The 124468-nt window shown below is 40.6% G+C and overlaps 2 protein-coding genes across 4 annotated transcripts; both read right to left on the bottom strand.

The window, feature by feature from the left end:
* Nucleotides 1-6518: 6518 nt before the first annotated feature.
* On the bottom strand, nucleotides 6519-36295 carry LOC121929096 (mevalonyl-coenzyme A hydratase sidH-like). Its single transcript, XM_042464411.1, has 7 exons — nucleotides 36097-36295; nucleotides 33640-33846; nucleotides 29797-29964; nucleotides 23082-23179; nucleotides 18955-19099; nucleotides 18502-18651; nucleotides 6519-9858 (listed from the first exon to the last, which is right to left on the bottom strand). Exons 1-7 carry the CDS (start codon nucleotides 36293-36295, stop codon nucleotides 9635-9637), a joined length of 1191 nt encoding a protein of 396 aa, XP_042320345.1. The 3' UTR covers nucleotides 6519-9634.
* Nucleotides 36296-42654: 6359 nt separating this feature from the next.
* On the bottom strand, nucleotides 42655-99239 carry LOC121929270 (desmoplakin). 3 transcript variants are annotated; one of them, XM_042464646.1, is made up of 24 exons: nucleotides 98592-99239; nucleotides 80988-81090; nucleotides 79419-79567; nucleotides 78423-78591; nucleotides 75087-75215; nucleotides 74294-74344; nucleotides 72971-73132; nucleotides 72219-72323; nucleotides 71204-71299; nucleotides 69766-69891; nucleotides 68949-69101; nucleotides 67460-67614; nucleotides 65927-66053; nucleotides 63354-63585; nucleotides 61713-61927; nucleotides 59442-59608; nucleotides 58282-58420; nucleotides 57012-57205; nucleotides 56006-56168; nucleotides 54948-55031; nucleotides 54035-54142; nucleotides 53237-53335; nucleotides 50095-52389; nucleotides 42655-46730 (listed from the first exon to the last, which is right to left on the bottom strand). In XM_042464646.1, exons 1-24 carry the CDS (start codon nucleotides 98822-98824, stop codon nucleotides 43527-43529), a joined length of 8658 nt encoding a protein of 2885 aa, XP_042320580.1. In that variant the 5' UTR covers nucleotides 98825-99239; the 3' UTR covers nucleotides 42655-43526. The 3 variants fall into 3 exon arrangements, with proteins under 3 accessions (XP_042320580.1, XP_042320581.1, XP_042320582.1); XM_042464647.1 differs by having other exon boundaries at nucleotides 51424-52389; nucleotides 98592-99237; XM_042464648.1 differs by having other exon boundaries at nucleotides 51892-52389; nucleotides 98592-99237.
* Between the last annotated feature and the right edge of the window lie 25229 nt (nucleotides 99240-124468).

Below are 124468 nucleotides of genomic sequence, written 5' to 3'. Positions count from 1 at the left end.
GCCCCATTTGGATGAATGGAGCGTGCACCTGTGCGCCACCGCTCTGCCACATGCACGAGCCCCATTCACTTGAATGGGGCTTGAGCATGTGCAGTACTTGGCTTGCGTGGGGGGGGGGTCCGGAATGGATCCCCCACATAAGCCAAGGGTGCACTGTATAGTGGTTTGAAAGTTGGACTAGGACTCTGAAGACCAAAGTTTGAGTCCCTACTTGGCCACGTAAAGCCACTGGGTGACATTGGATGAGTCACACTCTCTCAACCACAGAAAACCCCTAGATAGGATCACTTTAGTGTTGCCATAAATCAGAAGTGACTTGAAAGCACACAACAACAGTTATTTGCTTGCTTATTTATTTACCATTATCATGGTTGTCCCAGTTTCACAGCCTCCCAAGTGTTATGTACTGAAGTTTTTGACAATCAGTGATTAAGATCCTCTTATTGTCATTATCATTGTTATTGCAAGAGAATGACTTTTGACTTTCAGGCAATAAAGTAATAGTTTCAGCTGTGCCTATTTTCTCCCTGCTAAGTTTTTCTTTTCTTGCTGCTTTCTGAAGTTTAAAAATGTTGGGTTTTGGTGAGACAGAAGTACAGAGACAAAATCAGGAAGGCAAAATGAAAGATACATACTGAGAATGGGTAATTTGCTCAGAGAGCATACTGGAAACAGTGGGAATCTGATGTGTATTTGCCTGTGTACAGGTACTACTGAATGGACCAAAACAGACTTCTGGAAAACATTCACAATTACTGGTCTAATAGTTACTAATAGTTGTGCTTCACAGAACTACAATAGGTAGACTTCCAGGCTACAAAGAGTTCTTTGGGGTGGCAAAAGTCTGCTCAAGGTTTACCTTGTGTGAACTTATATGTCCCATCCCTTGACCTCATAGATTCAGAGACAGTAGCAAAAACCCCAGCATGCTGAAGTGGTTTAACTATTGGCTAGGACTCCAGGAGGCCAGGGTTCAAATCCCTACTCAGCCATGGAATCTCACTGGGAGATCTTGCACAAGTCACATTCTCTCAGCCTGAGAGCAAGGCAAGGGTAAACTTACTATGAACAAATCTTGACAAGAAAGCCCCATGATAGATTCACCTCAGGGTTGGTACACAACAACAAAAGAAGAAAAAGGCATACCTCAGCAGTGTCAACCACAAGATTGCTCATACTGCTCTAAGGGTATCACAGAAGCAAGTAAAGAAATCTGTGTGACAGTTAGAAGCCTGGAAATATCCTTAGAGAACCATGAATGTTGACTTGTAGGCTACTAGAGTCCTCATCTGCTCCTTGAACATAAGAAGGGCACTTCTTCCCCCAGCACATAAGTTATGTTGGTGCTTTGAGTTCATCTGTTATGAAAAGTTTATACAAACTAACCAAGGGATTCTTACATCAATCTTGGAGGAGCCAATTTGTGGCTCCTCCAAGATTGTTCAGTTGCAACTCCCATTTGTTCTAGCTAGATGAAATAGCAATGAGGGATGATAGAAGCTACACTCCAGCTGGAGTAGCACAGGTTGCCCACTTCTGAGTTAGAACAATATTGATTCTTATCTTACCTGGTTGGTTTTTCTAGCAGTTCAGAAAGGGAGGAGCACGTTGCAGACAAAGTGTGTAAGTTCCTGCCTCTTTTATGGGCTGGATTTCGACTGCTGTTATACAGTGGACTAAGGTAGACCTACTGAATCAGTGGAACTTACTTATGTGTTGACTCACCATTCAACAATTGATTCACAGGGTCTACTCTAGCTGGAACTAATAGGATTTACTCTAGTATTGACAGAGACATAAGACAACAATATTTCCCAAAAAGTAGAACTCAGATAAAGGTCTCTTGTAAGTCAGATTTGATTGAAACAAAGTTTAATACAGTTCTTTAATAGAACTAACCCCCACCGCCATATGCACATGCAAAGTACTCTGATATACTCTGTAATGGGTTCTTAATGTGGGCTCCGTGGACCTCAAGAGAGTTTCTAAACCAGACACAAAAAACGGTGCTTTCCTCTTCAGTTTCCTTTCTGTTACTTTTAATTTTTTTCCTGTCAAGTTGAATTTATGGCAGAGTTTTCAAGTGATTACTGTCATTTTTCATTCAAGTTCAAGTTTCAATCAAGTTCCAATGCAATAACATGAAGTGTATGAAAAATTTAATGTACAAGTATTTAATTTTTTTTTTCTGAGGAGAGGGTCCATACCTTTCACCAGATTCTCAAATGAATTTATTAGGAACCTTATCACACTAGATGAATCCCACTCAGAAACGGGATTAAAAAGTAGGAAAAACCCACAAATGCGGGATGATTTTTAAACGACGTTTCTCCCAAACAGCAATAACATGAAAATAAAGTGAATGGAAAGTGGACAAAAATGAAACCTTTTTACTTTCGGGAAGTTCTTGAAAGTAAAAAGGCATCATTTTGGCCACTTTCTGTTCGCTTTATGTTCATTATTGCTGTTTAGGAGAAACCCGTCTGAAAATCATCCCACATTGGTAGGTTTTTTTCTATTTTTAAAATCCCATTTCTGAATGGGATTCATCTAGTGTGGCAAGGCTATATGACATATACACAGAGACACAGATACAGACACATTAAAAAAAGTATAAAACCACTGATCTATAAGGAGCCCAAGTACTCGGTGGAACTAAAAAAGAGTCTTTGCTTGAGAATTCTGTTAACTTCCAAAGAAAATCAGTTAGACTTTTTCACTGAAGTCTGAGTATTATGGAGAATGCCTTATGTTCATTCACCATTCTTAATATCTCCCAATGAAGTGCATCTTATCTTAGTTTTGTGAGACATTTAGCCTTCTCTGTCAGAGTGCTCTGGTGCCACAATCAACTACAATTCCCAGGATTCCCCAGCACGAAGCCTGGGCAGTTAAAGCAGTCTCAAATTGGATTATTTCTGCAGTGTGTTTTGGACCTAAGAGACTTCAACCTTTTAGATTAAATTCATAGACCAGAGGTCTTACTTGTAAATGTTCTCAATTAAAAACAGAATTAACCAGTACTAACCGACAAAGAAGCTGCCACTCTTCTAAATCTGTATTGAAGCAGGAAATCCAGTAGCTTCCTGTGTTCTACAGCACAGAGCTACAAAGGAATGAGAGAATCTGCGCCTATTCAAATTTCCTCTTCGCTATACTAATATTTGCTATGTTATTATACATGTATCTACTAAATTACCCTTGAAGGATTGGTATCTTCATTTCCTATTATGTCGATTTGTTTTAAGGAGGGAGGGGACAGTGGAGTTTATTTTATTGTATTATATGGCTTTTTTATTGACGTAAGCCACCTTGATCTTGTTGAAGAGGTGGGATAGAAATAAATTTTATTATCATTATTATCATTATTATTATTCATTTCTTTTTTCCCTGTTAACATAACTCTATTCTGTTCCATCCTATCTGAAAATCTTACCTTACCCACTTATTTCCTTCTAGTTTCTCTCTCATCCCTCTCTTATACCTTCCTTCTACCTCTACTCCTTCCCTCTTGCTACCTATGACATATGCATACCGTCAGCTACTTTCTCTTGCCTTCCACAACATACTAAACCTGATATGTTTTAGATATATGTTAACTAAAGACTGTTTATGTCAATTTACTTTCTTTTTTCCTCATATGTTCTATGTATATTATATATGGGTGTATATAGATGTTCGTGTATATGTATCTGTATGTCTTTTTATGTTTAATAAAATTTCTTCTTCTACACAGGTGTTAGATGGTACAGGACTGTGTTTACCCTAATCACATGTGCTTGACCAGTTTGGAAAATCAACTTACACCGGGACATATGAGTCTTAAGAATCTACCTCCATTTCAAGACATGACTTTAGGATCTACAAACATTTTGTCCTTGCTGAGTGACTGCCAGCCATGTAATGCAGATAAATTCTTGAGCGGACAGTCAGACACAATACGTTGATATACTCCTTTACATGTGTTTCCTCCTCTCTTCTATGACTTATTTATGGAGGCTCTCATACTAAAAACAATGTATCTTATTTCACAAGTAGGGTAATTAACAGGAAGTATAATAACCTGTGAATAACTTTAACAGGAAGTCCATGAACTCAAACCCAGTTTTTTTTTCATAAACTAAAGTAGTTAATCTTGGTTCGTTCCAAAAGATCCCTTCAGATAAAAGGCATATTTTCCTTTGCATGACAAATAAGCCAAATAAGGAAGACAAAGTTTTGCATAGTTTCACTTACATTTCTAAAAACACTAAGAGCAACTACAACTAGTTATTGCTCCAAAAACAAGACATATTGTTCAGTATTTTTGCATTAACCCTACAAGGCAGAACACGATTCTCGCTCCTGGCTTATAATACTGATGGGAAGGGGACAAAAATGGCCTTGAGAAATTCTGTCTTTTATAATAAATAATAAATAAAACTTTTATTTATATCCCGATCTTCTGTAGCAAGACAATCAGAGCGGCTCTGAGTATCTGCTATGTTTATGGATGAGGGGGGGAATTTTTTCCTTTCCCTTCACACTTTTTCTCCTGTAGCAAGATTGGGGAATCTTTGGTGCACTGATGTTCTGGCCTAAATCTTCAATCCTCCAGCCATGGCCCATGATAAAGGATTGTGGGTATTGTAGTCCAAAACATTTGGCAAGCCAAAGGTTCCCCTGCCCAATCATCTGTGAGGATAGTTGTTCAAATGCCAATTCAAGGCTAGGCTTCAGGCCAACATCCCATTGTTTAGGACTATATAACTAATTCTGCAACTTTGTCCAGCCTGTGTTTGGGGCAGTGCCTGCATCTGCCTTCAGGTGCACAAGATTGGGGCTGCTCCTTTTTGCACCCTGGAAAGGGCACAATAGCGACGGTGGCACAGCTTGAAGGAACTCCCTTGGCACTGCGTCATACGAACACAGCGGCAGAGGAGTGCCATGATGCCCTGAGGGCAGGGCCGGGACATGTGTCATGTAGACGCTACGCCCTGACTCCACCCCCAGGCCAGCCCAAACTGCCAGTCTGCACAAAACCTTTGTGATTATATTCCATGGAGAGATTAGCCACTGGACTATAGTTTAGATAAGCAAAAACATTTGTCAGCTGTAAAATATATATGTACTCAATAAATTATAACCATTATTCCAAATTAATTGTTTCAAGTGGGGTCCCACGATTTCATAGGATGGAGCCATGGCAGTTAAAGTGGTATCAAACTGCATCAATTCTGCATTATGGCAGCAACCTGAGCAAGGAATTTTACCTGTGGCAGCTTGGTAGGTTTTGAAACCACAGTTTTCCTCCAGACATCAAAGGCATCTTCTTTCTCCAGTTGTTATTCTGGACTCATTTAAGTAGGCATCTTTCCTATCTGCACTGAGCACAGTTTCATTATCAGGAAAGAGTAATGCATACTTAGTATTTATACAATCTGTGCTTATGATGTTATATAATGATGTAGAATTCAGAGACATAGCTGCATTAATCTGCAATATCAGTACACAAAGGGATCTTGTAGTACCTTTGAGACTAACTGTGCAAAAGTTGTAGCATGATGTAGTTGGGTGTCAGAGCACTATACTGTGCTCTGACTATTGTCTTAATTAAGATTCTCTATAACTTAACTTTAGATGTGTTTTGGAGTCCATTCGGATGCTTCGCCATCATCAAGGAATTGATGAAAGGAGACCTGAAGCACACATCAGGGCTATGCCTTCCAATTTAACATTTTACTATTTGAAATTCAATTATGAACTTTAAAGATATTTAAAAACTATTTTTATTTACAGGAAATGTTCTGTTTCTCAAAACAGAAACGTGTTTGGTGAAAGCCTACAAAATTAAACACTAATGTTATTTAATGTTTCCCTTCCTCATATTTGTTCTCTCTCTATCTGAGTTTTCCTTTCACTGTCGTCTCTTTACACATGTTCTGAATGTAGAGTACAGAATTGCTTAACATCAAATTTTCCTACTTGTGGGAGACATCTGGTGGTCAAACAGGGTTAGCCTTTAAAAAAAAACACCTTCCATATAGGAAAAATAAGACTTTTTGATTTAATTTATTTAAATCCTTGCTCCTAAGCCAAGGTACTGTCTGTTCTAGTACTCAGAAACTGTGTCATTTCATTGTCAGTGATATACTGTAAATACACCCATGACTATATCTGCCATCACCAGACGAATTTAAGATATAAGAGCATGTGTTTAAATAACCATATGGTTTACAAGAGCTTTTGCTATAATATGTGTTAAGTCTTTAAGATGTCAGAGGACACTTTGTCCTGCAATAGATGAACACAACTAAGCCCTTTGGAAATAATATTTTTCATGTATCTGTTACTTTTATATCTCCTGATTCATTCCAGAAGCTCAGGTTGACATAAAAGTTCTCATTTTATTCACAAAACAATACAGATGATTAAGCAAGAGACTGCACAATGTCTTGCTCAAAGAAATCCAGTGAGATTCATGGCTGCATATGTTATTAGATCTTTAAACTAAAGTACAGATATAAATCTCAGCCAAGTTGAGAGTTCAATTTTTTATTCAATTGTTAAAACAAGAATGTAAGCCTGATTGCTTGTGTCAATGGGGGCAGCAGTCCAATCACATGATAAATGGTCTGCAGTTCCTGAAACCTTTTCACAAATAAAACTTGTTAGTCTTCCAGGTGCTATATGATTCATTAATGTTAATCAATATATATATGGTTAGGAAAGATAGTACAAACTCCAAGAAGTCATCAAGCAGTGTCGAGAAAGCTGCTAGAAAAGAAGGTATTCTTCAGGAACTGGAAGACTCACATCTTGCACAAGAGAGAACACGATCTTGCGCAAAGGAAATTCAAGTAAGGAAGATTGATTTTAAGGAGCATATCATTAATAGCATCAAAACCAAGAATAAAGAATTCTTCAGATACTGTATATCAAAAACAGGAAACCAGACCATCACATGACAACAAAATTAATGAATCGTTAAAGGAGGAGAAGTAGAATACAACTAAACTGACTATTTTCATCTTCCTTCACTGCAAAAGATATAGGCCAGATACCCATGCTGACATTTTCAGGAAGAGAAGCTGAGAAGCTGTGACACAGCTGTGACAAGAGCTGGCGTTCTAGAGCCTTCTAACACATTTTTAAAAAACCTTTCATCCTGATGGTACTCATCTGAGAATTCTTTAAAACTGAAATATGAAATGGCTGATGATTTACCAAAAATTATATGACATATGCCTAAAATCATCCTCTCTACTAGACGACTGAAAAGTGGTCACTTTAACACCAGATTTTAAAGCGGGGCCTTTGGGAACCTAAGAAATTACAAGCCAGTTAGCTTAACATCTGTTCTGGTAAAAACTGGTGGAAAGCTTTATTTAAAATAATATTGTCAAGCATATATAACAGCAAGTTCTGCAATGGTAAATCTTATTGCATTAATCTTGAACAGCTCTTTATGTGTACAGGGAGTGATTCAGTACACATTGTTTACTTAAAATTCCAAAAGGCTTTTGACAAAGTCCCTCACCAAATACTCCTGGGCAAAGTTAGTATCATGACCTAAGAGAGGTTTGCTTATGTTCTTTTTATGGTGGTTCCCCAAGGATTTTTACTGGAACTGCAAATTTTTAATTATTCATAAATGACCTGGTGAATTTGGTGAGCTTTATAGCAGAGATTTCCAAATACAGTGGGTCCTCTACATTCACTGTCTTTAGGTGTGCAAGACCCCCATAAAAGTGGGGGGAAATGCAAATTTTAAAAAATTGTACCTATCTATGTCCTCCAGGGAAATTCTGTGGTCAGCATCCACTGGAATCTGACCACAGAATCATGATGGAAGATCTATAAATGGCTGGAGAACTTCTTTCTCTAGGAATCTCTACATCTTGTATGGCAACTTTATAGTCAACTTGGAGCAGAGTTGTGTTGGAGGACCTCGACAACTCAAATCCATGAATAAGCAAATTTGCAAAAGTCAAATCCGCAAATGTGGAGGGTTGTGTGTACTTCACAAAATTACAAATCCCAGGATTCTATAGGATGGAGACATGGCAGTTAAAGTGGTATCAATGTATTATATAGTAATTGTACAGTGTGGCAGATATCAAGGCCAGAGCTGAGGAACCGTCATCTCACCTGGATAACCTGGACCACAGCTTCTCTTATCTCCAACCACTGGCCATGTGGACTGAATCTGATGGGAGCTAGAGTCTAACAACATCTGAAGGCCACATGTTCTCCATCATTAATCTGAATAAACAATTAAAATTTTGATATTTTTCTGTGGGTTTTCCACGCTATGTGGCCGTGTTCTGGAAGAATTTATTCCTAACATTTTGCCTGTAACTGTCTCTGGCATCTTCAGAGGGTGGTGGCATGGGTTATATATATTTGTGTGACCCTTGGATGGGAGGAACTGATTTACATCTCTGTGTTGGTCTGTTGTTGAATGGCAAGACCTCAGGGTGGGAGGATATATGTGTCTATTTAATTAGCAATCCATTGTCTGTGAGGAAACATGCCACCACCCTCTGAAGATGCCAGCCACAGATGCAGAAAAAATGTCAGGAATAATTTCTTCCAGATTGCAGCCACAGAGCCTGGACAACCCACAGAAAACTATGGATGCCAGACGTGAAAAGCCTTTGACTTCACATTAAAATTTTGTTATTCCCTCCTACTCAAGAACACAGATTCCAATCTTAAAAACCACATCCAGTCCCCATCCAAAGGCTCATGTTGACTTAGAGTGCACATATGGAATCCCTACATGAACATGCTTTTTCATTATATGTTACACTAAGTAACAAAGATGTAATTGAGACTGGAGAAGAACTGTGTATGTGTGTGACCATATCAGAACGATGCATACACAGAAGTTTGGACTAACTACTTTGTGAACTGCCCTTTCTGGAATTCATCTCCTTGTTAGCATTCTTAAGGTTTCAGTTACATGTTAGTTGTCATGTCAGTGATACTGGCACCCTGCCCTGCCCACAAAGTAAATTTTTCAATGAGTAGAAGAAGAAATGTTTTGAGTGTAAATGAGTAAATGACAAAAGCAGAAAAATCCAGAGAAGACCTACAGCCCTTCCACACTGCAGAAATAAAGCAGTTTGACATGACTTTATCTGTCATGGCTCTATCCTGTGGAATCCTGGGATTTGTAGTTTGGGGACATATTTAGCCTGGTCTGCCAGACAGCTCATGATTTGGTAGTATAGAGTCAAAGGTAGCAATTAACACAAATTGTCATGTACTTTAAAATATTATGCAACAATTTTAAGGCCTTAAATATACAAATAACTGATGATTAAGTCACATTTTAAAACAACAAACCTTATTAGCAGTGGCACAAGTCTGAATCTGCCACCACTGAAAGACTATGAAAAGTGCATTTCAGTTAGAGACATATGTATACTGCATGCTTAACCTGGGGAAATAACTTTGTTTGACTACAGAGTCCAAAATATCCAACCAGCAAAGCTGATAATTATGCTGGCTGGGGGATTCTGGGAGCTTTAATAATTAAAAAAAAGAGGAATGTTTCCAAGCTCTGACTCCATTACTTTGTAATTGCAACAAAGGTTTTAAAAGAAAAACCCAACAATATTTTCAAGCAAATATGAAATTCAACTCCTTACAGCTTTGCTCCACTACGCCCCTGTCCTAAGCTAAATTTCTTAGCACCAGGGACTGATTCCTTTAATATCACCTTCGCTCCTGTGTCAAACTCATGTTGCATGGCTTCTGTGAATGAGGAAGCATCAAATTCATTGTAGTAAGCAGAATTTCTGTCCGCACGCATACACTGCTGCGGAAACGCTGAAATTTGTTCTGCCAGTTCAATGGCATGTTGAAGGGCTGCAAGACAAGGAGAACACAGTACAGCTATGTTTTTAAAAGTAATGGGGAAATGTAGTACAAGTAATTAATCAAATAAAGACAGAGAGGAGTGACAAACATGCACCCACTGGACCACAAACAAGCCCCATGTGCAATTTAATAGCAATCAGGTCCCTCTCAGACATTCCTCCCCTTCCCCAAAATGGGCTCTAAAAGCAACACTGCCTCTCCTAGAAGCTTCCAGCAAACATTTAAAATAAGATGCAGGATGGAGGCAGCCTATTTTGTCTTTGCTTGAGTTCTAGCTCTGGGTGTAATTCCTTTTAAATTGGTTCATCGTATAGAAACACAACAGCAAGTAGGTTTCTCTTTGGATGAATCATTCTTACAGTTAATCTGAAAGCAAATCTTATGATGTACAAGGCTGAAGAGATGCTCCAATTTTAATTCAGAAAATAACTCTTATCTTGGTTACCAGAAGCATTGACTGCTGAAAACATGAGTTGCACCAGAGATTCAGATTAGTTGGAGGGGAAAACCCATTTTTAAAAATTAAATATTATCCTGCCTTTTCTGCTTTCCTCAATTCTGCCCAAGTAAAAGTGCTGCTGTTGCTGCCAGAAAGAAAAAGAGTCAGTAGGGGTGGTGGAGATGGGATGAAGGATGCCTTGCCAGGCTTTTAGCCTGCTCCAAACAGAGGCAAAATGTATGCACTTGTCCTGGCTAGGTTGATGTGAGCAGTGTGAGAGAGGGCCTTTTCACATTACATAATTATATCACAGTAACTCCACTTTGCCTGTTGAGGCAGCAGTCTAGGGAATCCTAGAGTTTGTAGTTTGGTGAAACACTAGTGTTTTCTGGCCGAGAATTGCAAATACTCTTCCCTACATGCAAACCCCAGGGTTCCATAGAATGGAATCACAGTGTTATAAATTTGTAGTGTGAATAGGCTCAGAGAGTATAGGAGGGTGTATATAGGAGCCAGTATGGTGTAGTTGTTTGAGTGTTGGACTACAACTCTGGAGACCAGCTTTCACTTTCCATGTTCTCAGCCGCAGGGGAAGAAAATGGCAAAACCTCCTCTGAACACTACGTGCTAAGAAAACCCATGATAGGTTCGCCTTAGGGTCTCCATCCGTTGGAAGCAATTTCAAGGCACACAATACATACATATAAACATAGCAGAGGGTGTTCGTCTCCATGTTTGAGACTGGTTCAGGCATACATTGTAGGGCAATTGGTTTGGTAAGAGGAATTTAGAAAAGGGAAGAGGGACTGAGTGACTCTTTTGCAAGCCCACCCAAAGCATCTGTGTGCAGTGGACACAGCAGCCACATGATCTGCTATGCTGAGTGAAGGGAGTCCAGAGAATGAGTCAAGGTAATCAGCAACAGAAAAACCAGAGAGGATTTTTCTGCATTTTCAGTGGTATAACGGTAACATGATAATGAGTAATTCAGCAAGTCTGAATTGTTGTAATAGGTAACAAGTTTGGATCTGTTCAGTGATTGGAGTATTAAGTAATGTTACTAGTTCCTTTTTTAAAGTTGACATTCCAGGCTCTACAAAACAGTGAGTCAAACTAGCTGCAGACAAACTACAGGTAGATCCTCGCATTCCCTCATCTTCATATTATGGATAACAAAGCCAACCAAGTAATGAGGTCATTCTCAGATCAAGTATTGGGGGGAAATGGAGACTTTGGGGCTCTCCAGACTGCCCCTAAGGGGCAGCATGCAGCCGCCACTTTACTGGCTGGATCGGGGCTGCAGCAACCTCATGCTGTGGCCCCAATCTGGCCTCTGGAGAGCACAAAAAGAAGCTGCAAAAAGCAGCTCCTTTTTTTGCGCCCTCCAAGGGGTGCCATAGCTGCAGCGGCATGGCTTTATGATGCCTCTTCAGAGCTGCATCATGTGGATGCAGTGCCGGAGCTGCGTCATGATGGCACATGCCATGTGGACCGGCGCGCACCAAAATGGTGCCATGGGGGCAGAGTTATGGCATCCAGCATGAGGATGCTGAGCCCAGACTCTGCCCATAGGGTGGCACAAAGTCCCAATCTGTATAGGCCCTGTCATATTCAGAATGGGGAAAGGAGGATTTCAGTTTTTTCCCATCACTGAAGGAGTCTCATGCCTAAAATATGGCCATTTTTGTCATGTCAGGAAAGCTTCTCTGTGAGTCCTTTATTATTTCCCAGCATTTATACAGCTTCAAATGAGGGCCATAGTGGTGAAGTGGTTTGAGCACTGGGTTATGACTCTAGAGACCAGGAATCAAATCTCTACAGCCAGCATGACTAATAGTCAGGGATTCTGGGGGATGAAAGTCCCAAACAAACGGAGGACCAAGGTTTGCAAACTACTGCTGTATGGCATCCAGGTATGGATGACAAGCATCTTGGAAATACTATAAATATCCCAGGGTTCTTTGAACGTAAAGAAAACTGCTGAGGCCAGGGTTCTGACTAAGGCCTGGTACACACTGCCAGGATGTGACGTCCTGGCGGCAATAGTAGGGCTCGGGACAGCACACCAACCACACGGTCCCAAGCCCTACTATGTGCAGGTAGCGGAGTAATGGTGGCATCTTGTCCACATGGGTGCTGCCATCTTTACGTAATGGACACATAGTTTAATACTTTTTGTTTTGAATTAATAAGATTTAGAGGATATAACCAAACTGCAGAAATGAAGCAGTTTGACACCATTTTCACTGTCATGATTTTATGTTTTAAATGTGCTTTAAATGGATTTAACTAGGTGTTTTTAATAAAATAGTTTAATTGTTTTTACTTTAAATTAATAACATTTGAAGGATGTATTCCCACTGCAGAAATAAAGCAGTTTGACACCACTTTCACTGCCATGACTCTCTCCTGTTAAATCCTGGGATTTGTCATTTGTTGCAGTATTCAGCCTGGTCTAGCAGAGTGCTCTGGTGCTTCACTAAACTACAGATCCCAGGATTACATAGGATAGAGTCATGGGCATCAAAGTGTGTCAAACTGCTTCACCTCTGCAGTGTGACTACACCCTCAGTTGTTCTTTGTTTTCATTTTAAGCTACGTCTGAGCTCCTGTATCAAGAAAAAGGTGGGATATAAATAAAATAAATGTACCATATACCAGAAGAAAGCAGATATTTCCCTTTCTGCTGTCATTACCAAGCAAAGGAGAAAGGAGTAGTGAATCAGATATCTGGGGTTCACCAAATAGGTCATGAGGTATTGAGGTACCACCATGTTCCCAGTGATGTAATTGACATCACAAGAGAGTTTGAATTTCAAAGCCTGTTTGCAGTGGGAATCTCCACTATAATCCATCATAAGGGATAATATTAGGAGAGTGCACATTTCTCGTGGAAGAAACTTTACAAGTTGTTTTATAACAGAATTATCACCACTTTTTTATGGGAGAAGCCTGACCCCTGGAGGCTTTGGGATGTTTGACCCTCTTGATTTTATTTAAAGGGGGCATTTTATTTTATGATATGGGGACCACAAGCAGCATATAGTTCACATGATTTCTGTTTGGCTCTACATCCTTAGTTGTGGGAAAATATCATAGAATTTCATGGAACTTACTTCTGAGTATTACTATATGTATGGTTATTAAGAGAGCCAGCCTGGTGTAGTAGTTTCAGCATTGGCCTATGACTCTGGAGGGTTCAAATCCCTGTTCGGCCATGGAAACTGACTGGGTGATCTTGGGCAAGTCAATAGGCAAGTGCTCTCTCAGAGAAAAGCAAGGTGAGCCCCTCTGGACAAATCTTGCCTAAAAACCCTGTGATGATTTCACCTTAGGGTTGCCATAAGTCACAAACAACTTATGTGAAGGCACACAACAAGGATTACTAAAGCTCGGGATCTGGGATGAATCTTCAGTTTTTGTGGGTTATCTTGAGGTAGGAGATGCTCTAGCTAAGATTTCTGTCCTAATTTCCAAGCAGGAATACATGTTCTCCATGTGCCCTTGAATGGTAGGCTGTGAACAACTGTGGTTGACACTTTAATGCACAGTTTAATGATATCACTAGGAGCTGTCCCTAGGTGTCAGGTATTGGCCTGGAAACTTCAGGACCCTGGATGTTCCTGAACTGGCAAACCTAAAATGATAGGAATCACACAGTCTTCCAGATGTTGTTGGACTGCACATCTCAGCACTAGCCAGCCCAACCAATGGCAGTTCAACATCTGGAGGGGCACATGGTTTCCAGCACTGATATATAGGAGCACAGTCTTATTAACTTGATAGGTGCTTATGTAAGGGATAGGTAAAGGAAACAGTGTTCTGGCATTTCCTGTAGAGACACACTGCCGAAATAATCCAGTTTCAGACCATTTTAACTGCCTTGGCTCAAGGCTAGGGAATTCTGAGAACCGTAGTTTGATTGAACATTTAGCCTTCTCTATCAGAGAGCTCTGGTGCTACAATAAACTACAACTCCCAGGATTAAAACTAGGGCAATTAAAGTGATCTCAAACTGGATTATTTCTGCAGTCTGTTTTGGACCCAAGTTAAATCAACAACTCTTTGTGGTGGGAAATGCCAAATGCATCCCACACATACACCATGAAACAAGGATACAGATGTTCTAATTTACAAGTACTATGTAAATGCCTCTAATGAGAAATAAAACGTACTTCACGATAGTGGGAAAGACCACAACAAGATTACCTATGTATTGCTTAGCCAGCTGTCCAGGAGCTAATAGCAACACAGGCGAGTGCAAACATTTTGATAAAATGACATTTCAAAGATCTCCCAAGAGCCAAAACATTGGACAAAGTAGATGCAGTGATTTGCCAGGGACAACAAGCAAGAGAATACAAGAGCTTTCCCTGAAAATTGGCACATCTGAAACACATGCTTGTTTGAGAGTTCAACCAAACAAAAGTAGTGCATTCGATCATGTCAATGTCCAAAGTCCTACAACTTGGGCAAATAGCTGTCACTGTGTTCTTCAACATGATTTCAGAAGTGTAAGTCCCACACCAACACATACTGACCCCTAAAAAATAGTTGGCCTTAAACAGTAAGTGTTTCATGGTGTATATTTTACTTTATTATAGTTTACACTAAGCCAAGCATAATATTTAAAGTATGGGAAATTCTCCTGTGCAATCCTTTACTCATTTACCTGGAAGTAAACCCCACTGAATTCTCTGACACTTACTTCTGCGTGGGCATGTATTGGGTTGCACTGTCAATTTTTTATGCACAAAAACATGACTTCTTTTCCTTCCATCTCAAACTAGGTAAACATTCTTCTAAACATCTATGGCTTATCCTGGCACAGCTGTTTAGGAGACAGATAAAATTGTTTGGAGGGGGAAGTGAATCTGTCCCACAGTGTGTGTGTGTGTGTGTGTGTGTGTGTGTGTGTGTGTGTGTGTCGGGGGGGGTTGATGTTGAACATCCCTGCCTCGGAGTAAACAAAAGAGGGTTTCATTCACGTTTGTTTCAAAGGATACCTCCCCTGATGCCAAATAAAACAGCAATATTTTTAAAAGGAATCCGGATATCAGAATGCACAGAGGACATGGACAGCAACTCTGCGGAGACGTTAGTCACTTCTTGGACTTGGGAAATGGCGACAGCTTCAGCAGGAATTGAATAACCCACTGTGCTACAAATGATCTGTCTCATCCCACCCCCATCCTATTACACTTCCATAATCAAAATAACATAATTAATTTAAAAACACAAGCATGCATAGAGAGCCCTTTTAAAAAAGGAAAAAAGAAACACCTCAAATCTGTACCTTTTTGTTTGGCTCCTGGCTTATTTTTCATACACCCCCCCCCCAAAAAAATGCTTTTCCACCAAAACACAAACAACTCTCCCCAGCAATTTCCAAAGCCTGTTTTGCATGGAGAGATGAAGTGCATGCTGCCATTATTTCCTTAACAAGTCGTGAGAAAACTGCAGCCACACCAGCTTGAACTGAATCAAAGCAGCTGCTGCTACCCTTTCAAACCACTTTCCATGCCAATTCAGAAAGAGGTAAAGCCTGTTTCCCAGGGTCTTTCTGCAGGAAAATCCACAGAGTGGTCAGAGAGCTTGCTGTATACATTTACCTTATGAACGTAGTTCCCGCTCAGTGGTCAAAGGTTCACAGCAGGAATGTGTTTTTGTGAAGGGACACACCCTTGTTATTGGAAGAAATGATATTTCCATGTTGTCACACACTCACTCTAAATTTTAAAAAAATCCAGCCTCTGGCTTCTAAATGGAATGGAGTTTTTAAACCGTTGCCAATTATCAGGAGTGGGAGTCATGTCATAACTGGAGCGTGGAGAAGTTAGTTTTTTGGACTCTATCTGCCTGAATCCCTCGGCCAGCATAGCTATTGATCATGTTGCCTGTGGTTAATTAGTAAGTGTGATTAATTAGATGATCGATAAGACTGCCTAAAGAACCTAACAAGGATGGTTTAGTAACACTGAAAAGAACATGGAATTAGTGTTCCTTTTTCAAGTTGTGGAAATGCTTAATCTCGGCCTCAGAGGGAGCCATCAGGCAGACCCAGCAACATCGGGGACTGCCTGAGAGCTGGTGGAGGACTACTTCTGCCGCTGCCCCCCCCCCATGTCACCGGGGAAGAAGCTCCCCAAAATTGCGGAGGAATGTCTTAACGGGGGGGAGGGGTCATTGAGAGAGGCCCCTCCTGAAACGCCGGCTCCCCGGCCTCCTGAGGGACGCTGCCACACCCCCCCGCCACCGGGTGGAACTTCCCCCCCCCCTGCTATTTGTATGGGGGTGTTTTCATGTATTCTTAATTGCTTTATAGCATATGATGTTTGTACAGGGGGGTTGTAATTTGTGATCTATGATGTTTTAACTGTTGTATTATTGTTGTTCACCGCTATGATCCTTGGAATAGCGGTATATAAATAAACCATATTAAGTGGTCAAGGTGAGGGGCGGGGTAATGCATGTGTAGATGTGGAGTACTTTCTTCAGCATGGATTGGATGAGGGCAAACAAACCCAATCCAGACAGGACAGAGGTGCTCCTGGTCTGTTGAAGGGCAGATTAAGGAATAGGAATGAACTCTGTTTGTGCTGGATGGAGTTGCGCTTCCCATGAAATCTCAGGCTCTCTGAGCCTGAATGCCCAAATTTCAGCAGTGGTCAGGAGTATATTTGCACAGTTAAATCTAGTGTGCCAGTTGTGACCATTCCTTGAGATGTTATCAGATCTGGCTATAGTGAGATATGCCTTGATTGCATCCCATTTGGACTACTGTAACACACTCTACGTGGGGCTGCCTTTAGAAACTGTTTGGAAACTTCAGCAGGTTCAAAATGCAGTGGCCAGAATGCTGACCAGGGCCAGTTATAGGGAGTATATGACTCCTTTGTTAAAACAGCTTCATTAGCTACCAGTTCATTTCCAGGACTATGCTGATTATAAGACTTAAATCCAGGCTATTTGAAAGACTGTATCTCCCCATCAAACATGCCAGAACTCTAAGATCTTCAGGAGAAGACTTTCTCATGGTCCTGCCACCATCACAGGCTCACTTGGCGAGGACACAAGAAAGAGCCTTCCCAGTAGCTGCTCTCAACCTCTGGAACTCCCTCCTACAAGAAGCTATGCTGGTCCCCTCCCTGCTATTCTTCCACTGGCAGGAAAAACTTATTCTTTCAAATAGGCTTTTAATATGTAATTGCACCCATGGAGGTCTCTTATTAGGGTGTTTGCTTTTGTATGTTTTTAATGGTTTTATACTTTTAACTTGTTATATTAATGTGAAATGTTTACTTTTGTTTTTAAAATTATATTTCTGAAGTATATTTTGTAAGCTGCCTTGTATCCAATTTAAGAGAAAGGCAACATATAAATAAAATAAAATAAAATCCTCTGAGTTGATATTAAAGCTCACCTTTCTCTCAAATCCACAACAACGTATTGGTCCAGTCTCAACTAAATATCATCTCCCTGTGCTCTGTTATTTAATAACAGGGTGCTTGTGAGTTATCCACGATACCAAAGACTTCAGCCCTGCATTCAGTTCCACACATTTAATCCCATTGACAGCTCAGGTCCAGGGGCCATTCACAATACACAATTATAGCTGTTATTCCACTTTAATTGCCATGATTTCATTCTATGGAATTCTGGGATTTTCAGTTCAGGGAAGGACATTTAGATTTCACACCCAAAGCACTCCAGTATCTCACCAACTACAGACCCTAGCATTCCACAGGATGGAACCATGGCAGTTAAGGTGGAATAATAGTGCTATAATTGTGTGGTGTGAATAGGTTCTAGATTAACTAAAGGACTATATCTCTCTGTATTAGACTCTCCGTGTCTTGAGATCTTCAGAGACACATCTGGTGGGAACAAAGGAAAGGGCCTTCCCAGTAGCTGCACTCAGGCTCTCTAAAGACTTTAGACTGGCAGTCTCCTTGCTATCCTTTCATAAGCAAGTGAAGACCTTTTCATTTTCATAGAAGAGCTGCTGGGGTAGATTAAAAATGGGATATAAATAAATATAATACTAATACTAATAGTTGACTTCAGTGAAACAAAAATACTGAAGACTGCTGCATGCAATATAATACATTGGATGTGCTGACATTCATCCTGGTTGGTTTTGTAAATAGTTTTTGGGAAAATCTGTCATTTGAAAATTATCTGGCATTTACCTTGGCCACTGGGAACAATTCGATTGGCCAGTCCAAACTGGTATGCTTCTTGTGCACTAACAGGCCGCCCAGTGAGAATGAGATCCATTGCTCGTGACAGACCAATTAGCTTTGGTAATCTCACAGTACCACCATCTATCAGTGGAACACCTAAAAAGACAAAGTGGTACATTCGAAGCAAAATTGAATGTCTATGTCACCAAGACCAAAGAAAACAACATTTCATGCAATGACAATCAAGGTGGATCAACACAGCACTTGGAAAAGTTACTTCTTTGGATTACACCTCCTAGTATTGTCGGGCCAGCCTGGTCAGTAACCAATCTGGCAGGGGGGTTCTGGGAATTATAGTCCCAAACAATAACTTTTATGCGCTCTGCTTCTTACCTAGCTATGGTAATCAAAGCTGAAATCAAAATACTGATCTTTTAAGATACAGATCATAAAACATACCGAACCGCCTGCAGAAAACTCCAAAAATAGCACTTTCTTCCACAACACGTAGGTCAGCCAAGAGAGATAGCTCCAGTCCACCAGCTACAGCATATCCACTCACTGCAGCAATCACTGGCTTAGAGAATGTCATCCTGGAAGGACCCTGTAATATTTAGAATATATACTGATGAATGCTGACATACTGAATACTGAACACACAAAGAAGGGTTCCATGTCCTATGTCCCAATGGATTCCAATGTCCTAGTGAAATTATTGTGAAATTGATTACTTAGCTAAATTGACTCCATTTGCAGAGATACTTGTGCACACTCTCCACTTATTCCAGAAGCCAAAGTTCCAAGGGCATTTTGATTTCCTTTGGAGGAAACAGAATTTATCAGAATGTAATCATAGATATGCCTGCTCAGAAAAACGTCCCAAAGAGTTTGATAAGGCTTGTTTCGACATACTGGACAAAGTAGTCCATTAGGAAAAGTGCTTACTAGTTATGTGTATGCTAGGAAAAATTTTGTACAAAAAATTAAAAGAAATGTTCAAAAATGTGTACAAGCCTTAATGTGAACTTTTTGTATAAAAAGGTCAAAGTTCAAGACAAACTGAATTTAAGATTGGAAAAATGAGAAAGTGAGAGAAATGAAAATTGTCAGATTGCCCCAAATCTAATTGGTAGATTAGAATGGACCCATCAAATTAACTGATGATTGTTAACACTTACATAAATACCATTGACTAGGAGTGATTTGCATGTGTATTGTTCTGTGTTCACTCCTGCATTCCCAGGCTCACACAGTATATATACACTCAATTTTTCCAGGCAAAACATTCTCTGAAGATGCCAGCCACAGATTCTGGCGAAACATCAGAAACTCTGCTAGAACATGGCCACATAGCCCAAAAAACCCACAAACCGCTATGGATGCCGGCTATGAAAGCCTTCGACTTTACAGTTTTGCATGCGCTCATTCATAAGGAAAAGAGATTCCACCTAAACTTTAGGAAGAACCTCCTGACAGTCGGAGCTGTTCGACAGTGGAACACACTACCTCGGAGAGTGGTAGAGTCTTCTTCTTTGGAGGTTTTTAAACAGAGGCTGGATGGCCATCTCTTGGAGGTGCTTTGATTGTGAGTTCCTCCATGGCAGGGGACTGGATGGCCCTTGGGGTCTCTTCCAACTCTATTGTTCTATGATTCTGTAAGTCTACTTAAACCCATGTCTGCACTGATGTATGATTTGTTATTTTTAGAATCCACAATAATTTATGAATAAATATGTATTTAACCATGCTTTCAAAACATTTTCTCACAACATACAAATTTCTAAATGTTGTTTATTGTAAATGGAGTTTTTACTGTAGTGAGTTTTTGAGACAAGAAGTGGATTGCAAAATGAAGAGAAATACAAAATCCAAAGGATTATCAAAAGGATAATCATGTTCCAGTTCATATATCAGTAAATCTGGGAGATTCAGATTCCATAAAGATTGAATTCTTTAAGCATCTCCACTTACAACAGCTTTTCTCTTTAATTCAGAATAGGGCTCAGAAGGGGGAATGGGCATACACTTGGAATTAAAGAACAGCACGGCTCTCGGTTCATCTCAGACTAAGAATTTATCTTTGCTACTAGAAATGAGATCACCATCCCGCAGCACAAAACTCCAGTCCTGCTTTTCCCATGAACCTTTTGCATTTTAACAATTTTATTGTATAGTATTTGTTTATATATACTCTTCCTTTTCCCAAGAGCTGAGTTTCAAGGTGGCTTGTATCATAAAAGGAATAAAATTAAAAACACTTATAAACACATTTGTTGTTGTTAACTGCCCTCAAGTCAATCTCAACCCAGGGTGATCCTATGGATGAGACATCTCCAAGACCCTCTGCTTAATTCCTGCAACTCCATACCCATGACCTCCTTAACAGAGTCCATCCATCTAGCATGTGGCCTTCCTCTCTTCCTACTTCCCTCCACCAAGCTTTTTTATTCAATTGAATTATCGGTAGAATGTGTGTGTGCTGGTTTTAATTTTGGACAATGACGCTGGAGACCAGGGTTCAATTCCCAGCTTGGCCATGAAATCCATTGGGTGATGACTGAGGGGAAATTTAATGGGGGAGGGAGACAGAATTGATATTGCTTCCCTCCCCCTTTGTTGTTGCTGTGTGCCTTCAAGTTGTTTCCAACTTACAACAATCCTAAGGCAAACCTATCACAGGGATTTCTTTCTTGGCAAGATTTTTTTCAGAGGGAATTTGCCTTTGCCTTCCTCTGAGGCTGAGAGAATGTGACTTGCCCAAGGTCACCTGGTGGGTTTCCATGACTAAGCAGGAATTCAAACCCTGGTCTCCAGAGTTGTAGTCCAACATTCAAGCCACTGTGTCCCAATGGATTCCATTCCACACTTGCTCTCTTTTCCCCCTTAGCTACTCCCCTGCTATGATCAAAAGAAAGCTCTCCACCAAAGATGTTAGGGGTCTTTTGTAGCCTGGATCCAATCCACACAGCTCATAATGAGCATTTTGAACTGTTTGTTGTTTTTGTTGTATGCATTCAAGTCATTTCTGACTTATAGCGCCCCTAAGGTGAACCTATCATGAGGATTTCTTGGCAAGATTTCTTTAGAGGAGATTTGCCATTACCTTCCCCTGAGACCGAGAGAGTGTGACTTGCCCAAGGTCATCCAGTGAGTTTCATGGCTGAGCTGGGAGTCTAGCCCTGGTCTCTAGAGTTGTCTAACACTGTTCTTCAGAGTAGACTGATAGCAAATGCAGCAGTTAGAAAGGGAGCAGAACGTTTCTCATTATCCCTAGATATCAGTTTGGCTGCAGTTGTTTGGCCCAGATGAAGTTTCCAAATATTCTTCAAGGACATCGCCAAGAGAACGCATTACATAAAGTAATTCAAATGGGATTTAACATGTATCATTGTGACCAGATCAGGCACTTCCAAGAATTGGTACACTGGTGCACCAGCTTTAACTATGCAAATGCACACTTGCCCACAAGTTTCCCACTTTTTCTTCATGGCTTCGAAGATCATCACTAATACTTTGAAATGTGCCCAGAAACAAACTGGGAAACACTCCAGGAAATGAATAATATGATCCTGTAAGCAAGCATCCATTAACACTCTTGCCATATCTCTTCAAGCTGTAGTTTCCAAAGACTGTTCAAAGGTTGGCCCATATAAAGCACAATAATCAAGTCTAGATATATCACTATGGCTGCCTCCACACTATAGAAACAATTCAGTTTGACACCACTTAAACTGCCATGGCTCAATGCTATGGACTCCTGGGATTTGTAGTTTTTGTGAGATGCTTAGCATTCTCTGTCAAAGAGCTCTTGTGCCACTGCAAATCCCAGAATTCCATACCATGGAGCCATGACAGTTAGTCATAGTCATAGAATCATAGAGTTGGAAGAGACCACAAGGGCCATCCAGTCCAACCCCCTGCCATGCAGGAACTCAAAGCACTCCTGACAGATGGCTATACAGCCTCTGTTCAAAGACCTCCAATGATGGACACTCCACTACTCTCCGAGGGAGTGTGTTCCACTGTTGAACAGCCCTTACTGTCAGGAAGTTCCTCCTAATGTTGAGCTGGAATCTCTTTTCCTGCAGCTTCCATCCCTTATTCCGGGTGCTATTCTCAGGAGCAACAGAAAATAAGCTTGCTCCATCCTCAATATGACATCCCTTCAAATATTTAAATAAGGCTATTAAGGTTGTGCCAAACTGCATTATTTTTGCAGTGCAGATGCAATCTATGTTGAATTAGGAATATTCAACATTTAATGATCTACTACTGCAAATCACCCAGAGATCTACCAGTAGACCATGAACTATCTTGTTTGCACCCCCATATAAAATATGGTGCAATGCAAATAATTTCAAGATTTAATGAGAATCAACATAATAACTTTTAATTTGGAAAATAAGGTCATTCAGTTTTAGTTTCTTTTGGAGAAGGGATTATTCCTCCCCCCCCCTTTTTTTTTTCTTCCTTTTAGCTGAAATGTGTTACTAGTTTCCATAGTGAACCATCACACAGCCATGGAAATGGACTTCAGTTTGAGAGAATTGTTAGGATTTCCCTCCAGACTGTTTCCCAGAACATACCATGAGAGCAGGATCTTTGGTGACATCTTGTTCCAATTTGATTGAGCTTGGGTTGTGGGCCAGCTCCTTCAAATCATAACCAGCACAGAAATTTCCTCCTGCAAAAAAATAGAAGGGATGGGTGATGGGAAAGTTAGCATATGGAAAAATATAAAGGGTTGGTGTCAGCTCTACCCCTGCTCTAATTTTTGTTTTGTTTTTTATTTCAGTTAAGATGTGAACTGTTATAGATGTTCTTAAAGAAAGGGCCATTTCCCTCCTATTCAGAAACATGTGTTCTGTTTGGCAACCCTGCATTATGAATTTCTGGTCTAGAAGAGACAGCTAATAGCTAAATGGAAATGTTCTTTATGCATCAAGGGAGCATATCTCTTATTGCTGGGGCAAACAATCATTGCAAGACACCACATATGAGTTTCCAACACATGTGGCTGAGCATGGCTGGAAACAGAGTGCTGGACACTTTGTGGATCCAACAAGACTGCCTCAGCTTGCCTCAACAAGACAATCCCTTATGTTCTTATGTTACTATTCAATATACAATGGCCTAAACCCAGGGTGGAAATCATGTGGGCCCCCAACATACCTGTTGGATTGCAACTCCCATCAGTCCTAGCTAGCATATGTAAAATGAGGTAGAATGCTAGGATTTACAGTCCAACAAAATTTGGAAGGCCATATGATACCCACCTCTGGCTAAACCCAATTGTTAGTTCCAACTAAGGTAGAATCACTAATAAATTTAAGTTACATTAATGTTTACTGACAGTGTTCCAATAGGTTCCACAGAACAATTGGATTTAGGTCTGTATCCTCCTTGTGTTTCATATATACAAATCCATAGTAATAATACCATTCTGTCATGCTTGCATAAGTTCCTGCCAGTGCAAGCAACTGAATTTCAGCAAGCCCCAAGCATAGCACAGAATTTGGATACTGTTGTCCAACAACCATGAGTCTCCTGTGACATATCGTTTTCTGATAAGACAAAGCCTGACCACTTTCAGTTTGGAGAAAACTCCAAAATCAACCATCCAGAAGAAGACAGGCATTCTCACTGTTCAAACCAATCATCTACAACCAACCCATCTCCAGATATGGTACTACATCTCCCATCCTTGTTCACCACTGTCATACTGACGGAGTTGATGTTAGCTGTAGATCAACACATATGAAGGATTCCAATTTGGGGATATGTTGGCTGGAGGATTCTGAGAGCTTTAACACCCCAAAGTAACATTTTCTAGTTCTGTTCCAGCCAATCCACTGCGTGCCTTCATGTTTAAGCTTGCCATGTGCAGCCAAAACTTTTTCTCAAAGTGACATTCAATTGCCATTGGTACACAATTTCTCCACTTCTCAGGTTGCAAGTGAAACTTTGCTACAGTCTGATTTTCTCCTTGTCAACTCTTTTATTCTACTCCATGGACCCTTTCACACTACAGAATTATAGCACTATGATCCCACTTTCAGTGCTGTGGCAACATCCATTGGAATCCTGGGAGTGGCAGTTTAGGGAGGGGTATTTAGAGCTCTGAGACAGAATGGAATCATAGTACTATAAGTGAGCTGTGTGAAGGGACCCCATGTTTCTACCAACCATTGCTTAAGACATTCTATTTCAGCTCACAGCACTCTTTAGTCTGAGGCTGCCATATGTTCACGGATGGACTTTTCAGCCTGACTCACTACCCTCCCACCCTTACTGCCCATGTGAGGTAACTGTCTTATTTTCTATTCTGGAAGTTGCACTGCAACATTCTGGAAATGTTCCCTGCACAGTTGGGTGGGTGTGGACAATTCATCCATCACAGTTCCTCAGCAAGTAAGAGTCTAATACCTCCCAGCCACAATAATGTATTAGCACACATACACAAGACATTAACAAATGTGGACTTATGCCAGTCATGACTTTTGTTCCCAATGCCTCATTGTGCCTTAGGCAATCTGAAGGAAACAAGAAGGAACAAATTACACGTTAATTTGACTCGGCCAACCAATTTCATGGCATTAGGCTTAATCTGCAATCTAATATCAAGACATTAAAAACTGTGAGGGTGGAAAGAGATGCAACCAGCTCATTCCATTTCAGAATGTCTTTTTAATAGTTTGCATAACAAAACAGCAAGAAGGCCACACTGGATATCTGTTTTCTTCCCCAATAAAATAAGTATTTTAACTATAACCAGGAATTAATTTCAAAGGATTCCTAATACCAGTCCATATTTCCTCCAAATCAACCCTGTATTTCCTTCTTCCTCCACTGCAGAAGGAGTTAATTCAGGACTTTTCTTGTGTGGCTGCGGAATCATTACTTTTGTGTGCACTGGAAGCAGAAGAAAGAACTGCTGTTGACTGTACCACCATGATGAAAACCAAAGCACTGGTGCCCACAGTGTTTACTTTAACATCCAGCTCTGCAACTGTACGGAAATCAGCTCACTGACTCTCCCACAGCCTAAAAGGCCAGGAAGAAGGCATCTCCCAGATATGCATTTAGCAGATGGGACCCCTTTTCCAGGCTCATGGCCCAATGCTATAATTTTCTCAATCAAATCATGGTTCTATAAATAACCTTATGTATACATATCCTTTGCGGAGGGATGGGAGGAGGAACAAAGCCTTAAAAATATAAATATACATTTTTTTAAAAAAAGTTTCCAACTGCAATCTCTATCCTTTCCCCTCAGACAACCAATAACGCAGCTGTTTTTCATTTCAGATGAATCCAGTTTTTCTATCTCAGTGAAGTAAATATAGTAATTATAAGGCAAAACAGTTAATGTAGACCATCTATTTGCAGGCAGGGTCAGAGGAAGGAAAAGAAATCCAGCTTTGTTTTGATTCCCTGCACTCAGAAAACTCATTATATTGTCATATTAAATTGCTGCAACTACCACTTTGTTACTTAAACATGTAGCCTAGTCTCTCTTATCACCAAAGCCAATTTTCTAAAGGCTGTGCCAAATGGATTGCCTGTTTTAGCTTTCTGGTTAAAAGTATTGCTTTCCAAGAGCTTAGAAATGTTCTGCTACCACCCACAAAAAACAACTCCACCCATCACTATATTCTTAGCCTGATTGCAGCCACTGTCCCTCTGACTTGCTGCTACTGCTGCTGCTATTCATTTCTCATCCTTGGTTAAAAGATTCTTATTCATGATATGATCCCAGCTCCATACCAAGTGGTATGTGTCAAATGCGTGCTAGATCTTTGTCCTTCCTGGCTTACTAGAAACACCAGAGAGATACTGGCCAAGTGGGTAGAGGGAGTGGCCAATGGGGTGCTACAACAAGGAAATGCTCCAATATACCTAAATGAACCTATTATGAGACTATTGTTCAGCCCACTGTATTGGACAAACTAACACCCAGTTTCCAACAAATGATTTCTGTATAAAGTATTGGAACCTGTGTTGGCTTCTCATTTCCAAAGGCTCCTGGATGAGACAGATTTAACTAGATCAGTGATTCCCAAACTTTGGTCCTCCAGCTGGTTTGGACTTCAGCCATCTTGGTCAATGGTCTGAAATTCTGGGAGCTGAAATCCAAAACACCTGGAAGACCAGAGTTTGGGAATCACTGATCTAGATCCATTTCATTCTTGCTTTAGGCCTTTTTATGGGACAATGATAGCTTTGGTTCTCTTGGCAGATGACCTAAATTGGGAACAAAAATGGACCTCTCGGTGGCTTTCAATATCATCAGCCATGTTATCTCACTGGGAAGGGATGTAGAGGCATTGTTTTACAGAGATTCTGTTTTTTTCTGGAGGGGAGACCCCAGAAGATGGCACCAATGTATACCTGTTTGACTCCTTCCCCCTTGTCCTCTGGAGTATCTTTGGATCCAGTTTTTTTGTGCTCCATACTATTTAACATATAAACTTGTCCCACCATATTCACTAGGATTAGGGGCATAAGACCCCCGTGAATATGGAAAAACCGCAAATAACAAAAACATCATGTTTTTACCTGAAAGGACACATCTCTGGGAATCATTAGGTCCTCCTGTGGTCAACATCCAACTGATACTGACCATAGAACTGCACTGGAGGAGCTACAAATGCCTAGCAGAGTATTTTCTCTAGGAATCTCTAGGTCCTCCAGTGTGATTTTTAGATAAAGTTGACCATATAGATGCACTGGAGGACCTAGAGATTCCTAGAGATAATATATTAATCAAATCCGTGAATAATCGAATCCACAAATATCAAAGCCGCTAACATGGAGGGATGAGTGTATGTGAAACTACTAGCAGAGACTGTTGAGTTTAGTTATCATCAATACACATTCAACTCCATTGCTCCTTTCCACTTAACTCCAAAGAAGCTGGTTGGTTCTAAACTAGTGTCTGCCATCAGGAATAGATGGATGACAGCAAACAAAATGTAATTTAATCCAGACAAGATAGAGACATTTAATCCAAACAAGACACAGGTATACCTGGTCAGCTGAAGGCACATCAGGGAATAGGGGAGAAATCTGTACTGAGCAGGATTATATTCCCACTGAAGACTGATGTTTGCAGCTTGGGCATACTCCTGGAACCAACACAGAACCTGGAAGCTTAGGTTTCTGCAGTGGCCAGGACAGCATTTGTCCAGATAAAGCTAGCGTATGCCATCTGTGTCTGTTCCTGGAAATTATATGCAAATCCACACACACCTCAGGGCTGTTTCAAAAGAAACTAAATCCCTTCTTTAAACAGTGTGCAACCCTGCCAAGAAAATATTATGTCTGATGATGTCTCTCTCTCCCACACACAGAAATACATGCATAATTCACTGCATGTACACTAAATACCTGGAGTTCAGTCCACAAAATGAATGTTTACCCCAGCACACAATCAGCAAAATAAATGTAGGTTGTATCTATCACTGACTGTGCTTGTTGGGGGATTCTATGAGTTATAGTCCAAAAAAGTAATTTTCTCAAGCTCTGTCAAGACCTAAATCATTCTGCATCATACACACATGCTTTATTAAACTAGTTGTATACCTTGCAGGACTTATACTCATACTGCTGTGTCGTAATTGGTTGCTGAGAATCGTTAACTTCCAATATGACAGAAGGAAAGGGAAGTAGAGATCTGTTATCTAGGGCTCTCCAGTGACTTCAGTGGGCTCCCTTCCGTACATTGCTCCTTTTTGTAGGGCTAACAATATGCTGGTGTAGTGGGTGTGGAACAGCCTCTAGTCAAGCAGTGGACTCTATCTAAGCACTATTTTTCTCTGTTGTGTGTCTACTTTTATCCCTGGTTTCCCCTTTAAAACAGTGGTGTTGTCTCACTGGTGAATTGATATTGTCAATATGGTATCCCTGGAACAATAACACAGATATAAGTGCATCTCTCTGTATCTGGTTTTGCTTCACCACCAGCAGCTTCAGAAGCAACTGTATTTCACTCAGGATTCTGCTGTTAGTATTCCCTTGACACTACTTTCCATATTAACTGTGAAGCACCCATGTCTCTGGTCACTGTTGGCTCTCTGTAAACTTTTTCTACACAGGGTCATTTGCTTTGATCATTTGGGAAGAAAAGTTCATATACCAGTTCCTAGGGACATGGTCCTCTGGATCTATCTTTTAACTGTGGGTTTTGAAAAACTATAATTTTGTGTTGTTGTTTCCTAAGCACTAAGGCTGGGAGGGAAGCTTAGTATGGCCTGGGAACAATTAACTGTAGTTGAATTAACACCTCTTTAGCCCTCTGCAATTGGGTATCAAAACACAATTCACACCCAGATATTATGGTCACTTACATGTATTTATTTAAAGTATTTGTGTATTGTGTCCCAGCTCAAAAGGGTTTCTGAGGTAATGAATAAATAGAAACCAGTAAAACAATACCAAGATGTTAAAACACACTAAAATACTCTTTAAAAACTCCTAAATGTAGTCTAAAAACAATCCTAGAATCCAGTTTTAAATCAGCACAATTTCAAATATTGAATACCATGTGGAACAGCACTGTTTTGGCTGCCTGCTGAGAGCTTAAAACAGATAGAGCCAAGCTAACTACCTTGGGTAGAGAGTTTCACAGTCAAGGTGCTGCTACATAAAAAGCCCTGTTATATGTACCCACCAATCTAACTTCATGAGGTTCTGAGAGACACAACAGGGCTTCCTCTGAAAATCTCAAATTTCTGGCAGACCCATATGGGAGAAGGCAGTCTTTCAGATAGACTAACCACGACTTATTTAGGGCTTTATAGGTCAACACCAGCCCCTTGAACTGAGCTCAGAAGCAAACTGGAAGCCAGTGCAGTTCTTGCAAGACCAATGTTAGGCCCAGTACAGACAGGCCAAAATAAAGCTGCTTTGGGTCACTTTGGAGGTATGGTCTTTAAGTGATGCATGCATCCTAAGAGTCAGAAGCCATGCCAAAGCCATGCTCCAGTCCTAAGGACTGGAGCATGGCTTTGGTGCAGCTTCCGGACACTTAGGATGTATGCATCATTTAAAGAGCCAAAGACCCAAAGTGATCTGTACATCCACATGGAGCTCTAATACAGAGCTTGAAAAGTTATTTTTACAAGTAGTTACCATTATAGTTCCATCTTCCATTACAGCCAGTCTTCCACATTTGCAGGTACTCCACAAAAGTGGGGAAACTGTATAACTGAGCCGGGTGACGCCAATCCTAGTGACGCCACTAGTGGGAGGCAGCTCTGACATAATGAGAGTAGTCAGCTGAATATATAAAAGCCTCACCCAGTCCATGAAGCACTGCCACATTCAGGGAACTATCCTCTTCAAATGACTGGAAAGCCTGTACCAGCAATTCTGCAGTCTCCTGGTTCACAGCATTCCTGGCTTCTGGCCTGTTAATGCCAATAGTCATTATGGTCCCATGGATTTCAGTAATTACATTCCTTCTTCCTGGGGTTACAAAATAAATAAAACAGCAAACTTGTTATTTTAAAAAATAATCCTTGATCATTATATATCTACAGTGAATTAAGGGGTAGCTAAAAGGATTAAGGCCTGGTGGTGCGGTGATTAAATGCCTGTACTGCAGCCACTTACTCAAAACCATAAGGTTGCAAGTTCAAGACCCGCAAAAGGGCTCAAGCCTTGAAAACCGCTTAGGTGGTATGAAGCGGTATATAAATGAAGCTTGTTTGTTTGTTTAAATCATTTTTAAATATTTCACAAAATATATGAAGGGATAAAATTTTTGTTTCAAATTTTAGCCTATTTCCTTTCTCTTTTTTATAAAAATGGATCACTCCATTAAACAATACATTAAAAAAAAAGTTGCATTCCAAGCTCTGCTTTTATCACTTTTCCAGGAACAGTAATATATGGACTGGATTCAATTCAATTTGCTTTAGGCACAATTATTTTTTTACAAAAAAAAAACTAAAATAAAAAAAAATTGCCCCCAAATATCCAAAAATGCCTTCTAGGGTCCCAGGAAATCCCCAAAACATGGCGAGTATGCTCCCCTTGGCACCAGAGGGTGTTTGAGGGTATTTGGGGCCATTTAAAAAAAAAATAGTGGGATTTAGTGTAGTTGGTAGTTTGGGCCTTCTCTTAGGGACTAATGAAGACCCCTAACTTCCCATTGTTGCCCACCCCTGGCCTATAATGTGCATCATTGATGTTTCTCCAGCCCATCTTAAGATGAGATCTTCAGTCTAAGCAAAAGTATTTTTGCAATATGTATGAGTACTCACCCAAATATAGTATAATTAGGGCTATTGAACACTGTTTATTTACCATATGCATTGATGATCAAATCTGTCATGTGCAAGCATTAGACTTCATTTCTGGATTTCATATGTGCTGTAGGGAGAAAGGATTGCACCAAGGATGTATGTTGTTGTTGTTGTTGTTGTTGTTGTTGTTGTTGTGTGCCTTCAAATTCTAATGGTGACAGTAAGGTTGGCAAGATCTTGGCAAGATCTAGGAAGAGGAGGTTTTAACCCTATGAAGGGGAGGGAATTTTAACCCTGGTCTTCCAGAGACCTAGGATGCACCAACACTGTAGAAATAATGCAGTTTGACACCCATTGAAGTGCTGTAGCACCATCCTATGGAATCCTGAGATTTGTAGTTTAAAAGACCTTTAGCCTTTTCCAAAGAGTGTTGTTACTTACCAAACTACAGCTCCCACAATGGAACCATGGCAATTAAGGTGATCTCAAACTGCATTATTTCTGCACTGTAGATGCATCCCTAGTCCAACACACACTCCTTATGTTGCCTCATGATAATCATACAAAAGGTGAGGCTTATAAAGAGTGACGGACCCAAGACCACTCTATGAGCTTCACAGGTAAGTAACAATTTGAACCAGGGGTCTCTCTGTCCCAGTCCACACACTCTAACCACACACACACTGCACTACACCAGCTTTTACCATAGTGCAGTGCTTCTTATGCTACATGATGTGGTGAACTGGTAAGGAACTATTTTTCCAGTTGCTATGGACCAGTACCAAATTTGTGCTCACAAACTAACTAGGGCCTGTTACAGACAGCCAAAATAAAGCTGCTCGAGTCACTTGGAGGTATGGTATTTCAATGATACATGCGTCCTAAGAGTCCAAAGGCCGCACCAAAGCCACCCAGTCCTAAGGACTGGAGTGCAGCTTGGTGAAGCTTCCGGACTCTAGGACTCATGCATCATTGAAATACCATACTTCCAAAGTGACTCGAAGCAGCTTTATTTTGGCTGTCTGTAACAGGCCTAATTTTTTTCTTTGAGCCATGCACAGCACCAGTCCATGGATCACTATTTGGCATAGCACCACTAGTCTCATTTACTTGTTATTTCAAATGTTTAAACTCTGGAGAAGGGGGAAGAGCATCTATTTTGATGGATGCACAAGAAGCCGTAAACTGGATTAATAAGGAAATTGCTTTCTCGCTTCACTTCCCCAACTGAAACTTGTTCTGAAATTACATACCACACAGAATTGTTGTGGAAAACGAGAACTGTTATGAGAACTATGAGACCATTTTCTACTTTATAGGGTGTTTAATTAAAACCTGCAATCCTGCAAGCAATTAAAATGTGATAAGCCTGATTCAATCCCACAGAAATTAAGCATGCATGGCTGCTCGAGGAGATTGCATGTCCCATCAAATCATTACAAAATACGACCAAAGAAGACAAAAATGTTCTAGCCAATTTTATGTTTTGAGACAAATACAACCCACACCGTTCTTCACTTAACCACAATGCAAAGAAGCAAAATGATGTACTCCCATTGTCACGCAGTTGACCCATTCAAGGGAAACTGAAATTTGTCTGTGAGACAGAACTTGGGAAGTGATTTCCAAAGTAACCAATCGTGCTTCCTTGACAAGGATCCTGTCACCCAAAGCTGGTAGGTTTCCAGCTCTTTCTATTGCTCTATTTGAAGCCAGGATGGGTTAGTTATATGCCTTTGCATCAACTCCATCTTATGGGGATGCCATCATGGGGTTTTCTTGGCAAGATTTGTTTAGAAAGGAGCTGCCATTGCCTTCCTGTGAGGCAGAGATAGTGTGATTTGCCCAAGGGTTTCTGTGGCTGAACAGAATTTGAATGCTGGACTCACAGAATCCCAGTCAAACATTCAAACCATTATAATGACTTATGGATCACAGAAGCGATAGTCAACTTTTATGGATAAGTCTTTTTTCACTTACAAGTACATTTTAGTTTTCCTCATGCGCCACACAAGCAGAAAGCCAGCAGGTGCATCAGCAACAAGGAGGGGGAACTTTGGGACAGCTGCATGCTTGGACTCAAGGCCCACATACCCTTGTTCAGGCTGGGGACCTTGATGGGATCTGTAGTCCAATATGCCTGATGGGCCCAATGTTCTCACCACCCCTACCTTGCCAGTTGCTGGTAATTTCTTGTTTAATTTTTCTGTTTGTCTTTTTCTCCTGCCGTGAGAAGCATGGACTTGAGCTCTTGGAGATCTCCCATTCATGGTCACCATAAGTCAACCTGAGAGCTAATAAGAGCAGTGTGCATAGTGGTTTGAGCATTGGACTCAATTCTGGAGACAAGGGTTTGTACCCAACTCAGTCATGTAGTTGACCTTGAGTGAGTCACGCTCTCTCAGCCTCAGGGGAACACTGACAAAAAAAACCCCACCACCCCTCTGAACAAATCTTACCAAGAAAACCTCTTAGGGTTGCATAGTTGGAAATGACTTGGAAGGCACACAACAACAACAACAACAACAACGCAAGAACAGTGATTGACATTTAGTTTTAACCATCACATCAGAGGTCTCTGCACTACACAGTTATATGGATTTTCATAGTTTCTCCAGTTGCCTGGGTTCCCTCCTACAATCCTGGTATTTGTAGTGTGGAGAGGTACTTAGAAGAGACAAAGTACCATATGAAAAGAGAAGGATTGAGGATAGTACACATTTTGCCCCCATTCCCTTCTTGCAATACTGAGGGTTGCCTGCAGGTGCGCTGCGAGGCAGCAAATGCAACCACTGCAGACAGCTAAGCAAGATTGCAAGTGTTGGCAAATAGAGTTGTCCTTTTTGTTTGTGCAAAGAATGGCGGCTTTTTGCATGGCCTGAAAACCATTTGCCTCCGTTGGTGTCCAGCCTGCAGAGCAGGTCCTCTTCCCGGCCTACCAACCTTGGGTGGCTCTCAGCTCCTGAAGAAGCAGAACGGTCTGCATGAGAAGGGTGGCTGCTGAGGGTGGCCTCCAAGGCGGGACTCGGAGGAGAAGACCTCTTTCTTACGGATCCAGCAGCAAAACGGGACATTGAAGGGGAGAAGAAGATCAAGACAGCTTCCAAAAAGAGAAGCAAGATCCAAGTCAGGCAAGCTCCCTGTTGTCACTGCCTCCTTTGGCACAACAACTTTTCTCTCAGTAGCTCCCCGTGGCCACAGAGGCTTTTTGTTAGTGTTGCCAACAGCCTTGAAGATAATTCCCCAAAATGTTTGTCCAAAACACACGGAATTCCCCAGATCACAAGGAATATCAGTCACAATTCCCGGAAAATTCCCATAATGTTAAAATAGCGATGTTTTTGCAAATAAAAGTAAACATAATTGAATAAAAAATTGTAACTTATTTCAACCCTCAAAAATCACCATTGAACCAAACAAAGAATGTTTCAGTCCTTTTAAGATATTTATTTTGACATGAGGGGGTTCAGGAAGCTTGTGCCAAATAGAAATGTGTTCGGATGCAATCGCATTGCAGAAAAAATCCAGTTTGAGCGCCCTTTAAATTGCATGGCTCGTGCTAGGGAATCTGGGAATTCTAGTTTTCGGAGACATTAACCTCTCTCTCAGCAAACTCTGGTGTGACAACAACTACAATTCCCAGGATTTCATAGCACTGGGCCTGGCAGTAAAAAACGGTATGAAACTGGATGTCTCTGGAGTCTGAGTGAAGATGCAGCTGAGTTGGGTCCAAGACACACTGCAGAAATAACCAGTTTGAGACCGCTTTAACTCTCCTGGCTCAGTGCTAGGGAACCCTGGGAAGTGTAGTTTTGTGAGAAAGAGCTCTGGTGCCACAACAACTACAATTCCCAGGATTCCCTAGCACTGAGCCAGGAGAGTTAAAGCGGTCAAAAACTGGATTTTCTGCAGTATTTTGACGCTCGTTATTAAAAATGCTCAAGTCCAATCCATACTGCAGAATTAATCCAGTTTGAAACCACTTAACTGCCCTGGCTCAGTGCTAGGGAACCCTGGGAATTGTAGTTTTGTGAGAAAGAGCTCTGGTGCCATAATGAATACTTACAATTTCCATGCATCTGAGGAAATACGCTTAAGGCTAGGAAGCTCATGCTGCCAACTTTTCTTTCAGTGAGACCAAAGGTGCTACAGATCTATCTCTCTATCATCATCACCATTATTATTATCATTATTAAATGCAGCTGAAAGAAGTGGACTTAAATTGGCAAACTGATGATGCGGTAGACTCATTCTCTGGGGCTGTGATCTGGAACGTGGAGGCAATTCCCTTGTCAAACCAGGGAATCCTGGGAATTTAGTGTCGTTGACCTGTTGAGACAACTGCTTTTACCGGCAGCCAGGGCTCCATGCATGGAATCTGGGCTTGGTGGTTTGTTGTGCCCAGAATCCCATCATTGCAGGGAGCCTTGCAGTTAGAAGCAGTGCCAAACTGGATTATTTCTGCAGTAGGATGGCAATGGAAAAGGGACGAAAAGAGAGCCACAAAACAAAATTCTTGGAAGACAGGGCAGGGCTGCCAACTTACCAGGTGCTCTGCCCAGGCTCAGAGGCATATTTATCACTAAACACACAACACATCAGGGACATCACATTCACATCACACAACTAGTAGGATGGAGATAAACATCTATTTTTCACAGGTGCTCTGCCCATGCCAGAAAGCCACTTTCCACTCTTTTTCACAATCTCCTCTATTCTTCCCTTTGCCCCTCCACGAGATCTCCTCCCGCAACCCAAATGGTCCATCACAGTACAACAACGACCCTGAGAGGTAGGCTTGGGGCACTCTGCCCAAGCTCAGGAATTCAGAAATCCAAATGTCACTCTCAGGCACACACAGAGGTCCACAACATCAGCCATGATACCTTTGTGTGCCTTAAAACTTATGTCTACTTGGAAATCCCAGGCAATGGGATTAAGCCAGCCAAGATCCCTCACTCCCTGCCTCTCTCCAGCACTTTTGCCCTGGAGCCTGAGAATGCCTGAGGGGGGTGGCAATAATCACTGTCCTCTCTCTGATTGGCGGAACATTCCTCCAAACAGTTGGGGTTGGTTGGGCTGCTTCGTCCTGGCTCTCAAGGGGAGTCATTAGAGAGAGAAGATAGAGAGAGAGGTTTTCTCCAGCCCCTGGCTGAAACTGTTACACTCCAAAGGGTTTTGGTTGCTCGCAGAAGGCTGCAAGCTGAAAGGGCCAAAGTCGCCGAAAAGGCACTGAAAAAGAGCCAGCGAAAATCACACGGAAAGCTCTGAAAAGTCCCGTTTTCGCGTGAAAGTCGCGAAATTGGCACACCGGCATTTTATACACTTAGATGACCTTAAGGGAACCTACATGGACAGGTTTTTTCAAAAGGGGGCTGCGTTTCTTTGCCCTCTTCTGATGGCTGAAGAGTTGATTGCCCAAGGTTACCAAGGGGTTTGTTTAATGCTGAAATATCATCTGAAAGATTGCTGGCTGAAAGATCTTCATATATGATCTCAAGCAGAAGCTTGAAGAGCAGGCACTTCAGCATTTGAGAATTAAGCCCCATGGCTTTTTATTTTTCTAGACTAGAAGTGTGCCATAGCACAGCTAGAAGGTAGCCTCTGACTACACACCAGGATTCCCCAAATAGCCTTGCGTTGTTGGGGATTGGGGAGTTTTGTGGTCAAAGCTCCTTCTCCAAGTGGTCAGCTTTCCATATTTGCCAGCAATTGTTTACTGCAAGCCATTACATAGTGTCCATATGCCGACATCTTTGATAGCATCAACAATGTGAAAAATACAGCACTGTCAGTTCAGTTCACGGCGTCCATCCAAAGGTACAAGGAGACCTTAGAGAATGGCTGAAAGGGAATTCTCTTTCAGAGGGAACTCAAATATCCTATTTTTGGTGCACTTATACGGCCTTAGAGTGAACTATGTTCCATTTGTTTACCATCTCGCGTATCACATATTTTAGTCAATGTTTACAGAAAGCATTGCTTTTTATGGCAGTATATTCTTCTTGCTGTATTCAATGTTAATACATCTACAATTTTCCTGGTCTAGAGAAAATAAAACTCTTGTTACTGACGCGCTCATCTTCATCTTTAAATAATAATTGTAGTTGGTAACTCTCTCGTTCCTTGTCACAAGAGGAGTGGGAGGAAATGGATAACTGCCAAACAGGACCAAGATAGGAGCACAGCCTTTCTCAACCAGCACTTCGATCTTTGTTGAGCACACTCCCATCATCCACGAACCAGCAGACTCATGGTCAGATTTGCAGGTTGTAATGTAAAACTTGGAGGCACTGGCGGTGAGTAAGTTGTTATGGTGAAAGATTCTCTTACTATCCAATACATTACTCGCTTTTCATGCCAACAACCTCTTAATGTTTGTTTTGTGGGGGCAAAAGCGAAAGAGGGGGAATTGCTGCCTTTATTTTACCAGTGGTTCGTTTGCCAGGGCCAGCTCTACCAAAGCTGAGCATGGAAATATTACTCAGAGACTAGAAACAGACCAGGTCAAGTATCTCTCTGGGTTATCTTAGCCAGTATCTTGGTGTATCCACGGGCAGCTAGCCAGTGCACATTTAAATGTCAATTAAAGCTTTTTCCCCCTCCTCTGATACATAAAAAGACATGTCATAGAAAAAATGTAAATTTTGCCATATAATTGCAGCGTACACACACACACTTCCAAATTAAGGGTATCACGGGAGTTGCGAGGGTGTGTTTGACTACACAGATGATAGGTCATAGGGGGGTCTGCCACCACCGCCCCCAGGCGCCCTTTCTGGGTTCTGCGCTTTGTTTATTTCTCATTTCAATCTCCAGTTTTGTCCTTTCTTTGAGTCTTCTGTTGGAGGGGATGCTTCTCGTTACTGTGATTTTGCATGCTCCTCCAACTTCCCAGGTCTGTTCACAGTGAAACACACTGCCTCAGTGTGTGGGTCGCCCTTCTTGGAGGTCTTTAAACACGGCTGGATGGCCAGCTGTCAGGTGCTTGGTTGAGTTTCCTGCATGGCGGGGGTTGGACTGGATGGCCCTTACGGGTTCGTCCAACTCTATGATTCCATGGCCTGTTTACAGACGCCAAAATAAGTGCTTCTATCTCTTTGGAGTAGCGTATTTAAAATGGCTGGGTTTCCTAAGAGTGGAGGTCGCCGCCAAAGCACACTCCAGGTCTAAGCACTGGATTCAGCTTTGGTGCGCTTCCGGATTTTTTAGGAGCATGCGTATTTAAATACATACCTCTAAACGCAGGGGTTAGGCACCTGCGGCCGCGGGCCGGATGCGCCTGTAAGGGCCTTGGGACGGCCCCCGCCCAGTCTGCTGCCAATTGCCGCGGAGCCTTTGGCCTCTCTCATGAGGGGCTGGGGCCCTTTGGCTTCAGGAGGAGGCGGGCAAAGGGGGAAAGTGGCAGGCAGGGGCAAGTGGCGGCAGGGGGCAATTGGCTATAGAAGCCGCCGAACATGTTTATGTAACAGTTTTTTAAAAAAATAGAAATTGTTTTGGCGTATCTCCTTTTTTTCAAAAAAGTGTCTCCATTGAATTTTTGTCACATTTGTTCCGGTGTATTTTAGTTATTATTTTTCCAAAAAATTATTTAATTATTATTTTTTGGCTTCGGCCCCCGTTGTCGTGGGGCGTAACCGGCCCCGGCTCAAAAGCGTGCTACCCCTGCTCTAAAGAGCCTGAGCAGCGTTTATTTTGGTCAGTCTGTAACAGGCCAAAGATGGTGGGCTAGTCCTGATTATAATCTTTTGTCACGCCACTTTTTCAGATGGTTTTTAAATGTCCAGTTTCGCCTCCTCCTTCACTTTCCTTCTTTCCCTCTGCAAACTGAATTCAAAGTGCAAAAGAGTTTGTTATAGTGGTTGGGAGGGTGACAGGAAAGAAAAGCAGGGGCAAAACTTGCTCTTCCCAGTAGACTGCAGGCAAATGGAAAGTGAAGATACAACTAATTGTTCTACAACGAATATGACATACGATTTCTCCGACGTCTGTCTCCAGGCCAGCAGGGCCACAAGGGAGAACAGTGAGAACGGTTGATGTAGTTCATAAGAATAAATGACTTTAGGCAGAGAACATAGAAAATAATTCAGTTGAGACAGCTTTACCTGCCCTGACCCAAAGTGAGGGAATTGTAGGAACTGTAATTTTGGGAGACATTAGCCTTCCTCTGTCAGAGAGTTCTGGTGCCACAAAAAATAGAATTCCCCAGGATACCCTAGCACTGAGCCAGGGCAGTACAGTGTCTCAAATGGATTATTCTGATGTGTGTTTTTGGACCTAATAATGTACACATATACTATACAAAGTCTTAAATCATGGGAACTTGGTACATTTGCTGATTCAGTGGGTTTATATAGCAGAGACAAGCAGTTTGGGTTTGGGTCAATTAAATTAGAAAGGCAGTTGTAAGGAAAAGAAACCGGGTACATGCAGCATTGGAAATGATATCTTGATTATTTCAAGTTTAGATTTTGCAGAACCGCTAAAGTTAAATGGCTCGAGTTGCTTTTCTGGAAATGTAATAAAGAACGGAATTCAAAGTCTTATTCTTTGTTACAATCTGCTTGTGTCAAGTTCGGGATTCAGTGCTTCGGTGACCTCCCAGCTTGTTCTGTCGGTCCATTGTGTTACAATATGTCTCATTAGGTTTTTTTTTCATGCGATTTATATTTTAACTTCTAGATATAGAGCAGAGATGGTTCAGATCTGCTGCCAATCAGGATAGTAAGTGGTCCGTGCTCAATTGTGATTTACATATGCATGCTATATATAAACTGATTCCTCTACCTTGATCACTGGCTGCGGAATGTCGAAATGACTCTAGTAAAAAGCAGTTTCAAGGTGAGGAGCTGTGCCACGTGCCTTGATGACCCATTCATGCATGCGAGTCATCACGTGAAACTGGAAGCCAACCAAAGGATTACTGTATTTTTTTTTTAAAGAAGCCACCCAGGTACGTATTGTGATAAATTTGTTTTAATATCCGTTTTCCCACTTTGGACTTGGAACAGCAAAAAGGTCTTAAGTTTGCTACTTGATCAGATGATGCTGAATGACAGGGCTTTGTATTTAACAAATAAAAAGCAACGACTCAAGGTCAACCAACGTCTGGATGGATGAAAGGTGATCCTGAACCTGAGCCTATTGGGCCATCCTAGATGGATAGTGTTGAGGAAGATAAGTAAAGTGCCAGTAGATTTTGCACATGAGAATTCTTAGTATCTCTTTCATGGCATGCACCCTATTGTTATCTAGGGAAAATGAGAATGAAGAGTAAAGAGGGGAGCATGAGCACATCCTTTCTTGGACCTGAAACCCACCAGAGTTCAAGAGGTAAATTTCAAAATGGTAACTTCTGTGTTCTGTTACTTTCATCTACAGTGGTTACGCCGGTTGCTACGAATTGTCGCGTTACGAATTTACTTGGGGTACGAAAACGTTTAGCTTTGGAAAAACTGTTCGGGTGGGGTGGTAACGAATAGCATTTTTCGGGTTACGAAATTTTTTTTTGGTTGTGCTTTTCGCGCGTTTTTGGCCGACCATTTTAAAGCCGGGTTTGCCAGCACCTGAGCGGAAAGCCTTTTTTCGGGTTCTTTTTTGCGACATCTTTCGGGTTACGAACGGCGCCGCGGAAACGAATTAAATTCGTAACCCGGGGTACCACTGTACTTCCTACAAAATTGTTCATATACTGCTGAATAAACCAACCACTCCCTACCAGTTATAAAGTCCTTTTTTTGCTTTTTAATATGTAGCTGATTTAATATGCAGCCATTATTTTCCAAAACATCCTCATAATTTGCAGATATCTGATACTAATGGAGACTAAGGTTGCAGTCATTGAACTCCCTTTGCAAAATTGTCTGAATAATGTGCACCAATTTCTATGTACTTTGTGGTAGGTGTGTGTTGTGCGCCTTCAAGTCATTTCTGACTTAGGCTGACCCTAAGGTGAACTTATCATGGGGTTTTCTTGGCAAGATTTGTTCAGAGATTTGCCAGTCTTCCTGAGGCTGAGAGAGTGTGACTTGACTGACCTTGTTGACCTTACCCAGCAGGTTTCAAGCTAGGAATCAGACCCTGGTCTCCAAAGTTGTAGTCCAATGATCAAACAACTACACCCCATACAATGATTATTAGTCAAAAATATAGGCTAGTTCTTAGTGAGATGTGAAATCTAATGCTAAAGTGGGAGAAAAAGAGGAACCTGGATGGTGAGAACACGCTTAGTTATTACATGTGAAAAGACTCAAATACTCCATCCTATACATTTATTAGTGCTATAGGAACCCTGTTGTCTTTCTTGTTTGGCCATCATAAGTGCATGCCAGGTATTATTTGATAACCTGTATCTGGGTTGTGCTATCTGCAGGAGAGAGCTTCAAACAACTAAGTAGTCATCTTTTCCAGTTTAGTTTTGGGTTTTATTTTAACAATCCTTACAACTCAGAAGCCAGATGTCAAGAAAGTGTATAAGCCACTATACACTTTCCTTGGCATTGTACCAAGCTTTCTACGTGAAAGAAGAGCTGGGGAGAGGGACATATGAGCATTTGGGAATGTGTCACCCCTCAATCTGGAGGGATGCAATCCAAACACAGGTTTACCATGTCAGTGTGAGAACTAAACCTGCATTTATGTCTTTCAGCTTTCCCAGACCTAAAGGATTAACACCCTTTTACAACTGAATATGCTAAGAGGTCTCAAACTGGGTTACTTCTACAGTGTGTTTTGGACTCATATCTATTATCTTCCACATTGCCCTTCTCTGAACTTGCTCCAACTTTGGTCTATGTCTTAAAATGAGGTGCCCAGAACTGAATGCAGTACTCCAGATGACGCCTAACCAGTGCAGAGTATAGTGGGGTTATTATTTTCCTTGACTTGGAAAGTATCCTTTTATTTATGCAGACTAAACGAGCATTTGCCTTCTTTGATGCAGTATCACACTGCTGGCTCTTGTTCAACTTTTGATCAACAATAAAGAAGCCCAGAACAGTAATACAACTGCTTTCCCAACCCACTCCCATTATGTCAGTAGTCTAGCTGAACAAAAGGCACTTCCAAAGAAAAACACAGGGGATCTTCAATTAATAATATTCAATATACAACCAGTGCTGAGGTTCTACACTATACCCATGGGTGGCACTATGCCAACATTCATCCCCTTGGTGTGCACCAGGTTGTCTCTCCCACTTTATTCTTTTCAACATTTAAAGTGGGCATCTTGCATGCTGTAAATACAGTCATCCCTCCACAGTTGCAGCTTTGACTTTTGTGGATTTGATTATTCATGAATTTTATTAATATATTCTCTCTAGGAATATCTAGGTCCTCCAGCGCAACTCTGTGGTCAACGTTAACCAAAAGTTATCCTGAAGAACCTAGAGATTCCTAGAGAGGTGTTCTCTCAGGTAAAAACATAGTGTTTTTGTTATTTGTGGTTTTTCTACATTCACAGGATTCCTGTGCCCCTAACTCAACCAAATGTGGAGGGATGTGTGTTTACGATTTGACATTAGGTTCAGAGTCAACTTTAAACCTTGTTTACTGACCAAGTCTGATGAGCCGCCTCAGTCTGCTTTATGTGAAGTGGATGACTGGAAGGGCTTTGTGTTCTGGAGCTCAGATCCCACTATAAGTTCCTGGACATAGTGTTGTTCTTCTAGCTTCTCCAGTTTAACTTCCACAAAATGGGGTTTTGATGACAGTCCAGTAATATCAGGGTAGCCAGTTTGTAAATGGGCAGTCCCCCACCTTCCATGGGAGTTGCTATTTGTGAAAACTTTCTCTAAATTCCAAATATACTTGGGAGGCCCAAAGGGATGGGAACCCTTCCCTACATAGATGGATGCTCCAAAATGTAAACATATCAAATGTTGAGAGTCAAAATATTTCCACAGATGGATCAAAGGATATTACTTTTTATTGCCAGAATATTAAATGTTATGCAGTCAGGCCCGTGTGGTATTACACAGAAAACAAGCAAGCAAATGATTGGCCATAGCAAAATAAAAGCACATTCTAATGAATTCACCCTAATAAACTGGGAAGAGACCAATGGAAAAATACAGAGTAGAGTAGGCTCTTGTTATCTCCTGGAGTTTGGTTCCAGAATCCCCCATCAATGCCAAAATCCGTGACCAAGTATATACAATGGTGTAGCATAATGGTGTCCTGTATATAAAATGCCAAAATCGAAGTTTGATTTTTGGAATTTATTTTTTCTTGAGTATTTTCAAATTATGGAAGCTTTAAATCTGTGAAGAAAGAATCCATGGATATGGAATATCAACTGTATAAGGTTGGTTGGAGATGATGCAGATTATTATTGCTGTGCTACCCACGTTGACAAAGAAAAGTGGCCTTTCTTTCAAAAAAACCACCCTGATGGTAATACAAAAACATGAAGCCTGGCTTAATAGTCAGGAAAAGCAAATTGACTAATGGCAGCAAGTGACTACATGCAAAATACATAAGAAAAGATGCAAACAAAGGTTTGTTTGTTTTTAAAAAGAGAGAATATATTCTTACATTTTGCACAACCTTGCATTCCCTAAAAATAGACATCTGATTTGTTTAAAAAATATGAAAGTAATAGCACCCCCTCCCTCTTACATTTGGGTTTACTTCTATTCTGCACTATAGCTATTTCACCCAAGCAAGTACTAATGTTACCACCAAGTTCTCCTTTTTTGTTTTTGGGTTTTTTTTTAATAAAAAAGGAATACAGACTCCTGCAGATAAGAATTAAAATTAGATAAGCTTTCTGGTTAATTCCTAGCGCCCAAGTGAGCTGCTGCTGCTGATGGTTGTGTAGGAATAAGAATATGAAGAACTTGTACCAGCATCAAAACTTCCTCTCCTAGATCCACTGCGTGATCCACTGCGCGAGCCAGAGCGTGATCCACTGCGTGAGCCAGAACGTGAACCTGGTGCTGAAGAGACATTATATGGGCTGGATATGCCTTTAGATGAAACAGAAGAAGCTTCTAGCAATCTGAGTCCACTCTGGTCTTCCACCATTGAACGATTCATTGCATCTTTGTAAGAAATCTTCAATTTAGTTTTTGGACAAGTCAAAATCTTCCCATAGTTGCTGGTGTCTTGTAATCTCTGGGCTGTCCTGCCATCAATCAATCCTTTTCTAATGGCTTCTTCTGTACTTATTCTCCCCCTTGCTTCAGGGTCAACAAGGCCTCCTGTGATAAACTGAAACTCAAGGAAACGTTGGCCTGCTTCATAAGGCAGCCACTTTTCCTTCACTGCCTCTGCTGCAGACATTCTCTTTCGACCTTTGATGCCTTCAAACCCAATGAAGGCTTTCTGAGCAGGCTTCAGCCGGGTAGACATGTCATGGTCAATAAGACCTTGGGCAAGTGCATCCTGAAGGGTCAGCCTCTGGCCTGTGGTTGGACAGATTATGCCTCCTGTGCAAGCCTGGGCTTCAAGCAAACGTTGGGCAGTAATACTATCAACAATGCCTCGTTGCACAGCTTCGAAAATTGAGATTTTCTCCAAATTTTCTGTGTCAAATATGGCTGCAATGGGAGTGGCTTCCTCTAGGGATTCAGAAAAGGAGCCAGAACTACTCTTCAACACCACAGAAGAGCTCTTGACACTCAGGACAGTGGGAGATCTAGTGATGGCTTCATGCCTGAAGACTTCATCACCACCATTTTTGGAAGCAATCATATCTGCAAACTGTGTGAGGCTTAATGCTCCAGAACGGTACTGGTCAAAGAATTTCCTGTCGACAAGACCTTTATCAAGGGAATCTTGGATGTCATACTGGTGTCCTGTTTTTCTGTCAACAAGCACAACTCTTGTGCTTCCATCTGATCCTGTAATTGTTATTTCTTCCCATTCACACTCCTGATCACAAAGCTCCATGTAAGTATCATAATCTATCAGGCCTTTATTGTACGCCTCCTGGACTGACATCTCCTTGCCTGTGTCTGGATCTACAATGACAACCCTGCGTTTCCGAAGGGTGTTCTTCTGTGAGGACTGCACCAACCTCTTCTTCTCTCTTAGGGGTAAGAGGCAAAGTCCAGTCCCTTCATCTATTATGCATCTTTCTTTCAGCTGCAGGTAGGTCAAGTTCTCTTCAGTGTTGGGGTCAAAAAACCCTTTGGTATCATCACTAGGGTCAGAGAGAATGTCATTCAGCTCTTCATTGAAGTAGCCACGTTGGTATGCCATATGGACTGGCAGCCGATGACTTTCCTTGGGGTCAATGATCCCACCAGTGGCTATTTGGGCTTCCAGCAAACGGATGCCATGGCCTTTCTCAATGAGTTCCTTGTTCATGGCTTGGAACAAAGAGATGATGTTTCCAGTTTCTGGATCTTTGTATCCAGTGACTGCTTTTTCAGCTGACAGAAGTTTCTCTTTAAACTCTATTCCAACTAGGCCTCTTTTGTATGCTTCTTCCACAGTAAGCCTTGAATTGCTGACAGGATCCACAATGAATCCAGTGGCTGCCTGAGCTTCTAGCAGTTCAAGTGCTGTTCCTGGTCTAACCAAGCCAACTTTCATAGCCTGATAAATGCCAAGTTTCTCTCTGGTAGCTTCATTATAAATACCTGCTATGCAGCTGGAGCCCTGCAAGAAATCTTTGATTCGGTCAGTGACTTCTTCTACTGTGATTACTCCAGTTTCTAAGTCATTTGCTGTTGATTCCCGAATGATACCAGAGTCAACCAATTCAGAAACAGTGATGGGTTTCCTAATCCCTTGGAATGACATGCTTCTCTTCTGTACAGGGAGGAGGAGTAACCCAGTGTGTGGTTCAATTCTGCATTTCTCCCTCAGCTTCGTGTAACTTATGGCCTTCTTAGTGATAGGATCAATTAAATTCTTTGAAGGATTATTCAAAGCTCTGTACAGGTCTCGATCAATCACCCCACGGGATAAAGCAATGTCTTTTGGCAAGAAGACACTGTTGATGGGGTCAACGATTCCTCCTGCAGCCAACTGGGCTTCAAGCAGACGTATACCAGTATCCCTGTCAACTAGATTTTTCTTCATGGCTTCTGCTACAGGCACTGTTTTCCCAGAGAAAGGGTCTTTAAACCCAGTGATAGCCTTTTCAGCTGTATAGATTTGTTCCCTGTCATCAAAATCAATCAGATCCCTAGCAACAGCACTGTCCACACTTAGCATTTCATTCCGGTGGGGATCAATCACACCTCCTGTGGCTGCCTGGGCTTCCAGAAGCAGGACTGTGCTCTCTGGGCTAAGAAGCTGCTTGCGTTTGGCCTCCACTAGAGAATACTTCTCTTTGGGATTAAGAGAGGCTCCAGCAATAGCCCCAGCTCCCCTTAGGTAGGGTTCAAGATTGGCAGCAACTTCCTCCGCTGACTTTTGCCCCCTCAGCAGTTTATCCAGGGTGCTTTTGTCTAGCAGTTGGCACTCGTAAAGCTGGACAGCTGTTATTTTTTTCCGTAGGCCATTGAAAAGCAACTTGGAAGCATCAATTGCAAAATCCTCTTCAGTCTGGGTGCCTCTGTGGGCCCCATAGGGGCGTTTCTTTAGTTTCTCTATTTCCCTTTGCAGCCTCAGGCGTTCCGCTTCCATCTCTGACTGGCTCTTCCTGCTTGTCTCTTCTAACCGGGACCGATACCTTTCTTCAATCCTCTTAAGCTCTGCCTGCAGCCTCTCAATTTCTATCAGTAAGGCACTCTTCTCCCTCTCACTCTTGTCTCGCTCAGATTCAATCTTCCTGATTGTCTCTTCTTTCCGTGAATACTGACTCTTCCACTGGTTTAGGTCATTCATGATCTGCTGCTTCTCATTCTCCAGCCGCACTTTCAAGCGAGATTCTGATTCCAGTGTGCCTTTGGCACGATTCAGTTCTTCCTCCAATCTCAGCAGTCTTGCTTTGTCTTGTTCCAGGGTGTTAATTTTTATCAGCAATGCTTCTCGTTCTTGCATTATATGATTGCATTGGTTTTTAGATTCCTGAATCCTATGTGATGCCTGTGTTTTAAAAGGAGGGAGAAAAACAGAATTAAAATGAGCACCTCCTCCAACATCCATTTATTTTATGTTACCTACAGTTCAGCCTCTCATCTAAGGGCACTGGATACCTTTAGTGTGGTTTAACAAATACTGTATTTCTGATGCATTTATGGATTTGTTTTAATACAGGGTGACACATTTATAGAAATGTTTTCATTTTTTTTTCAAACCAAGGAATCTGTACCACTGTCCAATCATAGTGATGCACTTTTAGTTCATAGTGCTTTTAATGGAAATGTTAAAACATGTACTTTTCAGTACAATCCTATATTTGTCTACTCAGAAACAAGTCCCTCTGGGTTGAATTGAGACCAGCTCCCAAGTAAGTGTGCATACTCCTTGCACGTGCTTTCCTTGGATTAAAATCAACTAAACTTGATAGGACTTATTTCTGGAAAAGATAAAGGATTGCACTGTTAATCTCATCCCTCTGAAATCAATAGTAATTGACTTTGTTTCACTTGGGATGGATTTTTTTCCTGATGTCCAGGGTTTCATACTTTATCATCTTTTACAATGTAAATCTGTATCATAAGCTGTTTCAGTTTTGACTGCATTTTAGTAGAGATGATTTTGGAATCCCTACACATTACTAGTATATTTGAAAAAATCCTGGATCCATTGAAAAGGGTGAGAAAATTCCTGAATGAATATATTAAACCATCAAATGTTGGCAGATATAAATCATTTAAGCACTATAAAAACTCAGAGCCATTTATAACACATCCTAATATAGAACTCTTGTGGGTATGAGAGCTCCAGTGTGCATAGGGCTCTAACAATGAATTTCCATACAAGAATTATTCTTGCTGATTTTGGATGAGAAGATTTGATCTATAGATGTGTTCCTCTGCAGTGAAATTATAGGAAGTCACTTTGCACTAGGGTGGGTGTGTTTTCCGTTACTGTTTAAATCTCAAATATTTGTTTCTGAATTTGTATTTCATCTAAAGGTAACTCGAGCACATCCAAGATGATGAAACATGGCTTGGATTTTTCCAGGACACTGACAAAGTGCCAGACTTCCATCTTGTTTTATATTTAAGATGTTGCATAATATTAGATCTGCAGTGAAATGGATTCAGGTCACTTGAAAGACAAAGGTCTCATTAATTGTCATAAAGTGATTCTGTTTTCATGAAATATTACATGTTGTTTTTATAACTATATTAACTATACCACACTATTAGTACAGTTTTCTATCAGAATGCACAATTCTCCTATCTCTGATGAATTTGAATGAGTACCAATGTACAATTAAAGTGTAGCATAAATGTGTAAAATGTACATCTATATGATAGATGGGGGAAGGGAAAAGGCTAAATGGGTACATGATGAAGAAAATATTTTTGGACCAATTCTGCAATGAATCACCACCTTCTCTAAACATGGCTCATGCACTGCCTCTGTTCATTTAAATGAAATTAAATAACATTGAACTGTAGCAATGTTTGATGGATTGCTCACTAAATTGAGCACAGTGCTTATAAATCATGATATTTCAATTGTGTTGCAGAAACAGAAAAGCCAAGGAACAAAGATAAGGAAAATATGTTAGATAATGTTTAGGTGAGTTAAAAATTAAGAGCTGAAGTTGCAAGAAACAATGACCATAAAGGGACACAAAGTTAAGTCCACCAATTTCAATAGGCTTATATATACTTAACTCTGTGCTAGATTGTGACCTATAGATTAACACTGGAAAATGGCAAACAATGACATGGGTAACAAATATAATGATATCAACCTAACTATGTGTTCATGCATATGTATCTAAGGGGAAGTGCACATAGTGATAAAATGTAGATGAAAGAAACTAAGGTAACTACATTGTGAAGATGTGTATGTATACATTTGTGTGTGTGTACACTCTCTCTCTCTCTCTCTCTAAGAGAGAAGAGCAAAGGAGATAAGGATACACTCAAGATGTAACTTCATGAGTAATGCACTGTACTGGGCAGGTTCAGAGGATATGCAAGCACAGTTAACTTTAAAGTAAAATACGCTTTGGGAAAGAGATACCAAAACAACCTAATAATAGGATTTCAGAATATAGTGAGTCCTTGGTATCCACTGGGGTTTGGTTCCAGACCCCATGGATACCAAAATCCATGGATGCTCATCCCATTAAATACAATAGCATAGAAATGATGCCTGTTATATAAAATGGCAAAATCAAAGTTTGCATATGCATATATATGCGTGCCATGGATGGTTGAATCCATGGATGTGGAGGGCTGACTTTATGACCTCCAGTTCTAAAGTAGCCCTGGTGGCATAGTGATTAAATGCCAATACTGCAACCACTCACTCACAAGCCACAAGGTTGTGAGTTCAGTCCAGGGGCTCAGGGTCAACTCAGCCTTGCATCCTTCCGAGGTTGCAAAAATGAGTTCCCAGCTTGTTGGGGGCAATTAGCTTACACATTGTAAACTGCTTAGAGTGCTTAAGTACACTGATAAGCGGTATAGAAACGTACTTGCTATTGCGATTGCTATTCTTTCTTTTTTAAAACAATTGTTTTTCTTGAATCTTAAAATCTTTTCAAGGTAACAGTGCATAAACTTTTTTTTTTGTTATGTTCCTTGAAGTCAAGTCAAGCAACCCTATCATAGGGTTTTCTTGGCAAGATTTATTCATAGGAAGTTTGCCTAAGATGTGGGTTTCAAAGGCTGAGCAGGGATTCACACCCTGGTCACTTGGTCTATCCAACATTGAAACCACAACACAGTGCTTTATTCAAATACAGTTGGCTCTCTGTATCCACAGATTCAGCATCCATGGAGTCAATCATCCACAGCTTGAAAATGGTCCTAAAATTTACAAAAAGCAAACCTTGATCTTGTGATTTTATACAAGGGATATCATTTTACTATGCCACTGGAACTAAACCCCAGTGGATAGTAAGGGCCCATCATACATCTAATCTTCAACAAGATTTAAGTTAATGTCACAACATTGATTGTAATGAGACTATTTTATGTAAGACTAAGTCTAGTTCCAATGTAGTGAAATGCAGAATATATACTCCATCTTTAACTCAGAATCTGAAAATGGCGAAGGAGAAAGTAGTAAGTGGCGGTGGAGATTCCCTCATCTAAGGAGTTCATTGGTATGTGGTTCATGTTTTATAGGTATTTTTACAACAGACTCTAGAAGGATCTCAAATCTGGATCTGAAACTAGAAGTCAAATTAAAGGGAATGAATTAATGAAAATTAAGATGCATTAATTTAGTATTCACTGATTGATTAAACATGAATTTGGTCTTAAATTATGACATTTGATGGACAGTAAAGTTGTGATCAAATATTTGTGAATACCTCTAGAGCCTGCTTTTGGATTTTTTCAATTTCCTGTCTCAAATTGTCCCTTTCTTTCTGCAAACCATTTATCAGACCCTGAAGTTCCAGGGTATGTTTGCTGCTTGTTTGTAGTTGATTCCTTAGTTCAATTATGGTGGCATTTTTTTCCTCATCCACTTCACTTTTGCCCCTTCTCAGATCATCATACTCCAATCTTAAATTTCGCAGCTCTTCCTCTAACATCAAATGTTCTTTTGTTAGATTCTCGGTAAGAGACTGAAGTCTTTCAATTTCTATCTTGCACTCATTGAGGCTTTTGCTCTTATCCTCAATAGCCTTCTGCAAATGCTCATTGCGCACATGAGCCTGTTTCAGATTCTCCTGTTCCTGGACCATCTGGCGACGCAAGGTTTCCACCTCTGAAGTATACTGCCTTATCTCCTCCATGTATCTTTGCTTATCTCTCATATGATTATCTAGCACTTCTCTTTGGTGTCTCAAGTCATCTTCACTCCTTTTCTTTACAATTGAAACCTCCTCTATCTGTTGAGTGAGGTTTGTGATCTTAACAGCTTGCTCTCTCAAAGATCTCCTCAAGGTTTCTAATTCCTCTTCAACTTTCTTCCTCTTGGAAGTTTCTTCAGCTAATGTTCTAGACTGCCTATTAAGCTCCTCCTCCAGTGTGTGTTTCTGATGCTGCAGATCTTTTACTTTGCTCTGGAACCTTGTGCTCTCTTGATCTTTCCCTTTTTTGTCTTGTGCAAGTCTTTCATATTCGCTTTTTAGCCGCCCCAGCTCCTGCTCCTGCACTTTCAACCTGCTGATTGTCTCTGTTGCATTGATGTTGACTTTCTCCAGATCATACTGGACTCTTTGCAATCGGATATTTTCTTCCTCCAAAGATTTCCTCTGGTTTGTCTCTGCTTCTAACAACTTTCTCAGCTTTTCAGTCTCTTTATTTTTCTCCTTAATTGTTCTTCCAGCATCATCAAGTGACTGTTTGTAACGCATGGTCTCTTCTGAGTATTTCTGAACAGTCTGCTTCAACTCAATTTCAAGCTGCTGTTTCTTTTGTGAGATTTCTGAGCCAATGGCTTTTTGTTGCTGAGCACTTTCTTCTACTTGTCTAAGGTTTTCCGTTGTCTGGCTTATCGCGTTCTTCAGTCTCCTAATTTCCTCACACAAGCTCCTGTTTTCTCTGATGACATTGTCAAGCTGCGTTCTGTAACTATTGCTTTCCTCTTCCTTTTGCACCGTCACCTGATTTATTGTGGTCTTTGTGATATTAATCTCAGTCTCATATTTGTTCTTTAAACTAATAATTTCCTCGTCATAATTGTTCCTTACCTTAGCCAATTCATTTTCAAGTTCCCATCGACTTTTAGCCTCTTCCTGCAGCTGAATCTTTAATCTTTCAAGCTCCTTGGTTTTTTCCTGGATGGTTGAAGCAGCATCTTCAAGCGCCTGCTTGTACCTTCCGTTATCTTCATTGCGCAGTTGGATAATCTGTTTCAGCTCCAGCTCCAACTGTTGCTTCTGCTGCATCACCTCTGAGCCACACGCCTTCTGCTGAAGAGCATTTTCTTCTGCCCTCCTTCGTTGTTCTGTAGTTTCCAGAATAGAATTGTTGAGGCGGACAATCTCGTCCTTCAGGTCTCTGTTCTCTCTCTGGAGCCTATCAATCTGAGATCGGAGATTTTTGGCATCATCTTCTTTCTGGCTTGCTATCTGGTGGATGGTGGTCTTCTTTATGTTAATCTCTGTTTCATACTTGTTCTTTATATTACTCATCTCCTCATTAAACTGGTTTCTTACCTTAGCCAGCTCATTCTCATACTCCCTCTTCCGTGTTCCCTCGTCCTGGAGAAGAACCCTTAACCTTTCTATCTCGTATTCCTTCTCCTTGATGACTTTCTCAGATTCTATCTTTTGCCAACCAAGGCTTTCTTTCTCATTCTGCCTTGTCTTCTGCAGTTGATCAAAATCAGTCTTCTGCTGCTCATATCTGTCTTCCAGCAGCTTCCTTTTCCTCTTCTCATCTTCAATTTCATATGTCAATCTTGTTATTCTGTCATTCAGATCTTTTATTTGAGCATAGCATTTGTCCAGGTTTTGCTTGGCAGAACTGCCATCCATTTCAGCTTGTCTCTTCAACTCTTCCAAGCCCATAAATTTGGCTTTAAGCTGTGAAATTTCCACTTGGTATTTCTGCAGATTTTGCTCCAGAAATTTGTGCTTATTGCTGTTGTCAGAATTGGCATCTCTGGCCAGTCTCAGCTCTTCCTCCAACAGTTCTATTTTGGTGCTTTTCATCTGCAACGTCAGAAATTAGAAACAATTACCAATGACAGCCTTTTTTTTTTTTACCAATTTCATCCAATACAATGTGCTCTTTAAAAAAAATGAAACACAGGCCACAGTGAGTTCTAAAAAAATATCTTTTCATGTTTGACCATAACAAACTGTGGATTATTTTGTGAATCTTAATGGATCAGACTCTGACATTCTGAATCAGGATGTTTTACTATTCTCCGGTTCTTAGTACCTTAAACACAGGAAATTATTACATCTGAAAAAAACAAAGGGGTGTATGTCTTCTGGAGTTAAAGCCTCAATCTGAAAACAGATTTAGGGTTGAGCTGTGGTATGTAAATCCTAGCATTTGGAATGAGGGGGTTGTCTCTTAAACTGAGATTCTTTTACTTGTCTTGAGACACTTTTCTAAAAGACCTCAATGTCATCAGATGTTTTTCAAGGTAAACAAACAAATTAGTTGATCTTGTATCAATTCTGAACTAATAATGGGTCAAATGGGAAAAAATGCACACAAAAAATTTGGATTCCACAAATCGCACCTTTCTCTTTTTTAAAAAATTAACCTGTCACACATTCCTACCTATGTGTTTCATCCCATAATTTCATGTGCATGGAAGAAAGCTATGTTTCCTCAATGGAGAGTGACATGTATAGCAGAAAAACATGGCTCCAGTAGTAGAAACACCTATATTAACTAATACAAGTGTCAGAATGTTGTGATTGCATTAAAGGATTGTTATTACTATCATTAATAACAGTAATAACACCCTCCTCCTCCATAAAACACTTACATCTGGTACACTGCACAATTTTTATCTGTACAATACATAAAGACAGAAGTTACCTTTAAATCTTCCAAGCTCTTTAACATTTCACTCAAGAACTTATAATAATCTCCTGATCTTGTAAGAAGCTCAATATATCGAGACTGAATCTCAGCAGCCTGAGAAGGAAGAACAAAACAAGAACAGAAGCTATGACACAGCTTGCAAATACCATCAAAAATGTTTTTACTGAAACGAAATGACAGCCTAATGTAAAACTCTGCATAAATATGGTTCTAAGTTGTACAACAGATTCCTCACTACAAAAGTCTGCCTGCAGCAAGTGGAGAACAGCATAATGGTGATAGACAAGAGCATGTCTGCTGTATCCATGTCTGTTCTCAGTGATGTAACTTCCAAAGTGACAATAACAACCTTGTTGTTGTGTATGTTCTAGTTGTTTCCACATTATAGCCACATTAAGATGAACCTATCATGGGACTTTCTTGGAACAATTTGTGCAAATGAGGTTTACCATTACCTTTTTCTGAGGGTCAGAGAATGTGACTTGCCCAAGGTCACCGAGTGGGTTTCCATGGCTGAGCAGGGATTCAAACCCTGGTCTCCTGGAGTCCTAATCCAGCACTCAAAGCACTATACCACATTGGTGCTTGGAATAAGATTTTACCACATGCTTTTCCTGTGAGCACACTTTCACTTCATTTAGGAAACTAATTCCTACACAATTTCACTTTTCGTTCAGAACTGCATATGTGTCTCACAATTGCATTTTTGAAGTATCAGTTAAAAGCAACAGTCTGACCAAGGTTTCACCATGGAAGGACATTAGGAATGTAATGTAAAGAAAAGCCACATACTTCTTGTAGGATTAGCCCTGAAGGAGACTGGACTACCGTCCGCTTGATAGGAATATTCAGCAAAGTCTCCAGTCCTGAACTATAGGCAGCAGCCAGGAGTTCATAATCCTGCAAAATGAAAAGCAACCAAGCACAATACAATGAGCAAAGATTTTTATTATTTGCCTCATGGCCTGGGCTTTCAGGGTCACAGAAAGATAATAAATCCCAAGCCACCCTTCTAAATCCATGATAATGAAAATGGGACAACTGAAAAGGGTAAAAATTGTTTAAACCCCCACAAATATAAGGGTGAAAATGGAATGGAAACAACTGGAAAGAAATATAGTACTTTCTCCAGACCAAATATATGAAGGTTTAAGTAGTCAAACTTTTTAAAGAAAAGATGACACAAAAGGTTTCAATGTATAATGAGCCCAAGGGGAATTACATAATATGTCTTAAGTTTCTCATAGACCAGGCCCACAATATCACAAAAGACTAACATTGGTAGGCATGACTGACTGAGCCTCAATATATTTATGCAGTTGGAAGACCCGTTTAAACTTCAGAGAAGTTTGGTTCCTAGGAAATATGTTAATGTTATTTTAAGTTAAATCAGATTATCTCATAGGCATTTTCTCCCCCCTCAAAAGAGAACCATGAGAGGGCCTATAGTAGGCCTTTGTGCTTTCCAGCCTATGCACTAACAGGTTTTTAGATCAGCCAGTGCTATAGATAATATATCAGACATACATCAGCCAGAATCTGTATTTTATAACTTACACTTCTCTAGTAACAAAAGTTACTGTGATAAGGACTAAGAGTGTGAAGGTTGAGAGGAATTTACCCTTGAATTAAGAAGCAAATTTGTAGAATGAAGCCCTAGTAGTAAAAATAAATTCTTAAGGAAAAGTGTTCAAAATAACTGTACCTTGATTGCAGAGGAGCACACTTCTGCATTCTTGACTACTTCTTCCACTCTGTCTCGTTTGCCTGTTATTTCCCCATGTAGGTTCTGCCAAAAAACACAAGAATTTTAATCAGATTCCCAGCGGTCAAAATTCCTATTGGTTCAGCAGGCTGGCAAGTATCTCCATTTACTCACCTAGATTCCCCCAAAGCACTGCTAAATGAATCAAGATTTGAACTTGGGACATAAAGCTTGGGGGGCAAAACAGATAGCCCTTTTGGGGCCAAATCAGGCTCACAGCAACCGCATGCTGCGGGCCCAATCTCATGCTTTGCCGGCCCTAAAAGTAGTGACAAAATGCTGCTTTTTTGGGGGGGAGCTGAAAAAAAGGCAACTTTGCTGCTGTGGCAGCACTTTCTGGCACTCCTTTTGGCTAGCATCATCAGAACACTGCACCAAAGGAGTGCCATAACTCCACTTGCCATGCGGTTGGCATGAGTAGGGGCATGCGTTGGGCAGCTGCCACACTCCCACCACCCCAGCACCAACCCTTTTGGCCAGTCTGTTTAGCCCCTCAGACCTTGTGCTTCTTCCTTAGCCACCAACAGGGATTCTGACCTGATTCAAACTCCCAATTCTTCACTAATTGTATCAGCAATGGGAGTTATGCATCTTTTCAGATGTTTCTGGACAGCAACACTCACCATTCTTCACTACTGGCTAGGGCTGTTGGGACTTGCAGTCAAACAACATTTGAGAAACACTTGAGTCCCACCCCAGATTATGGCTGAGATCAGAAGCATAGATACAATATAGTAACTACAATCCATATCCCAAGCCAACCCTGAAACCTGCCTTAAAAGCTAGTCAGCTGGTCTGAGTAATGGAGTTCTGCAATGGTGGTGAACAGGGCACTGCATGGTTATGGCAATGGTGCCACAATCACAAATATGAATACAAAGCCAATTACAAAGTCCAGTTTTCAGCATTGTAACTGCCTAACAGGATGCCACCCTATATGCTATGCTAGTTTATTCTGGAAAATACTTTGTGAAGTATTTAGTACAAAACAATAATACCTTTTGTTCCTGCAAGTATCTCATGACAGTGCTAACATCTCCCAACTTCATGCTTTCAATAGCATCCTGCCGGCGCTTAGAATCACCAATCCATTTGTTCAGAACCTGGTAGAGATCTCGATAAGTTCTCAGCTGCTTCACTTGTTTTTCTAAATCCCAAGACCTATAAGACATGTATAAGAACATAAACCTGTTTTATGTTGATTTGGACCACTGATCTATTTAATCCTACCTATGCTGAATACCAGCAGAAAATCAAGAAGTAAGGCAGAGGTCTCTAGATCTCCCTCTTTGACTAAAGATGCCAGGAATTCCTTCCAGGATTTATAATATGAGCTCTACCACTGGGATATAGCCCTTGCCTAAGAACAGAGGGATTCATTTTGCTCCTGAGGAGCCTGTAGTTTACAAGTTACACTTTTTATTATGGAAAACCTTCACTGTATATAAATGTGTATGACTGCTGGAATACATATTCATATGCAACATGTCTCTCAAAGCACATCTTTTTATAGAATGTTTGCAGCTGATAAGCTCCCAATATTCTGCATGACACCCCTTTCTAAGTATGATCCATAATCTCTTAATAAACTGGCTTAGTAGATGTAGCTATAGCTTCCTGGGTATGACTTCAACAGTACAGAAGCATATTTTCAGCTAGCAAGATCAAAACTCTCACAGATCAGCTCAAGAATGATTCAGATGGAATTCAGCAAGATTAAATTTAGGTTGCCAACATTTAACTTGAAGGTAGCCCTTAATGTCACCTTTGCAGAAATTCTATTGAAACAATAGGATGGGCAGCTTCTCCCCCTTCAGGTGAAGTTGAATTGCACCTCCCATCAGGCCTCACCAGGATACTCAAAGATGAGGCATGATGGGAGTTACAATCCAACATCTGAAGGATCACAGATTGCACAAACTGTTAGAACTCACAAGTGTCACACTGAAGATTGTATTTCACTATAAAACAAGGACTGCAGGAGAAAAAGACCGATTAACAAACCTGTCATCTATTTGCTTCTCCACCCTTTGCCAACGATCTGTCAGCTGGTTGACTTTGTCCACGTACTTTCCGAGATCTAAATCATATAGAACATATGACTGGGATGATTGAGAGTGAACCTGGAGTGCCTTCTGTAGCTCTGCTTCCAAGGTGCTGAGCAATGACTTCTTCATGCTAAGGTCTGTTTTCATTTTCTAGAAAAATAAACATGCACGATCACAAATAATTATTCAGCATTCATATTCTAAATCTCTGAATGGTGTAAGAAAGAACAACTTGTCTTGTACATGATTACACTTAATAAGTGGTAAAATTCAGAGAAATTATAAATGTCTTCTTTTTTCTAGTGGAAACATGATTTATTCAGGGAATTATGCCTGAAGCACGAATAGCAACATTTGGTTAATATCTTCCATACATGTTTTTGTGTACCCCATTGAACATTTTCTTCTTCTGCATTTGAAAGATCATTGGCTGGTTTTACACAAAATTAAAGCCAGCGCACTGGTGTGTGATGCCTGACAGCCCCCACATGGCTGCTTCTGCTATCAGGAACAGCTACAAAAACCAGCAGGAAAGGGCTTAAAGGAAAACTGAGAGGAGTTAGTTTATTATTTCCAAGGTTTGAAATGGGCTTCTAGTTCCTGAGTTGTTTAAGGCCAAAGTCCCTCTTTAGCTAAACATCAGACCTACAGAATATTAGAATCTTAGAACAGGAAGGGACCATCTAATCCAACTTCCTGCCATGCAGGAATACACAGCTACAGCCCTCCTAAAAGATGCCCATCTGACCTCTGTTTAAAGACCTCCAAATATGAAGAGTCAACCATCTTCTGAGGTACCCCATTTCACAGCTGATTAGCAATCTTACAGTAAGAAGTTCTTCCTAATATTTAGGTGAAAACTCTTTCCTTGTGGAATATTTAGGTGGAATCTTTTTTCTTATTACTATGGCTTGGGGATGGGGCACACACAGCCCATCAAACTGTTCAGGAAGAGTGCAGCTTCAATCAACCAGCACTGTCAATGGCAAAAGCTGATGTGAATTGCAGCCCAAGAGCATATAGAGGACCACACATTCCCCAGTTCCTACTATAGCCACTTTGAGACAAGCAGAAGTGAATGGACAGCACACATCAGCTTACTGTATATGAGAAATGATGCATTATTTTCAGAAGTTCTGCTTTATTGTTTGGGTAAACCCAGCCACTTTGAGTAACTGGTTCATTGTCTAGTCACCATTTTAAAAAGCACTCTCACTCTTTCTCACCTTTAGGCTGGCACGATAAGCTTCCACTTTGTCTGGATCCAAAGAAAGGGTGTCCTCTTCAGTGAGCCTGACTTCAAATACTCGTATCACATCATCTGTTTGGAGAATGGCCTGAAGCAGCGATCTCAGTGCATTCAAGCTATAATAAAACAATGCCATTTTTTTTAAAATCAAGCTTCCAAGTTGGGATAGGTTACTTGTTTTACTCGCCAACCCCTAAGCTAAGTTTTCTTGCATTGTCAAAGTTGTCACAATATGGCATACTAAAAAAAAAAATAACAATATAATGCAGATGTATGTTGAAGTAACCCTCACTAACTGGGATTTGATTGTGAATAAGACTGTATTACAAGGTAACTACAGTCAAGAAAATACATTAGGGAAGCAGTTATACAAATACAGCATGGTCTATCCCATGCTTGGAAAAGTTACTTTTTTGGGAAAGCAGCCTCCAAGTTAGCTTCCAAATACTGAATGTTAATCACCCCCAATAACTTTTCCAAGATCTAGGTCCACCCTCAATTATATTAATTCATCACACTGACCATTTAACAAAGGTTGGCAATTTTGCTTGCCTTTTTCTGTAGACAGGAGAAAAAATAAGTAGCTAGTACTTATGTAAAACAGTATTGAAAATGGCTAGTGCGGCATAGCAGTTGAAAGCATTTGCTAGCTGAGAACTTGATGGGTTCAAAGGCTGGCTTTAAACATGAAAATCTCTTGCAACAGGAGCTGTAGGAACTTTTGATGTAAAATTATGATTTCTTGACAGAAGCTGCAAAGCTAACATTAGTTCAATACTGGTTTGCTCATTAATGCGCTGTGGCATCCATAAAAAATGGAACAATGACAAAGAATGTAAACAACAAAGCAAAATTCCACAAGCAAAAGTATGATGAAGTGAAGAAATCTGAGTATATTGTTGCAAACTAGGTTTTTGTACATACAAATTAGGACACATTCGCTGCTTTGCATGGTTATTTTACTGAAGAACTTTTATATCTCCTTACTGTATAATTTTAGATAGCTTAGCTTAAACTGTTAATGTAGCTAAAATAAGATTTAAATCCTCTCAAAATAAGTATTTAAAAGCAAAGGACATTTATAGAAATCTGGATCACCAATATAAACACCATAGGACCACTTGTCTGATTCCTTACCTGTCTAAATAACCAGCAGAGACTGCATTAATATTCTCCAATTTCTGAAACAAAGCACTGATTTCAGACTGCAAATATATATACTTTTCAGAGCCTCTAAAACCGGGAAGATAATCATTCTGCCTGTTGAGAGCATCTGCCATTGCCTGGGATTCATTTTGTACCCCCTGAGAAAAGAAAGACAGGCACTGTAATCTACTCACACTTTTAATGACCAGGTGAATAACCTCCAACTGACATATGAGCTGTTTTTTCCCCCATGTAAAACATTTATTTCAATCAAGGCTTGGAAAAGTTTCTGCTGATGGAATTTTCTGGTGCCCCAGAAAAAAACTTTTCTAAACTCTGGTTCCAGCTATCGTTTCAAGAGAGAGAACACTTATGTCTATACTTAACCACATTATAAATATGCAGCTAGGCTTCCTCCTGTCCAGCTGACATGTTCATGCTTAGACTCAAATGAACTTCAGTGCAAAACTGAAAATGTCTACCACCAGCTCCCTACACATAGTGAAACATAACAGAAGACAGGTCTATCATCTGTGAAGAAAGGCAGTCACTGCAGCTTTAAGAATTGTGATTGTAAAATATAAATGAAATCCAAAGGGGAGTAGAGAATCTGCTGGATTTTATGGTATTTTGGTAATACGGATGTGAAGATTAATTTTGGCTCTGATATGTATTTTGAAAGCAGTACCTTGAAGCAGGATGGAAAACTAAGGTCCAAAACACACTGCAGAAATAATCCAGTTTGACACCACTGTAACTGCCCTGGCTCAGTTCTAGGGAATCATGGGAACTGTATTTTGTTGTGGCACCAGAGCTTTTGGACAAAAAAGGCTAAATGTCTCACAAAACCACAGTTCCCAGAATTCCCTAGCATTGAGCCAGGGTAGTTAAAGCGATTTCAAACTGGATTCTTTATGTAGTGTGTTTTGGACCTATGTCCCTCAAATGGTGTTGGGCTTCAAAGTCTCATCAGCCCAAGTTGGCATATCCAATGGGTTAGGGATGCTGAAAGCTGTAGTCCAACAGTGTTCAGAAGTTCGCCATCCCTGCTTTAAACTGAGCTTAAGGATGAACAAAGTCTCCACCTCTCTGGTGGACCAGTAAGGCCCAGTAGCAAACAGGGACAGGCCTTTTTCAGTGGTAGTGCCATACCTTTTGAAAACTCTTGTGGAAATATGGATAACTTCCTAAATGCTTGCCTTCAAGATGTCCTTCATTCCATCCTGCCTTTGGACAACTTTTAAGAAATGGCTTCTACAACAGCCAAGTGAAACCTCTATAGAGAAGCTGTATAATTCTGATTACTGGAGGCAGGGAAGAAGCAACAATTCTAGGGAAGCATCACTTTTAATGTCGGTTTGTGAACTCCCAGAGGCATCAGATGGATGCTGTTTGAAACAAAATCATGGACTAGATGAGTGTTGGGAGTTGCCTGGGAATAGTTCAAAATGAAGAAAACATCATGTAGATATCAATATCAGAAAGGACAGGAACCAAACCAGGGACTTTCTGATTTTTCCAGTCTGTCCAGATGGGTCCTAATTCACCTCTCCTTGGTACTTGGAAATGCACAGAACTGAACCTGAGATTATCTGCAATAAACTACTGTCCCTCCCTTGCTGGTACTGTTGCAATTACTGTGATATGTGCTGGCCAAATGGCTGTAATAAAGTTGTTGTTGTTGTTGTTGTTGTTATTATTATTACTGTGATATACAGTCCACCCTTGCCTTACGCGGGGATCCATTCTGGACCCCGCCGCGTAAGGCGAATTCCGTCTATGCTCGAGCCCCATTGGAAACAATAGGGCTCATGCACGGCGGCACCACAAGCACGCACACCCATTCATTTGAATGGGATGCGCCGCCCCTTGCGTCGCGCATGCAACCCACGGCTTGAGCACGTAAGCTCAAGACCACGTATAACGCGGGCAAACTGTATATGTCATGACCATGCTACAACAGACATGCATAGCTTGGAAAAGTTACAGTATTGTTTTGCAACTCAATTCTTTCATACACACACATGTTGGCTGGGGGGTTCTGGGATCTGGGATCTATGATTCAAAACAAGTAATTTGCCCAAGCTCTGGAAGTGGGCCATATGTACCATCAGCTACATTCTTTTATTTGACTGGTTGTGAATAATTTGCATAAAAAGAAGAAGAGGAGTAGTGATGGTGAGGAACTTAAGAACATTTTGGGTTTAGTCAGTCTGAATCATATAAAGCATACCCTGCCTATTCAGTGTAAACTGTGCATACCTCTAATTCACTGATTCTCATAGACAAATTGTGAGACGCCCCTTGATCCAATTGGAGAGGTGTCCGCTGCATCATTCGGACCTCACAGTTTTCAATCTGGCGCCGAAGTTTCTGCAGCTCCATGAGCAACCAGGCCTCCTGCTTTTCTTGCTGGTTCCGGTCTGGAATCTGAACTTGACTGGCAGAACCCAAATGAGTCACTTCAGTCTGCACAACTGGAGGATAGGAAGGAAAACACAGGCTGTTGTACTGGAACAAGTAGAGAGGCTTCTTTTTAAGGAGAATCCCAAAATCTAACAACCAAAACCTGGCACAGGAAACAAACACTAAGAATTTTTTTAAGATTTGAGTCCAGGAATTTGTTTCAGTTCTCAGTCCTTCCACACAAACATCCATTTCATATCCTCCTCATTTCAGCAGAACAATTGAGAGGGAGTAGTGGAGGAGTTATCGGGTTGTTAACTGAGAGTGCAAAATCTTTACTGCTCTACTTCAGAGACCTATCAGCAGTTGCCAACATACCTTCTGTCTGACCTTGAATTAATAGATTATGCACTGTATCATCTTTTTAAGTCTGAGAAAGTGAATACCTATGAATAGGAAAGGCATGACATCACAGCTAATAATATTTCTCAGCACAGCACCTGGAACATGCTTGTTTTTTGTTATGTAAACACAAGTCATTTCTGATTTATGAAGACCGCTTAGAGCCAGCATGGTGGAGTGGTCTGAGCACTGGACTATGACTCATGAGACCAATGTCTGATTCCTCATGAGACCATGAAAATCCACTGGATGACCTTGCGCAAGTCACACACTCTCAGCCTCAGAAAACCCTGTGACAGGTTCACTTTGAGTTTACTATAAGTCAGAAACAACTTGAAGACACATGATGATGATGGCCTTGTCATGGCTTTTCTTGGCAAGGCTTGTTCAGAAGAAGTTTGCCATTCCTTCCTCTATGACTGAGAGAGTACGATTTACTCAAAGTCACTCACTAGATTACGATGGCCGAGAGGGGATTCAAATCTTGGTCTCCTGGACTCCTAATCCAACAGTCAGACCACTGTTCAAATGTTAAATAAGCGGATTTTCCCCTTCCCTGGTAAAGATCACGCAGTGAAAAGGGCTGAATGTATGCCAGATATAATTCCACAGAATTAAAAAGCATTTGCCAATGGCTGGTAGTTTCCAATTACCTGCAAGACTGTATAAAAACCAAATATCAAGAACTTCCTTGTTAGGTCTTACTTTCCACGTGGAATCTTTTCTTTCTGTCTTTTTGTGAAGCAGAAGTCTACACAAGGTGTGTAATGCCAAGTAAATCAGAGCTTGGAAAAATTCCTTGTTTGGACTACAGCTCCCAGAATCCCTCAGCTAGTTGGTGCAGCAAGACATACTGACTGAGGCACATTGACAATTTACAAATCCCATCTGGCACCTCCTGAGATGAATACACCTCTTAAAGATCTATTCTCATCCATCTGATTCTTGTCTAGCCTTCCACAGACAGAAAAAAAAAGAACTAAGTTTAGCTCATCAGAGTCACACATGTTGTTCAAGCCTCCCATCTGCAGCCTGACCATGCTGTACAACTGCTGGTACTGCTTCTAGCCTATCTACATACTACAGAGAACTCACTTTGTGGTGGCTGTGGCTGTGGACGTTGTTGTTGTTGTTGTTGTTGTTGACCTGGTAGCTGGATGACCAAGGTCTGGTAATGCTTCTGGGCATCTGTGAACTGAGTCTGGATTACCCTCTTCTCATCATCACCAAACATCTCTGACCCTTGGCTGTTCCTGAGGAATTCTTGATAATGGATCTCCAAGTCAGCTATGACACGTTGATAATCCTCTCTGCGCATTGTCTTCAGCTGTAATGGACAGGCAGAAACAATTTAAAGAAAAGCAACCAAAACAAGTTGGAGGACATTTTCACAGTATTGATTCCTCTGGATTATGCCTATATTTCATGGTGGCCTGCTGTGGCTCTCCATGTATTTGGAATGCCACTTCCATCAGCCACAGACAATAGTTACTGGAGATGGATTATCGAGGTTGTATTTCAACGTCTGAAGAAACACATCCTCCCCACTCCAACTACTGATGAAAGGCAGTATGCCAGGAGAAGGAGATTTCCTTATGAAACTCAAAATGATAAATGGGTTAACCATGTAGGTTTATGTCAAAATAAATATCTAGGGCTGCAGACTATGGAATGTGCAGATAAGGGGAACAAGGAGAGTTTGTGTCAGCAAAAGCAGAGCAGCCTTCAAAATCACCAGCCATGTTATCAGCACAGACAAGGCATGAGAAAAGACAGACAGCCTTTGTACAGGTTGGGTTGTATACTCCTAAGCTTTGTAATGTATATGGTTTTAGTGGTACAACTAGCAAAAGCATGAATTTACAAAGAGTGCACAATGGATACAGATTTAGTTATTCTTAGAGTAATCACACTGAAATCAATGGCACTTAAGTAACATAATTTACATATTGGCTGCAAATTAGTAAGAGTGCAAGCCAAGACAGGCCTACTCAAAAGTAAGCTACATCTGCTGAAAACACATAACAAACCAGAAATACAGGAGTTGTGTTCATCTCTGCATTTAGCCACCCTACTCCAATGTTAAAACAATAAGTTCATTCATCTGCCCTAGACTATGTACTGCGTACACAGTATTTCCATACAATAACATTAATCATCTGACCATTTTGAATTTACCTAGCAGATTTATAGTATCCTGCTTCTATTTCAATGTATTTGCAATTTATTTTATATTTTAGACTTGCTTGTTTCCCCTCTCTGCCGCCTACTAATTTAAAGTCCTATATGGCTTGGGCCCGAGTTACTTGAAGGAACGCCTCTCCCTACACAATCCACCCGCACTCTCAGAACTACAGGGAAGAACCTATTGGACTGCCCGAAGACTAGATTAAGATCTACTTCCCATAGGGTATTCACTGTGATGGCTCCCAAATTGTGGAATGGCTTGCCGGAGGAGATCCGTCTCATTACTACCTTAGATGCCTTTAAGAAGGCAATCAAGACAGATCTCTTCCGGCAAGCCTATCCCCCAGACATGCTTTAACAGCTTAAGATGATACTCCACTCGGAACTTGATGAGGAATCAGATTTTGATATCGCACATGTACAGGTATTATAATGTTTTTTAAATTTTTCTTTTTATAATGAGAATGTATTTTAACTATGTGTAACTTTATATTTGTGCTGTTCTCCCACCTCGATCCATAGGGAGAGGCGGGATATATAAATAAAAATTATTATTATTATTATTAAAAATGATATTTTACCAAATAGGCTGGGGTTGAAAATTTCAGGTTCTTTGAAGAACATAGTGGTGCCTCGGGTTACGAAAGTAATTCGTTCCGCGGCCGCTTTCGTAACCCGAAAAGCCTTCGTAAGCCGAATTGCCATAGGCGCTAATGGGGAAAAGCCGCGATTCCGTGTAAAATAGCGCCGAAAAGCACCAAAAGTTTTTTCGTAACCTGAAAAAACATTCGTAACCCGGAACAATAATTCCCTATGGGATTTTTTCGTATCCCGAAAATTTCGTAACCTGGGTATTTCGTATCCCGAGGTACCACTGTATAGATGAAATCCTACACATTAGGGTCAGTCAGCTTCAGCAATCCACCAGTCAATTATTTTCCCTCAGGGAACCAAGACACCACATCTTCTCACCAAGCACGGCCATTCTCCCCGCTCCCCAGCCCCCAAAATGCAAAGTGAGAACCAGAAATACACTTCCAAGGGCAAGGGACACAGCCAGAAAAAATGTCCCAAATGCACAAAACAAGGCCCAGTTTTTCAGTGCATGTTTATGGGTGAACAGCATACCATCACTGGTACTAATGTTTATAATTTAAAGAACCAGGAACTAGTAATTTGTTTAGATTAGTAATTGAATAAAAGGGCAAGTTTTTATTAATTTGGTGCAGAACACAGCTAAATGAACCATTATATGGCACAGACTGCTAGATCCTGTTTGAGACAGGTCTCCTATTTCTGAATTCAGAGACAATTATCCAGCCCTGGTCTCAACTCATCAGCACTGCAGTAATGGAAGAATCAATTATATCCATATGAACTCTTCCTCAGAAAGCAGGTTGGATTAAGCAAACTGACAGAACTACCAAAAAAAAAAAAAGATTGAGAGGTTCTGCTCTACCTAAATTGCACTCAGCACCTACCTTAGCAATGGTCATAGCCTTGATTTTCTCAATGTCAATCAAGCAGTAATGCCAAGATACCAGGCTCTTCATGTTGATGTACAGCTGATTCCAGAGAGCCATAATAGCTTCATAGTATTGTTCAATCCTAAGAGGCAATGAGAGGGATACATGTATTCAAAAAGCAGCTGTATACCTTCTGGGAAATATAATGACTAATCTGCTGCATAAAAACAATCTCTGGGAAACCCCACACAAGAAAGGCCAAATGCTTCCTACACAAACATGGACATAGTACATTCACAGCTAGTATTCCACTCCTTGGGCCAAACTGTGTGCCATGAGAAAGGTTGGAGTGTGCCTTAAAGAAATTAAGATGCCATATTATATATATTCAATGCATTGTTTATGATGTGCAAAGAGGCCACATGGGACTGAGTTTCTGATCTCCTACATGGAAGTGACATCATCCCAAAGGAGGGAATAAATGTTCTCTAAATTCATGTGCTGTAGCCAGTAAGTGCAAGAAACTCTCACATGAACTATGACTGCCCAAAAAAGCCCCAACATGTCCTACCCTTGGTTCTTACTGACTGAACAAACAAAAATATGGGATGTCAGCAGTTTATATTAACTCTGCTGTTCTTCCACGGCAAACAGAATTGCTGCCCACTGACCTAAGGACAGGGATGGTATAGCTATAGCCCTCCAGATGACTATTTTCATCTTTCTTTACCACTGCATAGATTGGCAAGGGCTGATTGCAACTGAAATCCTAAAAACATTTGAAGGAGTATATGTTCTTTAGCCCTGTTTTAAGAGCTGTGAATAAAAACAGGTTGTGTGTTTGTTTTTTGCTTGTTTGTTTGTTTTGTTGAGCAAAGTGTGCCTTTCATTTGGACTTAGATCAAAACACTTCCCCAGCTATCAGTAGTGTGGAGAATATGGTCTTAGTAGCATGAAAACCCAGGAAATACTCAGTTGCTTCATGATTTCAAGTGACAAAAAGGTTCTTCAGGTTAACTGGGACATTCTGTGCATCCTAAAAACTCAAATTCCATTTACAGAGGTAACGAATTTCTAATTGTTTTTGGTTTGTTTGTTTTTTTAGAATATGGGAGGCTAGGAAAGAAGGAAACCAAAAGTGCTGTATGTGATCACTATAGCATTTCCCACCCAAACACAAATTCACAAATTCTGCCCATAGGCCCTGAGGTGGTCAGAAGGTAGATCTCCATAGGTTCTGGAATTCATATTACAGCATCCCTGACTACTGGCCATGCTAGCAAGGGCTGATGAAAGTTAAAAGTCAAAAGGATTTGGTAATCTACCTTCTACCCAACTTTGACATAAATAATAATTGGATGGGGATAGGAGACAAAATCCATGAAGGCACTCTTTTAGTCTCACTTTAGCCCTTTCTCCCTACCCTGCCCAGATATATATATATAAATATACCAAATGAAAAGGGGTTAGGGAAGAGCTCAGCACTTCCATAGTACAGCTGTCTCCAAGTTCAAGTAGTAAACATTTGGGATCTTGGTAAGAACTTACTTGGTTGCCAGATCCACAGCCAATGGATTAGGGGGAGGGATAATGAGACTGACAGATGGCACCAGCATATCCACTCCTCCTGGGCCAGTCACATGCCACTTGCTGCGTTCACTGTTGTCTTTTAAAATACATTCATCTCCTTTGCGCATTGTTTTCTATTGAAAAGTAAGCAAAGTTAATTGCAAGGGTGAACACAGCAGAGCACTACAAATATTTTTTGTGTGAATCAGTTTTTAATTTTAGAAATTAACTTGAATTTCTCCCTAGGATCAGATGATGTTCTGTCCTTGTCCATATCAAAAACCTAGTTGTACAGGATTGTACAACAGCATACCCTCCCACTGTTATTTTATTTATCACAATGAAAATCAAATCAAGCCAAATGGCAGTAGTGCACGGTGCATAGCACTACCCTTGGTAGTTTCTCCAATAATTATTTAGCAGCCTCCAAGAAGGGATGATACCCTTGAGTAGGCCCTCTGAGATTTGGCAAAATTCAAAGTCATTTTAGATGGGGAGGCTCTTAGGAGCTGTGACACTGTGACACTGATGAATCTCACATATGCCAGCACAATAGGTCTTTAAAAAACTAACCACTTGGCACCAATTATATGTGACAGCTTTCCACCCTAACCTATATGTATTAATAATTGTTCTTATTATTTTTGGTAGCATGTTTATTGTTAACTGTACATTACTTCAGGCAACTCCTTGTTGAACACAAAGAAAAGAACTTTATTAACATTCAGAACTTATTCCTGCATCTTTTTTTAGTGGATGGTTCTCAAGCTTGCATTACAGTATATAAACTACTTTAAAGTAGTTAGAAATTTACTACTTTCCATCACTGACTATATTTACATTTCTTCACTTAGTTCATCTAGAACCTACACTGAGTTTCCTTAGCTGTTAACCTCATATGCTACTTTTTACACTCTCAATACACACAGCTCGACTCTCTCAGCTCAGCTCTCTTTTTATAACTGCTCCTTGGGTGGTTTCTAATATCCCCCCCCCCCATCCCAACCTTTCTGGCTGTAAATCTCTCAGAATCCTGACACACTCCACCAATATCACTGACTTCTCCTCCTTTTATACTTACTCCTGAAAGCAGCCTGTATCTTTTCCCAGCCTGATTCCTATCGGCTGCCCCCAAACTTTCTATTCTGCCTGTGTTTCTCTACAGGAGCTGCAGTTATATCATACAGGGAACAGATGTTTTGGGTGTCCTATACTTTACAATCAAGCAGATTTTCACTAACATCCTAAGCACAGGGTTTTGACACATGGCAGTCTGTCCCAACCCTTTAAAGTGGATTTATTTTGATGTCTATATATTGGCAAATATAAAGGTGCCATGGACAAGCAGATTCACTGTCTGTGTCCAAAAAACAACTCCAACCCTAGGACTGAAAGCATGGCTTTAAAGCACTTTATATCCTATTGTAGCCTTGGTGTGTGTACTGGCCATTAACGACACAAGTCTTACCAGATCTTGTTTGTAGTCACACAGTGCCTTGAGAATGATAGGCTTATTGGTCCTGTAATCAGGGTTGCGTGGTTTCAGCTGCACTATCTTCTTAGACTTATTCACCAAATTTTGCACCTGCCTCTTGTATTCCAAAATTTTCTCTCGCTCATTCTAGAAAGACAAACATTGATTAGACACATTTTGTGTAAACAAGACAACAGATTCTTCACCACAAACCTGCACTGGTTGTGGACCAAATACAGATCCTCTTTTAATTAAAGGCAAATAATTCTGTAGTAACTAATATCCAGCATGTTAACCACATACTGTATAGAACATTACAGAAATTACATGCAATTATTAAATTAAACTCAATGAAGTGAGTAAGGGAAAATGAGTTAGAATTAACGAGAACCTATCTGGAATTCCTTAAGGAGAATTTGATAGGTATGGTAAATGCTACTTTACCAGATATGTAATATAAGCAGACTATAATCTGTGAATAAAATAGGCTAAGATGGAAGTGACTTATTTCTATCATATCAGTGTGACATTAAATCCAAAAAGCTGTGATTTCCCCACAATAATTCTGCTCTTCACAATCCCCCTTAAGGAAGGACTATTCTGCAAATACTGTCATCATTCATTTATTATACCAGCAAGCATTCAAAAACAAGTGTGAAACAACCACAGGAGTGAGATTTCTTTCCACCTGATCACATTTTGAACACTGGACTTCTTACATGCAAGGCACTAATGAGTGGTATGTTATATTCTGGGCATCCTGCTTAAATTGAGATTAATTGTGGCATCTCAAAAGATGGTGCAACAGTACCTCTAGCTCTTTGATCTGCTCCAACAGAACTTGAAGTGACATATTTTTATCACAGATGAACCTCTTTCTGATAGAATCTTGAAGAGTCTTCAAATAGTTTTCAGTAGATTGGGCTTCCTCGAAAAACTACAAATAATAACAAAGTATAGCATTTTGTTTATCTGCTGGCTTTTGATAAGATGTGAGGGATCATCTAAGTTGTAGAGACTGAATCACCCTTATCTGAAAGGCTTGGGACCAGAAGTGTCTTGGATTTTGGAATACAGTCAGCCCTCCCCATAAGCAGGCTTGCCTTCTGCAGCTTTGAGCTTACGCGGAAGGCAATCCCCAGCAAAAGTCATGGGGCGCATACCCGTATCACGAGCACACACCCCATTATTTTCTATGGGGCTTGAGTATACACTCTTTTCCCCATACGTGGGGTGTGTGTGTGTCCAGAACGGATCCCCGCATATAGGGAGTGCCGACTGTACTTGTTTTTGCATACTCACACATAATGGGGTTATCTTGGAGGTGGGACCCAAGTTTAAACATAACATTCATTTATTTTTCATATACACCTTATTGTATATGTAATCTGAAGGCAATTTTATACAATATTTTTAATAATTTTGTGCATGAAACAAAGTTCATGTACACTGAATCATCAGCCATGCGAAAAAAGTTTTGGGTCTTGAAATATTTCAGAATTTAGAATTCTAGATAAGGGGGAGCCAGTCTGTACTATGTACTTTCTGTCATAAAGAATAACAATAATAATAATAATCCTAGAACCATATATTTATATAAATATGTAGGATCAAAAATCGTTCAGCTACATTTTGTACAGTTAGGTTATGCTGAGTTTATAAACTCTGCTCTGGACCAGTACCTATTAACCGCAAGTGTAGGATACTACACTTAAAATACAGTAACTGTATTGATATTAAAACATATTCATTCAACATACTTTAAAGAATGTAGATTTAAAAAGAGCAAATAAAAGAATCTAAACCAAGGAAAATCTTAACTTTTAAAAGTAGAATTCTACATTACATACTTCATTTAGCAAGCTGTCCTTACCACAAGAAAAATTATACTTCCTAAAAATAGTATGAATGTAAGACAATCCATATGTGGAGCCTTTTCTATTATTGTTGTTGTTATATTCCTTCAATACCAATGTATGGCAATCCTATCATAGGGTTTCCGGGCAAGATTTATTCAGAGGAGGCTTTCCACAAGAGTCTAAGGATAACAGAATGTGACTTCTCCAAGGTCACTCACTGGTTTTCCATAGCTGAGTAGGGATTCAAATTCTAGTCTCCCAGATTTCGAGCCCAACACTCAAACCACTACACCATGCTGGCTCTCTCTTCTTAGTTAAACAGGGTTAAAATGCTAACTTGTTCAGATGCAACTTCTACTATACCTATTATTACAATACATCAATACACACCTGAAAGTATGCTGCATTTTCCTTGAGATGAACATCAATGCACTTGGTGATCTGTAGAATCCAGCTCCACTGTGTTTGCAGAGTATCCATGTAGGCCTATAATTTTTTTTTTAAAAAAATTACAGGTTCAACAATATAATTTCATTTTTTATTTTTTTTACTCAGCCAGCAACTTCCAGACTTTATAAAATAGCTTGGAGGGAGAAAGATGAACAGTTCAGCACATAAGTGACAGTTGATTACTTGCCCTACCCTTTCCATATTCAGAGAATTCTGGGTGTTGTAGTTTTGTGAGACAATTAGCCTTGTCTATCAAAGTGTTATGGTGGCACAATAAACTACAATTTCCAGAATTCCACAGCATTGAGTCATGGCAGTTAAGTTGTGTCAAACTGACTTATTTCTGCATTGCAGATGCAGCCTAAAGAGTCTGGTCCATTGTTCCTTCCCGCTCTCTTTCTAGGGAAGCAGGAGAGGATCCATAAGCAAGGGACAAAATCTTTCTCTTGCTAGCTTCATTAAAACCAAGGACCCCATAAATACACCATGATTATCCCTCACCTTTAGGAAGAACTGTTAACTGGGCTTACCAATAGGTCACTGAGAGGAGAAATTATCTTAAAATAAAAAGTGGCCCACCAGTAAACACAGGGATTAACCAGCACTTAAAGTGGCCTCTCACATTATTAGAATAACTAATGTTTAGTTCTGAGTGGGCTTCCACATTTTTTACCCAGAGCCTGAAAAGATTACTTTCTTGGAATACAATTCCCTGGTTCCCCACACCAGCAGGTTGTTTTTTTTTACAGGTTTCTGTTTTTAACACTAGCAGCACAGTATTTGCATGTGTCATCCTGCACATTTCCAATACTGATACTTATTGGCCAGCAGAATGTCACAGACAGGTTCAAAGTACAAGGTTCAGGATTTCTTTTGCAAATGTTCAGCTTCAGTAGAGTTTCTGTCACATGCAAAAACAGCATCAGGAAAACAATGTAAGAAGCTGAAGACTTACCTCAATCTTGTCAGAGGCAGGGTGCTGATTAAGTACCAGTTGGTCACATTCTTGCTTCAGTTTGTTGAGTTCTTTTTCTTTGACTTCCAGCTGGCTCATGCGTTTCTGTCAAAAGACAAGGACACATCTATAAATGACCCCTAAAAAATCAACATTTTCAAAGTCATATCACATCCATCCATTCATCTAGACACTGTGAAAACCTTTTTAAAAAATCAAACATCTTCATTGTAAGATTACTATTTTTCTCTGCAAGCCCTGTAGACTTAATATGTACTATGTGATCATAAGAATGGCCTTACTGACACATAAGAATGGCCTTACTGAAACAAGTAAACTAAACATAATTAATGCTATTATCTTTCCATTGTCCATTCAGTTACAGAGCAGGCCTGTCTCACCTCAGTACTGCTATACATTTCACACCATGGTCAAAGATCAGATACCCTATACACAGTTTCCAACATTTTAATGTCTTTAATAGGTAAAATTTCAGTGTTGCTCATTTTAAAAGACTAGCACAATCCAACTTTCTTCCTCAATCCTTCTGCCACCACACACTCTCCAAACTGTCTGAAAATATACCCCACAAGGCTACCCAAGCCCCCAGAGATTTCGAGTGTGCATAGAAGAAGGGGGAATTGACTCCCTCAGCTTCTGCTTGAGAAGAAATAAGAGCATCCCTGGACTCAAATCAATTGTCCATGAATATAAGTTCTTTTTATTATTATTTGGGAATTTAGTTCACTCACAGAGAAGGCCTCCTGCTTCCTGGCAATATCAGTGTTCCTGTCACTCCAGTCATAGAGAAGTTCCTCCTCCTCACAGTCATTGATCCACATGATTTCCCTGCTGGTTGCTTGGATGATGTTTTGCAGTTGGCGCAGCTGGTCCATTCTTTCAAAGGAGAATCTCTATAAAATAACACCATCAAAGTATTAAGCATTTAAATTTAAGGATCAAAGCACAGGGGAAACTCTTTTTAAAAAGGTAGCAGAGCAACTCTAGAAAGCAAACAGCTTTATCAATTAATGAACTCTGGCCATATCTGGGCTCTGGAGGGGCTACACTAAGAAAATCCAAATTATGTACCATCACCATAAAACTAAAAATGCATAGTTTACTCTGATTTTGCCAGCCACAGGAAAAGGTTGTTATGCAGGAAGACTGGGCCACATATTGTCTACGTTTTTCAAAAACATCTTATAAGACACTAAAATGTTGGTAATTTAATAAAAAGGGTATGAACAGCCACGCTCTACCTCTAGAAGATGAAATGGAGTCATGGTGATTTAAGGTCATGTTTTTTAAAAAATATCTGCCCAAGAAACATACAATGCTAAGCTTGGTAGCTAGTAATTTACTTATTTAATGCCTAACACCATGTCTCTCAGTGTACATATTTCTTCCCCTTCCATTTTATCCTCACAGTGACCCCATGCATGAGGTTAGACCAGTGGTTCCCAAACTTTGGTCATCCAGGTGTTTTGTACTTCAAATCCCAGAAGCCCCAGCCAACTATCAGGAATACTAGGAGCTGAAGTCCAAAATATCTGGCAGACCAAAGTTTTAGCATCAATGGGTTAGACTGAGAGATACTGACTGATCCAAAGTCACCCAGTAAGCATCATGGCTGAGCAATCATCTGAACCCATTCTAAAACTCTATTTATTTATGAATTATGAATCTGACCAAATATTGCCAGGAGAGACAGTCATGGCTGAGCATGAAGATGAGAGGTTAAATACAGATGAGGCAATTTCAGTAAATGTCCTACTCCCTTTGTTGGACCGCAGTGGAAGAGAAAGTTCATCTCACAAAATTATTTTCTCCTTCAGCTCAGCTATCAAAAATGGAGGAGCCCGATGTCCTCAATCTGGCAAGAAACCCATACACTGAACTCATGCAGCCTATTATGCAGAATGGTCTCAGAGAATAATTCTTGCAGAAAATGCAGTACTTATCATCCTACTGTAGTCTACATATATGTCTGACACTAGATGATCTACTACTAAGCAGGCAGAGAGCAGATTATAAAACCTTCAGTTTTAAAAAACAATTGCTTTTTGGCTTACCAGCAGATATTCATACTCTTCCTCCAGCTGGTGAATAGCAGCCTTCTCACGCTGGAAACAAAACAAAAATAAATAAATAAATAAAGATGTTGCATGGGTGGCAAACAGGAAAAAGAAAATAAAAATAGGGGTTTTACAGGTATTATGACAATGGGCTTTCATTCCAATGGACTTCTGGAAGAAGTAAAAATTAAAAGGGAAAAGGCTGGGACAATTGTTGCTATTAATTGTTGTCAAGTCACCTTCAAATTATGGTGACCCTCCAAGACACCCAGTTAAGATTTTGCAAACTCAGGCTCCCTTGATTGGAGCAACAGTGCCATCTTTATATTATAATTAAAAACAGTCAATGGCAAAATGGTGGGAACCAAATACCTCTTCAAGAAGAGGCAGGGAAATACTGGCAAGCAATGGTTAAGTAGGAGGGGCAAAGGAAGTGCCAGGCCCAGAAAGCTACAAAGTCAGGCTGCAAATTTCTCACTATAGTGGACTGCCATTTGAAAGGATACCAGAATGTCAAATCTTGGCCTTAAACCTCATCTGCCATTGATCTCAAATTAGGCTTTGTTTACAATCACATAAAGCACTAATAGGAGGAAGAATGCAGCATATAAAATGCTAATTTATGTGTTGATGTTTTTAACTGAGTAAAGTACATTAGTGCTAAATCAGAGTTTATCTCTGAGCCAAAGGTTTGGAATGCTTAACCAGTTGTGGCACTAAGGGGCACCAAACAAACAGTTAAAACAGGCAGCAGCATAAAACAATCAATGAAATGGAACCAGTATTTTACCAGATCAGTTTTGACTTTGTCCAAATGCCAGCGATAGTCTCCAATGGAATTATGAAATCTCCTATGGTCAGCAATTTGTTGTTCAATAGATGCTGCATCAAATCCCCACTTTACTAACTCCATTTCAGCCTGGGGGGAAGAGAAAAGAAGAATGCGCATCATCACATGCAATCGATTTAGTCATGAAAATGTAAACAACCAAGGTCCTATGCAATATGAGTTATGCATTCCAGAACAGCTTTGCAAAGACTTGGTCTACATACTACCAGCTGGCTATCCTAAAGAAAAGAGCATCCAAATGTTTAGAATTCTACCAGAAAGAGGTGTAAAAAAGGCAGCTTTGTCCTCTGAGCAACACAGCAACATCACAAACGTTTTGGGTAACACCCTCCTCTACTTGGGTTATGGGTTGCCTATGGTAGAAATTGGAGGAGACCTCTGGGAGACATGATATATAGCTACCAAGCAACCTCAGAAGACCTTACTGAGATTTAATGGGACATTAAGAGATTCAAGCAAGTTTGTCACCTTAGCAGGGACATTCTGTTTCTACCTCTGCAGCCTTTCCCCACTTATTGATGAAGCTATTGACCTAATGCTAGAAAAGGTATGAGACTTGTCCCCTGCAGACCCCACCTCCACATTTATCATGACTGAAAAAGATGCTTCAATCTGATTTTAAAGTCTCTCCTTATCTGCCTGTCTGCCTATGAATTATATCATGCATCAGCCTGAGATGCCTGGTGATCAGAATAGCATTTCATGCTTTTATACTTTTAAATACTATTTGCTATTTGTTTGATACTTGGCACATTTTATAAACACAGAGCCCACTTATGGTATCGAGTGTTGTTACTTTTATTTTATTTTATTTTTTAAATTCCTATGTTATGGTCAAAAGACTGTGGGTGATGGTTACATTCTTCACCGGGGCCATTTTGTAAATTCAAGAGCTGAGCCAGACTTGAGAACAATGTTCTCGCCAGCAGACTATTGAGACTATAAACTTTAAAACACACACACACCAAACACGAGCCTTTAAAAAAAAGCCTTTATGACTCAGCTCAGCAATAATGCTACAACAAACAACACCCTGAGCCACACCTGTACTTAAGCAAAGCTGGAACAGCTCCAGCAAAAGAAACCATTTTAGCTTCCATAGGCTGTCAGCCATCTAAGAGTTACACAGAAATTACTCTTCCCTCCTGCATAATAGAGCATTTTATCCCGCATAATGGAGCATTTTATCAATGTGTGTAAAATCAAATGTGGCTGAATTGCAGCTCCCTGTCCACCAGGAAAATGCTATCCAGGTGTTTAGCCCATGATTCTCTTATCTGAAAGCCTGACCGGAAGGTGAAACAAAAACACTGACAAGAAAGCACAAACTACCAGTGGGAATTCCCATTTGTCATATCATGAGGGAAAACATTAGCTCAGAGCTCTGTAACTTCAGCTTTGCAGGCAAAATACCAAGTCAGAGAACTTCAACACATGAGATAAGATAAGGCAGCTGGGAAACGGGCCTGTTTGTAACTGGTTTACCACATACCAGATTGAAAAGCCTCTTCATTTCTCCAATTGATACTACACAGAATATCATGACAGTGTGGCTTATCTGTTGTCCACTGCACACACACACTCAAAAAAATCTGTGAGGGAGCAGGAACTTGTACAAACTCTTAACATGTCACACTCTTCTGCTCACCTTTTTTTTTTTTTTTACTCATAGGCTCACCACACCTAACTGGAAGTTCACACACAATGAGTCTCACTCCCAGATAAATGCATAAAGTTTGCAGCCTGTATTTTCCCCCCTGTCTTTCAGTGTCAATTTTTTAAAGGTTTCATTAAAAAGGAAGATTGCTAGAGGAATCAATCAACTCCATAACTTATTTCCTGCCTCACTGACAAGTACATGATCATAAAGCTAGGAGGCAAATGACACATTTTGTTCATTTTGCCTTACTTACTGCAATCCAGGAGTCTTGCAGAGAATTTAAAAAATCACATTTTACAAGAAAATGCTACAAAGCAGAAAACACTTCAGTAATTCTTCATTGTGTCCTTTGCAGTGTGCAAATTGGTACACCAAACTAGAAATGACTCTGAACATGTCACACACAAAAACATATGCCTCCCCCACACACATCAAAAAAGCAAGATATGCATGTGCATAAGAAAGGCCAATTTTCATCAGGCTCATAGAACACACAAAGGGAAGGTGTAATTTTCCCCTTTAAGGTCTTCATGAAAATCAACATTTGCTTATTCCTACACTTGCTATAAGCCTCAATTGGCAGCAGTCTCCAATGGCTAACTATGGTATTGGGACAATTTTTCTCAGGGTCTCAGTCTATGGAAATGAGAAAAAGTAAACATCCCTGTCCCTCACACAATCGTCTCGCAGAAAATCTGGAAATCCCATAGTTATATGGTTGTTGTTGGAGGTAAGTGACACATTTTTCATCAAATCTAGTTTGGCCCAGACATACAATCATGTGGAAGGTATTATTATATGACAGTGGTTTTTATGCAACCTATTTTCCCCCAGAACACCTTTAATTAATATCTGCCATTCTTCCTGCATAGGACCTAAGGTGGCATTGAAACCATGGAAGAAATAAAGCTAAGAGCTCCCTGTAAAAATGGGTTGCATAATCCCAGTCTTTTCAGTAAATTCATTTTGACTGGGATAGTGCCAAAACAAAACAAAGGGGGAGAAGGATCACCATGAAGAGATTCCTAATACAATAGATGGTAGAAGGCATTAAAACACCAATGCGTAACTAATAAATATATATGTTAGAATAACACCAGCAATTTTTAAATATGTACTTAAAAGCAAAATATGCAAAACTACCAGTAGAAATCACCAACAGTAAACTAACATATAACATTTTAAAGAGGAACTAAAATAGAATCATATCTAATTAGATTTTTTGCCACCACTTTCTTGACAGTCCTGTTTTTTTGGTGTGCCTAGCGGAAATAAAGTAATAGTAACAATTTAAGCTCTGTTGTGCTTAGATGATTACTCTAAGCTTGCAATAAGTGCATTCTGAAGGTTTTAAAACAACGTAGGACCAGAGGAATATGCTACTGCATTGATCCTATATTTTACTCATATCTTTGCTTCCCCTTACTCTGGTCGGTACATTTTTTGAGGCTGGAGAACTAACTGCCTAATGTGACACTAAATCCAATGGAGGTGGGAGATGAATGAATGTTGTCCACCTTTTACCCAAAACATTGAAAAATTAAGTATATAGATAAAAAGATATAACATCACTCTGTTGTCTAGGCAACTCATTACTGACTTTCACACAGGTTTACCTTCTGCTGCCTCATCCAGTTCAGACATTCGGTGGTAGCACGCCTGGTGTATTCATCCCATCCTGATCCACTCTGGGAGGTATAGCCTCCTTTGGAGCTTGCCCTACGGACACGGGGTACACTGATGGCTTTGTAGAGGGCACGCATCTGCTCTTGAAGCTGAAGTAATCTACAAGGAAATGTAGTAATAAAACATAAGAAAATCAAGGAACAATAAGCCAAAATACATAAACAGAAGTAACAAAAACAAGCTTTCCGGCTATGAATCAGCTTGAGCTTTAGAGAGCAAGAAACTCAGAACAAAAAAATAGGAACTGAAGCACCTGAATATTATCCCATATTCTAATGGCCATGGTTAAATACAGGAGCAATGCAGTAGGAAACCAGGTGCCTGATTATCCAGTGACATTGTACAATAAGTTGCCAACAAGACTGAACACATGGCTGAATAAGTAAATAAATACAGTGAACATGTACTAAACCATACCCTGCCCTAGGCAGGAGTGATGATGGAAAAAATAATTAAACTGTGATTGCAGGTTGAAATGCTAAGGATGCATCCTAAGGCATCTATCAGAAATGTAACATTTGTGGAGAATCTTCACTATTTTCTCTCAATTATGTATTGATGGTGCCATAATGAGATGAGAAGGACTTGGTCTTCCTTAGCTTGAAAGACTAGTAACAGAAGGGTCCCTTGATACAATGAATACTTATGATAAAATTTGTTTGTGGGTATTGTTTTTAGATTTAATATGAGGCCTAGGCTAAGCCTAGACCAGTCAAAAGCAAAAGAGTGACTTTCCATAAGTTACTGGACTCAGATTTGACTATGCTGTCTTGGGGTGATGGGATTTGCAGTCCAACAACATTTAGTTGGCCAGACTTTGCCCAGCCCCAGCCTAGTCCAAACTAGGATGAAGATTATCTAAATACTCCACATACAATACTACAGCTCTTCAGAAGGAAGCCAGGATACAAACAAAATGCCAATACCTTTTCTGGTATAGGTCACATGGCTGCCCCATTTGTCTCATCTCTCGGATCAAGCCATCAAGGATGTCCATATGTTCATTGGCCTGAGCAAAGCAATCCTCCAGCTCCCGGTTCCTGCTGATCTGGATACCTTCTCCATACTTCAGTTCCTAGGATGAAGGGAATAAAGCAAACACAGCCACATTTAGTGCAAAGCATCTTTCCACTCCCTCCAAAAATTCATGTGATGGCTTTTGGCAAAAAGGTTGACATTTGAACCTAAACTTCTAGGTTTCCACATTACCCAAGATGCACAACACAGTGCACACATGGATCTGAAACAGTGATCCCCGAACTATGGCCCTCCAGATATTCTGGACTTCGGCTCCCAGAATTCCTGATTGTTGGCCAAGCTGGCTGGGGCTTCTGGGAGCTGAAGTGAAAAACATTTGGAGCACCAACATTTGGTAATCACTAGACTAAGATATGTTCTACATCCCATTTTAAAAAAATATTGCAAATTTTTTTCTATCAGTATTACATTGAAGCCATGAGCCAACTATTTGAGATGTGGATGCATTTAGATTCAACAGCATCTTATTCACTGTTGTTGGTGTGATGATTACCATGGTACCCTATGTGTACCAGGTGCAGAAACAGATGTGTGAGGTGTGCTCTAAGGATGAAGCTATTTGAGTTCTGTATCCAGGAGTAATCCTATGTAAACCATATTAAAATGAATGGCAATTACAAAAGAGCTGTCAAAATCCTAGGGGATTATTGCCTTTTCTCTTACTACTTCACTGAAACCCAGTTAATATTCTGAGTACCTCAGTGCCTCACAATTTCTATTTAACTGAAGGCTATCAATAGCTTCTAGTCATGATAGCAATATATCATAATGGTTATACACCATGACTAGGAGGAAATAAATACACATATAATCATACTCAAAACATGCTGAAATTGGAAACATTTGAATTTTCATGTGTTTTGGCCTACAATTCCCCTAAAACCCATCCAACATAGGTGGTAAGGGATTATGAGTGTTATAGTACAAAAAGAATCAGGAGGACAAAACATTCTCCATCCTGATATAAGCACATTAAAATACAAAGCTACCTGATACCAGATGAGACTATCCACTTATTGTCTGTTATGTCTTCTAGTGGTTTTTCATAATCTCTAGTAGAAATCTTCCCTATCATTATACAACTGAAATTCCAAGGAGATGCCAAGGGCTGAACCTGGGAGTTAATGCATGCCAAACTCTCCTAGTCAACAACAGCAGGCCCTTGGTATCTGCTGGGGGTTTGGTTCCAGGGCCCTTCATGAATACCAAAATCCATGATTGGTCAAGTACTATTACATTCAATGGCATAGTAAAATAGCAAAATCAAGGTTTGCTTTTTGGAATCTATATATTTTTGGAACATTTTCAAGACATGGATAGTTGAATCCAACTTCAGTCCCTCCTGAACTTCTTTTTAAACAAACTATTCCACAACCTCTTTCTGGATCCTTTTTTGCTCAATGAAAGCATCTCCTGTGTTAGCATGTGTTTAGGCTCAGCAAAGTAATAACACTTACAGGTTGTACTATGAGTTCAGCACGCATGAGGCAATCTGAGCAGTTTTGCAAAAGTTCTTGAATGGTGTTCTGACGCCTGGACATTGTGCCAGTTCCATTTTGACTGACAAGGAGAAAAAGAGAGAGACAGAGAGAGCCATCAAACAGCTATAATTACTCTTGCACTGTGAGTACATTTTCTAAAGGGCAGCAGCACACCTTATTCAAATTGAAGTGTTGCAACCTGTGGGGTGGTTTCAGAGGGATCCACCCAATATACCTGCCCCTCCTTTTTGGTCTCACAGGCGAGTTACAATGCTGAGTCTGCAGTCTCTTTTGTAAAAAATCCACTGTGGGAACATGACAAGTGTCAATAATACCAGCCCATGAAGGTAGTTTCAACAGTGGATCAAGCAGAAGGATGAATGGTATATGAAAGTGAAAAGTTCTTAGATTTAAACAAATCTGAACAGTTTTGCAAAAGTTCTTGAATGGTATTTTGATGCCTGGGCGTTGTGCCAGTTTCATTTTGACTGACAGGGAGAAAAAAAGAAAGAGAGAGCCATCAGACATATTAATTGGAGAGTATAAAATGCGCTGTCCATGCTCTGTTGCTACACCTCACTCTGGAACGTCCTTCCTGAGTACCTACACAGCTGTCTTCCTTCAAAATCCTCCCCAAAACCCATTTCTGCGAAGCCACTGCCTGAACCATTTCTCATTTCAAGTACAGCCCATAGACATCACACTAGCTTCCTTTACACTTATCCCTTGTTACCCTTGACAATTATTTCTCTACTTTTATTACCCCTTCCACCTTCAGCAGCCGAGACTTGTTATGCATTCCATTAAGTAAAGAATCACCATTATACCTGAGAATGTATTCTATGTCAGTAGCGTCAATATGGCAGTGCGGGGGATGCAGAACACATCAGGTGACAACCTAATGGGGGATGACACCACTTCTCCCCAAACATCTGCCTTTGGGGTTTGCCTGCGTCCCATTAAAAATACTGAAGGATTGTACCACTTTTCTAATTTTTTATTGTATTGTTCTTTTAATATTGTGAGCCACTCTGGGTCCCAGATCTGGGGGACGAGCAGCATACAAATAAATATTAAAATGATAAAGATGGTGTGAGTGGGGTGAGGCTTAGTGGGAGGAGAAAGGAGAGGCCTCAGATTTTAATTTTCAATTTCTGTGGCCTGTTACAGACTGCCAAAATAAAGCTGCTTCGGGTCTCTTTGGAGGTATGCTGTTTAAATGATACATGGGTCCTAAGAGTCTGGAAGCTGCACCAAAGCTGCACTCCAGTGCTTAGGAATGGAATGTGGCTTTGGCGCGACCTCCGGACTCTTAGGACCCATGCATCAGTTAAATAGCATACCTCCAAAGAGACCCGAAGCAGCTTTATTTTGGCAGTCTGTAACAGGCCTTTAATTTCTTTAAAACATCACATTTTGCCAAATTTTCACTTCAACCACATGAAACTGTGTATAGGTAAATGTATTTTGGCTGTGCAATTTAAAGGTATAATTTTAATGTTGCTAGTTGTTTATGTCACAACTTTTACTGTTACATTCAGTAGTAAACAGGAATTACAATTTATGTGGAACATGAGTGCAAAAAATCATAGCTAAGGATTCTGTATGGTGTGGGATGAGAGGAGGTCAGTTGGGGGATGACACTAGTGGGAGGGTGTTTATGTCACAACTATTGCCATTGCATTCAGTGATATACAAGGAATTACTATTTATAAATAACATTAATATAAAAAATACACAACAAGAGATTCTTTATGGGTCAATGGGAAGGTGACACCATGAGTTGTCACACTGGGTAACACCAACTCTAGTGACGCTGCAGTTCCAGGTCACACCAATCCAAGCCTTTTACCTTTATATAGTATAGTGGAGAGCTTGTAGATTATTATCTACTTGCACATATCTACATAGTTTGCAGTAGAATTCCTGATTCTCAGGGGCTTTACAAGGGCAACAAAAAGGGCCCCTCCATTCTAAATTTTGCTGTTACAACGTAAGAGAAGTGGGGGAGAAGTGAACCAGGCATGCATTTTTATCTGAAAGGACTGCAAGCTCAAATCTAACACTGAAAACAAGTCCTTGGGCAGAATCATGAGTTCAGAGGTACAGTGTGCCTGCGCCATGCGCGGACACTTTTTATGCGGCTTCCAGCTTACACAGAAGCTGCTTGGGGAAGGAAACAGTGGCGGTGCACCCACAGCACATGCACACCACTCTGCCACATGCACGAGCCCCATTATTTCCTATGGGGCTTGAGCATAAGCAGATTTTCCCTTAAGTGGGGGGATTCGGAACAGATCCTCCGCATAAGGAGAGGGCCCACTGTACATGCTGTTTAAAAAAAATCTGCTCAAAGCCTGGAAAAGGTATTTTTGGACGGACTACAGTTTAGCATACTGTGGCTCTGCTGGCTGAGGGATTCTGGGAGAGATAGTCCACAAATGAACCTTTCCTAGCTCTTATTCTGCCATGTTTGAGCCAGTCTGCTGCATTTTATTGTAAAGTGGGTGGAACACGAAGTTCAAGAAGAAAAAATCAAGCAGATCAGAGTAAGAACTGTATGTCTGGACTGTAACTCTCACCAGTTTGTCATGGTTCACTTGGGGAAATGAGAAGGCAAGTAGTTGATTAAGAGTCCAAAGGTCAAGAGCCAGGGCATTAGTCACGAACCAGAGGAACCAAAACCAACAGGGAGGTATGCAGAAGAATAGTGTGGATCCAGAAACAAGGCTTAGATTCTGAGCTAGCTTGGAGTGCACCCATACTGTAGAAATAATGCAGTCTGATACTTTAAGTGCTGTAGCTGCATCCTATGGAATCCTGGGATTTGTAGTTTACAAAGTCTTGAGCCAGCACAACCAATGGTAAGGAATGCTAAGAGCTACAGTTCACCAATATCTGGAGGGCATAAAGTCTTCCACCTATCAAAGAAAATTAGTCTATTTTTTCTAAGCTATCCTACAAAACCAGGTAACATTTCACACTTATTATGCTGGCATGGCAATTTTTTTTGTAATAAGGGAAGAGGAAAGATAATCCGCTTTTTTATTTATACTGGGACCAAAGTTATACCAACCCCAATATTACTGTTTAAACTGACTGTGTAAATTGTCACCATAAATATTTGCTTGAATGGGATATCTAGAGATAGTATGGGTATCTGGATTCCAAAAGTCCATAAGAACCCAGTTAAATAGGGATAACCCCATCATAAGGAACATGTGCATTGCCCCTTCATAAGAATCTTTCCTCCCATTTAAGATTACTCCCATTAAACCCTAATAATGAGGAAACCAAAACATTATCTGTTCAGAAATTAATGATTTGATGGACACTCCAAAGGGCTTAAGAGCAATGTACTGGGTATGAAATAATTAATGGACAGGATTACACCACTTAAATTAAAATGACATGGCACTAATCTAACTTTTTCTTAGTTTTGTACACTCTACAGCACATGAGTATGCAAGCACATTTTCAACCATAGAAGGCACAATTCCAAAAACTCTGCCTTTAAGACTTATCTGTCTCTGGCTTTTAATGTGAGGCTCACATTAGCCTAACTCACCAGACATTTGTTCATATATCCAAGACACAAGTGCATGGTTTGCAATAACATTTATTTCTTACCTAGACTTTAAGAAGCAAAGGTGCTAACAATGTGAAGTTGAAGGCTTTCATGGCCGGCATCCATAGTTTTTTGTGGGTTTTTGGGGCCATGTGGCCATGTTCTAGCAGAGTTTCTTCCTGAAGTTTCACCAGCATCTGTGGCTGGCATCTTCAGAGGCTGGCATCTTCCTGGCAAAACATCAGGAAGAAACTCTGCTAGAACATGGCCACATAGCCCAAAAAAACCCACAAAAAACTAAAAGTGCTAACAGATGCAACAACAAATGATTCCATGGTGATACATCCCAGGTGTATCATTAATCTTTTACGAAATTTTGTGTTGCTGGTCAGAATATACTTTCAGGTATGCAAGAACAATAACACCCCAAAATATGCCCTTGGAACCAGGCTTCTAATGACAATGGCTCTGTTAACTGAATATTGTTGTTGCTGCGTCCCTTCAAGTTGTTTCCTACTTATGGAGAGCCTAAGGCAAACCTATCACAGGGTTTTCTTGGCAAGTTTCTAATATATGTAGACATAAACCCAATTGCTAGTCCCAACTAGAATAGACACATTGTATCAACTGTTGGAACAGTAAGACATCTATGTCAGTACTATTGCTCCAAAATTACTTCCCCAATTGGAAACAGAGCTGAGTTGGGGTCATGGTGGCACACAGAGAGATCACTTTGGTTAACTTTTTCCCACTCTGAACTATGTTTTCTGTTATGCTATAAATACTTTAATGCCTGTGTGGTATGCTACTTCACCAGCACTTGGTCATGCTGGGATTCAGCCAGTGTTGCAAGACTGCACTGGCTGGGAAAGGGCGAGGTTCTGCTGCATACTAGGAACCACACCTCACTGGTGGGATCAGAGCTCCCAAACAAGCTCAGGCATTTCCCAAAGGGAAGCACCTATCATTCACACAGATGCCTTTGCAAAATAATTTCCATGAAAGTAACTAACTTCCAAACTTAAATCTAGTTTGCTACGCACCAGATTTATTTAATTTTTATCTGAGTAAATAAAAAGTTCCAATTCTATTTTGTGTAGTTAAATTGACTAAAGCGTGCGGGGGGAGCTGGGAACAGGATACTTTCATGAATGACTATTATGCCTTTCATAAGAGAATTTACTGTATTGACCATGTACCTTTTAAAACGGAATTGTGATTTGTTTTTAACTTTTGTAAATTAGCTAAACTTTATTTTAAATTTTGTAAGCTGCTCTGGACCCCATGATGGGGAGGAAACTAGAGTATACATTGAATAAAAATAAATAAATACAGTAAAAATGGGCTCAAACATGCATGAACCTAACTTTTCTATGATTGTTTTAATTGACTTAATAAGTGAAAACTGGAACATGGAGATCTGAAGATCAAACACAACATTTCCACAGGGATTCAAACTTTTACAAAGATATGAAGAGTTGGATCCAGACGTGGTTATAATCAGAAGAGACCCACTGGACCAATGGAACTTGACTTCAGTGGTCCAGTTCAAGATGTACATCCATATCTCTGATATGTTCTAAGGATGATCACTTCAATCAAGCATAAGAATAGGAAAGTAAGAGAGGTAGTAACAACACCACTTATGAGAGAACAGCCTTTTCAACAATTGTGTTGTGGAATGCCCTCACAAAGGAGGCTCACTGAGATCCCACTTTAATGTTATTTTGTTCTAGACAAAGATCGTTCACACACACACACACCAGATATTTTAAAACTTGCTGTAACTTGTAAATCCATTTTACATCTTATACTTTATTACCTCCACTTTAGTTTAGGTTTTAATTTGCACTTTGTTTTAAAGTTGCATAATTATTTAACAATGCAACATAATTATTTTTTTCCCTGTAATTGTCTTTGGCTTGATTGATGTATTCAGACAGAGGCCATCTGAACCTGTATCAGAGGCTACCAATAAACAGGGGGAGGGGGGGTGGAAATACTAATTTGGCTATCATGAAACTATAACTAAGCTATTCTAAATCATGAGACATTTCCAACTACTGATATCCAAGGGTTTTCCTGCCTCCATTTGTTTTGTTTCTACATTCTACTATTACCATACATTCCAAACACATATTTTTTCATTCAGACAATTCTCTTATTGAGCGAAAACATTGAGTGATTTTATTGAGTGTGTGCGCATGAACAAATCAGCTTGGAATTTCAAATTATTTTACATCATGCTTAATTATTACTTGATTTTTGAAGTATTTTGATTCTGTGTGATTAATATTTCAGTTGGTTAAATCCTTATTGATAGAAGTTTAGTACTTCTCATATCAGAGGTTACTCTTGTTTTCAATGCATTTCCATCACATGGTAAGTTTCCAATTTACCACACAATTTACCAAGACTTAAAATGTAATCATTTTAATGGCTTGGGCCCAGGATACCTGAAGGACCGCCTCTCCCCGTACATTCCGCCTCGCACCCTCAGAACGTCTGGGCAGCAGCTACTGAAGGTGCCTGGGGCTAGGTTGGCCTCCACCACTCGGAGGTCGTTCTCCATAGCTGCCCCAGCCCTTTGGAATGCGCTGCCCACTGAGCTCCGCTCGTCCACTACCCTGGCCCAATTTAGGAAGGACCTCAAAACCTTCCTATTCCAACAGGCATTCCCCGAGTAAATATCCTGTGGGCCTCCCTCCTCTCTTTCGTGGCCAAGAGGTTGGGCTTTGGGGCTTTACTGTTGGTTTGTTTTTAAATATGTTTTTATTGGAATTGTTTGTATTTTAATTATGTTGTGAGCCGCCCTGATCGGAGGAAGGGCGGCATATAAATAAAAATTTTATTTATTATTATTATTATCAGGTACCACATATAACTGACATGGCAATACCACCATTTCATGCAAGAATCAGGCAGAAAAGGAGTGGTGTGTCAAGTCATGATAATTTATATTGATGAGATTGGTTGCATTTAGACATAAAAATAAATTGTGGTTTATCATTACAGAAATTGGCCTCAGGCTTGCACACTTCCTACCTTCATCCCCTCCTTATAGCACATATATTTCTATACTGCTTACCAGTTTACAAAGAGTAAGCCAAATGCCCCCAAAAGCTGGTTTTAGTGACCTACAGAAGATTGCCAGGCTGAGTGGACCTGGAGCCCCTGGTGATACTGAACTCGCACAACCTTGTGATTTGTGAGTGAGGGGCTGTGGCACAGGCATTTACCCACTGAGCAATCAGAGCTCAAAGGCCTCTCCTTCAACATGGTCACAAAAAGTTGAGAAACTTTTGTTTCTTTTTATCTAATTAAACACATTTTCTTGTTAAATTAGAGCATAAATGAATACTGGTTAATCCTAATTATGGTTTACTGGGGGGGGGGAACCATTTCAAAACGTGGACAATGCAGCTGACCTGTTTAAACAACACAGTTAACATTAGGAATGTGGAGGTAACACTAAACTGTGGTTATTAAAAACAGAAGTGAAAGTTTTCACAGCCACATTGAAGGATGAAACACTAGACAAAATAGCCTGCAGATCACTTTGATTCTTTCCTACAACACCAAATCAAAGTTTATCATTCTCTCTCAATAAGAGACATCGATTAAGATTCTGCAAGTTTCCCCCACTTCTAGCCCAGATATATCCTACTCATGCAAAGGAAAATGTCTCATATGCTTTATTTATTATCCATCAATAGGACTGGCAACCACACTGATAGTTCATATTGCTTTGACTTCAAAACTGCAGAACTAAGGAAAACATGGCAGTTGTATGATCTCATGCCTTCAGGGATCCTGCGGATGCCTTTACCAACTTGATTAGAGTCTTCCTCACACTTTAGATGAAAGCCATGAAATGGACAAGAGAGGCAGTGGAAAAGTGGACTCACTAAGTACTTCAGTAGGAGATGTTTGCAGCCATCTACATCTCTAATGTAATTGGAAATACTGCTAATATCCATTTCGCACCTTCATGCCACCACAAGCTCTACAGCAGTGGTTCCCAACCTGTGGGTCGGGACCCCTTTGGGGGTTGAATGACCCTTTCATGGGGGTCGCCTAAGACCATTGGAAAACACCTATTTAATTACAGTTATGAAGTAGCAATGAAAATAATTTCATGGGTTTGGGTCACCACAACATGAGGAACTGTATTAAAGGGTCACGGCATTAGGAAGGTTGGGAACCACTGCTCTACAGCTATGTTAATAGTGGTGATTCCTAAACGGGTGTTGAGAACCTTCAGGTGATCACAGAAAGTTAAACTGATCTTAGTGATTTTGGAGGTGAACAGTGCAGGTAGAGCCACAAGCACTGGTCAGCAGATTCTGGTCCAGCATTCCAATAAGGACCAGAAGAGAGATTTCAATATATTATGTACACAGTACACTCTTTCCTATATTGCTATTAGCAACAAGGCAAGATTGTCCTGCACTGTGAAAAAAATGAAATATGATCTTTATTTCCTGACCTCTATCTTTGTATTGAACTTGCAGTCAATGCTTAGAATAGCCAATGTTTACTTTTGTTTGTAAATCAACAACTTTTATAGATTTTCAGTGAACAGGCATGTGTATAATTTTTCATGTCCCATTTTGATGGTTCTTCTTCCAGCACCCTGATGGTTGCAAAGAAAGAATGTCTCAATGGGAACAGCACAGTTGCTCCACTCCCTTTTATAATGATTGTACCTGCTCCACCCTTGGGATGGGCGTGGTGCACATGGCATCTATCTCAAATATACAAAGCCCAGGTGAACTGCAATCTCAATCAGGTCTATACACGTTAGGCTGACTACACAAGCCATGCAGCTCTCATAGAGGTAACATAACAACTCTTCAAGGAGCAGCTAGACTGCATCACTGGTCATGGCACAAATGGAAAAATGTTCCTCTCTGCTTTAGTCTTTCACACGAAGCACAAGATGGCTCTAATTATTATTTTTTAGACTGTAAAATTTTAATGGCAGCATATATAAGCCCTACCCAGTTGCACACCTTCCTTTGGATATGGGTGAGGTGGACAGACAACTCTATACCACCCAAGGAGAATTCTGGAGGCAGTATTGCTCAAATAGAAAGAAAAGCCCTGACTGTCTCAAGAAAGGTACAAGTGGAATTTGAAGAATATCTTAAGACAAGAGATTGTATGTATGTACATAGAACTGTGTGTATGAGTGTGATGTGTGTCGGAGAGAGACAGAAAACATAATCTTCATAAAATCTTTGCTGCTCAGATCTAAATAATTAAGCAATTTTCCAACATAACAATAAAGAATCATGCTTTCTATTTCCCCCACCCAACAAACCTGCCTCAACTAGAAAACTGTGACAATGAAAGGCATACATGATAAAGGAGACTAAACACAAAGAGAAAACACCATGTACCATGATTTCAATGCTGAAGGAAACTGTACAGTCACTGATGTATCCTTCAAACGGAAATATGAGGTAATCCCATGCAACAATACCTTCTGATGTTAATGATACACTGTAAATCTTCCAGAAATGAACAGCCTAATGGACACTTTGGAGAGGAAAATGGGGAGGTGCAGAGATGGAAAGGTGTGTAAGCAATGCTATCATTTATTATATTCACTATGTTTTCTTCATGTAGATGCTTAGTCAACATATGGCCACTATCTTTGGGCAAGGGCAAATCCAAGAAGTGAATAAAATATCAGAGAAGAGACGTTAAGGAAGAAAACTGCTAAAATCTATAATCAGTTTTTAACATTTCCTCAAAATATCACCACAGATCATGGTTTTGCCTCCAAGGAGTATTTCAGGTTCAGATTTAGAGGCCTTCTAAAAAAGGAAGCAAACTGCAAGTTTATTCCTTCCTACCTTTAAAAAGGGGGTATTCTCATGGACCTAAAACTGCTGGATGGGGCATTGTGAAACTGTCCCTTGAAGTCACAGGGGGCATCTTGAATTTTAATAAGTTTCTTTTTTTTAAAAGTGATGGGGTGTTGAAATCCACTTGGACCTTGTGTAGTTGTGCTCTCCTGTTTTGGAGCTCTCTTTTTTTATCTCTACTACGGTTGGCAGTAATGACTCCTGTACCTTTAATGGTTGTGTACAAGAGGGAATTTCAATAGGTGTTATTGATTTACTTGGTTGCATGGCAAGCTACTTCTGCTGAAACCTGCTCTTCCACACAACCATTATGGTGCAGGAGCCCTCTTCAGTTTTCAGTCTAGCAACCCTATCTCCAGCACTCCTGCCACACTTATTCTTTCTCCAGAGTCTCTGATACCATGGGAGAAATTATTAATAACAACTATTAATTGGTAATATTTCTTACATCCCTCATCCCATCATCTAGGGGCTATCACTGGAACACAGGTTGCTATGTGCAAATTACCCATGATTAAACTATCTTAAGTGCTCTCCAGCAACTTCTTCAAAAACATCTGCTAACAGAGATGTTCAGCTTCCCGTGGCAACATGTCCCAGTGATCACCTGTGACTTCCCCATCAAATCGGTAGTATCATTATTTCTGCTTAAAACAATAACTGTTGCTGCACAGACATACTGCTCTTCTCCTTTACACTTTAAAAATATTAAAACAAAGCAAACAAAGAGTTTTTCAAAGCAATTCCTTAATTATACAGTATGGCCTCTTTTTTTTTGAAGCAGACTTGGGGTTATATCAGTATTCATAAAATTAAATTAGCATCCAAGTGATTTATAGTGAGTAGAAAGGGTGCTGGTAGGGCAATTACACAGTACATTTTGGTAACCAGAAAATCCCAGGGGTTTTCGTGTTCAAGTTCTTCACTTTTCCCAATGACTGAATATATACCATACTTTGCAAATACCAAAAAAACATGCCTTTTTCAATTATGAGTGCTAGAATTGTATTCTGTTTGTTAAAATACAAGCTGCTACTATGTTCATGTTAGATACATGGCTAGAGAGAGTGGAGGAAAGAATGGCAAGTAGAAAGAAGGCCAGGGATTGCCAGTAGTTTGGCAATTGTGTCTCCATTATGAAGATCTATGGGCTGCAGGAAAAAAGGAGGCCTACTAGGATCATAGGCAGGAAAAAGACTAACCTTCAGGGGGCTTGGGCCTCCCACAAGGGAACAAGAAGGTTGGGGGTTTCCCTGCTTATTAGGAGCAACCCACTAGAGGATATTCTGACCTTCTCTGCTGAGAAAAACATTACTCCTTCTAGGATTTAACCAACTGCGTATTTTATCACCATTGACTGAATACTGTAACTAAAACACAAAGGAAGAGAGAAAGCAATAAATATTCCTTCCTTCTTCAAGGCAGCTTACCAAGAATGGCATTTATTAATTCTGGCTAAAAGACAGGTGACATTTCTAAAGACCTCTAATGACTCCCATTCCTTAGGCCTGGTACAACAAATCATTAAAATATGGCTAAGAGCTTGAAACCAGATTGCCTGCTTGTAGCACTCCCTGTCCCATCCTCCTACAGCCACTCTCTAGTGCAATTCTTGCTTATTTCTTTCCTTTCTTCTCTACCGTGGTTCAGCAATATATGTGCATTACCCTAACCACAGCTCCCATTTCAACCAGGATTTGGTAGTCAAGGGTGGCAGTCAAATGGAAGAAATACTGTGTTAAAAGACCAGCAGTGGAAGGGACGAGGGAATTTATGATGCAGAGTGAAGGGAAAGTGTAGGGTTGCACAGACCACTTCTAATTACTCAAATGCAATTAAGAGATCAGCACAGTTAACACCTGGAATGACCCTGAAGTTCTATCCAATACAACAGTAGTTCTCAATCTTTGGCAATCCAGATGTTTTGGATTTTAACTCCCAGGATCCCCAATCACAGGCCAAAACTGTCTGGGCAGTGAAGTCCAAAACTTATAAAAGGTCAAGGGTGAAAGCCACTACACTATAGCACATTGGTTTTGATCTTTTTATATTGTTTCACCCATATTACTGGACTTAGGAAGGAGAAGCACAAATGTTTTGTGTATGGATATCAGTAAGTCAACCTACCACGCCTTTGGAAACCTCAGGAGCTTCCCTGAGTTTATGGCAGCAAGGACCACACCTATTTTAAAGAGCTGAAACCTTTTTTACTTTCTCATTTCTAATTACTATCTCATTATTCACTCTGTGCACATGGCTTCTCATTGGGATATTTTGCTTTTGGTGTTGCTCTCCAGTACTAATCCACCTACAGTGAGTGATTCTGTACATCTGAAGTGTGGATGGCAATCAGCTGGTACGCATTGCTTTTTATTCTGACCTGTTCATTAGTCACAGCATATACAGGACACTCCTTGCATGCCACAGACATACCAGGATGCAGTCTCAGCCTTTCTTTACTAGTAAAGGACCCTGGTGCATTTGCTATAGGAAAGGATCTGCTAACAAAAATGAAGGAACTGGAGAGTGGGAGAGAAATCCTACTCAGGAAACAAAGCTGAAATTTTATGCTTCTTATGAGTGTACAGACTGGTATTCCTACTTGTCTGTGCAAGTTGTTTGGTAAGGTTGCTTATCACAGCAGATTTTAAGCTTCTGTATATTAATTAATTTGGAGGCAGGTTGTCATTCATTTGGTAACTGAATGCAGACCAACCTGAAGGAAAACTACTGTATTACCAAATATATGTGTGTGTGTGTGTATCATATCATTCTAAACAGCAGGAACATGTGATGAAAAGCTAAGCTAACTGCTACATTAAATATATTGTGTCCACCTAACAGACTACTTTTCTTTTTTACTTATAAGCAAGGCTGTGGGCCCACAATTCAGATCAGGGCCATAGGGAACAAGTAGGGAGAGGGCCAGGAAAAAAAGAATCCTTAGGTGCCAAGAGGTTTCCCCTTCCTTTCTTATCAAGACCAAGGTAAAGGGCCAATGTAAAAGAAAAAATCTGTAGGGAAACTCACATACACTTGCTGCAATCCAGAACAGGACATATTTACTTATAAGTAAAAGGGGAAGAAAAGGAGGCTCAGTCACATGCTATGTATTTAGCACACCATACAGTTAAGCCCTGAAAGTGTAAATTGTGAAGCAGAAACCCTCAATTTAAATCTTGCCATGGAGATTTCCAGGGACTCATCTAAGCTATTTGTCCTTTCCTCATTAGAAACACACCAATTTCAGGTTGGCTAAGGATTTAAGGTGGCATCTCCCAACTGAGGGCTTTCCAGACATGCAGCACTACAACTTCTTTCATCTCCCAGCCAGCAGAGCCATGCTGGTTGGGCTATGACAGAAACAGTAGTCTAACACATTCAGAAGACACCAGCCTGAGAACGGTCATTCTAGGGAAATCCATTTGCAAACCTCACACACATGCTCAAATAACATGAAGGTATGCTTTTATTCTTCATTGGTCAAATCGTTTGCTTTCACAGGCAGCAAAAACTCTGCAGTTACAGAAATGAAAACCAACAGCAGCAGAACATTCATGGGACACAAAGCCCTCTGACAATAATTCCAACTGGTGTACTCACAAACGCTGTGGTACTGATGGTTTGTGATTTCCAACAGTACTAGAGAAAGAAAGGGGAGAAACAAAGTAGCAGTTGAGAGCAATTCCCTGTTAGTTGAAATACCACAGAAACCAGCCTCTTCCCCAATTCCCAGGATTAAAGAAGCTAGGAACATTACAGAGACAGCCTGCTGTTCTACCCTTGGGGCAGGGAGAGGTTGGCACTGCCATCTGAATAAGGTACTAGTTAATAAAATGAACAAAAGATGACACAGAATAAGCTTCAACTGGAACAGGACCCCACCCGCAAAAGTAACTTACATTGAAACTCAGACTGAAGTGCAGCAGCCTTTGCACTATATCCATATACACCCCAACAAGTCTATACAAAACTTCTGCTTAGATGTATTTTTTGGTAGGGGAACCTTGGAAGATTAAATGGATGATCCTGAAGGCTCACTGCATTTCTAAGAAGCATTATAAATGTTCAATAATGTTAATATTACAGGGGGAAAAGATATCTTTAAGCCATACGGAAAACTAGCAAATAATTATTTCCAAGATAAATATTTAGGTATGCTTTTAATGTGTGCCTGAGTAATGAGGAGACATGCTTACAGAGCTTGGGAGAGTTACTTTTTTGGGAGTACAAGTCACAGAATCTCTCAGGCAGCATGACAGCTGACTGGAGGATTCTAGAAGTTACAGTGCAAAAGAGTAACTTTTTCAATCCTGAAAATGTACCTCAACAACTATTTGTGTGAGAGCCAGTGTGGTGTAATGGTTTGGGCACTGGATTATGAATCTGGAGATCAGGATTTAGATCCGTGCTCTGCCATGGAAACCCATTGTGTGATCTTGGGCAAGTCACACTCTCTCAGCCTCAGAAGAAACCAATGGCAAACCTGCTCACTCTGAAAAACTCTAGCCAAGAAAACTCCATGGTACAGTAAGCTTAGGGTCACCATATGTTGGAAATGACTTGGGGACATACAACAACAACGTGGCCATTTATTGAAGGGATCAGAGTTGTACTGTTTGTCTTTAAAAAGAGCCTTCCGTTTTGTAATGTACTTCCTTTGCTTCCAATTATATGCCTAGTTATAACCAGTAAATACCCTGAATAAACTAAATCATTAAAATTGTAAGCAAGCCATATTTTCCTGGGTCTATCTTGAAGCATTCTTTAGCAAATTCAACAGTAATTAAAGTAATTATAACTTTTGCCAAACTAATTGCTGTATATAATCTGTCATATAATCAGCAGGTGCTTTGGGACTAGATAAATTAATCTGTGGAATTTGGAGACGTTGCCTGAGCAAAATCAGCATAGTCACCATATTCTGCAGTCTGTATTCTGTTTTGTATGTGTGTACATATGCATTCAGAGGAAGATCTATTTCTATGGACTTTCACACTAGACTGAAAGGTTGCAATATAATACAACAAGCACAACTACTGCACACATTCTGCTAATTCATCAATGGGGTTGCATGGTGGCCCTATTGTCAACATTCAAACCACATTTGCACAAATGTCAAGATGTGTAACAGCAAATGCATGATGAAGTGTTTCCACTAAATAAGAAAAGAAACTAAGCCTAGAGCACCCATTGTTTTGAGACGTACATAAAAGGAGGAAGAATAAAAGAAAGAAGGACTTTCACTGCTATAGTTACTCTGTTGTATTTATACAGCCATGCACTTGTCAACATTCACTGAAACTTCATGGCACTTACTCCAATTCACAAGTCTTGGAGTCTAATATAGGAACGCCACCTTTGTCTCCAGAGTCCTAGTCCAATGTTCAAACAGCTACACCATGCTGGCTGTCCTATGTGAAGGTATTTTATTAATTTACCCCCACCCAGCCCCTCAAGGGGAAAGGAATATGGAATTAGCACAAGAAATAAAGCTTTCAGTGTTCTGATATGGAGAAACAGGGAGGGGATAAGAAAGGAATGGCTTTCTAAACAGAGAACTCAGAAGGGGAGCTGAAAAACAAAGTAAGCTGTTTTACAGCCGCCTGCAGATGCATGCCCACACACAAAGCAGAGCCCAGGGTTTGAAAAATAAACAGCTGTGTTACAAGATGGACTGTGTACTTAGATTCTTATGGTTCATGCAGACAGAGCAGCTCAGGCTTCATTCCCATCCTAGACAATCTACATTCTTTGAGAGGTAGACTATCTCCTCTTTTCACTCTCACCAGTCTCCCTCCCACTTCAAATTAGAGATTTTTACTGGAACAGCTTCAAACGTCTTTTTATGGTACGAAGAAAGTATCTCCTTTCTGAGATGCCAGAACTCCCACACCTCTACTATTTAAAAAAAATCTACTCAATGAACCTCAACAGGCAAAGCAGCCCGCCTTTGTAAAAGAAAGAATAAGGAGAAGAAACTTCTGCAAACAAAGCATTTCTAAATGGGAGGATCTGAAGCTCAGGTTTCCCCTGAAATTCACACCCTCTAATTTAGGGTAGAAATCATGCAACCCCCACATCTTGTTGAGGATTCCTCACCATTGGTTATGATGGCTAAGGATGCTGGGACATGCAATCCAACATCTGAGGGACTGCAATCCTCATCCCTAAAAAAAACACCCTCTTGACCCCTCCTTCTTATGTAGGAAGAGACTCTGGCTACTCAGCAGTAACAGAAAGGATCTGCACAATTTGCACACACACACAAAATATGATGATCACTTTCACCTCTGAAAACAGACTGTGGGACAAATAAATGACACACAACACAAGACAAAGGGTGACTTCAGGCTGAGGTTCTCTCTCATGTAGAAACCAAATCCATCCTGGAGATGACATGCAGTATGTGCACAAACTTCCACATGTCTTTCTCATGTTTACATATTAATCAACTACCACAACTGTTTCCATCTTCTCACTGTATGCACTGAATGACAAAGGGCTGGGATCGTAACGTTATGATTGAAAACAAACCCAGATTTGTATGTACTGTGCAATCGATAAGCAAAGGCTAGTCAGTGCTCCCTGATGAAGGTGTTTTCCCCACAGCCTGGATAAGTTACTTTTTAATACAACTTGCAAAAAACCCCAAAAACAATACTCTGGAATATGTGGTCCAAAGAAATCACTTCCCCAACTCTTTATATATTTCTTTTCTGCCTCTCTCAGGGCAATAAACCCAATGCCCTTTCTCTTGGGAGAATTGAGGAGGAGCTGGACTATCCTTATTTCTCAGCTGGGACTCTCCAGTCTTTCCCACAGACTTAAAAGGAGTGTCTCTTCTGGGCGTCGGGGAGTCAAAGATCTTTATCTAGGTAAGATTAATTGCAGCTCTGCAATCCAAGAGGAAAGCCTCCAGAGTGAAGTAAAAAACCCTTCTCTCCATAAAACCCCATCTATCTGAGGCCAAAGGGAGAGGGCCAGCCACAAGAAATGCTGATGGATACTTGAAATTAACAAAGCTCTCACACACTTGAGATTATAGTGTTTCTTTTTCCCTTTGAAAGGTGTTCTAATTCCCCCCCCCCGACACACACACACCCCCAAAAATCATCTAAAAAACACCAAGATCATAAGCAATAAGCAACCAACCAAAACTTTTGAACTCAGTCCTGAGCTCATTTGTGTGTGTTTTCCCCCTCAAGAAGCCTTCAATGAAACAACCTTTCCACTTATTGCAACAGCTCAATAAATCTTCTCTCCCCAAAAAGCTCTAAAAAGAGAGATTTGTGGATTCATCATCTACTCAAAAGGTACATGCACTCCGACCTTGATCCGTGTTTACATTCCAGGAGGAAACTATAAACAATTCAAGCAGCCAAATGACCACCTAACACTCATTCCTTCTCTTTTATTTTTTTAAGTACATTATCATCCCAAATCCACTGAACAGTCATATCTTTATGGGGCCAACCAAAGTGCACACAATACATGTTGCAAGCTAAACCATATGTACAAAGTATAGCGTCATCCAAAAGCTACTGAATAGACATACCTTTATGGGGCCAGCCACAATGCACATGATGCATGTTGCAAGCTTAGCTAAAGATAAAGCTAAGCTTGCACCATGTATCATGTGCATTTGGGCTGGCCCCATAGGGATAAAGGTATCACTGTTTTTAGGACATCCAGTGGGTAGCCATGTTGGCCATATAGCAAAGGATAGCATCATCCAAAATCCACCAGTGATACCTTTATGGAGCCAACCAATGCATGATACATGTTACAAACTATGCCATATAGCACAGTACAGCATCATCGCTGATCCACCCCAATGGAGCCAACCCAAAATGCACATTATCTATGTTTAGGGGACCAACAAATAAGGTTGGCTTATGGGACCAACGAAACCACACATGATACATGTTGCAGGCTTAGCCATATAGCAAAGTACAGCATCATCTCAGATCCACCCAAAGCTTGCAACATGTGCCATGTGCATTTAGGTGGGCCCCATAAAGGTACCACTGTGGATTTGAGATGACCCTGCACTTGGCTACCCCCAGATATCGATTATTATTATTATTATTATTATTATTTTGATGTGATGTTAGTTCCAAGTGGGGCGCTTACACATAGCCATCGGAGCCGATGTCCCCTCCGTAGTTCTTCTGGATGTAGTACATCTTGTAGGTATGGCTGCTGCTTCCTCCCCCTCCGCCTCCTCCTCCTCCTCCTCCTCCTCCCATCATCAGGTGGGAATTCATCTCGTAGCGCATATCCGGCCCGGACTCGGCCCGGACCATCCTGCCGCCCATGCCCAAGGTGTTGAGCCTCGGGTGGGAGCCTCCGCCGTTCATGCTCATGGCCTCGCCTGGCTCTCTCGGGGCTTCAGGGCTCTTCAGGAGAGGAGGAGGAGGAGGAGGAAGAAGAGCAAGGCATGCGGGGGGTCCTCAGCCTCTCCAAGTCCTCTCAGGGTTAGGCACCCACAAACTTTTCAAAAACAAAAGAACAAGTCGCCCAAAGCAAGAGGGAAGAGGAGAAGGAGAAAGAGGAGAGAAACTTTGGAGAGAAAGAGAGAGAGAGAGGTGGCTCTCAGTGGCGGCGTCCAGGTGCGAAGGCGCCTTTCCTGCTGCTGCTGGCGGTTGGAGTGTGTTTCAGGAGGAGGAGGAGGAGGAGACCCAGCAGCAGAGACCCCTCCTTGCTGCTGCTGCCACAGGAGGAGGAAGGGAGAAGACACACCTTGGGGGGGGGGTTTAAAATGTAATGCACCCAAGCCAGTCTTGGCCTCCTCCTCCTCAAACCTCTGGGCGTGTGTGAGAGACAGAGAAAAGAGAGCAAGGGAAGAGCTGGGTGTTGGCGCCGCCTTCCCCTCCACCTGGGCTCAACCCTGAAGCAAAGGAGCCAAGGGCTGGGCCTACTACAGGGCTCTTCCCAGCCCTTGGCAACCAGGAAAGAAAGAGCCGCCCTGGAAAGGCGCCCTGGGAAGGCTTGGCTGAGGAGGAGGAGGAGGAGAGCTTGGCCTCCATGGGAGAGACTCCTTGCCAGCTCCCAGGGGGGGCCCAAAGAACCAAAGGGGTGGGAGCTTTCTCTCACTGACCCTCTCTCACACACACAACACATACAGGGGGAGCTGGGTTGGCCATTTAACAAAGGCAAATAAAAATCCATCAGTGACACCTTTCTTGGCCAACTGAAATGCACAGTATACACTTGTCCCTCCATATTCGTTAGAGGCACAAGACCCCTGTGAATATGGAAAACCAGCAAATAACAAGAACACCATGTTTTTAACCTGAGATGACACCTCTCTAGGAATCTCTAGGTCCTCCAGGGCAACTCTGTGGTCAACCTCTGACACACACCAACCACAGAATTGCACTGGAGGAGATACAAATGCCTAGGGGAGTGTTCTCTCAAGGAATCTCTAGGTCCTTCAGTGCAACTTTTAGTTAAAGTCAACCACACACTCTCTTTAACAACATAACCCCCCCCCAACCAAACAGGGATACCTTTGTGAAGTCAAAGGCTTTCATGGTTGGCATCCATAGTTTTTTGGGTGATGTAGCCATGTTCGAGAAGAGTTTATTACTGATGTTTTGTCAAATATGACCAAAGTACCAAGAAAATGGTTGCTATACATTGGAAATGACTTGAAGACATACGACAACAAAACCAAGAAGATGTGCAAAGACATTTGCCATGTGCTAAACGACAGCCTGCTGAATACCTGAGAACAGGTGAAATAACTTCCACATCAGAGGGGATGTCTTCTGAATTAGGCTTGAGGATTGGCAAGTCTCCACTTCAAATTCCACTTTTCCTGCTTTAGATGTCAAATGCCTGAACGTTAACTGAGAACCTAAATGACAAGATAATGAAAAAGATGATGAAATCTTTTAATGAGTTTGCTAATTGCCCGCACTAAACATCATGTAACATCACTTGCATCCACCTCCACTTACATTATTGCTTGACAGACACATTCTCTGTACAAACCAAACAAGAAGATGAATTGGAGACAAACCAGTTAGCCAAGGTGGGTTGTAAAGGGTGTAAATGTTGGTGGTATAACAGATGTTAAGACTAGGAGGGAACCCCATTAGAGGTTACATGAGCAAACAGTTAAACCACAACTTATAACCATTACTAGTAGACACTGGAGAAAGGATTAAATAACACTGAATGGGGCAGAATTTAATTCTTTCACACTCAGTGCATTACTGCTTTCACATGTGGCCAGATGAGCAACTTGGCCCTCCAGATATCATTGGACTGCAACTCTCATCAGTGCCACCTGGCTTAGTCAATGGTGAGGAATTGTGAGAGTTGCAGTCCAAAAACACCAGAAGGGCTATAGTTTCCTAGCTGACTCATTGCATTAATGTGTTCATGCTGGTAGTAATGGAGCATGGGAATATGAAGGATAAAAAATGCAATAATCCTCCACCCTTTAATTGTACAAGACTACTTCTCTATGTAGTCAGCCACAGCTTATATGGGATTTGTTCGAGACTTTTTAATTTGTGACTGAGGCAAAGATGGCACTCCACTCCATGTCTAGGCTGACAGTTAATAATTCAATATTGTCACTGGGAAAAGTCTTTATGCTACACCTGAGGGCAGCAGGCTAGTTTCAGAAGAGTGAGGACAAGCTATGTGGTTCTCACAGCTCTCCTGTGTCCTCTAATAGAAGGAAGTGGCTCAGGAGACACCATTGCCCCTCAGCAGCTGCTGCCTGAGGTAACTGCCTCAATCTAAGTGTATGAACCATTGTGTATTCAAATGTGATGCTGCCAAAATGCAGCATTTTAAATATTACTGAATGTAGGTAGACTTGGATGTAACATTTGAGAGTCTTTGTGGAAGGAAGGAAAAGGAAAACTCCCTCTCTGGTCGTAATCCACCATTTCCCACAGCCCCATGGAGCTGCAGATGTCATACTCTAAATAGACTTATTGTCAGCATCTTGCACACATCCCCAGTTATGAGTAAATGTGTGTGTGGACAAACTAGTGCAGTAACAGAGAGGGTTTTACAATAGGAAAGCACCCAAAATATTTCTCACAGAGGGTGTGGTGAACAACATTTCAGTCCTGTCAGACCTGGTTGACGTCTCAGTTGAAAAACTTGAAATGCCTCTTACTTTTGCTTCAGATGAAACAATGCGCCACAGCTGGTGCTCATTCTCCTCCACAGACAGCAAGGCTTTCTTGACAGGGAAACTGTAAGCTCAAATTTGTTGTTGTTAAATTGTTTGCTGCTCTTGAAAATTTGGGGGAGAATTCTCTGCATTATGACTTTATGGTAGGGATATGACTGTTGAAATCATTTAGAAGATTGAATGACTATAATAGACATATCTCCACCACAAATCAAAACAAAAATAATTGTCCTGCAAACTTGGAGCCACATGGTTTGAGTCAAATACTAGAAACAAGGGTTCAGATCCCAACTTGGCCATGGAAACCCATTGTGTGACCTTGGCCATCAGCTAACAACACCACCACCAACAACAATAATAATAAGATTTATTTATATTGCCTGCCTCTCCCTGTGGATCAAGGTGGGATTACAACATAAATGGAAATACAAAAACACAAAAAGTTGCATTAACCACTAAACCCTCTCACCATTAGAAATAATAAAATTGGTAAGAGATCTTTAGCCAAATATTAGGACTACAAACTTTAATGTGGCTGGTTGACTGAAGTATCAAGATGTTAAAATGTGCTTTCAATGAATTTATCACATGTATTAATATCATGACTATTGTTAATGGAGGCTGGTGCATGTTTACCTGGTAGGTAAGACCCAGTGAGTTCAGTGAGTTTGCTAGGCATGCATGGCCTCTCAATTTTAGCTTTCATTTGAAATCAGGGAATCATTTTCTGATCTGTTTCTGGTGGGTGCATGGATACACATGCACACATATACATAATGTTCAACATCACTTTACAGAACATCTGAAGGCTAAAATGGTAAAATATTTTATTTGGCATTTTAATTATAGCTACAACTATGAGTTGTATATATAATAGACTTGGTGATTAAGTCCATATGAAATGTTTCATGAAACAAATCATTGGCTTACTTCATGATTTTGCAGGGTACTAAAAAGAGTTACTAAGCATTTGCTTCTATGTTGAGTAGAAGCTTCTATGTTGAGAGTTAACCTTGGCTCTAACCACATCTCAGTGTAAGCTTTAACCACACTCTTGAAAAATAAAGTATTAGAAGTTGGTTGTGCACATGATTCAGGAAAATAGGATGAGTGACTCCTTGGGGCTAAACGGGGTATGCTGACAAATGTACCTGCATATTTTCTGAAGGCAGAGGGATCTTTCAGACTGAACAAAAGGCATTGTAGCATAAGCTTCCTAGACTTGGTCTTTCACTCAGTCCTCAAAGGTGCAACAAGATACTGATACTCTTTGAATACTGATATTCTTGACAGAGATGGCTGTGTCTCCGATGTATACATTCTGCTGCAGGGCAAGTAACAGCTCTTATAGAATGAAGTTTTAATTCGAGAGAGCAATATGACATAAAGAGTATAAACACTTCCCTCCTAAACAATAATTTTTAAAGTTGGAGGATCCTTCTGTGTCATGTTTACCTTAGCCCTAAAATGAAAAAAGAAAAGAGGATAGACAACTATATGAGTAGGAAGGTGAATTACACCCAGAAAGGAGTTACTATATTGCTTAATTGCTCCCTCAGAGCAAATAAGATTTGTCTTGTTGACTGAGGAGAACCAGGAGAAAACTTTGGGTCTGAGCCATAGCTGACCCATTATGCTTTTAACTTTGGTAGCTCTGGAGGTGGAAGAAAGTAAACTGGAAGCTAGAAGAAGAAAAGAAGCAGCGCTTGGAAAGGATATTTCAAAATTTAACATGTTGGTGTCACTTGCCTTTGTTAGCCTACAAAAGCAATATGTTACAAGTAAATCTATTACTTATAATGCAAATGTGCTGGGAGGCTGCTATATTTGTTGCCGTTGCTCTTGGATTTTCTTTAAAAATATCCAAATTATATTTGTGTTGTCCTGGACTATTTTCAGGCAATTCCTGGCACCAGTTGCAACATTTTATTCCCACCTATGAGTGGGTGTCTTTAATTCTGAGACATCACAGAAATATGCTCCTTTTTCTTCTTCCCCTTTAAGAAAAGAGTTACAGCACACCAGTGAAATGGCACCTTTGCATCCTGTTAAAAAAACGAGAGGAGAAAATTTGCCCTTCAAACCATACGACTGCCTCAGCAAACCATGGTCCAGTTTTACAAAAACAAACTAATAAAAACACCTTGACAAACTTAATGCAGATCCAAGAAATAGCAATAACCACTGCACAAAAAGAACGGATCAGTGGATGTAGTGGTAACAAGATCCAGCAAAAATGTGGCAAAACCCAGAGAGGTTCATTGTGAGAAGTTACACTCCTTTGGATTAATGTGGAAGAGCCATGGGACAGATTGAAGGAGTGGGAATGCTATCCATCTTCTTTTCAGGCAGACAGAACTGAGCCTGACTTAGTCATTCCATTCCCCTTTTCCTTCCACTTTGAAACCACCCCATTTCCACCACAACCCATGTGCCATAATTTACTTAGAAAACACTCCAAAGGAAAACAGTGTCAGCAGTGTACATTCAACAGAGCAGGAACCTGATATTTGTTTCTTACTCCTTTTTGTTTGTTATTAATATTTGGTGATCGTGTAAGCATCATCATTATCTGTATTAGTTCATTTTGCTAGGACATACGTTGTGTGTCACACTAAACTCAGGAAAGCCTGTTATTGTGGTCCTTGTTAATTAGCAAGGCTAACTAATATATGAAGATCTAAGGACACATAGGCCCCATTCCCACTCGCTCATTTGTGCTGGATGGAACTGGGCAGACTCGGGTCTCCCCACCCCCACCTCGAATCCCTCTGGAAGCAAGTGCCCACTTTTATAGACCTTATTCAGGGTAATTTATCCCTGAATGCCATTTGCAGGTACCAGTTTAAAAGAAGGCTCCTTTGCGATCCTTTGCTGTCGGTCAAATGCAGTTGCGCTTTCGTCAAGGTGATGTTTCCTACAGCAATTGGCCAAGCGGATGGATGCTTCCCCCCCATCCTTATTTTAAAAAACTGGTGGCAGTGTATGCATATTTTGTCAAATTTAAAAACCTCAAGGGGTGTGTGTGTTGTGTGTACTTGGGTCACTACAGATTATGTATCTTCCTCTGCCTCCGTTTTTAACTCCAAAATGCAATCTAATGCCATCTCTACATCCTCCCTGCTTGCAACCCCAGAATGCCTCATACACATACAATAATAATAATAATAATAATAATAATAATAATAATTAATTCTTCACCTCGGAATGCCATCTCTGCATCCTTTGCTTTCCCTCAGCCACCCCAGAAATCCTTACAGATACATACAGTAACAAAAGCATTCTGTATCACTTTGCCAAATTGAAAGAGACATATTTGTAACAGTCGCATTGTAGCATTTGCATATAAAAATAATTTAGAAAAAAAGCCTCTTGCAAAGTGAGGTGCCGTTCCGGGAGCAAGCTAATGAAAGGGAAAGGTAGCACAAGCAGACACATTCTGTCTATATGTATCACTCTGTAGCAAAAAGCATTCACATAGTCTGTCAAAAATTAAAAATTAAAAATAAAAAATAGAGAAAGGTGCCTATGAGAGGGAGACTTGTCCATTCTGTGCCCTCCCTCTGACCTACCCTGAACTTGACCCTTCGTCCTGCTCCTTCCTTCTCCTCCTCCTCCTCCTCCTCCGTCACCCCGATTCTGCCCTTGGCACCCTTTCTCTGGCTCCTTCCTTCTCCTCTTCCTCCTTCCAATTCTGCCCTTCATGGCCCCCTTCTTTCCTCCTGCTCCTTCATCCTCCTCCTCCTCCTTCGCCCCGATGAAGGGAAGGAATGTTCTGCCCTCTGCCCTCCCTCTGACCTAAATCCCTGCCCTGAACTTGACCCGATCATAATCGGGGACAAATTCATATTTTCCAGATCCGGTTTTTCCCAAAAGATACAGCTTTTACCCCACTTTCAAAAGACCCACGCCAAGGGACATTTGCCCCTGAACAGGTGTGAAAGCCTCGATTTTGCTTGTGGAAGGATCGGGGCCAATATGAACTTCCTGTGGTTAATCCAGGTTCTGATCTGGGGTAAAAAGTAGTCTGAATGGCCCCTAAAAAGAAATGTGCCATGTGCAAAGAACCTACTTTGACAACACTCGATTGACCAAACTATATTTGCTCAGTTCCAAAACTTGCTAAAGAACTTCAAGTTGGATGAAACAAGCCTCTGAGTATCTGAGCACGTATCCAGAGTGCATGCATAATATGCCTCTGTGTTTCCATTAATTTCTGGCTCATGATAGAGTATCTTACACAAGTAATGTCAATTTCAGCCCCTAAAGCATCTTTGCCTGGCTCTAGTGTCCATATCAAATTCCAGTTAACCATCATCACAATCATCATCATCACCACCACCACCATGAAAAAGAAACAACCAATATTAGAAATACAAGTATTAGAAAACTGCGGGATAAGAATTAACATAGTGATGTTAATCTGAATCAGTATACAGAGGGATCTTGTTGCACCTTTGAGACTATGCTGAGAAAGAAGTTAGTCACAAAGGTGCTACAAGATACTTTGCCTACTGAGGGATAAAAAGACAGGCATGCTGAAGACAAAATAGGGGAAAGAATGTGATAAGAGATTGTCACTCCTTATGATCCTTGCAAAGAAAAATATTGGTTGTTCAAAATAATTCTTTGCCTCTCCTAAATTCCCCAAACCAGCAAGGCCAATGATTGTATGTGAATACTGCCTTCAGACTGTCATATTATTTCCCTAAGGCTAATCCAAAAGGAAATAAACTATAAGGGCGAGCCTTTTCTTACCTGTTCATTACAAGCTTTACTTGGCTCAAAATTATCTCCTACATTGCTGTTAAAGACATCTTATTTGCCTCTGGCCACCCTTGAGTTATGAGATCTTTTCTCATTCAGGTATGCATTCAAAACCCAATTTATTATAAGGAGTAGCAAAACCAAACTGTCTTTGGATTTAATTATGTGTGCTGAGCATCCATGAATGGATGTTGTGCCTGAATTGTTCTTCATGCTTTCAAAATTACAGACAAAATTAAGAAGTATAATGGGATAGATTTTAAATAAAAACATTTGCTTATTTATTATTTAAAACAGAGGTTGGGAACCTGTGAGATCTTGGAACACAGATCCTATCACCCCTGATCATGGAGCATGCTGGCTTCCACAAAAGTTGGAGGGCCACACATTTTCTGCCTCTAGTGTACAGCTTGTATGATGCATGAAAGAGATAAGAATGATAAATGGCATTTAACATGCTGGAATGACTGTTGATGGTGCAGTTTATGAAAACAGGATCACACGTGGTAAAGTACACACTGTGACTTGCCTTAAAAAATCACGAATTTTAGGTTTAAACTGCACTGCAGAAATAATGCAGTTTGATACCCCTTTAACTGCCATGGTTTCATGCTATGGAATTCTGGGATTTTTAGTTTGATGGGGCACTAGAACTCTCTGACAGGGAAGTATAAAAAGCTCACAGACCGAATACCTCACCAAACTACAAATCCCAAAATTCTATAACATTGGGCCATGGAAGTTAAAGTGATGTCAAACTGCATTATTCCTGCAGTGTAGATTAGACCCTAGCCAAGCTTGCTGCAGGATTCAGCAACTAACTTTTTCAAACTCTGATCTTTACTCTTATCATATGCTGTACAACTGTTGTTTTTAACAGAAGAAACACTTTTGCTCCTCTTATAGCCACCCCACCCAGTCTTGAGAGGTTGCTCTTGGCTCCTTGGTTGCAAAAGCCACCACATTCACATTTGGATGCAAATAGTGTTAGTAATAATTTTTCTTTTCTGTAATGTTTCATTCACACTCACATCAGCGCTCCAGGCATAGGCGTGCCCCAAGCTGTGGTAATTGCTGGAATTAAAGTTGCCGCCTAAGTGCTTTTGGGCAGCACTGGATAAGCTGGTACAGCAGCTTAGGAGAGCCTGAGCATCTCTATAAGGCGTACCCTGTACCATGCTCATTATGTGGCCTGTAGGGAGTCTGATTTATGACAAGTTTACATTTATAACCTGCCTTTCCTCCAAAGATTTCAAGGCAGTGCATATGGCTTTCCTTCTCAGTTCTGTGAGGTAGGCCGAGAAGGAGTGACATTTGCTTTCAAATAACACCTGTGCAGAAGAAGAATCACTTTCGGATGCTCAGGCACAACTGTGTAACCTCCAACTGTCTCAGTTGGTACGGACAGTCTTGATCAATCCTCTGCCTTCACACCTTTTCAGCTTCTCTCTCTTTCTTCCAACATTCCCCTTTTGTCCTCAGATTATTTAAATTGCTGCAAAGTGAGTTGAAAGTGTAAAAGCAGTTTGCATTCAATTAACGTAGCAGAGGAGACAGGAGACAGAAGTGGTGTACAATTTTGTTCTTCCTGCTATAGTCAGGCCAAAGCAAACTGATGCAGCCCATCGTAGCTTGTGTGTTTTCCCCCATTGCCATCTTGATCATATTCAGACATTGTTTGACCATATGTGCCCCAGTTCTCTTCTGGGAAATGCTAGAGGATATGCAACTGGAAGCAGCTCTTTGTCTTCTCATAAAACTCCACCCTCAGAAACAAAGGGCAGGGGACAAGTCTAAAACAAGACCCAGTACAGAAGAATAGCTCTAGCTAAATTCTTGCATCCTCTTTGTTGTTTTTTTCCCCACATCATGGGATATAAGAGAAATAAAAAGGCCAATGTCCAGAACAAGAATGATGATCATGTAGTCTCCTATAAGGTGGTTGGAGTGTGGGGCTAGAACTCAGGGATTCCAGTGTTCAAATCCCCTTATAGAATCCCCGATAAGTTGGACTTGGACTTGACTTGTATTTGTTCAGTGCCTGAGGGTGACACAATAGGACTTTAATCTGTCTTGGATAAAATTCAGTGTTACTGTAAATACTGTCATATTGGTGCCACTCTCCATCAACAGGAATAGCAAACAGAGTAAAGTTTTTTCCTCCCTTAGCTGCATCTTTCACTGGTGGTGGTCGTAGTGGTGGTGTTTGGGAAATTCTTGCACAATGAAGAAGAACTGAGAGTCTTTCCTTATCAGGTAGAAGCTTCTTCCTTTGCACATGGTCACCTTGGGAGCAACAACCAAGCAGCTGGTTGAACATCAATCAAGAAACTACTTGGTGAGAGGCTTCTCGGTTGCTGTTCAGCCAGTTGCTCGGTTGCTCCTCCCAGGGTGGTCAGGTGCAAAGTGACAGAGATTGGTTATTTTAAACCTAATATCAAGAAATATGCAAAGCAGAGGGTGCTAGGGTTGTTGCCCAAGATGAAAGGGGGCAGTAGCCAGAAAAAGGTTGCGGACCATTGGACTAAAAGGTTAGAAAACTCTTCAGAGCAGCATGGGAAGTGGAACATGGGATTGCAGAGGAAGAAAAAAATAAGTGAAAATTGTCTTCTTACTCTTACAGAGGACCTCTGCTAGATCAAAGAGGCTTCCATCAGCAGGTGATACTATATAATCCAGCCTTTCTAAACTGATGGGTGGGGAGGACAAGCATACAGACACGCTCAGCAAATGCCTAGACATGTCATGCAGAGGTTTAGAAGAAATCTAACATGGAGCTTTGGAGAATCTGAAAGCAAGTGCTAAAGAGCCATACACATTAGCCTGTTGCAACAAAGACAAGAGTCCCACGGCATCTTGAAGATTTATAATTGTGGTATATGATAATAATAATAATAATAATAATAATAATAATAATAATAATAATAATAATAATAATAATATTTATTTATATCCTGCCCCTCTACAAAATGCAATTGGGGCGGCTTACAAAGATTAAAAAATATACAATCCAAAACCTTCAATCCCCCCCCCTTAAAATACTATTAAACAATGTTTAATAGTATTTTAAGTATTTAAACAATGTTTAATAGACTGCCATAAAGCTGACATAAATCCATAAAAGTTTATGCCCATAATAATTATTCTTTTCACTTTTGAGGTGCCGCAAGACTCTTACTTTTAGCTGGAAATAATATTTTAATTGCTAATTTTCCTTTCATTATTCAGATAAACTATTCTTTGTCTTAATTGTATTACTGCTGTTATGCACATTAGTCACTGGATGGCACTGGCCTTAGTTTAGCTGGTGGAGTTGGGAGTTTCCTGTTCCTGCGATGTTCTTGTTTAATAAAGACAAAGCTCTTATCTGGCGTCCTGACTCTTCTATAACATCAGTCATGCATGGATTTCACTGTATTTCCCCATCCCTCCATTTATATTTTGACAAGATTTTTTCCATTGTAAGGGGAATCTACCAATAAGATAAAGACTCTCAATTTCTCTGTGTATTGTATACAGGCTGCACACACACATTCATGGGTCTTGATTTGGCTATTAAGTTGGACTGTGGTATTTTCTTTATCTCGTTTGCTGACTTTTCTGTGTTTATCTAGGAAAGGTCATAGAGAATGGGCTTCACTAAGGCAGAAGAGGTAAAGCAGACTACATTATGGGTGAATCAAAGGAATTCAGACCCAACATTTTATTGGTAACCTGACAGCAGGGCCTCCAAGAGAAGTTTTTCAAGGCAAAAAAAGATTGCTTTGGGGGTAGGGTCTCCTCTCAAAATTGATTCAATTAATTCTTTTCAGTAAAGAGCATAACACGGACATTTAAAGTTGTATTTTTTTCTTTTTTGTAGAAAAATATGTTTATGATAAAACATGAACAAAGCAGACAGTTTTTGGTGCATGAATATGAAAGCATAACTGAAATGCAGGTGAAAGGATCTGTTCATTTTACAAGAAAAATAGACAGGACCTAGGGGAAGCGGAGGAGGTGGTCAGATATTCAAGGTCTTTCCCTTGGCATTCTGGTCAGATGTACCAGCTGAAACTGAACCCTCTTATTGGTCCTGTACAACATTTATAATACTCTGTTTAATTTCTGGCAAAAGATTTTTTAACCCATATTTTTCAAACAATGAAACTAATTTTAAACTCATTGTAGAACCCTATCACATGAGGTTAAAAGAGTGGCTTACCTTTTCCCAAATTCAGCGCTAAATTGCTCCCAAATCACTGAACGGGTTTCTCCCGGATGCAGCCCGGGTTGCCTAAGCTACTTCCGTGGCCCCTTTTCAAAAACAGAAGCTTCCGACTTCTAAAAATGGCTGCCGAAGCTGCTTAGGCAACCTGGGCTTCATCCAGGATGCACCTGGGAGACAATTTGGCAGCGATTTATGTGTGATACAAACCGGCTGCCTCCCAAATTAGCACTGAATTCGGGAAAGGTAATCCCCTTTTTTAACCTCATGTGATAGGGTCCATATTCCCAGGCATCAATCACTGGTACAGTTGTGTGTGCTGATAGGCATACAAGTCCTCAGGAACTCTATGCATGAACTAAGAATATCAGGATGTATTATATTTTTCTTGTTGTTGTGTGCCTTGAAGTTGTTTCTGACTTATGGCAACCCTAAGGTAAACCTATAATGGGGTTTTCTTGGCAAGACCCCAGCAGATCTCAGAAATGATGTACCGTATATACTCAAGTCCAAAAATGTATGCCTAAAAATTGACTCTAAAATCCTGGCTTGACTTATATACAGGTCAATATCGTAATACTGCCTAGAAAGCTCTTGAAAGAAGAACCACTGGATGTGCCTCTCCAGTTATTTCTGAAAGAGCTGCCCAGGCAGGGGTGTGTGTGTGTGTGTGTGTGTGTGTGAAAGAGGTTATTCCCTTTTCAATCTGATGTTAAAATCCTCTCTCCCAATGATCCTCCTCCAGATCTCTCTGCCCCTCAAACACCCTATTTAACTCCACATCCCTTCATAATCTGATGTTAAAACATTCTCTCCCCACCAAACACTCAATTTCCCTCAATTTCCCTCCCTTCCCAAACCTTCTCCTCCATCTCCAGGATAGTGGTGTTAAGTGGTCGGGAAAGGTCCAGAGAAGAAGGAAGGGAAATGGTGTTTCCCTCTTTACATCCTTTGTTACATGCACCTACGTTTTACCCTCGACTTATCCATGGGTCATATCAAAATCCATGATTTTGGACCTAAAACTTCCCTTGATTTATGCATGAAGTCAACTTGTACACAAATATATATGGCAATCATTTCCTGTCTGGCTACAGGGACATAGCCAGACACTTCTCTGATCCTGCCTGTTTCTCATGAGTCATGGAATAGCTAGGTGAAGCATGGGGAAAGGGCTCAGAGCTTGTATGGTAAATCTGGGGGGATAGCTTATGGTTCAACAAAGGTCCACATTCAGATGGCATGCAGGTTGCACAAATTATTGTGCCACTGTTTGTGAAGCAAGAGTGAGAAGACACATGAAGGAAGCAAACTGAAGCTGGTGGAAATAAGTGTATACTTCTAATTTTACTGACAGCAAGAGGGAGTATGAAAGTGGCCTCAGCAGTTCTCTTTGTCTCTCCACACCCACAGCCCGGCTGTGAATATGACAGAGCTGAGTCGTGATTGAAAATTAGGCAATTGGGTAAAAGAAGAAGAACTGCTCTTTCGCTAGAATTCAGGTGTGGCCCTGGAAGGATTTCACTCCCAGTGATGTTGTATGAAGGCATGTGAGATTACTTGCCCAGGGGGAATTTCAGAACTATCATGAATGATCAATGCTTTGAAAGGTCCCTACATAATTCCTATGAGTTGGCTGTCCAGATCTTTACCTCCCACTGCAAAACATTACATGCCAAAAGTTTGAACCAAGTGCCTTGGGCAGATTTCATTTTAAACATGATGCAGATGAATGGCCTAAAGCAGAGCAACACATGGCATGCCCTTCCCCCACTCCAAAACAAAATGCTTATTACCCAAAGCCAGCCAAGTTATTTTGGCACATAAGGCAGAAAATCCCACAAACACCTTTTACCATTCCAGCATTTTTAAAAATGCTAAAAAGATGGGAGGGAGAGTAGAAGCAAATAACTAAAACTTGCTGCCATTTAATGAAAGCCAAAATCTGCTGCTCAAGGTAGCTGCCTCCATTTGCCTAATGATAGGACCGGCCCTGACATCAGCATATTGGAATGTGCTATTCGATACTTTCATCCATAATTTTAGTAGTGTATTAGTGTTTACAGATGCTGCGAGGGTATCAGACCTAGCCTTGATACTGTGGCAGCCTGACAAGTACAGGTGAAATTTTCCTCCACCATTACTTATTTCTCTGCTATGAAAAGCCTCTCTTTTTCAGTTTCCACATGCTGGGTTCCTGTTACGAGCACAAGTAAAATGTCACAAGCTCAGATGCTAATGTGGAGTTCATGATATGTGTTGGACAGACAAAATCAGGCTAGAGGGAGACTGAAACTGAGTGAAGGAAGTTGGATAGAACACCAGTGGGTCATTCCCACTGTAGTTTGCTCCGAAGTGGAATTCGGGGCAAATGACCTTCATTCACATTTGAAAGCGCTTCCGATCATCATTGGATCAATTCTAGGGGGTCATTTTCACTGGCAGGATGAACCGCTTCATGAGTCGCTCCTGCCCTGGTTTGGAAAGTGATTTCAAAAGACCCCTAGTTCACATTATGAAAGGGTTTTTTCCCCTTACCCTGTGTGATGTTTGTTTTTTGGTTTTTTTGAGGCGATTGCGGTTCCCACTGGTAGCACCGCTTTAAACTTCCCTTTCAATCATCTGACGTAAGCCAGTTTGGAAATTGGGAAGGGGGTTGGAGGCTGAGAGAGTGTGTTCTGAGGCTGAGAGAGTATGAAGCTGAGAGAGTGTTGATGAGGATGGCAATGGAGCATGGCAAGGCAGCGGGAGCGGAGAAGAAGAGGAGGATGAGAGGGAGGAAAGGCTGGGAAGGGAGTTTGGGGGCCGGGGAAGGGTCATTCCCAGGCCGGGAAGGGAGAAGAGGAGGAGGATGGAAATGGAGGGCACCAGGACCTAGGGAGGCTTGTCAGAAGGAGGACAGGGCATCTTTTCTTTCTTTCTTTCTTTCTTTCTTTCTTTCTTTCTTGTAAATATAGTTAAGCGATTAAGCAATAGAGTGGTTTAGCACCTTTACAAGTAGTTGCTAAACCATTCTGTCACTTCATCGCTTAGTTTTATTTTATTTTAAAAGGAACCAAACATCACACCAACAATGACAAGACAGCACTGGGGGGAGGGGGGATGACATCTCCCAAAAAATGGGAGGGATGTTAAACACCCCTCTGCCATTAGTCCCTCCCCTCCAGAATGCTGTGATTCCAATCTTTCATCCCCACTTGCTCAACAAGCTTTGGAATCGCGTTTTTTCAAAAGAACCTCTTTTTAGCTGGTGTCTGGAAAAACCAGTTCTTTTGCTTTTGCCTCGCTTCATCATGACAGATATAATCACATCGTGATAGGAACCGGGTTCAAATGGGAACTAGGGTCATTTAATTCGCTCAGCAATCCGATTCTTTGTATAGTGGGAATGGGGCCTAGGAGGAAAGAAGCAGGGCAAACACAAATAACCCAGGGTTTCCTGACAATACTTTGGAAGTGGTTTTTTTTGGGAAGTATCAGTTCTGAAGCATGCCCAATAAGTGGGAATCCCAGATCAGAATCAGTTCTTTCTTTCTTTTTTGCAATAGAAATAATCGAAAAATCAACTACTTGCTTTAGCAATAGATCGATTTTTCGATTATTTCTATATATATTTTTTTAATGATCTCTCATTCTCCTCCTACCGGGTCCCCTGGCCTTGTCCTGCCCCCATCCTGCAGTGTGGATGCAGCAGTTCTCTCTTACTTCCCTTCCCTCTCCTCCCTCCCTCCCTTCCTTCCTGATTATCTTCCCTCTTTCCTTCCTGCTGCCGCCACTTCCCCGAAGGTGGCGGTGCTTGTGGTGCTGCTGCATACAGTATCTAAAACAAAACACAACACAAACAAAAGTAGCAGTTTTTACTTAATTGTAAGAATAACACAGATTGTTTTGGGTACTACCACCTGAAAACTTGGCACAGTTTGCACCTTAGATTTTCATTGTATCCAGGCCTGATTTGGGGAGGTGAAGTAGTAGCTGCCAAACTTCTCTCTGCTACATAGATATTAAAAGAAATAGATGTGCTTTGTGATCAAAACCTGAACAGTTCTCTCTCTTCTTGTGATTATCAAGGTTGGTCCAGCTTCAAGCTGATTACCAGCACATACAGTAATTTTAAGAACCAAATAATACAGGTAGAACTAGGATACCTGCATGAGGAGTCTGACTGACCATCAAGACACCCTCTGGTAATAGGGAGAAGACAAGCGTGTGTTGATTTTAGAGCTGATAAACAAGCACTGATTCATTTCATTTTGCATCTGCCTGACCTGTACTTTAAATGGTTTCTTTTACTTTGAATCACAGGAGAAAAGAGAAAGAGGGAAACTTATAAAATTTTACTACCTTCATTAAAGTCTATTAAGGTTTATTATTATTGATTAAACACTCAGGGGATATTACATCATAAAATGCTGGCTGGAGTCAGCTCATTCCCACTGATTTAACATGCAGCATCCCTCACAGTCTTTTGAAGCACAATTTTCTTGGTGCCCTTTAGCCAATGTCTGAAAAGAACAGACATTTCAGCTAGTGATTCCTTACTGTGTGATGGTATTTGCACCCTTTAAGGCACAGCAAAAAAACCTGACAGCTCTGTTTCAAAAACATGAACATGGTGCCATGAACACTACAGGGCTGCAATATTTCTTTGTTCTTTGAGATGGAGATAAACAACAGTCTGCCACTTGCCTTCATTCTCCACCCCTTGCTTCCAAGGCAAGGTAAATATTTACATGGATATTTTACCCCATGTTACCCCTGGGCTCACTGTGTCCTGCTTACACAACACAAAGCCAAAACCTCAAATTGGGTCCAGACTGTCTTTACAATACCTGCACCTGATGTCAGCTTCCTTCCCATAACTTGTGTCCCAGTTTTCATCAGTGAAATGTCGAAGGGTATAGGTGGTGTCGCTATCCTGCATTTCACAGGCAGAAGTGGACTAGGCTGGTTACAGGATAGAATCCTCCATGGCACCAGAGAACAACAGGATAGGTAGGGGAGGAGAGGAGAGTGGGAGGCATAGTACAGACATAGCACTGGCTTCTCACACTTGCCACTGTTCTGTTACTCCCTTCATTTGGCAGCTGCTCCACTGATTTAGGAAAAGCTCTGATAAACTCCAATTAGGATTCACTAGCCAATGGTACTATTCTTGGGATGGCACTAGGACCTTTTGACCTTATGATAAAAGATTTATTTTTCTTGTGAAGACCAGAAATAGACAATTTAGTTCTGATGCAATCCCAAAGTCAGGCAGAAGCCCAGGTTAAAGTAACCTTGGCAGCATCCCAGTATGTTTTCATGCTGTACAAGCTATTGAGTTAGATATTCCTCATCTATCATTTCCTGACTAACACAAGCAGGGATCCTGGTCATGCACATTTTTTTCTGTTTTTGATAACAAGACTAGTAACCTTAATCAGCTATAGAATGCCTGTATTAGATAGACACTTGTGTCAGAGAGACACTTGTGTCAGCATGAAGGTAATTCTTGGGAGTTGACATCACAAAGTAAGTATTTGCCCTTGAGGATGACAAACTGCATACACTGACAAAAACAAACTTTCTAAATAATAAGTACAAATAACATTTCATAATGCTCCATATGTTGCATCCACTGTGTTACTCTAGGATGAGCAAGAATGTACTGCTTATAAACACAGAAGCACTGAACACAAATATGCATGCTCAACCATCAGTTTGCCTCCAGTGGGGTTCCATGGCTGAGCAAAGATTTGAACTCTGGTTTCCAGACTCATAATCCAACACTCAAACCACTACACCATGCTGGCTCTCAGTGGTTCTACAGAAAGGGAATTTCTTACAGTGCTCCATCATGCATGCTATAACAACAGAAATCCATTCATTTGCACAGCTATTAAGGTTTCAGGAGCCCTGTCTTCCTAACAACTGTCTGTGGAGGTAAATGGAACCAGTATTTCAAATGACTGACTATTGTATAACAAACAAAACAATGCCTCTTAAATAATTGGAGGATGCATAGCGTAACCCAAATAGGTGGGGGATTTGGGGTCCCCAAAAATAGTGACAACATTTCTTTGGTATTTTGAGAGAATTCATTAGCTCAACAGGAGGTCTGCAAGAGGTTGGGTAATTTAAGGAGATCTTTCTGCTTATGTATACCAATACTAACTGCAGAAAGACTCTGGTTTTGATGAATAAAATGAGTTTGATAATGCTGTTTAAAATCAACTGGGCTGGTGGTGGCATTGGTAGCAAAAGGATCAGGGCCACAACCCACTGAGAGGGAAGATTTTAAAGCTATTATTTCAATTTAAGTAGCCCATTTATTTAGCTGCAATTTGCCCTGTCCTGAAGAAAACGCTGTTTGATTATACACTTTTATTGTCTGATCATACACTTTTATTGCCTCACAGTTTGCAAAAAAAGAAAAGAAAAAAAAGGGGGGGGGTTAAGAGTAGCTGGTACTACTCAAGTGATTCAATTTGGTGCAGAGGTTTCCAGCTCCTGGCTTACATTATCATATTAGAAATTAGGATGACCACACACAAAAGAAGGCAAGGCTGCTGTATTTTTAGTGTTGTGTGGAAGAACAAAATCCTAGTTCTTTGGGATGGAGTAGCTTGTACAGTCGGCCCTTCTTATACACAGATTTTTTATTCACGGATTCAAGCATCCAGTTTGAAAATGTTCAAAAAATGTATAAATTTCAAATATCAAACCTTGATTTTCCATTTTTTATAAGGGATGCCATTTTGCTATGTCAATATATTTAATGGGTCCACTGTATAACAAACTATACCTGCTGGAATTCCATCTCCTACACAACTAATCAATACAGATACCCTGTTCTCTTTTCGTGTGGCCACCCTATAAGAAATAGACTGTATGCTCACAGTTATTATCTTAAACTTTCAGACTTCAAGAGAGAATTCAACTGCTCTTTCTTTTCTGCCAGTGTAACCAGCCAGGCTTCATGCCATTTTCTTTTTTTGTCAGACATTCTTAGCAGGGTATTGAAAGCCGATTAAGTGGCTTGTTTTTTGCTTCTCCCTGTCCTTGAGGCAGGTTGTCTGAGGATCTTTTTAACTTTTAAAAGTACAGCTTATAACTCTGTTCTATTTAATGAATGTTAGTACTTTAATATAAGCATCATCAGCATCTGTTCTGCTAATTGTTTAGCTATTGAGCCATACAGGCATTTAGTCGTATCAATATAAATATATGAAATCATAACATGATGATAGTTAAAGAATAATTTTGAAAGCTTGTTTGGTTTTCAAAGAGTTGAAAAGGGAAATTTACTTCCTGAGAAAATGAAAGATGGTGGGGGGGGGGTCATGGGCTTGAATCTGTTTGTTAGTCACAATTAGAGTAGACTCATTAAATTCATGTGCTTCTAGTAAGTCAACGCTTACAAAAGTCATGATGATTCACTGGGTTCACTGTAGTTAACAACTGGATCAAGTCATAGCATTACAGGATTTCTAGTCAACTAGTAGAGTGCATAGTTGGTTTCTGCCTCACAGATGCAGAGCTTTCCCACGCTAAGAAACTGGACAGAAAATAACATGTATGAACAAAATGTGGTGAGCGTGTTCACTCAAACATTCCAGTGCTGAAAGTGTGTTTGTCCATATCCATCCTGACTTTGTCATGACAACATCTTGTTGAAAGGTTTCAGGGGAGAAGTATTTTTTTTTATTTCTGTAGTGTCCAATTAATTTCCCACTCCATAATTTTGCTCTGGAATTAGTGTCACTCATCTTAAAACCGTGCCTCTCTCATTCTCTGAGCCTCTTTATTAGATTTTTATCCTCACCCTTTATTTAAATAGCAAAGCCTAATGTCATCAGCAGTTTGAATATCCAAACACCTTTGATGTTTCTACCCAAAACTACACACCCTGTTTAATTTCTTTGGGTTGTCTGATTTCTTCCTTTTAATTTCTTTGTTTTGCTCTACGTTGGCTATTTGTCTTGTGGGGAAGTCATCTGTTCCCTTAGGAGAGCCAGTTACTTTTTTTTAAAAGTATGTATTTTAATTTTTAGACCACCTCCAAGGTTGGTGGTTACCCCTTTCTTCATCCTAGTATACTCACCATTCTTAAAATCAACACCTTTACACAATTTTTGTGAATGTTTTAAATATTTGATTTCAGAAGAATTCCTGCATTAGTCAAGGAGTCGTTCCAAATGGTGCATGTATTATGTCATTCCCTACCTGAAAACATACAATGGGGGGATTTCAGATGTTATCTTCTACTTGTGTGACCTCCCAGAGGTATACCTACAGGGAAAACGGGCATTGCTTGCCTCCTAATAAGATTTCTGGCCCCAATGAAATTGTCCTTTGATCCCTACATTTCTACAACTGGAGTACCTTAAAACTTCAATTGAACATTTAAAAATATAGTTTGAGCATGCAAAAAAAAAGAAGCAGAAAGTTACCAAGGGAATGCAAACACAGAAAGTATTAAGAGTTCTAGGTGTGAGCAATTTTTAACCTCTATGCCATGTTAAAAATGTAGGGATTGAAGGAAAATTTCATTTGGCGTAGTCTTCTTCTCGAGGGGCAACGCCATCATTTTGTCCTCCCTCCAAAGCTACACCCCTGAACCTTTGTATGTGTCATCTCCCCATTTCTTCCATCTCTTTCGTTTTCACAAAAAAATATCTGTTAAGCTGGGAAAGACAAAATAGTTGCACATCTTTGGATTTAATGTGCTAGGATGCTGTTGTTAGGAGCTATTCTAACTAACCAATTTGTCTGGTAATTTTTCTTTCTCTGTCTTGAAGCAATGTGCAGGCTGTATGGATGCTGAAAAAGACAAGGAGGCTCAAGACCTATACATTTCACATCTCATTACATAACATTTCATTTCCCCTTTCCCCTCCATCCACTCACTTCCATTTCTACATTAAGCTTGAACATAGACATTATTTTACATATGTATCATCTACTTAATGATGTGTGGTTGGTATCTTGGATTTTTTGTGGATACTTTTTTTCAGAAGATGCTTTTGGATCTGGAAGCCCAAGTTGGAGATGCAATAAAGATTCCATTATGGTCGGTTCAGGCTTCAAACTCCATGCTGTTTATTGATACAAAAATTTTAAAAAAATGTACACCTGGTGTATAATTATAAAGCTGGAGTGATGCCATGTATCAGTTGGCACTCCTCAAAACCTGGGCCTTACTTCATCCTTCTTTGTAGTTGAGCTCAGAGCACATCTCTTTGATCTCGAAATACAGTCCTTTGGACCACAGCAATAATGTAGTGAACATGAATGGTAACTAGAAATTATAACAGCAACAAGAACAGTGACGTCTCTCCGCTAGAATGCCAGGTGGGAGTTGACCCATGTTTTCAGTTCAGCTAATATCTTTGAGAATAATTTGTTCACTTAAAAAGTGTGAAAGGCTCCCAGAAGTGAGAAGGAGAGGAAAAACAGGAACACTGGCACTCCTTAGGGTAGGACCCAGAGCCCAAGAATTAAAATGGGTGTGATTTCATAGCTTTTGTTCCAGAAGAAGCCACACCTCTTGAAAAGGCTTCGAGTGCCAGACCGAACATTGCTTCTGTGAAAAATATACAGTTCTTGTCAGGACAAGTAGTTCAGTGCATTTCTGCCCATAAACACAAACATTCACACACACACACACACACAGAGAGAAAGGTGGATTAATGTGAATCTGTTGAGTCATAGGGTTCCCCCTTCTGCCAAAGTGAAACCCGATAGGTGGCAGAGTCTTAAACAATAGAGTGTTGATATTTCTTAAAGATTGTGGGCCAGCTGAATGGATGAGTCACTACTGCCAGAGGTAGAGTGGACACCTAGGAGATTAGTGATGGAAAACTGCAGTTCTTGCAGTTTGAATGAGTAGGAATGGAGAGAAGAGGCCAGAAGAAGTGTGAATTGTCTGAAGATGAAGCATCTGGGGCTGCAGGCTTTCTTTTATGTTTGTTTTCTTCCACGTGTCTCCAGCCACCCCTTTTAAAGTGTTACTGCTCTATGATGCCAAAGGGATACTGCTCTAAGATGGAAAGTAACTAGTTACAAATAAGTAGTTATTTCTAATTAGTTCCTTCTGTCCAATTACAAAAGTGTAGTTCCATCATTGTTGTTGTTGTTGTGTGTCTTCAAGCTGTTTCTGACTTAGGCCAACTCTAAGGTGAATGTATTACGGGGTTTTCTGGCCAGGATTCTTCAGCAGGGGTTTGCCATTGCCACCCTCTGAAGCTAAGAGTGTGACAGCTGGGTCATCCAGTAGGCTTCATGGCTGAATGGGGACTCAAACCCAGTTCTCCAGAGACATAGTCAAACCATGAAAACTTAATGAGCCGTCACAGCATTTCTTTTCCAGTAAAAGTGTTAGCTGCTTTCTTAGAATGAACTCACTAAATGGTGGATGGCTTGTGCTGTATCTTATGCTCTGTTGTAGGTGTTGAAGTGGAAATGAGATGTCCATAAGGAGACTAAGGGGCTGGGCAGACTGGCAGGAAAAGCAGGGTTGGGGGAGGAGTCGGGACATGGCGTCCATATGACTCATGCCCCAGCTTTGCCCCAGGTCACTGTGACACTGTATGCCACATCACATGGTGTGCAGCATCATGGCACTCCTATGGTGCATGGCATCACAACGCTCCTCTGGCAATGCGTCCACATAATGCAGCACTGAAGGACTGCCATAAAGCTACAGTGCCATGGTTACTGCGTTTTTGCAGGGTGCAAAAAGGAGCTGCTTTTTGCAGCTCCCTGCAAAGAGCAGATCAGGGCCGCAGTGTGTAGTTGTCATGGCCCCAATCTGGCTGTAAAAGGGGCGGTTGGAGGCTGCCCCTTAGAAGCTGTCTGAACAGCCCCTAAGTTCTTCACCATAGGCTGCCAGTATGTAGAATTCAGATATTTTTTTAAAATAACAAAAAGGTTACTCTTTTAGTTCCTTTTGCAAATGGGAAAGTAAAATCAAATAATTATTTTTTAAAAAAAAATTAACCACAAGAAGTGCAGAGAAAAAAGTTTGTCAAGTGAATCTGAAGGGGTTGGAGGAAAAAAGGCTTGAGGGTCAGGATGTGGTCCCACTGGGACCCTTTGCCCACCATTTCTGTAAACTTTAGAGTGGCATTTGCCTGGCTGCCGCTAGCAACCAAATATAGATTTTACTGATGTTCAGTTCATTCCAGAAAAAGCCATCTCATATTCTTTATGAAGCAATTCAATAGCAAGCAAAGTATCCATTTGATTTCTTGGTGGTAACCTGGAACTGGAAGACAGTAATCATGCGAAGCAACTTTTACCAGTCAGTTGAGATATACTTTGGTCTTTGTAAAGGCAATTATTTCTACACATCAGCCTCCCAGTATCTTGGTGCCTCTTATCTAGACACCTTCCCATACATATGTTGGTATAATTAAAAGGTGTGTAAAGAAGAAGAACATACAAGATCTTGCTGGGAGTGCCTTTGATCCTATTGCAGATATAAGATAGGCCTGATACTTGTTGGGTGTTTTAGGTTAATCTCTTCTGGTGGCTCCAACACAGATACAGTTCTCCCAAATAGGCCTGATTTGATAGTTTTTATTCAGCAAGAGAAGTCTGTTACAGCATGGCCTGAGTCTTTTAAACTTGCTTGTGCTTTCATGTTCTTCAAGAATGTGCTGCTGATGCATTGCTTCCCTTGCAACATTCTCAACCAATATCACAAGATTCAAGAGCTAGCATAGCGTGTAGTGGTTTGGACTACAGCTTTGGAGATCAGGGTTTGATTTCTCATTCATGCATAAAAAAACCACAGGGTGACCTTGGGCAAGTTACATTCTCGCAGCCTCAGAGGATGGCAATGACAAATCATCTCTGAAGAAACTTGTCAAGAAAACTCTATGATAGGTTCACCTTAGTTAAAATCGACTTGGAGGCACACAACAACAACAGTCACAAGATGCAACCTTCCTTCCCCATGGCCTGGAAAGGGGTGTCCTTGGGGCTTCATGCCCCAAAGACACCCCGACAGCAGTGGGGGGGAGAGAAAAAGGGGTCTTTTAAAGGCTGCGCTAGCGATGCATGGGGCGAGTATTTTGAAATTAGTCACTGTGATGGTGCTTCAGTAACATCTTTAAAGATTAAGTTTGATAACTGAGACCAAGAAACAAACTTCATGTGCCAGGAGGCATAAGATGATGGTGATGATGGCAATCATACATTAACAAGAGATGGAATAGGAGCTTGCTCCATTCACTCCACACGTGGACCTGGTATTGCAGTGCCTCCAGAACAAGTGTGCGACTGGGAGACACCTTTCACTAAACATTAAGAAAAATAAAATGTTGGAAATGAAAGTTGTTCATATCCCAACATATGGATAATCTGCCTGGTTTTCAAATACACACCTTGTTTGCAAAAAAAATTATGCAAGTGATTAGGTGTGAACTGAAGGTTTAGCAAAACAAAAGTTTATATAATAATGAAGATATACAGAAAGACACAGGTGCAGAGGTATGCAGGAACAGAACTCTTAATTGTTATTCAAGCTGCACAGGTTTAGGAGAAACTTTAGGCCAGAGTTTGGCCCTATATAAACCGGCCCAAAAGCGCCCTCCAAAAGCGAGGTTGCCGCGGCCCTGATCCAGTCAGGAAAGGGGCGGCCTCCCACCACCCTTTAGGGGTGGTCTGTAGAGCCCCTTTGTTGCGAGATGCAATCTCCCCATGTTTGTACCCCAGCCTGTTATTTAGTTCTACATGCTGAATTACCTCTGCTATTACATTATATCCTCCAACTGTCCCAATACGACAGGGACAGTTCCCGTTAATCCTCTGTTTCTCAATTTTTTCAGCTGGTTTTAAAGATTTTCCCCTTGTCTTCAATGTTCAAAAGTAGTTAGCACCCACTTAACTCAGAAGAGGAGAGGAAGAGAAATCTTACCCATCCCAGTAGGTTAAGGCAAAAGCAATCTGCTACAACATCTCCTAGTTTGCATGTTCTTTCTCATTAATAATTTTTGCCATCTTGGTCATATTCTGATGTTGCTTGAACATGTGTCCTAATTTTCATCTGTGAAATGTTGGAAGCTATGTTATGTAGGCTGTTGCAAATTTTTTAAGAATCAATGTAATGTTTTAAATGCACCTTTTCTGGAGTGATCTACTTGCTGCTGCTATCTCCACATCTCTTTCTTCAGTATCACTGACTGCTTCTGCACCAGATGTTTACTTTGATATTACTCACCTTCCATTTCCAATTATACATTTTGATCCCATTTATTGTACGATCACCTTTGTAAGCTGAATAATAGTTTTATTAACATGGCCTGTGTATGCAACTATAGCAAAGGCCTGGTGGAAAAATGGGTTTAGTGTTACATTCTCCCAATTAATTCTTTAATTAATTCTTCAACTTGTATGTGCCTGTATGATGACACCAGCAACTTGCTGAAATCATGAAGATCTGAAAACCTATTCCTCCAAGATCATAATTCACCCTCAGATGTGGGAGAGCTGGAAAATCATCAAGAGCATGGTAGTGTGCAACCAAGGTGGCCACTTGCCAGTTTCCTTGGTTGTGTATTGCCCCTTGTAGTTGTTGGACCTCTTGCAAAGAATGCTGGTGTTCCAATCTAGCAGAGGGTGTCTTCTGTTCTTATGGAAGAGTAACCATTTTGTTCTTATGGAAGAGTAATCAACACTCTCAGTGATGCTTAAACTGATCAGAAACCTTGAGTATCTAATCAAGACCCTCCCTACTATTAGGCAGAGTGAGGCACCTGCCCCAGGTGAAGGATGTTGGAGGACAGAGCTGTGTCTGCAATATGTCCACAGCCATTACAACCAGCATGCAACCAAATATTTTTTCAGCACAGACTATGGGACGATATTCTTTTTTTACCATTA

This window comes from Sceloporus undulatus, chromosome 4 (genome assembly GCF_019175285.1).
Source record: "Sceloporus undulatus isolate JIND9_A2432 ecotype Alabama chromosome 4, SceUnd_v1.1, whole genome shotgun sequence".
NCBI classification, from domain to species: Eukaryota; Metazoa; Chordata; class Lepidosauria; order Squamata; family Phrynosomatidae; genus Sceloporus; species Sceloporus undulatus.
The sequence above is the reverse complement of the archived record's forward strand: the minus strand, read 5'-3'. Positions and strand labels throughout refer to the sequence as shown.

Bases quoted from the DNA above. Each gene is read 5' to 3' on its own strand.
- LOC121929096 (XM_042464411.1), bottom strand. From the start codon at position 36,295: ATGGGGCTTAATTCTCAAATGCTGAAGTGCCTGCTCTTCAAGCTTCTG. The intron at 23,180-29,796 runs GTGAGGCTTTTA...ATTTTTTTGCAG, and splicing joins GGCAGTGCTTCATGGACTGG to GAGGAAATTTCTGTGCTGGT. The intron at 9,859-18,501 runs GTAAATGCCAGA...CTTGTCTTGCAG, and splicing joins AATTGTTCCCAGTGGCCAAG to CCCTTCAACATGCCATTGAA.
- LOC121929270 (XM_042464646.1), bottom strand. From the start codon at position 98,824: ATGAGCATGAACGGCGGAGGCTCCCACCCGAGGCTCAACACCTTGGGC. The intron at 81,091-98,591 runs GTAAGCGCCCCA...TCTCCTTGTCAG, and splicing joins ATCGGCTCCGATGGCTATGT to TCAAAATGGAACTGGCACAA. The intron at 79,568-80,987 runs GTAAGTGTTATT...CCTTCATCCTAG, and splicing joins CTGAACTCATAGTACAACCT to GAACTGAAGTATGGAGAAGG.